Here is a 144,179-nt window from a genome sequence, read left to right as displayed (position 1 = left end):
CACTTGTGAATCAGTAATTGTTATATTTCATATACTGAATGCAATTGATCTTTCAGCTCGAAACTGGGCGTTGCTCAGGATGTTGCCATTTAACACGGTGATAGGTTTGCTCAGGGCTCCATACAAAATAGCTTCAAACACTTCCAAGGAGGGGCCATCCACAACTTCTTTGGACAGCCTGTGCTAGTGCCAGTGCCTCACCACCCCTCAAGTAAAGAATTTCTTCCTTATATCTAATTTAAATTTAACTTATTTCAGTTTAAAACCATTGCCTCTTGTCACTACTGAGCACAATAATTATTCTTTTTCAGTCATTAATATAAGCTGCTTTATAAATACTGTCTCATTGTAGTATTTTCTTTCCCAGGCTGAAAAAAACAAAATCTCCCAGCCTTTCTTCATAGACAGATGCTCTGATCACTTTTTATGTCCTTCCTCCAGATCCTCTCTAGCAGGACCATATCTTTCTTGTCCTGTCTAAAATTGAATTTAGGATGAATGTATGTATATGAGGCATGCTTGCAGATAATTTCTTACTGTTTAAAGGCTATTTAAGTAATTTTCTGAGCAGCTGCTGGAAGCTACATTTACTTCTTCTTCTTCTCTCTTTTTTTTTTTGTCTTTGCATCTGTAGTTTTCATATGTGAAGCTTGACAAACATTCTGTTCCCCAGATCTGTTCCATTTTCTTGGATATTAGGCATCACTTTGACTCTCCATTGACCACAAAGAAAATGGAGACATCTGGAAAGACCAAATATCTCATTTCAGATTACCAATGCTTAATATATCACCCAAAGTATTGCGTGAAATTAGCTACTTTTAAAGGAAAGGTATTGTCTTGTTTTTCTGGACACACACACAAAAAAAGTCTAGTGCAAAGATACCCCAGTCACTTAAAACTTACAAATGTTAGTCCAGTGTACTGTTCCTAATTGTGTAGAAAAAGAAATAGAGATGGTAGCTTTCATTATCCTTAGAAATGGATAATGATCGATTTCTAGTAATATATATTAGATTAAATATAAAGGATAGCAGATAGCAGGAAACTCAAGTAATGTAAAACTCTGGGGCAACTTAACAGATAACACTGCAGAAAGGAATACATTTAATTTGGCTTCTTTGACATAATCATCTTTAATACAAAAGCTATTCTATATCCATATTTTTTTTAATCACTTTAAATTTACATACTGTTACACTGCTTAAGAGATATTATTTAAATAATATTGTCTTGAAGCCTGGATAATTTAAATTTTTCCAGAATATTTTGAGTGTAAAGAGTATTCACTCTATTTTCTTATTAAATTTCAATAATATTCACTACCAGAAAATATGATCAACATTATATGTTGTCATCTTATTCTAAAATGTAGACCCAGAATGCATAGGTTAGAATAATGAAAAAGCAAAACTTTAATAAATAATCCATTTTGTCTGTGGCGTCATGCATAATGTAAATTATAACTGGGAATGGTTAGTAAAATTAATTAAGTAAATGACAACTTCTATATTTCTCACTAGTTTTTATTATAGTTGTAATTAAAAATATGTATACTAATTTTTAGATTCACAGTTAATTGCAGATATAGAATTAAACTCTGTTCCCTACATGTCAACCTTTACTCTAGTGAACCCTCACTCCAGATTTTTCTCCTAGGACCAAAACAAAGCATCATACCAGACTGTGAAGAAAAAAATTCCATCCCAGCTGAAACTGAAATAGTGAGTTATGTTAGTATCAAGAATAATTGGCATATACTCCCAGCTTCTCTCAGAGATGCATGGCCTTTTGAAAAAAATTGGAGCTTCTATTAAAAGTGAATCTGAAACCTTTCACCAAGCTGAAAGGAGGAATATAGCCATAATACAACATAGTTTGTAGCTGGTAAAACTTGTTTTGAAAATTATTTGCTAAAAAACTACAGTCAAGCTTGTGCCACTTTGCTTTTTCCTTGCAGTGTCATCTTTGTTCTGTGTTCAAGATCTCAGGGCATTATCACCCTTAGGGATTATCTGATTTCTGCCAGCCTCCAACATACAGCTGTTGGACAGGGAAATGACTCCATACCCCAGGGGTTGCTTTCTACAGGAAGGTGTGTGTCCTCAGTACTTATACTGATTGATTAAATCACTAATCACTGCAGGCATTTCTAAACATAGGAAGGTGTGGGAAGTTCTGGCTGTGCAGCCTGCTTGCCTCTCACCCACCTCAAAAATTATGAAAATTCTTTTGTTAGGTAGAAGAGCTGACACAGAGTTGGGGGCAGTACTACAGAACTCTGGAATACCCTTTTTCTGAATACAGCTATTGATGGCATTCTGAAGGAAGAGTTTCTTCACATCATTTGCCTTAAGCAGCTCCCTAACATTCAAACAAACCTAAAATAAACAAGGAACCTCACAAGATAAGAAATACATCAACAGAAAATAAAACACAGACTGTAAAAACATTATTCCTTTGAATCATAGCTCAGCAGTACTAACACTGTGCTTCAGAATATGACAGCATAGTGTATTAACATAGTAAGTAGCTGGGAGTATTTTTCCATGCTGGTTATTTCGACTACTTTAATTTTGCAACTTATCCTGATGTTTTATGAAAACACAGTATACATTTTCTTGGCAAACAGTGAAAAAGATAGGATTCATAGCCCAAAGATGGGAGATTTGCTTTAACTATGGTTAAAATGAATACAACCTAATGCTACTGCTGATGTTCTGAAAGAAGATTTACCATTCCTCTAAGTATAAAGACAGTCCTGATGAGACTGCAGGAATAGAGAATACACGTATCATCAAAGCACCAATTTTATTCACTAAGTAAGAAGAAATTATCTATGGGGAAGAGATAGAAAGATTAACTCAGCTGTAAAAAGAGAAACTTGAATTAAATTCAGTAAAGCCAGTAGAGTTGATTCTGCCATCTGAGAGATGCAAGATAATTTGCCACAAAATACATCTTGGAAAATCAGATTCTCAGCTTCCTATTAACAGAATAAAAAAAAAAAAAAAAAAAAAAAAAAGAATTTGTAGCCTCCCTTTTCTTATTCCACATACACACCTTCAGAAAAAGAAAAGAATAACAAGCCAAAATAACTCAGAGAAGTTTACTGAACAACCACTTAAGGGTAACACAGCAGCAAATTCCTCGGTGCTCCAGTAGTCTATATAATGCTCGCTACTTCTGATGCTGGATACCTATATAATAAACTTGCACAGCTAGGATCTTCAGAAATGAGATGAGGAACAGTTAGGTGGAGGACTGAATGAAAGAGAATTGGATTTATGCATCACTGCCTTGCTAGAGAGAGAAATGGGAAACAGAGACTTCTATCCGTGGCTCTGAGCCAGTGGTTTTCTACTAGCATTCAAGTATTCATTTGCATTGAAAAAACATGAGAGAATTCACCTCAATAAAGAACTCTGAGCATCTTAGCAGTACTGATATGTACTAGTAGGAAGTGATTCTCCTCCTTTTGATCTCAGAAACTAAATTCAGACTCCACTATGCACTTAAGAAGATGACACAGTCACTCAGGAAAGAGCTGATTCTGAGGCTCGGAGTAGCTTATGGTACATTGCGCATGACCGTGGACAGAAACTGAAGCGACTATAAAGTCCAACAGTCTCTGAGGTAGTGTCTGAGAGGAGACATTACCATTTATACCACGAGAGTTGAGCACAATGTTCAGGTGTTTTCTCCTATATTTAAAAATAAGTATCTGAAACTCCAGAAGCCAAGTGGACTGAAATAAAAGGGCAACAGTCCACTCTCTGATGAAAACTGCAAAATGGAACAGCTCCTTATAGACACAAGACAATATCCTTTTCCTCTGGAAGAGAACCCTGCTGCCCTGGAATCATCTCTGGCCAGTGATGTCCTTGAAATGGGTCCAAATGCACCTGTATTATGCAAGTTAGTAAGAACCAACATGTAGCTTGGGAGTCTGCTCACAATATAAACAGTATTAACAATCACGTAGTGGTTATTGTGAGAGGCAAAATACAGAGCGTTATAAACTCTCATACATCCCACGTGGCTAGATAGGGTGGGATGGGTTAAAGACACCTTAATTTCACATCATTATGTATTGGGCAGTTTCTTTCTTATATCTTGTTTGGTCTTAGTGGACTTCTACGTTGTAGGTGGATTTTATTTTAAATCCCTGCCAACATTCACACCATCAAAGATGAAAAATTCACACCACCATCAGATAGATGTGCCGGGAAATGCTGACAATCTTAACTCACCCGTCACAGCAGAAAGGTTTATAAAATGGCAAGCAAAAAAGTAATCATACAGGAGGCACTTCAGAGTCATAAGTGTATTAAAGTTTTCCTGAGAAAACTGAATAGTGGTGGGTATTCAAGTCCTACTGCATCTGATATGATACGAATGAGCCCTGAGAATAGGGTACTGCATGGAACTTCTAATTGAGGAAATGTGAAAAGAAACTATCATGCTACAGCCTTCCCCACATCCTGTAAGGGTAAGGTGCTTCTGTGTCTGGGCACTAAGGTGACATTATATCCACCTCTGTCCAATGGGACCAGAGATAGTGAAGGAGGTAAGCAATTGAAAGAACAGGGACCAAGCTGGATGGAGCTTAGAGCAAAGTGGTTTAGTGGAAGTTGTCTCTGCCCATAGCAAGAGAGTTAGAACTAAATAATCATCACATTCCTTGGCAATCTAAATACTCTTTCTGAAATCTTCATGCACTTTATCATCACTGATACCAGATAAAGATATTAATATTTAATGCTACATTAGTACTTACGAGTTGTTTGCTGCTGGTTATTTTTTATTATTATTATTTATTTTTCCTGAAGAAAATCTTCCTAGAAGAAATCTAAAGTAAATGTAGGTACCCTTTTATGACTCAATTGTTCCCATCAAAACTGATGTTTAAATTGTCAGTTGTGATAAATGAGGCTGAAGACTCCTCTGTCCTAGTCAGTTCCCTTTAAAATGGAAACCTGAGGAGAAAAGCACAAAGCAACTGTGAAATTAGCCTACACAGCTTTTTCAGAAGCACTGGTAAGGGCTAAAGACTATATATATACACACATAGTTACATATACATATCTAACATATATATATAGGCAAATGTGGAAATATACAGATCCAAAAGATGGCATTACTACAAAAGGCCAAAAAAAAAAAAAAAAAAAGGTTTTGCTTTGTTTCAAGTTATAGATGGAAGTTGCAGGGTTGTTTTTTTTTTGTATGTTTTTCTTTTTTTTTTCTTTTTTTTATTTTTTTTTTCTTTTTTCTTTTTTTAAATGATCTGATTCATCCTGATGGATATAACTGTGCTTTATCTCCCTTTCTCTGAATTCTAACTGCACAAAATGCCACATGCCTATTACTAAACATAATGTTGTGCTAGTCAGGGAGAACACACATTAGAGAGAAAGACAGAGAGATCACAGGGCTCAGTTTAGAAGTCTGGCTTCCTTTGCAATCCTCCTTTCATCTCCTCTTCTTATGTTGTTATGTTTCTGTTTTTCCTCCATCCTGTTTCTTCAATGAATGATGATAAAAGAACACTCTGTGGAACTCTTAGCAATCTTTTTTTTTTTTTTTTTTTTTAAAGATAATTTCCTCATGTACAAAACAAAAACCCCAACACTTAAAGTAGATGGTGGTTCAGAACTGCCAATTACCGATGAACTTTTTGGAATGTGCAAAATTACCCAAGAGAGACAGATATTTCACCACATATGCACTGGAAGTGTCTGACTCTCTTGAGTAATCATGCATGTAGGTGCTCTCAGAAGAAGGAGAAAAAAGATTTCACATTTTTTTCTTTTTTTTAATTAATTTGTGTTGTTAAAGTTGAAGGACCTAGTTGGTAGAATTTGTATCCAAGGAAAGTTCATAAGTTTGACTGACAACTGCATGGGGAACTGAAATCTACAGACATGACTGGTTGTCTTCAATTTCTTATTGTTTGTTTGGATTCGTTTTCTTTCAATAAATATGGTAATAATACGCTTTAAGTACTGGAGAGCACACATACGTTCAAAAAGGCAGTAAAAGTAGCCTTTTTAAAAAGAGATAAAGAATAAATGTCATCAAGCATTTACAGAGGAAATATATAATATCTTCACGAAGTACAAATTTTAACCAAAATGGAATACTCTTGTACTTTGAAATGCATGTTTTCTGGGGAATTACATGTGAATATTCACAAGCTATTATTGTACAGTTTTTTGTTATTTGACAGTAAGGTATGAGAGTCACTCTGAAAGTAATGGCTCCTATATTATTATACTGGCCTGTAACATCAGAGGTGGATTGTTGGTCATGTGGCAGTAGAAGTTAAAAACAAATATTCTGTAACTGTAACAAACAGTGAATGTGGGAGCAGTGATGTGATAGGTGGTGCATTTGAGTAGTGGTGACAGTGGCAGTGTGTCACTTCCTCTGGTGCAGATTTCTATGGGTATTGTAGAAGGGATCTTGTTCATTCTTGGTGAAAATGCATGGCTAATGGCGATGATTATGAGGAAGTAGTGTTTTGTAGCTGAGAATTTGCTTTATCAAATAGGTCTCTTGTTCTCTTTGCATCTGTTGTCATTTCTGTAAAAATCAATAGGAGGCATTATTTTCTGAGTAACCTGTGTATTATCAAATAGTACCAACTGAAGAGAAATATTCCTGCTACCAGTTGATTTTATAATCAGTATTCCTTATGATACAAGCCATAGCATCTGTTTGAGGAATTAGGAATTGCTACTCATCTTGGCTACAACAGCCTTTTCATTCAGTGTAGTGTATAGGCACTTTTCATACTACAGTAATTTTTTCATAACGTGAATATAAAATGGAATTACAGTAAAAGTGACATTTTCACTATGAGCCACGCTTATTTTAATTCCTCACAGTGATACCAAAGCAGCATGCTCTTCCTTTCAGTTTCAAGATTCCATTTTTTTTCTTAAATTGAGATTGGGATTTTCTTTATTTCTTAAAATAGTGAGGATTACAACTACAGTAACTCATACAGTTTTTAAATTCCAATTTTTGTGTATGTTTGACTGCTTCAGGAATCTGAAATACTTTACCCTACCAGAAAAGCAACAGTATGCATATTTGAAAACAGCATATTTAGTGAGATATATTTTACTGTTTCATGCATGATGGGGCCAGGTTCTTTTCAGTGATGCCCAGTAGCAGGACAAGGGGCAATGGGTGCAAACTGGTGCATTGGAAGTTTCATACAGACATCAGGAAAAACTTCTATAATTTGAGGTTGACAGAGCACTGGTGCAAGCTGCTCAGAGAGGTCATGGAGCCTTTTCCAAAGGCATTTAAGATCATGATCACTGGTGAAAATGGGAAATCGAGAGCATATAAATTAGCAAAGAAAGTTTTATTGTGAATAATATAAATATCTGTTGGTTGTTCACTTTTTCTACTTCGGTATAAAACCATGTTCCTGATCTCTGTAGTAGAATACATACATAGATTTTGCAGCTGGTAAAACAATGCATTTGTTATGTATCTGCTGTCAGTATTACTACTCAACAACTGACTCATGCTGGAAAAAAAAGGATCTATTCTGCAACAGAAGTCTCATAAAAAATAGAAATTACTAAATTCAAGGCATTGATCAGATGAGCATGATAGTCCCAGTTGTGGGACTTTATAATGGCTCACATGAATATTTCAATCATACAAAATATCAAACTGAAAACAGCATGTAAGATCATTGTCTTTTGGAAGGCTGTGTCAAACCCTTTGTGTAAAGTCATCATTTTGTACACATATTTTAAGATACTTGTGCCATAGAAACTTGTCATTTGAAATAATACTTACAAAGTTCCTATGGATATGGATTTATTTTATTTATTTATTTATTGTCAGTTAAAAGCAGAAACAATACTGCAGAAATTTAATAGAACAATATTCTGGTGAAGGAACATAGACAAAAGGACAAAGATAACTACTGTGCATGCTTAACTGTTATTTATATAAACATAATGTTAATTTTATCTCTACCTTGCATATCAGGTAGATAATAATATGGAACAAATGAGATACAGAAACAGTGTTTTCCTTGTTGCCAAGATTAAAAGAGGACATGAGATGCTTCAGGATGGCCTTGCATTTAAAAATAGGAGATTCACAATAAAAATGTATTTTGTTAAAGTGTTGACAACAAATACATTGAGAAAAGGAAAGATTTAAGTATTTAAGTGAAAAACATAATTGTAGTTTCCTGGTATGGAACATGAGCTATGATCCTTTCTTGCTGTATTTCTATATGAATTCTACAAATTTAGATAGTTCTACTACTACATTGAACAATTTTCAAGTAAAAGTGTGATGATGGATAATGGGAAAGATCTCACCAGCAGTTATGTAAGACAGCAAGAATAAAATGATAAGTATAGATGTGCAGTTGATGTAAAATGACAGTCTATATATTACTCCCCTAAATTTCAGAGCTGTATTTTCAGACAGAATTATAAGGCTAGAGAATTCTCAGAATTCTCTTGCTATCACTTCTTTAAGTGAGGCAGTTATAACACTATATTGCTTGAAGTTTTCTCTTCCCTTTTTATTTTTTTTATTTTTTTTTCTTCCCTAATCTAAATTAATCTACTGCTGTGTGCTTTACTTGATGGATGGAGGAACGAAACTATTTATTTCCCAAAATAAGATAATATAGATGTGAATTTCAGTTTTAAATTCCCAGAGCAAAAACATAATAAACAGAAGACATCAAAACAGTTCGACTTTCACTGGCAAGGGAGAACAGAACAGCTTTTTGTTTTGTTTTCTTTTCTTTTCTCATACAAAGAATATTTCTCCTGGAAAATCAGTGAATACTCTATTGTCTGATACCTGTTTGGAGGCCCCTTTTCCAAGTGAAAAGGAAGACTGACAGTGCTCTTTTGCTTTAAAAAGATAATAAATCTCAACTAATTCAGTTTCCCTAGAACAAGTAGGTGCAAATAGTATAAAATTATTTACAATATTCTTCTTCATTAACAGTCTCTTACTCAAGATATCTTGTGGGAAATCTTGATCTGTCAGCTAGATTTGGGTGTCAGTTCACACCTACTACGTTCTATAATGTACTAACATCACTGAGCTGGACTTCCTTTTCCAGTAACAGAGTCATAAAACTGAAGGCTACTGATAGTCTAAAATCTGTCTTTTAGTATGGTCTGGTAAATAATAGACTTGAGGTTCTTGTACTCAATAGAAGTTCAAGTTTACACTGCATATGCTTCTAACAGCTGGTTTGTAAGATTAGCTTTTAAAAATAGTCTTTAATTAAAGAAGCTTAATAAAGTTTATTTCTGAAATTCTAATTATTACATAAATCTTTAGCACATAATCTACATGTTAATATAATACACAGCCTCTCATCAGGCAAATCAATATTCTTGCTAAAATATGGCAACAATGCTATGCACACCATTCTAAATGATATTCAATTTATATATTGTATGTTATATATTATATGGATACTATATCAACTACTTTGATTTATACTGTATGCCCTTTAACAATACAAGCCAAAGTTCCCCTTGCTTTTTTTTATTGCAGTGAAAGTACTCAGTGCATTAACACTGCTTAGATTTTCCTATATTAATTATTTGAATCTTTTCAGCAAATTCAAAATGTAAAGATTTTCTGCGATGCCTACTCTGAACTCACCTAATTGTCATTATATTAATATTCCTCAAAAACATACATAGAAAAGTGATAATCTATTACTTGCTTTCTGTAAAGATAAATAGGATATTGTGAAGTAAGCCATGATATTTAATTCTTCAAAATAGAATATATGGCAAATCACTGTCTGAAAACCTTATAGATGTGATACCTGTAGGGGTCATTCAGAAAGTAATGCCCCCAGTGTCATAACAGATGTTGGTGGTATGGCAGTAGAGGTTGGACCTTCCCAGCAATATTCCATTACATTTTGCTGCAATGTGACAGAAGGCAGTCTGACAAGTCTGATGTGGAAGTGTGGATGAAGTAAAGGTGTGTCATTGAATTCCTCCATAAGGAAGAAATGTCACCTGTTGACATTTGCCTTTGCTTACTGGACATTACTGGAGACCAAATAGTGTATGTGGACTCAGTGAGGCTGTGGTCGATGTGTTTCAGGAGTGGCAACAGTGACATGATGTACAAGCCATACTCTGAATGCCATGCAGATTTTTACAAGTGTAGCATGCAGGATTTCACTCATCACTGCCAAAAGTGTAGAGCTAATGACAGTGATTAAGTTGAAAAGTAAGAGCAAAAAGATTGTATCCATGTATATTCATCAATGTTTTTGAATATTTCTGGCACCAGACTGAGGCTGTGAGCACGGTGAGGTGGTAGGTGGTGAGTTTCAGCAGTGGTGAAAGTGACAGTGGGTCACCTCCGTTGGTGCAGATTATTATTGTTTTGCACAAAATAGTTTCTTTAGGTCTAGCAAGAATACAGATAAAAAGCAGTGTGCTTCACTGTATTTGCTAACGTTTGCTAACTCTCTATCTAAGAGCTACCCATTATGGACCCCTTGAACAGAGGTCACTGGAGAAGATAAAAGATAAAATAAGTCTTGGGTATACAATCTATTCAATTATTTAAAATTTGATACTCAATAATACAATCCTTTTCTTCCAAAAAAAGAGTGGAAAGAAAATACCTTATTTAAAAGAAAAAAAAATAGAATATTAACCTTTGTTCATCCAAAAAATGTTACTATTGCTGTTCATTCAGTTTTTTATTTTAAGCTGACACATTTTCAAAAGAAAAGAAGCCCAAATTAATCTTCAGATTCACAACTGGTCTTTCTTCTGTCTTATAATACAAAATAATGTATTTCTTGTAGCTTGTGGTGAAGGAAGATTCTATACTTGTACCAAAATAAATACTTGCATCCAAGGAAAACATAGAATGGGGAAAAAAAAAAAAAAAAGATAATTTAAATCTTATTTCAACAGATATACAATGCATGCCAACATGGTTTAAACAAGCACAGCTGTATACACACAGCCATCAATTGCAGCCACAGGGACAGTTCCTTATTGACAGCTGAAAGCTGACCATAGAACGAACAGATGAAGTTTAGATAGATCAATAATGAAATAAATAGTAAAAGGTCATCGTTTTCCTTTATCACTGTTTAGAATCAGTGCAACAATATCTTGAAAGAGAACAGCCAAATATAATTTTTCACCTTTTTATTTTTGTAATATTGATTTCAGTGAAAAAGAAGGCGGGAGAAGAAGAATAATCTATTTTTCTACAAGACATCAAAAGCTGCCTATAAGTAAATATTGACACTTGGAAGATGTGTGAGTTTATTGTAAAACACTTTTCCATTTTAATCACTGTAATTCTATAAATCTTCACCAGACATACTGGTGTGAGCTTTTTAGACCTGGCATTCTGTGTTCTGGTGAAAGCAAACAAACAAAACAAATAGCAAAATAAAACAGAAGGAAGCCTAAATTTCAGAAAGATTACTGGAGGAACACTGTTGTTTTTGTGGTGGTTTTTTTTTGTTTGTTTGTTTCTTTCTGTGTTTTAAGAGAAATATCACCACATTATACTATGTGGCTTAATAGGCAACAATTATCATTACCCTTGAGCTATAATAATGCTTAGATTCTCCTTTCCACCTTGATCAATGCTGTCTTTTAATTGAATCTAAATATTTTATGAGCAAGAGGTAGATGGAGCATAGCTTTTTGGCCTTGCTAAGTCTTATTGCAGAAAACATAGTACGTGACATTAACAGATGCATAATTTAAAACTGAGGGCTAAGATTCATAGTGCTTACAAAAACAGAGGTTACTAAAATCCCGAAATACAACTCATAAAACTATCGAGCAAGATGTGTCCCAAATGAGATTCAAAATGCCACTCCACCAGCTACAGCATTTGTCAGTCCCAGAAGAGCTCATATGTAAGGAACTGCCTAACAATGTGAAAAACCATATACTAATAGGAAATCAATCACCTTTGAAAGAGGTCACATACTTTCTGTCCTGTACACTAGCTTCTTTCTCCTGTATTTTACTGCTCAGGGTGGATTAAAAGACATGGACACAAAAATAAGAAATCAATAGGAAATCATGTCACTCAGTGTCTGATTTGTTCTCTCTGATGCAATAGATCATTAGATACTGACACATTAGTGTCAGGAAAGCATTCCTAAGTTGTGTGTCATATTCTCTAATTATTTCAACAAGGGGTAACCATTTGTCTTATAGAGTATGATTTCCTAGAGATTAGTAACAACAAAAATCTACTAGAAATAAATTTTTGTATATTTAAAATGTGATATCAGAAATCCAGACATTCCTGAACAGCAGTGTAATATCTGTTTAAATGCAACTCTCTGGTCTATTTGACATTTCTGAGAAAGAAGTTATACACCAGGCTGTGGTCTGAGTAGAGCAAACATGGAGACAAATTAATAGCCTCTAGAAGAGATCTGAATTAGTGTTTACTGAGGCAATATATGTAATTCAGAACAAGATTAAAAGATAAAAGATGAAAAAGACCAAAGATAATCTTTTGACATTCAGCTGACAACCTGATTCTTAGTTTACAAGTGGAGGAAGGTAATTGCTAGATGATGAACAGGTCAGTATCTGTTCTCTAGGCTGTGTGAAGGGTATTATAATTAATGGTTGTAGAATATAACCTCTAAATTGCTTTCTAAACAGAGATGTCTGTCTCTTCAACTTCAGGGAAACAACTTCAGGATTTTGGAGAGCTCTTCTTTCTGCCAGCTCCTGCAGTTCTCCAGTGGCACAACAATCTGCAGGAGGTGACAGCTAGTTGAGACATTGTCATACTTCAGAACCACAAAGTCCTGTTTGTTTCCTTTAATCACTGTATATAAAAATCTTCTGGTTGTAAGGTACTAGTGATGGAACCAAAAACACATAAAAAGTCACAGATCTATCTCCATATTTGCAGTTACATTTTTTCCTATCTAAACTTCAAAATATAATTTTCTCTTAATCAAATATCACAAATCAGAATTTTCAATTAAGCATAACTTGTTAGCAATAAATCTTTGTTTCTAATGATATTTAAATGAAATGTGATTAAAACTTCTTATTTATTCTGGTTTTAGTTTTTTAAATGAAGTGTCATTAAAAAAAACCCTCAAATTCACATTTGAATCATGTTCAGATAGTCATAGATCTTGCCTTAAGTGTGTATCTAAGTAAAGTGGTATTAATCTATGACAAAGTGTATGTCCTGTCTTTTAGAAAAGCCATTAATACTACATTGCTGCCACACCTGGAAAATAAAGTTATATTTTTTCCCCTGTTCTTTTCTTTGGTTTCATTCAACTGGAATCTGAAACCCAATATCGGCTTAGGAATTGTTCTCAAAATTGAAAAATGCATTTGAAATCAAATACCTACGAGATTTCACTATGAATTCTCTACAAAAGTGCTAGATCATTGGCCATATACAAGGATTGCCCCAAAAGTAATGAATCCTAGCTTATTATATTGGTCCAGAGGGGGATGATGTTGGTATGGCAGTAGATGCTGAACCTTCCCACCGATACTGTGTTACATTTTGTTGCAGTCTGACAGAACAGCATCTGACATGGGAGTATGGATGAAGTAAAGATGTATCATTGAATTCCTGCACGAGGAAAAAATGTCACTTGTTAACATTCACTGATGCTTTCTTGGCATTTCTGGAGACCAAACAGCAGATTTGAGCTCAGTGATGCAGTGAATGTTGTTTCAGTGATGGTGACAGTGGCATGATAGACTAGCCATATTCCAAATAGCCATGCAAATTTTTACAAGTTTAGCATGAAAACTCTTTTTCTTCACTGGCAAAAGAGCATAGCTAATGGTTGCGATTAAGTTGAAAAACAGTGTTTTGTAGCTGACAATGTGCTTTTTGAAATAGTATTATTGTGCTCTTTGTAGCTGTTGAAGTATGGAAATAAACATGCAACATTACATTTGGAGCAACATACGTGTTTGCAGCTAGTTATATAAGAGGCAAAAATATTAAGCACAGTGCAAATATGAGAGGGCACAGATCTATTTACATCAGTGGAATTTTGTTCCTGTAACATTTAGTTGCTCATAAGTATCTTCTTCTACTCCTTCTGCAACCATTTAAAAAGTATTTGTTTAACTTATTTATAACTGGATTGTAGTTATGACCTCATTCTCTGCCAGAGATAAGTTTATTTGTCCTTGTTGTTGTCAGTGAAGTCAATAGAAGTGAATGTGTCTTTGTATCCTGTTAGCTGCCAAACTTTATCTGACCATTTAATATATACCTTCTTCACCATAGAGATGTCTTGCTACAGATAAAATTTTTCATCAGTTCTTTGCAACCCTGTAGCAACTTATCAAATTCAGTGTAAAAAATGCTGTGTATACTAATAAGTTTAACAGTAAGCCATATCTGTTGTCAGAGAAATCTATGTTTTTCTGTTGGAAATCAGACCTGAAGGCCAGAATCTTTTTAAAATTTGTTATTATTCTCATATAGTATACAGAATTAAGTTCATTTATGTGGTTGTCAAGGAAGGAACTTGAGCATTATCAAGAAAACAACAAACAACTACATACCTGGTTTTTCAAAGCTGGCATGGGATAGGAAGTACTGAGAGTTTCTCTAAAAGCTGAATTTAACAACATTTTAAGTAGATTGGTACATGGATTTCCACAGTCCCACAGTACATAATAATGCCATTTTCTGCAACAGGCGTTTTTTTTAACTCAATGTTTGAAGATTTGAATGAAGCTCAGGGGCAAAACATAACAAAAGGTACAGTTTTACAAACAAACCTTGCCTTTACAGACTGAAATTTCTTTGCCAGCATCTGATGCTGCAGGTGAACTACACTGACAGGCTACATGAGTGCTCCTCCTGATTATCCATGTTAGTTTCTCTCTTCTCAGTTCTTATAAACACTGTTTGCCATTTCTCTGAGGTTAATCAGGGTGGATTTAGTTGGTTTTGTGTATTTGTTGTCCTCTATCAGTACTCTTCAAAGCTTTTTCATTTTTACTGTTTCGTCATGACTTAACCCACCCTACATAATTTCTCATTTAATTTCTGCATTTCCTTACTTTGCTACATTTGTCCTTTTGACATAACAGTTTTACTCTCTAGAAGACATAAGCAAATAGGCTATCTCCCTCATCTTTTCAAACATTCATACAACTAAAGCACTTGACCAGCCAGCAAAGGGGCTGTGTAAGAAGAGGCTAAAAGGTGAGTCTTTCCCAGGTTTCTCCTTCTGTTTTATCAAACCAGTCATCTGGTCTTAAATTTCTATGTTAAGTGTATGACTCAGCCTAATCTGTGTTCTATGGTTTGTTTTGATTTGACCTTGCTGGTATAAGCAACAATAACTAACCAATACGACAACTGAACGTTAAACTCTTTAAATTGAAAGGATTCAAGTGCTTTAGAAGTTTAAGCCCTGAGATAGAACTTAAACAAAAAGCTGTCTATCTGAAGTTGGCACTTGGATGCTATCTCTTACTGTCTCTATATAGACAAATGCCTCCAAAACTCTGTTGCAAGTCTGTTGGATTGATTCCTGTAAAAGTAGAGACTGGCCTGATAGCACTAGGAAAGCACATAAGGCTGATCCTAGATAATAACAAATTACTCAAGGTAGTTTGTTCAAGTCTCCCTGCACCCTTCACTTCTTGTCTCTTCTTCATCTCAGCTTTTAAGAGACATATTTATCTGTGACCCTCAAAGTGAAAAGGGTCTATGGAGATACAAATTTTTTACTCTAGTAATATTTGACCATTCTTGAAATGCCTGCACTGACATATGCCATGTCCCCAACTTTTACCTTAGCTTCCAAAAACAGTCTATCAGGAAATTTGGACTTGAACAGAGCAGGGGGAAGACAGCTAATCTGGGTCTTACTACACTGGGTTAAGAAATAGAAGTAATATAGCTTCTTATAGCACTGCACTATGCTTCTGAGTCACTGCTGCTGTATGTCTGCTGGGACTGGAATTGTTGCTTCACAGTGCAAGCAAGTCACACAAGATTACCTATGTTTTCCACTAACTGTAAAATCAATTGTCAGTTTACAATTTCAGGATGAAAATCCAGCACTATCTTCTCTGAGCTTTTGATTTTTCATTTCACTTCTTATTTGTATAAGTTCCTATTCAGTGATGTGAGCAGACACATGGTCTCCAGTCAGATGTAGCCATCTTCATAACACTGATTTTGCCACTCTGCTTAGATGAGTTCACAACCATGAGTAAACTGTATTGTAAATAATTACAGTAAATCATTATATTGCTTCCATAAAATATTTACATAATAACTACTGAAGAATCTGGAGAGCATGGAATTCTGTTTCCTTGCTTTTTGTAAAGTAAAAATGTAGTTCTGAATTTTAGCAAGATGGCAACATAAACAGTCAAAATACTGAATCAAAAATTACAAGCAAAAAGATCGGTGAGTGATCGTAACCTTATTCATTCCACAAAACAATTTCAATGTAAGTGTCTAAAATAACAGTGTTTTCACTGTGGATAAGATAAAAGGTACACTCTGTAGTGGTACTTTGTGTGCAGGTGTGTCTCAAGTACGAGTGAATCATTTTTTTTCTGGGAGGTTACATGTAAGAAATTATTAAATGCTAGAACTGACAGGCATGATATTCAAAACAAATGATGTAAATATATTCCACCTAAAAGAAGCTTAGTTTTCTTTCTCTTCAAATTCTCAAAATCAATCTTGGCAAGTAAGGAGAAGAAAGAACAAAAGAAAACAAAACAAAAAACACAAAACAATATTGTGACTAGATCAATAGTTTTGGATAACAGAAACCTTAGCTTAGTTTCTTACTCCCCAGTTAGTGCAAGCATATCACTCAGTTGAATTCTCAGTGGAATATAAGCATTCTGACTGTTTTTTGTTTGTTTGTTGTTTTTGTTTTTGTTTTTGTTTTTGTTTTGTTTTGTTTTTCCAGAGACAATATTCAGTTTAAAGTTTGTGTCTCAGAGTGTAGAATGAGCATCCTCTACTCCATTGTTCTGCTATTGGCAAATTAACAAGTCCAAAATGAGTGTCCTGATTGCACAGGGACTGATTAAAGAGACAGGAAGAAAAAAATTGATTTCAAATCCCAAGAAAAAAGTGCTCAGTTTACCTGGAACATGGCTTTGATCTTTGCTTGGAATGCGTGTTCTCACATTTTCCTGGATCATTTCTATCAAAAGTTTCTTCTTTCTGTCAAAAGATTGCCCCCTCCATCCTTTCCCCTTTTACACAATATAGGCTTCTTAGTAGAGTCAAAAAGGGGAGATTCTGGTTATGTCATTATTTGCTTAAGGCATGCCTACCCAAATATCTCATTTATATGAAAAAGCATCTTTTTTTAGCAGAGTAGGAAAGTTGGCTTTTGTCTTTTCTAGATTCTTTTGTATCAACAAGAAGAAAAATGTTTCTTACCCTCTGCTAAATAAGAACATGGTCTACTGCTCCAAGACTTCACTGGGAACAAGGTGAGTTGTTTCTCTTCCCTGTCTTTCAAATGGGAGACCTAATCTCTTGGCTGAAAGTCAATATTTAATTTTCTGTGAAAATCAGTTGTTTGAACAGATGGAGATGGGAATATCCCTTTAAACTCCAGAATGACTTGATGAAGGCTGGCTTCTGGGAGGAAGAGCAGTGTGTTTGAAATATTGTAAAGGAGAGGAAGTTAGCCCTGGACTCTCTGATTTTGACTGAATAACAAAACCACAAGACTACTGCGCAGGAGGTGCTCTGCTCCATCCTTTTCTCTTCAACATCACCTTTCAGAACAGTATTTGTCACTCAGCAAGCAGCTGCTGGTATGAAACTGTGTGTTGTTCACAAGCTCAAAAATATTAGCTGATGGCACACTGAGGACAGAGCAGGGCATCTCTAGAGGGCAATCAGAATTTTCCTCTCTCTGTAGGGTGTTTGAGAAAACCAGGGATTTCATATGTAATCTTTCAATGTTGATTTTGAGTTTTTAGGTTTTACAATGCATAATTGATGTGAATAAATCCTAGGTCAGGATCTTCATTTCTCAGTGGTTTAATATCCTTGACAATGTGGAATGATATCACCTCTCTGTCCCATAAGTTCTTCTTTTAAAGATATGATGGTAGAAGAAGTTTTCATAAGTAAAGGTATCTTCCTTATTGCTCCTATAGTATCACTAAAGTTATTATTATTTTTTTCTATAAGCTTTGTTAAAGAAGAATAGCTGGGATAAAATCTCTATTTTTATTCTAATTCAAAATGAAGTACGGTAGGTTTTAATATATGGATATTTGAAAAGCATCTATAAACTAGATGCAAAATTTAAAAGGATATATGTATGAATCACACATTTGGTGCATAAAAGGATTTATATATTTTACACTCTGCCCTATAATTCCCATTAATGATAATGGAGGTTACAAACTACACATTATAAAGAGCACATAACACTGAAATCTGACTTTTTAAACGCGCGTGCTTTTACATTTTTAAATAAAATTCATAAATCATCAAACTACAAAAGAAATGAAGCAGTAGAAACTGAATAGAATAGAATAAGAGCGCAACAGAAATATTACTCTGTTTTCACTCTCATACTGTAAGTGTAATACACTGGAATTATGACTGTATGACTATCTTCTCTACTTGCCTTTCTCATTTTCTATGGTCAACATTATATTGAAATTATTGTAAGGGCAAACAACACTGTAGAGTTACAAGTACTTTCAATAGGTAAAGTATACAATATAAAGTCTCTACTGTTACTGAGTAAATGTCATCTTTCCACAAACTCACCAGCAAATATTGATAAAGAATCTCAAGCTTTTCAAAGAGTTACTAAGTCAGAATGAATTAGTTTGTGCAGTTTCAGTACATTTATAGCTCCAGTTAAAACATCACTATGTGTAGTTAACTAAGAATACTGTACAATTTTTATGATTTTCAGGAGTTGGGAAGAAGGCTACTTGGCAGGATCCACAAACTTTTATTTTGATGTGAGCTGAAAATCTATTTAGTGTTGTATACTAGATTAAGATATCTAAACATGTGAAATAACATTATGTTAGAGTGCGAGCCATTCCAGTGAAAGTGGAAGTAAGGTGGTTGTCATCTCCTTCATTGAAAAATACAATCAAAGGTAATATATAAGTGTTGAAGGAGGTGAGTGAGTTAATTTTGTGGCCGCTGTCAAAGATAACAAACAATGTCAATAATTATGACAACTGGGATAGTTGCCTATAGACTAGAGGAAAGCAAATGTCAACCCTACCTCCAAAAAGAGCAAGAAGGAAGACCCAGGAAATTACTGCCTGGTCAGCCTCACTTCAGTCCGTGGGAAAATGATTCAGCCCTAGAAACTGGGCTGAATGGCTGGGGTACTGGTGGTAGCATACCTTGTGATAAATTATTTTTAATACCTCTCCCTATTTGACCTTTTCTTTATAGTAGGAATAGAGTCAATAGATGTAAATGTACTAAGTCTTCTCTGTAACTATCTTGAGAACAAAATATTTATTATTATTATCATTATTATTATTTAATAAATATCTTATGTGAAATTTCCCATGTCAAACCTTCATGTCATCCTTCATGATTATTTCTCCAGGCTTTCATACTTGTTATCTTTAGTTTTTAGTCCCGTCTTTCAAGAAGTTGTTTTATTTGTAGTTCAATAGCTGATAGGCCTATATATCAGTAAGTCAAACTGATAGAGGTTCCTCCACTCATTTTCTAGGGAAAAAATTTTTTTCTAGGGTAAAATTTTTTTGCTCTGGGAAAAAAAAAAAAAAAAAAAAAAAAGGAGTAGGAGGAGGAAATCTCTTCTCTTTACTGATCTAGTCAACAATCCATAACAGAGGGCAATTATCAGGAGCACAACATAGGATTTGTAGAATGTACCAACAGTCCACTCCCAAGTTATTACCAGTTATTACCTCTCCAGCTGATCTGTTGCAAATTGTAATGTAATTTGCAGTAACAGCAAATAATGGAGTTCTTACTCTGCAGGTGGTGAGTGTCTGACGTTCATCTTTGTGAGATTCCTAAAAGCTACCACTCTCTACCTAAAAGCAGATATACTTCTATACATTAAATATCTATATAGTCAAGAATTGTGTCTCCAAGAGTGACCCAGAAAGAATTTTTTAGAAAAGTATGCCAACAGGGCAACCATGCTGACTCACCATGAGAGTCTCCCAGTCTGCACAAATTTGCTGGACCAGGATTGGTGTTTTTCTTGCTATTTTAAAATGAACCTTGGTAGATTTTTTCTACACTCATGTGGTTATTTTCTGAACACCCTTTGTTCACTTCAACATCCATACTGCACTTCAGCAAGAAACTTCAAAGCCTAATCACAAAGCTTACTGTTTATTGTTTTGAGTATGCTACCTGCCATTTTATGCTGTGTTGCTCTCTGTTGTTGAAATCTCTTATCCATTCAGTATATTAAGGAAGCTCAAAAATATAACTTTTGTCTTCTCCAAAGAATGTCAAGTACTGTGGTTGGACCTGAGTAGAAGTACGGGTCAAACTATTGAATAAAAACATCCATACCTATTTAACAAATAAGCAAGCAAACATACAAAAAAAACCCAAACCAAACCAAACAAACATACAAACAAACAAAAAAAAAAAAACCCAAAAAAACTAACCAACCAATCAAATACAAATAAAATAACAAATTCCAGAAAATTTTCCCTCCAAAAATAATATAGCAATCTGCTTACAGACATTTAATGATTACTGAAAGCATCTGATTTTGCCAAATTAAAGGGTTTGGAGGGTAAATATTGCAGAGCTGTAGGAAGAGTGGTGTTCTGAGTTTATTACAAGCAGCACCTGACAGGATGAAAAAGTCAATGCTTAAATTACTTGTTCTGTGTGATGTGATTCTTGGTGAATGAAAGCAAAATCACTGGTTTTGTACTTGTCTGGGAACTGATATTATTCTCAGACTCAAACTGAAGATTTGCACCTGGTACTTGAGACAAGATTGTTCCTGAGAAATTATTTCTGCATATGTCTGGGACACTTAGGTGGGAAACTTGGCACTAGGAATTATCAAAAGCAAGAGAGTGGGCTACCTGTTTGAATTCAGAGTGAAAAGAGTTAAAAAAAAAATTACTGCATCTATTACATGTGTGAAAGATCTCTTATTATGGGTCTTTGGCTCCTCAGATGCAGAAGCAAATAAAATAAAATCACGATTGTTATTGTAAGTATATCAGGATAGTTTAGGTCAATGAGGAATATCATCTTCTCACTAACATAGAGATTGCAAAATAAAATCCATATTCAGCTATTCCAGAACAGGTATGGGCATGCAGTATCTTTTCTATTAAATTAGACAGAATATATAGAACTGTATTTATGTAGTCTTTATATTTATGTTAAGACAATTATTATGTGTTTTGGTCTAAAACTGTGGTTACTATATCCAGTCTCATGCAAACTGAATGATGCAATGATGCAAACTATGACCTCCACACTTTTTAAATTTAATTTAATTTAATTTAATTTAATTTTATTTTATTTTATTTTATTTTATTTTATTTTATTTTATTTTATTTTATTTTATTTTTTATGTTTTTTTTTTTTTCTTGCCCCCAAATGATTATGAAAAGGCTGATAAGAACTCAGTTTTTGCTCTATGTCATATGGCTCACAGCATTTACGCACCCTGAATCCAGATTACCTATCTCACGGTATTAAATAAGTTGCCTAATGAAGTTGGTATCTACAGCCCTCTGAGATGCTCCAAGGTATCCAAAACAGCTGTATGTGTCTAGCAGATAGGTACAATCAGATTTGGCATGTGTCTGACCTGAATGGAATCTGAAAATCAAGAAATACGTCAGGGCATCTCAAACATCACCAAGCACCTGTATCTCAGCAGCTGTATTGAGCCCTTAGACTTGAAGGCAGCACGTATAATTCTGTGATAATCAGTGCAGACAGCCTTGGTGAGAGCATAGCAAAAATTGAACTGAGAGTCAACATAAATAAATTTCCTGTTCTGTACTGAACACTATTATATTTCAAAGCTTTCAGCAACAGTACTATGTTGATTGAAAGAACATTTTTAAGTTGTCCTAGTAAAAATGATAGTGATAATGAAAGCATATGAATGTATGGGGCCAAATATTACTCTGACTGTACACTACAGTAGCCAAATTATAGCAGCAAATCTGATGATTGCACAGATATTTCCTTCGTGTGCAGTTTCTGGGGAAAAAATTGAATTTGGACTAAAGTTTCATCTGATTTTCTGTATCTTCTGGTTTGGAGCTGTTCAGATAGCAAACCATTTTTACATATTTCCATTCCCTGTTGTTTGGGCAGTGTTTGGTGTGCATTTTGTAGAAATCTCCAATTAAATTTTCATTTAACAAATGTAACTTGTGCTCAACAAAAACACTCTTCAAACAAATCCCAAACAATAGACACATTTACGGGATTTGTTTCCAATGTACAACATGCCCTCCATAACATATTTATGTAATGTATCTGTCAGTAATTCAAAAGCTCAATATATAATTTTTCTAGAAAAAAAATATTGAAAAATATTGGGCTTTTTTCTTTTTTTCTTTCTTTCTTTTTTCTTTTCTTCAATTGATTTTCTTTTGTTGTGGCATATATAAAATAAAAATTATCAGAAGTTAAAAAAAAAAAAAAAAGTTCCCATAATTTAATTTATTTATTTATTTATTTATTTCTCTTAAGCACTTGGTATTGTTGTCAGCAGAGTGCAGAACTTTGCATTCTTTCTTTGGGTATTCCAGAGAGGTAAAAGAACTCTGGAGTTTTCTTCATATGAGCTGACCAGAGCAGATACTGTATCATAGGAAGACCCTACAGTGTCAATTGCTGCAACAACAGTTTTCCCTATATAAAGCAATTTTTTCATGACTGCCATTGTTTTCATGCAAAATCCATAGCAACGATTACTATTGTCATCATCATTCCATGCTGCAGAAAATAGAATACTGGAAGAATTGTACTGAAGGAGAAGAGTAGGAGATGATAGTGAGTTCAAAAAGCCAAACCAAACCTCCTATAATTATGCATTAGCCTTACCTGGGAAATTCCACCCTATAATATCTGTGATCAAGAATTCATTTGCTGCTTCCCATCAGCACTTTTTTTTTTATCCCACTCTCAGGATAGCAGGGTTCATCTTGTTTCATGCATCCTTGGGAAGACAAATGCCATAGTTCCATACATCCCTCCCTTCCTCCTTCTTTGCCCCAACTCTTACAATTCAGCATGAATCCATATGATATGGGACATCCCTTTGGTCAGTCTGGGTCAGTTGTCATAGTTATGTCCCCTTCTAGTCCTTGTGCATGCCCAAGGTCCTCACTGTCAGGGCAGCATGAGAAGCTAAAGCATCCTTGGCTCTGTGCTCAGCAACAACTAAAACACTGGTGTGTTATCATCACTATTTTCATCAAAAATCCAAAACACAACATCATATAAGCCTCTCCAAAGAGAATAATTCTATCTGAGTCCAAACCATGACACTTATTCAAGTTATCATATGCAGAGTTCTTAAAATGAATTGCCAACATAATTTTTTCCTATTAATATAAACCTCTGTGAACTTAGGCAGTTGAAACTTTCTTTGTTACGATCAGTAATGTCTTGACTACAAAGTGTACACAGTTTAACTTTTAGTTCATTTAATTTCCAAAGTGTCTCTAGGAAAGAGTTTCTTCCAATTATCTAAAAGACAAAAATGGCAAATAAAGCACTGAGGGAGATGTTTCACTGAGAAGGGTTTGGCTTTGAATCATCTCTGCACTTCATTACCCTCCAATCAAGCAATCAAATTTCTTCACCTCTGGAATTCACATTCTACTGATTATAATTTATGTACTTTAATTGGTTACACTGTAATTTCTGGATAGATCCTTATGAACAAAAGGACTGTTACTGATGGCTCATTCACAATTTTAGTCTCTTATTTGTAGTTGGCTAACAGATTCCCTCCAGATTTCTCTATCATCACCTACACAGCTCTCCCACTGGCTATAAAATACTGGAGCAGCTTGTAGGTAATTGATCAGACAAGTGAACTGTAAAATATTCATTTTCTACTTCAACAGCTAGATAAATCTCTTGGGAAGTGGATGAAAATATTGCTTATGCACATCAGGGTCGGTGTAGTAATAGCAAGGTTGCTGATAAGCAGGGGTCTGCTACAGAGTTAATGCTTAATTCTGTTCCACGCCAGAGATGGGAGAGCATGCAGTCTCCCTTTGCCTGAAGCTAAGAGTCTCATTATATACGGAACCCAAGGCATCAACACCAATGCACCACTCATTCTGCTTCAGGGATGGTGCTTCCTGTTTTAATTAATCAAGTTCATCTCAGTGTAAAATGCCAAAGAACAAATTAACACTTAGTTACTGTAACCACCGTGCTAAACACCAAAATATTACTAAACAGGAAAGCAGGAATGAAAAAGAAATGAGAGAAGAGGGAAAGTAGAGATGAATCCTGACTGGTTTTTTTTCATCATCAGTAATCTTTACAAAAATCTCACTTTGTAATTTTTGTTTTTTTTTCTTTGTTTTTTTTTTTTTTTGTTGTTGTTGTTGTTTGTTTTGTTTTTTGGGGTTTTTTTTTTTTAGCTCCAAGTTTTCAAACAGCTGTCAAGGAGCTTTAATTGAAAGCGTTTAAAAGAAGACTGCATAAAGATTTGTACAGCAACAGCAAAAGATAGTGAGTTCTTTTCATCTTTATCTTGCTGGGTTGCCATAGTAAGAGAATCTGCAGGGAATTAGCAATAGCTTTGTTTCTGACTAATTGTTAAATGTGTATTAGGTAACATCATAAAACACATGCAATCTCTTCACCTGATTCCTTGTCACAATAGAAATTAAAGCAAAGCTTTAATTATTGGATGATTACCATTTATTTTTCTCCCACCAGTTTGTTTTTGGAGCAGCAGTGAACACACTTTCTTTCTTTGTGTCTTTGGAGTGTGGTGTCAGTCAGCTTAAGACAAGAAATAAGATGTAGTTGGTACTGTGTATGCAAAAGTTATACTGTGTGTGAGTACCTGGAGAAGACAAATGGAATAGCACAATTTTTCTGTGGAAAAGCAAATGCATTATAGGTGCTGCAGGCCTCTGTTGTAGAGATGCTGGAAAGACTCATACCTTTCTTGGTTCAGGATGTTTATTTACTTTAAAGAGGGAAGAAAAGTCCGTGTATCTTTCCATAACAGCTAAGATTGTGTGATTTGAATTCCATACCAAACAAAGCAATGGCAGTAAATTGGTCATTCAGAAAATTTGGACACATTGCTAACACCAAATGACAAAAGCCAAAGATACTTTATTTATTTATATATTTATATTTTATTTTCTCATTGTGCTAATAAATAGACTTCTTCATGTATAATCATGTTTTTGAGGTGAAACTCCCAGATTAGTGCCACTGTAAAAGAATGTTATGGCATTCAAGGACTGTCTCAGATATTGTCTCATGACTTGAAAACATAAATTTTCCGAAATCTGGGAAATATATTCCATCATCACCACAGACAAAGCAGGCTGGGAATCTTCTGCAGGCACTGAATTTATTTATTTATTTTAATGTGTTTATACATTTTTGATGTATCTAAAGCAAAATACTTCATTAATAAACATTCTGGAAATAATATTCTGGGTTTCTAGTATATTATGTGCAGATTGTTGTGCTACATATTTTTCTGAAAAAGACTGATGTAGATGAAAACACATTTTTATAATGAGGAAAGTATTCAAAACAAAGAAGCAATAGGAAATGATATGAAGAAAAGAATCACTAGTGAATATAAATAGTGCAAATAGTACGCAGTTCTCCTTCATGTGCCTAAGCACCACAAATACTGATATTATTTTAGCTCTTCCAATAGATAATTAAAAGCAAAAAATAAAGTTCTTTTAGTAATAAGGTGATAATAAAGTGTACCATGAAAATCAAGTGCCTATTTAATACCTGTATGTAACCTTTGCTCTTTGAATGCCTGTTGTTGTGATGGCAGTGTGTTTAAGAGAAATAGATGGATCAGGAGCTGTCTTTTCTACCTAGGACTGAAATTAAATTATCTCCTTTACTGTATTTTTAAGTAAATAACACTAATGTTTTATTTGCCTTTTTCATTTTTCCTTTCCCCTTTCCTCTCTCCCTCTTCCTTTCCATTCACCCTCCAAATTTCAACGCATACCTGTAAAAAATTAGTTTGGGTAATTTCTTATGTAACCTTATGAGACATCCATTTCCGAAAAAAGTAATTTCTTTGTTTTCAGAGTTAATCTTTACATTTTTATCACACATATATATATATATATATTTTATATGTATTTAAATTCAGATAGCTACTGAAGTCAGTACATCCGTCTGAAATCAGATAAATCAAATAAATGCATAGTAAAGTATAAAACTAACATTGGAAAACCTCTTTGAATTACAATAATTATGGCTGCAATCTGAAATGTTCTTAGTTTAGTAACATCATAGAAATAAAAACATTTTTCATGTTCCTACTAGGTCTTTCAGTGGAAAACTACTATTAGCTGTTAATTTGCAATTAAGAGCTAATATTTATCAGTTTTCTTCCCTGACAACGTGTTGAGATTCTTTTATTTCTTTTATTATTATATATATATATATATATTTTATGTGTGTGTGTGTGTGTGTGTGTGTGTGTGTGTGTGTGTCTGTGTGAAATGCATACCCTTTGGGATTCAGACACTTTTCTGGTAATGAGCAGCTTTCTCCCTGCAACATTTCAACCTTCTCATTGTAAAATCTGACTCCTATTAGAACCAGATTTTTTAGCTCTGCAGATTCATATTCTCCAATTAAAGCTTCCTGTTGAGTAGGCCAGATTCCTTCAGGAGGGAAATGTTAAAAGTCAGTGGATTATGGAACATCACAAAGTACAGAAAAGACTAAAAATGGTTCCTAAAGGCTTATAAATTAAAACACTCTCTTTTATAATAATTGGTTGTGATTTTAGTTGAATACTCTGTAAAGCAATACAACAAAGAAATCATTGTGAAAGGTTGTGAGCAGCAGCAAAGAAATGAATGATTTTAAATAGGAAAAAAAAAAAAATAGAAAGGGAGGAAAATCTAGCTTCAACAAATTCAGTATAATACTTTTATGGGAAGATAATACAGATATATAGGTAGCCAATAGAAAGAAAGTTTCTAGTAGGAAGACAGGCTGGAAGAGATTTAGAGGCGATATGGACCACAAATTGGATATGAGATTGTAGTGTATGACACGCAAAAGGATGCAAAATTTATATTTGTCTGCAAAGGTGGTTTTGTTGAAATTTCACTACCTGTAAATACAGTGTTCAAAAGTTCCCTCTTCCTTGTATCCAGCAATGCTTTCTTGTGTTCCAGTGGCTAAGTAGGGATTCAGGTGTGGCTATCAAACAAAAATGTGTTCTTATGTGATTGTTATAAGTGTATATGTAAGAAATCTGCTGAGGTTGTAAATTGCAGTTTCTGGTGTGAATTTTACAATGGCTATGAGTGCAACCACAGAACAAAACTTTTGAGCTTTTGCTTCCAAACAAGAGTGAAAAATCTGAAGTTAGAAGTATCATATTGTTCACTTTTCCCCTTAAATGTGAATCGTGTGCTAGCTCGAGTTACCTACAGGACAACCTTTAGGTAAGAAGAGCCCTATATTAAATTGGAAATTAGAGAGTTAGAAAGTTTCACTAAAACAGTAATTTTTGTGAATTCTTGTGCCATCAAAACAGCTGTGAATGTTTTAGCTAATGTCTTAGACTCCAATAAAAATTACTAAGAAATAAACTGTGTGTATGTGCATATTTGTTTTTTTAAACCACCTGCAGAAATGAGCTCACTGTAGGGTATTCTACTTATGAAATAACAGTAAAAGTTTAGTAAGGTTATTTCAAGATTTGAAGAAAGCATAGGAATACCAGATCGTTTATATATAGTTTTACTGCTCTATTTTTTTTTCTACTTTTTTTTTTTTTTTTAATTTTGCATTCAAGATAATAAGTGTGTTAAGGATATCTCCTTTTATGCATAAAATTAAATACTTGATAAACTGAACATGTTTCAAATTAATTTCTCTAATTGCCACCTCCAATATATTTTTTTGTTAGCCTCTCTGTGGAGAAGACTACACAGCAGTTCTAAAATTGTGGTAAAATACTGGAAAATCTGCTTCTTTGTACTGTTTTTCATGGACTTACTAGTAATGACTTCTCATTTTTTTAGTGACTGTGAGATACAAATTACAGAAAAGGAGCGATAAAAATACAGAGCTTATTTGTCAGGTGCATGATCCCCAGAATTCTGGCACTCTTTGTATGGAGTTTAACATCATCATCATCAAGTACCTTTTGAATGGCAATTTTTCTTGAGTAAATCTCAAGAGCTCAGCAGAAGAAATCAATATCTTTGTCCTCATTTTGCAGCCAGGGAGAAGAGGACATAAATTAAGATCTTTCAGAAAGACAATATCAGAGGTAAGAATCATGGTCAAAGTGGTCAAAGTCATGGTTTATTTGAATCCTATTCATTAACAAGCACTCTTTTACAATCAGTGGAGTATGTTGGTGGTACATCAGCAGAGACTGAACCTTCCCACTGATATTCCATCGCATGTTGTTGCCATGTGGCAGATGGCAGCAGAGGGGCAGTCTGATACAGTGGCTTCTGACATGGAACAGCACACAAAGCAAAGGTGTGGAATTTAATTCCTCCACACATAAATAAATAAATACATCAATAAAATTAAAAAAAAAAAAAACAAAAAACTTTCATTTACCTTGGAAAATGATTATGGAGACTAAACAGTGGCTATGAGCGCAACGAATTAGTGAATGGTGTGTTCCAGCATTGATGACAGCAATAGTAGGTCTACTCTGCTGGTGTAGATTTTTACAAGAGTGGCATGCAGGCCACTCTTCATGGCTGGAGAAAATAGGTGGTGGTGACCATTTTGAAAAGGAGTGTTTTGTAGCTGGGAATTTGATCTATCAAATAGTGTTATTGTGCTCTTCGTATCTATTGTAGTTTCCACATAAATATATAAGAAACATTACTTTTGGAAAAATGTATATTGTTTTCATTCTGAAATTTCTCATTCCTTGGAGTACTTTGCCTGGAAAACAAGAATAAACAACAAATAAGCAATAAAAACATCTGAGAAACTGAGGGTTTCAATGTATAATACAATATTTGCAAAAATGTCATTATATTTATAGCTCAAAAAATAAGTGCTACACATGAGTCATATCTCACGGGACAAATGGAAAGATATTCCAAACTGTGTGCCTTATTTGAAGGACTTTAATACAAGTGAAGAAGTTAACCTGGGAAGAAGGTTCTTCAGAAAAATCAGGATTTTATAGCTTTTTGGAAGAATTTAGTGTAATCTCAAAAGAGATACAGCATGCTAAACAATCAGATTCAGGGAGAAAGTTAACTCTATTGCTATTGTGAGACAAAAAATAAAGAATAACTAAAGGTAGCAGAATTGGACTGTTTTCTAATGGTCACTTCAAGCATGCAATTTATAAAAGTCTCTCTAAGACATTTACAAATGTGAGAAAATATTTCTCTCAATGACTGACTGATCTACCCAGTAACAAGTATCTGATGACTCTTGGTTGCTTTGGTTCCAGTTATGGCAATAAAATGGATTAACCAAAGTCTAAAATAAGACAGTATTCTTTACATTTTAAATAAATAACACAATATAGATACAACAGAAATTCATTACTGGGAAATACTGAATGATGACTTCAAAATCTAGAATGTAAGGGAAAAATTCATGATACTAATTAAAGATCTCATTAGATCTCCATTATGAGAAATAAGAGAAAAAGCCTTTTTATTTCTCTAGAGACCGCTTTAGCAACATGAAATGAAGAAAAAAGGCTTAGAATCTAATCATTTGTATCTCTTTCCCTTATAAGCACATACACTGAATTACATTGCATCTTATGTAGTAAAAGACATTAGTTAAATCACAGCAAATACTTTATTCATAGTTCCATCTTAACAACGAAACATATGGCTGAATTAACTTGCATTTCTGCGTCAGTAGAGAACACCCTGTGATTCTCCATTCACTAAATGAATGTTTTTATTGAAAACGTAAAGGTAAGGATTAAAGATAAACCTCCAGATTATGCTTCTAATGACTTCTGATTCTCTTTCTTCAAGTTGGAGTCCATAGACCTGCTTAACGCCATCATGTGATCTACAGTCTTATAATAAACCTTCTTTTTTGCCCTCTGCATTTAAGGAACTGAGTAATTCCTTAAGTGATGAGAACAACAAAAATTGCTGCAATATTTAGAAAACTGCAGAACAGTGGTGCTTTTTGACTGCAAATAAAATGTCTGCAGTAAGTTCCTAACTAGATTTGCATTTCTTTTTTCATCACACCTATTTTTTTTCTATACCTACAGCACCTAGTAGCTGACTGATGCGAAGTATTGCTTAACTGTACACAGTTCTCTGACACTACCTATAACTTGTTAATTTGCACCCAGTGAAGGGCTGCCTATTTACAGGGACCTCAGCTGGTATGTCTTGGAAAGGGGAGAGAATTAAAGATAACTAGCTCTTTAAAACATGTGGTTGTGGACTACAACAATACTGGGCGAGCTATGGCTAATGAGCACTTTCCTTTTGTTATTGATTTTTTTTTTTTTATTATTATTTTTTTTTAAGTGTTAGCAATAATTACTGTAACAGTTTCTTTGTGTAACTGAAATCTCTAGAATTTCCTATACAACTATCAGCCTTATTTCTCCTTTCTGGTGTTAAGAGGGTCAGGAAGTGCAGAGGATTGTTTTTTGTCTTAGAATCCAAAGCCAGCAGAGGAAGGTATAAGATCTGGTCAAAATATATTTTAGAAAAAGTTAAGTAGTGATGACTGAAAAAACTGTTCCAGTTTAACCTTTACTACAGAGTTCTTTCTTTATCCAATTTATTTTCCTACGTATGCCAGTGTTCTAGATTTCCCTGAGCACTCTTGAAAGAGATTTATTAACATCAAGACAAAAAATAAAGGAACCTAACATTAACAGGTTACTCTGAAAGTTATGCTTCTAATTTATGGAAGCTAAGACAAAGAGCACAATAACACAGTTTCATAGAGCACATTCTCATCTACAAAACACTAAAATATTTTTCAGTGTAATTGCCATCATTAGCTATACATTTTCACCAGCCATGAACAAGAGTCTACATGCCATGCTTATAAAAATCTGCATGGCTGTCTGGAACATGGTTTGTTTTTCTTGTCACTGTCACCACTGCTGAAATGCACCATCCACTGTCTCACTGTGCTTACAGTTTTTGGTCTCCATAATAATTCTCCAATGCTATTGAAAGCCAATGTATGCAATTTTTTCCACATAAAGGAATTCAGTGATACATCTTTTACACACTCCCATGTCAGGTGCCATTTTGTCAGACTGCGTCTCTGCTGCCATCTGCCATATTGCAACAAAATGTAGTGGGATACTGGTGGGAAGAATCAACACCTACTGCCATAACACCAACATCTGCCTTTGATGTTGTGTGCCAGTATAATAAAATAGGAGGCACTGCTTTCAGACCAGCTCTTGTAAAAACAAATATTGACCCTTGTAATCTCATCCTGGGCAGAAGCAGTTTTATTTCCATTCAGCAACTGCCTTCTTTTTCTTTTTTACAACATCCTTGTCCTAAGCTCCCACACATTTTTTAATTTAATCATATCCAAAACTTTTATCACCTCAGAATACCCTTACTCTGAAGGAAATCTGCATTGTTATTATTTCTGTCACTTCACATGCCAGCTGTCCAGTGCATTCATTACAACTTGCATCTTCTTGTACAACTGTATGCATTATGAATCATTGCAGCTGACCTGTCAAATTATCAGAAGACTTTAATTATCAGAATAATCTTGCTTTTATAGTACAGTTAGAACACTATTATATGTCATTAATTGAGAGAATGTAAAATGGGATTGAATGTGACAGACACCGTTCACCATATGTAGGTGAACAGACTCTGAACGCATGCAAAAGCAATGACATTATCTATATACCAATATCTAGAGATATTAATATAAGTTATAAAGAAGTGGCCATTACATAGGAAAAAAAAATATACATATGACATTTTTACCTTGTATTCATAAATATTTCAACAAGACAGTTAAATTATTGAGCAGTGACACTCACTGATGCTGAAAATGTTGAGCAGCGACTTATGATGGTGTGCTTAGAGCACCTGAGGCAAACACCTGCTGCACTTTTGCAAGGGAAGGCTCTATACATCAGTTTTCAATCGTTTTGTTGTTTCTGCATAGGAATAACCATGATAACCAAAATGGAGGCCTTGTAATCTTCCAGAAGCCTCCAGTACAGTGCTTTCTAGCTGTGGGATCTTTTACTGCCCTAAGTTTGGGCTTGCAGGAAAGTGAAATCACTGGAAGGGGAAAATTCTTAGAGGTATTTGACAGAGGTAGTCACATGCTCATATGACAAAACTGTGTAGATCAACAGATCTGTGTGCTGACTTGCAAAACAGAACAAACATACAAAAGGCTAACTGAAAGTTAGTAACTTCACCGTCTTCCTTCCTTCCTCCCTTCCTCCCTCCCTTCTTCCCTTCCCTCCTTTCCTCCCTTCCTCTCTTCCTTCCCTTCATTCCCTTCCTTCCCTTTCTTTCCTTCTTTCTTTCCTTTCTTCCTTTTTTTCTTTTTCCTTGGTTTTTTTTTTTTTTTTGGTTTTTTTTTTGTTTGTTTTGGTTTTGGTTTTTTCCCCCCAAAGATAATAGGACAGTTTTCACAAATATATAAAATTGCAGACGGCTCCCTGAAGATCAGCTTCTCTACATTATACTTCCAATTAAACTGGTTATTCCTGTCTGAAAAGCAAATTGCAAGAAATGCAGTGTTTAATATAATGAGCATGCTAACTTTCTGTTAAATACTAAGGCAAGCAGCTAGCAACCAAAAGAATTATACTATACCTGCTGGGGAATTCAATTGTTTTAATCCATACTGACAAAATTATCCTCTGGGTTTCAGGCAGAAAAATACCAAATGAGCAGCCTGAAATTAAGAATGGCAGTGAACAGGCCTGCTCATTGACTTAGAGAAAAGGTTGCTGCACAGGAATTTTTAAAACATGAGATGGTGGTAGTAGGAGTGGAAAAGAGTATTNAATAAAGAAGGAGACTAGGAAGCATTTTTGTTAGTACATATTTGAACTGATTACTGAAATCTTTAAATGAAAGACTCAAACTAAGTGAAAATTGAGGGTTTTACTTTTAGAAATCCTAGATCCTGACTTAAAGAACGTCATGTATCTAGTGATAGATCTGCTGAAGTCAGAACTCAGAAGCAGAACTTCAGATGACAGAAGCAGATGCTTCTGTTTTAAGGTACTTATGTTTGGAAATTACAAGTATTTCCAGCTGGACTATCTTCTGTCAGTTTTCTCTTACTGTCTGACATGAAAAACAATAGAATCCCATATCGGTTGACTGAAAAAACTCTAGTTATTTTACATGAATACTCTCCAAAGTACAATACAAAATTAATGAAACTGCAAAATGAGAGCCCACCATATTAAAAAAGGATCTGGTTACTTTTCTTGCCTTGCATTGTGATTATGAGGGTATAACAGCCAATTTCAGTGCAATGTCTCCTGATTTATAAGTGTTTCAGTACTGTGCCCCAAATCTCCATGAATAATGAGAATAGCTATCAAGTCATTTTAAGTTTTCCTACATATTTGTAAAAATGAAAATAACCATAAGGATGCAGCAGATCATAACAACACCAAAGGTTATGTCATGATCTGTTGACTTACTTTCCATACACTTATAAAGTTATTAAGTATAACAGTGCACTGACTCACTACTATTTTTAAATTACATGAAAAGCATAGCACAAAAAATTATTTTCTTATATCCCATTTGCACTTTTTGTTAGATTATGAATTCTCTCTCGGTTTTGTTGTTGTTGTTGTTGGTTTTTCCAGTGGATAGTGAGCTCTTCTACACAAAATAAATATTTGATTCCTTGCAAGTACTGGAAAATTCCTTTCTAGAACACTGTTACTTAAAAATTAAGATATTTATTCTGGGAAATTAGCATTTCTAGTTCAAATTGCTGTACTGTAGAAGACAGCATATGAGTTGTGGTATTTCAAGTATTTCATGTAATGAGGAAATTAATGAATGAAAAGAGCATGGAATCAGTTACTCTTTTTCCACAGATTTGCATGGTTGGACATAGCTTTATACATGGGTTGCAGAGGATATAGGTATACAACAGCACACAAATCTAACTTCTTGCTGTCTGCTTTCTCCTGAATACAGGCACATGAGAGGATAAGATACAACTGTGTCACATCACAGGGAATTTTACTGAGGTACGACATCTGTGTATGACCACAGGATTAGGGCACATCTGGTTGCATGAGAAATTTTTAAAACTTACCAACCTGAGACCTGCACTTGCATACTCCTCCTTACCTTGCATTTAACCATACTGTGAACTGGAGAGCAGCTAAGAAACTGAGGTCCAATGTGAACTATTCTTAAACCATTTATTTTGCATCAGAAACAGTGTTGCCAGCAGGAGAAGAGAGATGATTGTTAGATGATTGTTGAAAGGAAACACAGATTTCTACTTTTTCAGACAAAAGCACTTTGGAAAACTTGATCCTACATAGCTGAAAAGTAGCTAAAAATTCAAAGGTTTTAAACCAATGAGAGGAGATATTTTGAAAGTTCATTAATAGAATCAATAGAGATAAGATTTCTCAAGACTTTTTCCATTACAAAGTTTCTGTAAAAAATTTAGTTGCTTTCACTGCCACGAATGCAAAAGAGCAGTTTTCTTTTAAAGTATTTAGCCAGCCTTTGTGTATTGAAATGAACTCTCAGGAAAAATGAAATAAACTCAATGTGATAAAGATATCAAAAAAACAAGTCAAAAAATCATCTGATATCACATCACAGCTGTGTACATATCTGGAACTAAAAAAAATCAGATCTATGAAAATTTTTATTAGGAATTTTATTTCATTGTTAAAATTATTGTGATCAACATGAATATTTTTTGTAAACAGGGCCAAATGTGAACTTTCTGTCCTTCATTGCTAGTAGGTTCTATGTCTTGTAAACTAAGGTGGTTGGCAGAACTGCAAAGCTCCTATAGACTTTAACCAAAACAATGGAGCAAAAAACCAAAACAATTACAAGAAGTAAATCAGTTCTCACAGATTTGAAGAGTACAATGCTGAGCTATTCACACTTTAACCTGGAAAAGCTTTGGGAATTTTGAATATATAGAATGCTTGGGAAAATGAGATCACCATTCTCACTTCCAAAAAATTGCTCAGAGATTCATCAAAGGCTAAAGTTTAGTTCACTTCTAAATATGGTGTGAATAATGTGTGAAGAGAGGCATCCTGAGGGGAAGAAATTTTCCTGTTTTTTTAGAAATTGGAACCCTAAATAATAAACAGAGGATATAGATAAAAGCAGAAATACAATTTAAATTATGACTTGATGAAAAACACCAGATACATTACAAGCTATTTTCTTCCCTTCAAAAATCCAAGTATTGAGAAAAAAAAAATAAAAATAAAAACAACAACAAAAAAACCCCACATTTTTGATCAAACATATTTTTTTTTTTTGGAAGCCAAATTCTTATATTTTTAAAAGAAAACTGTTTTCTTTATTGAATATGTTTTAATATTAAAATATTCAATTACAAACCAGAAGATATCCATAAAGATAAAACACTGGCATTCACTGAAGAATGTCTTGTCAAAAGACATATAGATCTGCCTCACAGAAAGTAAGACAGCACTTTGTTCCACTACCTTGTTCTTTTGTGAGGTAATCCTTAAATCTTTCCTAACCTTTAGAAGCTAACAACAGCTTTAAAGCATTAGTGTGCTTGTCAAATCAGAAAGATGTGGTGAAGCTGAAGACAGTTTCCTTCCAACACTACCTCCCCTGTTCTGTTCTGCTTTGGCTGACCATAGCACATCTAACTTCAGGACCAACAATGTGTCTCTTTGACATCTATACGTCCCCCAGTAGATTCTATCATTGATGGTTTAAATCGATAATAATATTGTAGCACACCTCCAATGGAGATTCACTTTTTTTTTTTTTTTTTTTTTTGCTAAGAACAGAACAGAGCAACTAGAGCAGGAATTTGTTCTCTGCATTTGCCAAAGAGAGGAGGATAACAGCATCTTGTACGTAACTGAATGAAGCATGGCTACAACAATTTTTCACTGTTTACACTGTTCAACTGTTCTCCCAATGTATTTTCCCATGATTATTTATATAAAGCAGATTAATTATTAGATATCAGTAATTATTCAAAGTAGCTATATTTTATTAAAAAAAAAAAAAGAGTAAATCTGAATTCAAAAAGCTTTATCTCAAGAAAGTAACATAATTCTACTGTGATTCTCTGAATAGTGATGCAAAAGCAAGTTCAAAAGGATGAAGGAAAAATGAGGAAATCTTTTCTACTTTTGACAATAGAAACAACTTTAGTTCCCTATTTTTTTTTCTATATTTCCACATTATTGTGAAAATTGTTTTCTGTGATACTTTATGAATAGACAAAATGATTAAGAACTCATATGCACATGTCTTAAATTTTGGATATTGGCCACTTCAAATTTAAAATTTTGAGTTAGGGATTCATCCTGGTAGCAACGTGTCTAATTCTCTTTGATTCTGGGGAGACTTGTGAAATCCCTTTATACATCAGTCTTCATCCTTAATCATTAAAATACTTTATAAGGCCTTAGGAATTCACTAGGGCTGCAGTATGAAGTGAAGCAATACATATTTACATTAAAACACAAGAACTTTTGGTTCTTAATTTCATGTTTCTAAAATGGAACATTTTCTTATTCAGTGAGGTGTTACAAACATAAGTTCATGTTTATGAGACACAAATACACATTATTATCATTATTTTTGCATAGGGAATTAAGCATGAAACAACAGATTGACCTCCTGAGAGAATAACCTGCTGAGAACTTTGAAGTTCACAGACTATTTGATTAAAATAGTATGTATGCAAAAACAACAACAACAAAAAAAACAAAATGACAAAAAAAAAAAAAACAAAAAAAAAAAACAAACCAGGGATTGCTACATAAACACAACAGTACTGGAAAATGACTGTAATATTTCTACTTAACATATTTGTTTAAATACTCATAAGAATGACTGTACTTTAATCGCATATGTATTAGAATACTTTTTTTTTTTTTTTTGTACATTTCGATCATTGAAATACCTATATCTACTAAGGTTTAGCTATTTTTCTTCTATGAATAAACTGCTTTTTTTTTTTCCTTCTGTTAAGAATCTTTTCAGATCACTCCAGTAGGGGACCCACCATAGTACTCCCAAGTAGGACAGGGCACATGAAAGGCAATGCTGAACCCTACTTAGATATTTGGCACTGAAGAAGAAGATATTTCACACAGAAAGTGAATTACAGATCTAGCTGTAGTGGAATCATGTTTCTTTCTCACTACTTAATTTGTAGGTGTTCTGTTTCTATGCAGTGTTAAGTGTCAACAGTTTATTACAAGTGAAGAACAAAATGAAATATCCTTAGCATGGCAATAATAGAAATCAAAATAATGTATTATCTGAAAGATTAGATTGATTGTGTACAATAAAAGTGCTCTTTGATAAGGTAAAATAAATATCTCTTTATTATTATTTATTATTATTATTATTATTATTATTATTATTATTATTATTATTATTATTATTATTATTATTATTATTATTGTTTTAATTAGTAGTACATAGAATACATCACTGGGTTAGCCACTCTTTTCCAAGAACACCCTTCCTATGCTCCAAAAGTAGTGCCTTCTACTAAATTATGCTGACCCACAACTTCAGAGATGGATGTTGGTGGCATGAGGTTAAACATTCCCACCAAAATTTTTGTTACATTTTTTTGCCATGTGACAGATGGCAGCAGAGAAGCAGTCTGACCACATGGATTCTGAAATGGAAGACGGTATGAAGAAACAGTATGTAACTGAATTCTTCCATACAGAAAAAATGGTGCCCACTGACATTCACTGACACTTGCTGAATGTTTATGGAGACAAAACAGTGAATGTGAGCACAGTGAGGCAGTGGGCGCTGTATTTCAGCAGTGGCAAAAGTAATGTGAAAGACCAGCCATATTCTAGACAGCCATGAGCAGCCATAACATCACAAAATATGGAGCATCTTGATTAGCTCATCCATACAAATCAGCTGATGATAGTGACTTTGTTGAAAAGAAAAAAAAAAAAAAAAAGAAAGAAAAGAAAGAAAAAAAAGAAAAAAAAAGTGTTTTGTATCTGAGAATATGCTCTATCAAACACTGTTATTGCCCTCTTTGTTATCTGTTTTAGTGGGAGGCATTACTTTCAGAGCAAAACACATATTTATTAAAGGTTCTCTGCAAAAGTATTCAAAAAGAATGAAGATTGGCTTGTAAGGTGTTTTTGTTTGTTTGTTTGCTTGATCTGTGGGGTACATGTATTTGCTAAAAAGTAATCTGAATTTAGAAACTGTGTTCCAATTTCTGTTTTCAGTCCACAGCAGGAAATAATACAGTGGAACAAATGAATGCTGGATCTTGTCCAGCAATGGAGGCTGACTACTATTCACATCTAAATTGCAAACAATTAAATTCTTCCCACAGGTCAGTCAGACACAGCCATAGGGACCAGTTCCTGTGGGTTATGTGCACTTTTGAATAGGCATTTATATACCATAAATTGTACAGACTGTTTGAAGAGCACTGCTTTGCAGCTTCCTCCCATGTAGGCTTAGCCTGTATTATTAACTACTTACACAAAAAGGATGCATCAGAAGTTAATGGGTTTACAGCTGACACAAGGCTTTCAATAAACTCTGCAAAACAGTAAGAATTACTAGCCACTCATACACATTCCTCAGCAAGAACTCAATATTCCAGGTTCTAATAAAGTACTTCTTATGGTTAATAGTTCGAACAGACTATTTTAGAACACGCTGTGCTCTGTAATATGTGAGGCAATTTTGGGCTGAAATCACTGCTGCTTGAATGTTTTGCCAACTTAACTGAATTCTGGTTCCACATACTTGTATACTGAACATTTCAGTCCAACCCTTTCCAGAATCAAAGCTATATGCCACACATTTTATCCTGTTCAGCCTTTCTTCCAGTGCACAGGCAACAAACTACCACAATATTTTATCTAGCCTATTCCTCTTGAGGACACTATAACAACCAAAAGTCATCCAATGTCAACGCATCTTCATTTCCAAGTTTTGAAGTTCCTGCAGCCCTCCACAATGAAATCTGTCATCAAATTCCCCTAGTCTTTTGTTATGGAAATAACAGGTCTCTTCCCCAGTGAAAAAAATTAAGTCTTCACAATTCTCTGCTTGTGGTTTCCCTTAGGAGTGTGAAATGAGGGAGGGATGGAGAAGATCCCAGAGGAAACTTCAAAGGGTGTTTTGCTATTTACTATAAGGGCAAATAACAATTCAGATTTTCTCTGCATTTCTTTATGGAAAAGCTTACACTAATTATTCTTATCCAAAATAGGAGACCAGTATCATCAGCTGGGAACTGTCATATTTTTTTAACAGTTCATATTTCTGCTAAGTATTATTTCTGCCACAGAGTAATAAATGAAATTAGATTATACTTCCAAAAGTTATAAACCAACAGACAAATAAACAAACAAAATAAACCAACAAGCTAAACACGCAAACAACAGAGAAGGAGAAATAAGTAAAGGAAGATAGGGGAAAATAAGGAAAAGGAAAAGAAAAGGAAAGGGGAAAAAGGAGAAAGAAGGAGAAGGAAATGGAAGAGAAAGAGGAAGAGGGAGAGGAAGAGGGAGAGGAAGAGGGAGAGAAAGAGAAAGAGAAAGAAGAAAAGGAAAAGGAAAAGGAAAAGGAAAAGGAAAANGAAAAGGAAAAGGAAAAGGAAAAGGAAAAGGAAAAGGAAAAGGAAAAGGAAAAGGAAAAGGAAAAGGAAAAGGAAAAGGAAAAGAAAAAATGGAGGAAAAAATAAAAGAATAAAAATTAAAAAAGAGAAAAAGGAAAAGAAAGAAAGAAGAAAAAGGAAAAGATAAAATGCATCCATGCTATTATTTCCCTGATCCAGTCTGGCTAAATGTCTTAATGAGGTGGTTCTCATATATATATATACATTTAATTCTGTATTCTCAGATCATATCTGATTTGAATTCCCCACACATAGTCTTGTAGTTAATTCAAAGACAGACATCTAAGGCACATTAAAAATATCTTTGATAAGAATCCCAATAAAGTGCATTTTAAATGCTAAAAATAGCATATTTAATATCTTTTTTTATATCCTAGAATATCATGCCACTGAGTATCTGTATATGCCAAATTGATACCCTGGTGGAATCAAAGAAAGTTATGTCAATTATTGTCATGTTGGGTAAGAACAACAACAGAATTTTAAGAAGAGTAGAACTGTGGGTTTTGTTACAGGAAGACAGGAAGATTAACAAAGAAAATGCAGGGATTTATTAAAAAAAAAAAAAAAAAAAAAGCAAATGAATTGTGAGATCAAGTTCATTTCCTTTGTCTCTGAATAAAATCACATCTAAGATAATGCAAAGTGTTTTTGTCCTCTCCTAGGAACACAGTGTAAACACAAACTTTTAATATTTGTGTTTTCATGTATAAAAATCCATGAACAAAGGGCTTCGCCACTCTAAAGGTTGCACAGCATTTCAACAATAGGTTTAGTTGATTTGAATAGCCTTTTGGCATGTTGATTTATGCTGTAAGAGCAGCCGAGGTTTTTAACAGTTTAAACAGGATAATGGGGTAGAGAGAGCATGCTGGGCAAAATGCATTCCAAGATTTAAGGTCTTGAAATGTTTGAGTTAAACTAAACTGACATGTATTCATTCTTAGCAAATTTGCTGTAATTATATCTTGAAATTCTGAAACAAGGCTGAGATCACCCGCCATCTGATCTGAGGGGATACTGGTTCCCATTATAGGAACTACATTTCAAGCTGTTAGCCACATACCTAGACATTAAGTAAATGGTGCAATATCTATGTTAATATAAAATTATTTCAGAACTAAGGCCATTTGGCATTTGACCAATCTTTGCTGAAGATACAGATGAAAATAAAAGAGAAACAAAAAAGGTAAAAATAAAGAGACATCAAAATGTATTACTGAATTATCGAAAATTAGTATAATAATACAGTGCAATTTAGCTGGGTGGATGCACCCTCCCTGACTCTATTTGCTAGAATAGAGACAGCCTGGTTGACAGATCACACATATTAAGCTAACCTGCTACATCAAAGAAGGCTTCACATATAAGATAGTTAAACCACTACTCAGGATCAGTCAGTAACCTACAGACATGGAGGACTTTTAATTTGTTTGTTTGTTTTAAAGATACAAGCTGATATTTTGGTTCAAAATGGGCATCAGATACACATTTCTGTAAGCTGCTGCTGAAGCATTAAACCTTTTCTTGCAGAGTTTCCTAGGCACCTGCTCTTGGCCAGTATCACAGACAAGATGGGCACATGAGAATACACAGGACTGCTGCTGCCCTTATGCTAGTGAAGTGACAGTGGAGGTGTGCTTGCACAAATCCATTAAGGCATGTCTGAACATCTGTGCAGGGAAGAGCAAACCTGATGAGACTTCCCTGCAATCTCTGTTACAAGCTCATTTACAGGATAAGAAGCTGAGCTTTGTATCACTGACTCTTTGTCAGACATTTAGGCACCTAACTTGAGCTGTTCAAGTTGGATTAGAACAGTTCCCCTTAGAGATTTCAGCTGCCTTTAGAGATTTCTGAGTACTGCAAGTACTGCACCAAAGACATCCAACAGAACTGAACTGCGATGGATTTGCCACTGGGAATGCAGCCTCAGACACGTGTTTCCTACTTGCAGTTCATTTGATATTAAACTTATCTTTTAACACCATTGTTAACCCATCTTCTAGCACATTTTAAATTGAAAAGTATATCTCTATGTGTCTGCGTACATAAACATGTTTGGGTCTTTTTTTATTTTCTCATGCTATAACTACCCGACTTATTTAGAAAAATATTTTTTTTCTTGTTTTGAGCTTTAGCAATTGCTATAAATACATACCATTTTTCTACTTTACGTTTCTGAATAGAAAGCAGAGCTGGAAAGGACTTCCCACTGTGATGTACTTTCAAAACAATTTAGCTACTTTGAATGTAGATTTGTAAGTGTAAGCAGCACTGACAGAACTGCTGTACAGCTTGTAAAGCTTTAAGTAGGTGCAAATGAATTCACTTTGTCCTGAGAACTTGCACCTGGTGGAGTGCTCTTCTTATAGACTGCCTGCATGAAGCGGAGCAACTTCTTTCCAAACTGAGACAAATGTTTGTGCTGAATTATTGAAACAAAGTTCTATTGCAGGACCACTTTATCTCTGATAAGCAAATATAGAAGTGTCACGTGGTGTTTGTTTGAGAGCAAAACTCTATTAAACGCAACCTTTGTTACCCTTGAAAAAGAGGTTTTTGTATTTTTTTTAATTATTATTTTTATTATTATTTTAAACTATAGAAGTTAAATGTAAGGATAGGTCATGGAAAAAAGAGGAATGTGAGAAAAACTTAAAACTGGAAGTCATTTAAAATTGTTATTAATTTGTTGTTATTATCATTATTAAAAAGTGCTGCGTGTCTCTGATATGTACGGGAAATAGATGTAATTTCATGCTGTTAATACATTTACTAATGCTGAGAAGTGTGATAAATAAATAAATAGATGCAATGAGTACCTCATTCCAAATGGAAAAAATAAAAAATCTGGATGTTAAAAGTCCACACTTTTCTATTTGATTCCAATACTTTTATTTAGTATTTTTTTTCTTTACCAGCAGTTTCCAGATTCCCTTCCTATTTTCCCTTCTGTTTACCTTTTTCTTCAGTCCTCTACTATTCACTACTCAACGCTTACTGTTTGTTTCCCTGCAATACCTCTTTCACTATTATTGTTGGTTGTTCTCTTTTATTATCCCTCTTCTCTAGATGTGAGTTTCTTTGAGCCTTCAAAGGAAAGCCAATGAATAGCCAACTTTCCCCTAATATACATGCTTTCAAATCCACTGGGTATTAAGTTTGCTGCAGCTCCTCCACTGTTGCTCTTCTTTGTCTAATAGAATATTGGCTTTTCTTTTTCCCTCTACTCAGCTCCCTGTACAGAAATCAATGTTCTGCTATGCTGAGTGGAATGACAGTGATGCAGAAGATGCAGAACAGCAACCTGATGAACAGAGAACTGTTCTCTAATAAAATCCTGCCTGCTGAAAAATGAGCTCCAATCCAGAAGTGAACAGTGAACAGCTCAAGCTTAAAGGATACTAGTTCAAAGAAAGGGCTTAAAATCTGTTCCTTATTTACCATATTGTAATCTTATGTAAGATCCCAAAATATAAATGCTGTTACTCTCTTAAAGGCAAAGAGAGGCTATTACAGGAGACAGTGAAACCTTTTGGGAGATTAGTGTGCTTTCCTTAGATTAGGGGAAAAAAAAAAGTCTGGAATCCTTGACAGTATTTCCCTGTCTTAATCTCCTTTGGTGGCTGCTGGATTTGCAATGTCTATCAGTGTCAGTCATTGCTAGTTTTGTCATGCAAAGGGATATGTTTTGAAAGAACACACAGCCTGATCATTCAGGAGCACATCATCATGCTCCAGTGCCAGAAGAGATGGGTCACAGTGAATTTCACATCCAGCTGATTAGAGCTAACACATAGAGCTTCAGTCTGCTTTCAGTGAATTCAACATGCTTTTCTTCAGCAGCTTTTTGTTTGTTTTGTCTTTATCTCTTTTACTTTTGTCCTCCTGTGAACTGTCTATATGAGCACTTAAGATTCTGAAAATCCAAGGTTGTTTTGATTCATTCTTCAGGCTGGAATACTATTAGTTTTGTTTCCTGGATGTCTGAATGTAACTGGTGGGTGCAGACTCACTGCTGAGGTGAGAGGAGGAAATTCCTCTGAGGACAGCAGTCAGGAGTCTGTTCAAACAATCACAGGATTTGACCTGCAGAATCAGGTTAATCAGTCTACTGGATTTCCAAATGGATTCTGTTAGGAAATTGGCTGCATATTATGCAGAGATGGGTAAAGAGAGATTTTGCTATGCTTACTGAAGTGTTTCAACTAATCTTATGCTAGACTAGTGCTTCACACTTGACTTTTCACTCTCAGCTTTTCCACAAGTATATTTGATTTGAGAAAGTGACTGACTCCTAGATAAAAAGTTGTTTGAGGCTTACTGGCAATTCATTTAAGGAACAGAGTGGTTAGATGGCTGCCTGTGCTGTATGTTTGCTGAGGTGAATCATTCAAATATTATAAAGTTATCTGCTCTATGTGACTTTGATCTGAAAATGTTCACCAGTGTTTTACTTTTTCCTTGGAATTATACTAGCTATAACAGTACTTCATCACAGTATAGAAGACAAGTACAGAACTACACCTGTACCAGCGTAAAGACAGAAATCAGTGATTTCAGTTACATTCACTACTGCTCCATGTTTCTTCTAAATGAACAAAATTGAAAACATTGGGGACATGTCTTATTTTCAGTCTATTTTTTCTTATATTTGTAAAATACCTAGTATTAACAATGCTGAGGTTTTTCATTTTGAAATCTTTAAGCAAGGAATGAGTTCAGCTGTTTGGCACAGGAATTATATGGCCTTGATCCCTCATACAGTCAGATCACGCTTTTAAGTTGGTGAGGCCAGATTACCTCCTATTTAGGTTCTGTAAGAAACTCTGTCTTCTACCTATATCATTATGATGCTGAAATTACACTGTAGGGGAACTGTAAGATCACAGATTGAACTGGTGATTGAGCAACTGGTGAAGCAGTGTGGCTGGCCCAGGGAACACAGGCACATTATTTGCACCTGTGCTCTCCAGATGACCAGAAGGGGTAGACCCAGGGTGGAGCTACCCTGGGCTCATACAAGGGCCAGCTCTGGGAGGGAGAGAATTTCTTGGGCTGAGGCTGCTCCTTGAGAAGGGGTGTTACATAGCTAGAGATTTCTTTCACCAGTTGGGTGAGTTCAACTCTTCTTTCTGTATGTAACTATTGGCTTACCTGCTAATACTTAGTGTGACTAAGAATCTGTCAGAAGCAATTTTGCTTTTTTTGTGAACAGGAAAAGTGCTAAGGTCAAATAAGGTGTGTGTTATTAGACCTGCTTAGTAGAAAGGGAAACCAAGTCATGAAGAAATGAAGCAACTTAGCAGAAAGCTGTGAAATGAGTCAGAAAAGTTTGAACTTGTATGTACTACTGTATTGGAGGAATGAAAAAAAGACAAAGTTCATCTCCCTTGTTCCCATAAGATACTCTCTTGCTTTGAGGGAGGGGTACTATGAATGGATGTACTCTGATTTAGAACAGGTGACATAAGCATGAGCACTGACATTTGTGTGGGAAACTTTTCTTATTCTCTGCCCACAGACAATGCACGTAGACAGGCAAATTTTCTGTATGTCTTAAAAAACTTCAGTGGAGATTATAAGGAACATGCTTGTATATCCATAAACCACTCCAGAAGGTAGAGTGGGGTGAAATATTTACAAGTGTGGGCAGATTCTATCAAGCAACAGGCTGTTCTGTGCTTGTGTGCTATAGGGTTATCATTCCATCGGTGGGGTCTTGGTTTTGTACTTGGAGTATATGTCTGCCTTTAATTTTTAAGGACCTATCTCAGCTGCGTGATCACTTCTTATAAACAGCGTGCAGAAGTCACTGTGGAACACAGGCAGGGGGCTTCCCCCCCAACCCCCCCCACCCCGGTCAACAGTGGCTGACTCCAACAGTGCTGGGTATGGAATGTATGCTGGTAACCACTCGCCCCTCGCTATGCCGCCCTTCTCCCGCGCGATGGCAGCAGTTTGGAGCAATCCGCCTCTGGGAGGGGGAGAGAGGGTGGGAGCTGCAGGCTGGGCCGGGGGCTGTGGAATGGAGTGGGTCGGGGGAGTGGGGTGGGCGCGCATCGCAGCACGCGGCCATTTGCAGAGCTGATGGTTTCAGGGCACCAAATGCGAGTTTGGCTGCGAGAGATGCATCGTTTTTCCAGGTGCTCAGCATCTCTCAGCTTGTTCTTTCCTGAACACACTTCCTGAGTTCCAGTTATCGACTATAGTATGTCTGTGAATGATCACTTCCCAATTAGCCGGTAACTTTTGAAATCAGAAAAGCACAGATTTTTCCTTTATTGGGCTATAATTTTCCAGCAGTTTTTCACCAGGTTTGCAAAAGCAAATATATTTTTACTATGTTGTTGTACAAAGCTTTCATGATAATGAAGATTGAGCTGGACTCAAACTTTAATACAAGTCTTGAAGTGTAATAACTCTTTTGTGCTGAAATACAATTTGAGGATGTACAACAAAATATATTAAAGACTTTGTTAGGAAGGAAAAATTAATTGCCTTTATATTGTCACGGTGTCCTTTTGCTGAATATTATCTGAATCGGTGAGAGACTACTGATTTTGCTTAGCCCTAGAGGACCTTCTTCAAGTTGCTCAGAGAAGCTGTGGATGTCCCATCTCTGTAGGCATTCAAGTCCAGGCTGGATGGGGCCCTGGACAGCCCTGCCCACAGCAGAGGAGTAGGAACTAGGTGATCTTTGAGGTCCTTTCCAACCCAAGCCATTCTGTGCTTCTATACAGAGACATCCAGATTTGTATTCCAAATTGCAGTAAAGTATTTTGTTGTTAAACTACTGTGGTTAATTATAAAAACTAAACTTAGAAATTACAGGAAGCTAGATTTTCAGTACAGAGACCACATGTTTATGTAAATGTGATCACCAGAAAGAAACTGGATGTCTGGAGACAGGATATCTTGGGGATGGGCAAATAAAACTTTGCTTGGAGTTGTGGTTTGAAATTTGATTCTCCAAAATAAAGTTTAAAGCAGTAGAAACAAACACTTGGCAATGGCTGCAGCTACAGTGGAGTCAGAAAGCTCAAGTACTGTTTTCCACTGAAGTCCAGGTATTCTACTTAATGTGTGTGTTAGGAGGAAGGAGTGAATTCTTTTATCTCAAACTCCCATCTGTTCATTAACACAAAGACTGGAACCAGGGTGTGAGTATTAGAATCAGCAATTTGTTTTATTTAAAGTCCAATGAAAAATGGATGTAAATGCATAGCTCCAGTAAATTAAGGAACTTTCTTTCCTCTTTATTTGTGTATTCCCTTAAGAAATAAGTCGTGAATTCAAGTCCTTTTGGAAGTAAATCTGGATTTAGTTTCTTGACTTCTCTAGAGTGTCTCTTAAATGTCAACCTAAGACTTCCTTGTTTAGAAGGAGGTCAAACTCTTCTCTCCCTTTGAAGTCCAGTTTTGTGTTTTCTGTTTTTCTTTTTTTTGCTAGTTCATAGACTCAAAACTCTTTTACAGGAGTTTGAGGCAATCATCAGGAAAACACAATCTTCAGTATTCTACAGAAAATCAATCACTGGCAGATTCAAGACTTCACAGAATCACAGAATCACAGAATGACCCGGGTTGGAAGGGACCTCAAGGATCATGTAGTTCCAACCCCCCTGCCTGGCAGGGCCACCAAACATACACCTTTACTAGATCAGGTTGCCCAGGGCCCTGTCCAACCTGGTCTTGAACACCTCCAAGGACGGGGCATCCACAGCCTCCCTGGGCAGCCTGTTCCAGGGACTTTGGCCTGCAATTCCCAGTCTTAGTAGATGAGCTACTAAGATAAAACCTACTACTAAGATAAAACCTACTACTACTCATGGCTACTAGATAAAACCTTGGAGCTTATGATTTTCTCCTAGAAGGGCTGCTGGGCAAAAATAGCAACTTTTATCTTCTGTGCCTTTTTTTTTTTTTTTTTTTTCCCTCACCTTAGGCATGTAATGATTCTGAATTGTCTTTATGTTTCTTTGTCTGCTTATAGGTTAAAAGTTTATTATAAATCTCTGATGATTTATTTTAGCATTTTCTGTAGTAGGATGAAGGCAAATTTTTACACTTTCCCTCAGTGAATAGAAATGTTCAATACATCTGTAGCAGGAGCAACAGAAATGAGACTTTTCTTTTCTTGCCCTGCTGTTATAAGTCTGAACACATTAATGACCTTGGACCTGTATGTCTTATTGAAAATTAGTGACTAGATGAAAAGAGTTTCCCAATAGAGACAGTGAGTGATTAATTCTCTAGAAAAATTCACTAGACATCAATCAATCTAGCAGAATTGCTCAATAGTGTTGTACTAGAATATGAAAAGATAGTACTTATGAATATTAAAAGATTTTTTTTTTTTTAAGTATAAGGCTTAGGAATATAGTCTGTTTAACAACATATGCTATTAAATTAGAAACTGTAAATATCTAAAAGTACGCTGTGATTGTCAGCTTTCCTATGTGTGATGAGAAAGTACGTTGGCATATTATTGCATCTTTGCTGTATGAAAATTAAAAATAAATGTTTACTCTGCAGTAAAATATGGAGGATAGCAGCATGCTTTATTGTATTACCTAGAGTACAATCATAGAAAGATAAAAACTATCCTTTCCCCTCTATGAAAGAAATAAAGACTTTTCTTTCTTAAGGAGGTCTCAGTTTCTGTTACAATAATATATTCTGTATATGTTGAATTTGGCCTTTTGCCTGAATGATAATGATATAATCTCTGTGTAGGAGATTCAGTGACTTTATATGACTAGAACTAACAAATATGTTAGTGATGTTTATGTTTGTGTTAATTACACCTCTATACATTCTAAATATTATATATAACATACACATGGCATGCACTGCACAGGGGTTGTTTAGTACTAATTTACTTTGCACCATGTATTTAGAGGCTAATCAATGTCCTTATTAAATGCTTAAGTAGTATTTTAAATGCTAATCAAAAACTCGTGAATAGTCAGTCATATTTCAGTTTCACAATAATACATTGCCATCTATTTAGTACTGGAGAATGTTTTTGTTGTTGTTGTCGACACTGAAACATTGAAAAATGAAAATTAGTAGGTTTATTAAAGGCCAGTTTTGTACTAGAATAATCTGGAACCATCTATTTAATTTCTGAGTGCTATCTGCATACACCTGTTAGTTGTCTGGCAGCTATTTCAGCTAGTGAAGTAGCATTGCATTTCAAATAAAATTAGCCTTGATTATACTGGAAGGATAACACTATGTTTCAGCTATTATACCCCCTAGAAGATTATTGCATTAAAATAGCAATGTGACAAACATGGGGCAGAAAGATCCCAGCAACAGGTAGATGTAGGCTGCTCCAGGAGTAATACCCCATATTTATTTCCATGGGAACTATGACAAATACAATGAACAAAATACACTATTTGATGGAGCACTTTGTCAGCTAAGAAACACTATCTGACAACGTAGTTGTCACCATTAGCTGTGCATCTTCGCCTCTGATGGAAAATTTGCATGAGCAGAGGTGACTCAGCATTTCACAATTGTGTTAGTGGCATTGTTTCTAACAAAGTGTTGCTCGTGCTGTCCAATGGGCTCTATGATCTAACTATTATGAGGCTTGGTGTCATCATGCGGTATGAGAAAGCAAAAACTGATTTGGCCTGTTTCTGAAAATTCAAGTCTCCAGCTTCGTTGGCATCATCATGTAGTGGTCAGCGTTAATGGCTTGTCCAAGTTACAGGAAATTCATCCCTTTCTTATCTGAAAAAGCCAGTGCATATCGCTTGACCTGCAAGGATTGTGTTTTGAACTTCAGGGAAGAATTCACATGTCACTGTTCCATCAACTGCTTTCTTGACTGCACCTTATAGTATTGATAATAATTCTCATCACTGATGATGATAGAATCCAGGAAACTGTCACTTCAACCTTGTATTAGTTCAGTACATCCTGACAAACTTGTGTTTAGTGTTCTTTTGCGAGAACTCGCAGAACTCCTGTGGCACAAACTTTTTGGCATTCTAACATTGACACTATAGTTTCCAAAGCACTGACGCCCAAATTCTTGTATACTCCATGTACACTTCCCTGGTTGCAATCTAATCATTTGCATGGAAGAGCTGATCAAGAAGCATGGCCATCTAGAACCTGGCCTGTCTTTCATATCACTGTCACCACTGCTGAAGCACATTATGTCCTGCCTCTCTGTAACCATATTCACTCTTTGGTTGCCATAAATGTTCAGCAAACATCAATGAATGTCAGTGGGTGCCACTTTTTTTTTTTTATTTTATTTATTTATTTTTTTTTATTGTGTGGAAGAATTAAGTTCCAGCCCTTTGCTTTACATGCACTTCCATGTTAGATGCTGTTTTGTCAGACTGCTCCTCTGCTGCCATCTGTCACACAACGAAATGTAATGGGTTACTGGTGGGGCGGTTGATCCTTTTTTGTCATACCACCAATATTCACCTCTGATATCATAGACCAACATAATAAAACAGGAGGCATTACTTTCGGAGCATCTCTAGTTTTCATTAATATTCAAGCTTAATAGCCTCAAAACATTTTGGATCATCTTAGAAAATAATGAATTTTTAAGTTCTTTATTTATGCTGAATAATTAGAAAGGAGAAGCATTTGAATTGTGTATGTGGAGTATTTGCTGCTCTGACAAACGAGACTGTGAAAACAATGTCCCTCTAATCCAAAAATTGATTTGTCTTAAAGTTGATCACACTCCCAGGCTTCATATATCAGCTGAAAAAGTCTCTTTTACAAATTAAAAACAAACAATAACAAGTGTCCATGTTCTTCAAGCAATCTATTAATATCCTTTTAGTCTTTCTAACCCTGAAAAGGAATACATGAGTTGTGCTTCACTTCAGAGGAGTGAGTTTTTAAAGGCATTAGAGTTTGACAAGCTACAAAGGTTGCCATAATAGTAACTGTACAAAGAACTACAGTGTGCTAGATTATTTGGAATTTTTCATTTAGGCCATGTCCCAGGTATACGTGTCCTGCTTCAGAGTAGAGCTACAAGCTGTGTCTGAGTTCAGTGACATTCGCTGTTGCTCATGTGCTAAGTGGTATTCTGAGTAAGGAAATGCCAGAGTTAAGATGCTGTGTGCCATCAAGGTCATCCTGAGTTTGAACTTGTTCAACGTCACTTTGTTGTGCTACAGAGCTGAAAGGCAGAACATCATCTTCTGTTACATGAAGGAGCTTTGGTTTGCTAGTAAATCTTAAACGAATACCAATTTTAGTCCTCTGAGCAGCAGATTCTTTAGAACTGTTGGATACAGGGATCACAGGGATCAATCAGACTACTGCAGGCAGGATGTGTTCATTCAGTAGCAGTGGCTTTGGCACCAGGAAATTATCGTTAAGAGCCTATTTTCCTTTTAGCAGCAGGAAAAAGTACTGTAAAAAATAAAAATAAAAATAAAATACAGGACTTGGTGAGATTGTGTGATGCATAACCAGTGTGTAACCCTCTGAATGTGCAGGGAATTATATGTGAATGAGGAATAAGAACAAAAAAATCCAGTTGTTACTGTTACAAATGCTTTGTGCTGAATTCCCAAGTTTGAATTGTTGGTCAGGGATGCATTTGTCTTCAGAAAGGATCTCTGAGAACAGATAGCGTTTGTTAGCTCCTTCCTTGGAATTTACTCAGAAAAGTCCAGACATAAATGGGTCTGTATTCAGTGGCTTTAGCTCAATAGGGTTCTATTTTGCAAATCACATGAAATATGTTCCTTTTTTTTAATGTTAACCAACCAATAAAACAAACAAAAAATAACAAGAAAAAAAAATGTTTACCACAGGAAACTGGTATAAAATAAGGTAAGCAGAGACTGTCTTATAACAACATTCAATGCTTGTGTATACTCAATCTGCAATTAAATACTCACTCATATGCTTTTGTTTTTTAATTGTTTGGTTTCTTTTTGTGAACACAGCTTTGGCAAGATTGTACATAGCTGTAATAAAGGGATTAAAAGATGTCTGTACGCAGGCATGCATGCATACATGTGCATGCACGCATTCAAGTTGTATCTTGAGTTGAAAATTTCTGTTAATTATTTTGAGACAATAAATTAAACTTCAAAACAGAAATTGAAAGATCAGTAGCAGAAGGGTTTTGACAAATATAATACCTGCAGCTGCATTTCTGTTTCTGTGTGAGATTTGATTTGACATCTGCTCATGTTAGCATTTGGAAAAGAATAAGGCTTGGCATATGCTACTATGTATTTTCCTCCTACAGAGGATAGAAGTGGCAGGCACCCTGCTATACCTTTTAAATTGTTCCCTTATTGCACAAATTGAAAGAGAAATATTTAAACATACTTCAGAGGTTAATTTATAACAATTACTTTCTCTCTTTAAAGGCACATTTGTTTCCTGTTGCTTGAAATCTATAAAAATACAAACCACAAGAGACCACTAAACCTTTTTAATTCCCTTTAAAAAAAAAAAAAAAAAAAGGCAAGCTTTCCTAAGGAACAGACTGACTGTATCCAGTGCCGAAAGAATTGCATAACATTTCTTTGCTATTCTCTTCTCTGGAAAATGGAGATGGAACCACCTCAAGTGTACATGTTATGAGGTGAACCCTCAGTATACAAGAATTGTTGAAAACAGAAATTTTATTCCAATTATTAGTCCCAGTTTTATGAGACACTGGTGATCAAGCCTGCAGAGGATGTTGAAGTTATGCAGATGTACTGTTTGTTAAAATGATGTCAGTGATGATGTCTAGCAGCAAAAAGCAGAGCAAGACTCAACAACTGAAGCCAAATAGCCTTGAAGGAGAAAGAAGATCTGCATGTTCAACAGCAAGGGGAAGTTCTTTGTCAGACTTGCAGGAGTGTATGCTGAATTCTGAAGTGAGCCTGGTTATCTCTTGATATAATGCTTTCTATCTGATGAAGAGGTTTTAGGGCTTAGAAAAGGCTTGATGTGGGGATTCCTGTGGTCTTTCTTACAGATCAGATGAGCTTATATAACTGTATTTTCTACTCTTTGGCCCTGTGAATCTTTCCTCCAGCTAAATGGAAGGAGAGCAGAGACATTCAGCCAAGATCTTCCCCATTCTTATTTCACTGCTAGCAGGCTCAGCCCCAAATGCAATACAAAGTTGTTGTCCCAAGGGTTGGGGTTCAAGAATGCAGAACAGGCATGTATGTCACTGAACTTTTAAGCACAATGAAAATGAGAAGGCAATTTTCAATTTTCTAACACCACTTTCCCGTGAAAGATTGTGTCAATCCTCCTCACCTGATATAATGTACAGCAAGATGCTGCAGCACAGCAGCTGATGAGCCTGCACACCTGTGCTGAAGCATCCAGAGTGTTAAAGTGTTCACCTGGACTCCAGATCTGCTGCAAAACTCTGTGTGCAGAATTCTGAGGCAAAAACTCCCACCCTAAGTGTGGGAGAAAGTTCACATGCTTCAGTTTTGGAAAAGAAAAACAAAAATCTTTGTAATGTAGTCTGAGTTGTTACCCAAATAAAGCATTATAGTGCTTTTAAATTATATATAATACTTTGTTTTTATTATTAAGTGCTAAACATTCTCCAATACAGTGATGACACCATGCAAAATAGTATGCTCAATCTGAATAAAAATCAGGACCCTAATATAAAGGTGTTTGATAATTCTTTGATGTCAACAAGTGTACATCATTTCATTTATTGATATTTAATGCCATTTGATTTCTGCATGGAACATGTAAGGAAGGAATGTAAGAAGTTTCAGAGAGCAAGCCAGTCTAATCTCATTTGACACTGATTAGGGGGATATAACATAGCATGGAAAAATAGGCAAATGCTCCTGGAGGACTATGTGCCTCTGTGGAGGAGGAGATGAATTGGACAACAGTGGCTGTGGAATTATGAATGGTAATTTCTTCTGTGATGATCTCAACAATCACTGCAGTGACTGAAAACTCTCTTTGCATAGGGAGAGAGAGAAAAAAAACCCACAAAAACAACTAAGAAGTGTTGATTCTTGTTGACAGACTAAGCAATCAAGTTTATTCACGTTCAGGCTAGAAGATTCAGTATTCAAAATCTTTTTCTGCACAGATTTATTGTTTTCACTGAGGCCGAGCATTTATTGCTGTCGTTATTTGACCTAGGAGATTATCTGCACTCAGGTTTCTCTCTCTAGCTGGACATTAGTTTTGCCATTTTTATTTCATTCAGAATCACCAGTGACTTGTGTTTTCCAGCTCTTAACGTGACAGATAACAAGGACAATAGAAAGAGTTCTGTGACAGATGCAACCTTGTTGGCATCTGCAGGTGCACACATATTTTCAGTTTAGCTTGCTAAAGGGCATCAGTTCAGAGCCTCAGGTGGTTTGGAACATATGCTGCCAATGAAAATAATAACAAATAAAAGTATTTTGAACATACTCATGTAGGTGAGTGTGTACAGAACGTTTAACTCTCTGAACACTGAGAAGAAATATTTGATGGTGTCAAATTAATGAAATACCTGTGATAAAAATAAGCCTGCTAGAACTCTTAGAAGCAAAAATGCATTAGTGCTCTTGTACACTGTTACAGCACTTAATGTTTTCTGTTGCAGCGTCTTTAGAAGACAATTGCCCTTGATATCACAGAGATATTTCAACACTTCTTTATGGTATCTACCCAAACCCTTATTATTAAGCATTTCTTTTTCATTAATAATTGATACCCATGTTTAAGGCTTCCAGCTGAAAATATCTCTCAAATCTACTTTATTAGATTTTGAGTAAATGTTCCCCAAATCTCCTTAGCATTTTGTTAAAAATGAATGTCATATATCTTTTGATAAAACCTACAGAGTTAAGTGCCTAATAAAATACTACATGACTAAAATGACTATTAATATTTTAGCATTATGCTGAAGTATGAGTGTTCTCCTGGCAAAGGCATAAATCACTGGTTTTTCATTTCTTTAATTTTTTATTAATTGGTACTTGAGGCAATAAACCATAACACATAACTTTGGCTTCAGATAAGGTTTAATGAGTGCCTGACCTCTGCTTGGATAATTCTCTGTCAGTGAACTGATTCAGAATAGCCCTTTGAAGCTTGAATTTCTGTATTGAATGCTGTTTGCTTTTCACTGTCCTTGACTAAAATATGCAGTGCTGAAAGTTGGTTTTTTATCTAAAATAAAAATGGGTTTCTATTAAAGAAAAACAACTGTATTTTAAGTGACTAATTTAGTGGAAACTTTTTTGTGGGTGTCTCTCTGCTTCATCAATTACTCTGCAGTAGAACAGAAGTCTGATTATAGCTTCAGCTGAAGACTACCTATATTAATAGAATTGAGTTATGTAGCCTACTAACTTGCCATAATCTGCATTATGGCCCTTCCACCTAAGCGTACGTCATTCATATGGATATACAGTAAAAAATCTAGCAGAATAACACCTGTTTATTTTAGAAACGCACGGAGTGTAGCTAGAGAAACCAGAAAAGTTATTACTGAAATTGAATTGTACTTTTTGCAGGGTACTTGAGTAGGTTTGATAGCTTTCAGGTAACTAAAAAAATGCAGATATTCAGCTGATACAAGCTTGACTCAAGTCTCCTGAGAATAGTCTTTGCCAAAGGGATCTCTAGTACTTTCTAGTTCTGGCTGTGATTTGAAATACTATGAGAGCAACCATTCATGCTTTAAATTGAGGTTTATTTTTTCTCTTCCTCTGTGAACCCCAATGTGCAGCTGGGCATGAGAAAACAGAAAAAATGACCCAACTTATTCTGGCTCTAAAAATTTGTTTCCAGGAAAAGATGTAGAATGTTTAAAAATAAGATAAAAAGCAAGCAAATGTTTTAGCACAAGTAGCCCAGTTCTGGGCTCTGAAATATATATGAGGGAGGCTAAATTAAATATGTTGTCTGACCTTTGGAAGGTGTATGAATTAAGGGCAAATACCTTTTATGAGCATCATGCACACTGATCAGTGTCCCAAGTGTGTACCTTTTATTCCTTATATTTCCTTATATGCAGGAAAAACCGTTTCTATGAATATCATATTTACTAGAGTAGAGGCTAGAACATGAGTTTCGGGCTTCTGAGCCATTTTAACCCTTAGGAACAAATATCCAATTAATGATTATAACATGCCATATACTAGCAGTATTTAGAGTTTGAAACTCAGCTTTCAAACAGAAAACTTGAAACTGGCAATCAAGAATATCCAGGCAAGGGAGAGCTTATCACTTCTTTTGTGAAAACAGATAGCTAGCATGTTAAAACAGGATGCTTATATATATGTGGTACCAGGTTAAATCAGCAGATTTAGCTTGAGCATTAAAATATTTATATTTGTTAGTATCAAAACAACTTTAAAAAATTAAAAAACAAACAAACAAACAAAACTTATACTTTTTTAATATGTTGGGGGGGGTTCATTTTTTGTTTTAAATCATTCACGTCTGTGCAGTCAAGAGTAATCTTAGCTGAATTCTTCAATAAATATTATGAAAGAAATTAAAAATAAGAAAATAATAATAGGCTTAATTATATGCTTAAATAAAAATGTGCTTTGGTGCTTTGCTAAAATTTGTGCCCCAGGTCCTGGTCTTGTCGTTTGCTCAGGTTGATTCAAAAAATTTTAGAATTTTTACCTGCAAAATCTGCTAGTTCCCTTGTGGAGTCACATTCTATTCTGTATGAAGATTGGGACTCAGTCTTCACATTGAACATGCCAATTGCAAAGGAAACATATCAGGGCTAACAGGAGCAACCTAGAAAGGAAAAATAGATCTGACTGCTTACAGTTAACAGCATAAACCTATGGAAACAAGCTGCCTCTCCATGGTTAAGATACTCCACTCCAGTGAACAGAATTAATTAAGTTCATTTCCATGCAGGACTGCCCTTGGTCCACAGAGAGTCAAAGGGCAGTTGAAGAGTATAATTACTTGTGTTAAAGAGAAAATGGCAATGGGAGTTAGCCCAGCCTCACAATGTGATTTAAAAGAACAGCATGCCTTTATTGTATTTTTAGTTTGATGTGGGTGAATTACAAAGCAGGAGAAAAAGGCTCTGTTTGAAGCAGTACTTACTAGATATAAATGGAAACGCTCATTCAAATTCTTCATTCAAACTAGTGAAGAAAAAAAAAAAATAAAGGAAAAAATCTCTATCCCTTCTGATAACATGTCCTGCAGTAAGAACAAATGTTTCTTGAGGCTGTTGTGAGAATAAAAAACAACTGACAAGTAATATTGCTACTAAAACTTTACTAGAAATTAGATATTAGATGTTATGTCTGGTCATTTCCTTAGATCTGGTAAATGCTAAGAACTTCTTCCATTTTCTCTTCTGTACTGTGCTGTAAACCAAATGTTAACAGCCCAGCTAACTTTGACTACAGTCTCCACATCACCCCAGACCTAACAGATTTCTCTGCTACTTTCACTTTTTTTTTTTTATTTTTTATTTTAATTGCTGTATCTGAGTATTTTTGGCATCTCATAATAAACAACCATCCTGCTGTTGTGCCCATGGTATAGCTGTCATGCATCAGGACTGTACTTATGCCCAGTTTATGTTGTCATTAAAGGACTGGAATTCACCTGTATGGTTAAAAGTCAGGCAGTTATAGGCTTAAGTAATACTCTCCATCTTATTGTGTTACCACAGTAATTCAGACGTCTAAGTTATAGCTGCATCTTAACTCAGAATTCAAATAGAGGAATTTTAACTTACGAGTAAGTTTTACCTAATAAAACTCCTTAATTAATTTTATAAAAGACCAAGTAATTATATCAGAAACTCTCTAAATTTCTCTAAACTCTCTTTCCATAGTCTTTCATGAGATATATTTCTGTTAGATGTTGCTTGTTGAAAGCACATCGGCAGAGCTGATAATATAAAATGAATAATGTGATAAAAGAGCAAGTCTGTACCAGGGCTTATAAACAATAAAACAGAATTCCAGTCTGTTGAGCTACAGATATTAAAAGGAAAAACATAACACATTTACCCACCAAATAAAAATAAATAAATAAATAAATTCAAACTCACGTGGGGAAAAAAAAAAAAAAGAAAGTTTTGGTTTTCATTGAAGTCACTGTGCTAAATGACTAGGATTGAACTTTGTGTAATTTCAGTTGAAAACTTGAACATGAAAGCTAAAGTAGGCAATATAGACTGGAAACTATGTTAATGACTGAATAAACAGTGTAGAAAAAATAAGAGAGTTCTGGGCACCCTTCAAAAGTTCACAATGATTTTAAAAATATTGGAAGGAAGGGATAGAAAAATAAATGAAACATGAGACTTCAAAATGCACAGATGTGTAAGAAAAAATGTTAGAAACAATGTAATAATATGTAGTTATGTGACATTATTCATAGAGTAGAGCAGTATAAAGCAAAACCGATGAGAAAATTCACAAATGCAACAAGCCTATTCTGTGTGTGTGGATCAAGTCCTTTGTAGATAGAGGAAGGGAAGGAAGGAAAATGTTTGAGAGTTTTCATGGCTGGAAAAATACATGGCTGTTTGTCCAATTGCTTGTATAGTGTTGTGTAAAGGCTGAAGTGTGTGTGAGATGTAGTGTAATTCAGTAGGAGATACTAAGAAACACAATTACAGGAGCACAGAGCTAACCATGTGCAGAAAAGTCTTATAGACTTCAGTGACAGTATTACAGTTTAATAGACCTGGGCATTTGATCTCATTTCATTTGGAGCAGCACTGGGCAGTTCAACAATATTGCAGATAAACAGAGGAAAACTTCCTCTACCTCAGCCCATCTTTTAGCTCTTTGCAGTGAATCTAGTTATGTTTAATCAGACAGAAGTGAAGGGGAAGCTGTTTTCTGATTTGTCATACCTACTACATTTGTCATTTAGCAATGTTAGTGTCTGATATCACCAGCAGAGAAAGCTCTGGAGGAATCTGTACCCAACCATGATATATTTTATGGGGCAGATAATATTCTGCAGGGATCTGTCTCTTTTATGGCTTACTGAGGAAAGACACCAACAGCTCGATTTGTGACTTCAGTGGCTGAAGACAGATGACATAAGTCTTCCTGATACTGGGTCAATGTATAACAAAGCTTTCTGCTGTGAAGAAAAGCTGAAAATTAATGCAAATTAAAATATAACAACAACAACATCAGCAAAGCAGGTATCAACTTAGAAGTATTGTCTTCCATAGCCTGTAATGAGTATTTTACGTGGGTGAAACTGTCCTCTGTTTAGGATATGTTCTGGCAGTATCAACCCATATGAAAAAGTCCTGTTGTCCAGCTTGAAGCTGGGAACATCCATTATCCAAGTAGGATAGGGGAAAGCTGGGCTAAGCCCCAGCTAGCTTCAGGATTTGATAATTCCCGTCTGTCAGCAGAATGCCTGAATTTCCTCACGGTTATGAAAAATCTGTTCTTCTGAAGTCTTGGCAGCCTTTTTGCTACCATTGAGAATGAGGAGTTCCCAACTTGAGGATGACTTCTCAGGGGGATTCAGATTGTCCACTTGATGTTATTTTCCCTGGGCTCTGCATGAACATAGTGATAAAAGCCTTCTGAAAGATATTCAGAGCAGAATGCATCTTAAAACCTCAGTTTTCCTCCTGCAGGCTATAAAGAAACCATGGAGAGACAAATTTACTAGTTCAGGCCCAAAAGGTTGCCTTACAGGGTCTGTAATCATAGTCTAACTCCTAACTAATGGATGTGAATACTCCCACTGGACCATCTTTATTTAATGTTTTGATATCTTATGTCAGCAGGTAATTTATGATTAAACATCAGAAAATATAAATAACTACAATTTGATAAACTACAAAGTTAAATGAAGAATTTAAATATTTTTTCAGTAGTTAACACTATCAGACACTTCAATTCACTAAGGCTTCTCTTAGTTCTCACTGTTCTCAACTCAGTACAACATAATACTGTGTAAGTAATGATAGTATACGGCTGTAGTGAGGAATGTCAATATACACAGATGAATATAAAACATGGCTGAAGCATATCTTGCATTTTAGAAGGAATTTAGTTCCCAAATAGCCACATGAGGTATCTGGAATCCTTTAAAGCCCATACAAGGTTCATGTACCAAAGATACAGGATATCTCTATGTTAAAGAGCATCTTCTGCCTTTCAGGCATCTAGTCAATCTGAATTAATTGTAGTTTTCTCCCTCATCAACTTCAAGTCCAGCATTACTGGACAATTTCTGAATGTTAAAAGATGATGGCTAGAGTGGAATTAGCCCTAGATTTGTGTGCCTAGCAAAGCAGTTTTGGTTTCCTGAAAACAATTTGAATTTATTTTCTGAACTTACTGTTTTTTCAAATTTTCACCATTTTCATAAAGAACAAAGATGTCTGAATAGTACACAAATATATTGAAATTTCAGTTTCTTTTTCTTAATGAAGATTAGGAAGAAAAAAGTATATATATGTTTGCTAATATAACAATACTTAACATCGGAAAAGAAATACTGATGAAATAATTCATATCTCTTATTTTTGAAGCTTCTGTTTAAGAGACTAATAGGTGCACTTACACATACACAGTGGGTTTTCAGGTTTTGCATTTATATATTTATTTATTTTTAAAAAGTAGCTATGTCTAGATGAGCTTTTGGATATAGATTTTCAGTTTCTCCTTTGACAGTAACAGTATCAACAATTTTCATCTGAGAGTTTCTTCTGGATTAAGTCTGTAACAGGAAATAACATAATATTTTTTGTATTATCACTATCCAAACAAGATGTCTTTTCAACTTATTTTCTAATCTTGAAGATACAAGGAACCTCAGATCCATTTTACATCTCCAAAGCCCTAAGCTCTTACATCAAGTATATAGAGTTCAGAACTGAAACTTAACAGTTGGTGATAACAGACATTTTACCTACCAGGTATGTCAACTTAGTACAGTTTTTCACATACCTGATTTGTCTTTGTCTCATGAAGTATTTCAGATCCAATCTCCTTGAGGCTGATGAGCTATTTGCTGCTACTTCCTTCAGGATTTCAGACTACATACTGAAATGTCTCAAAAAATTCCTTAGTGATTTCAACTCATTTTTGGAAATTGGGTCATTCTGTCTTCCCATGCCTTGAAATAACCAGTTAAAAAAATAAAAGCAAAAGAACAAGAGGAAGTATCCCAAACTCTGATGTCACACAGTCTTCAACAGCATCAGTTTAGTTTTTCATAGTGAAAACTTAGTATCATGGGATGGTTCATAACAGTCTTGATAACATTTTTAAAAACAAAACTTCAAGGTATTCACTACAAATTTAACAATTTGGTCACTATTACTATTACCAGAAGAACATATACCAAATTTAAAATTGTCATTCTAATGGGAAAAGATATATATTTTCATAAATATTGTCAACATGTAATGGAATATCAAAATTCAGTCCTAAGTATCTTAAAAAATCTCACTTATGATGGATTTTTTTTTTTATCTGACGAAATCTTTTTTAAAAAGGATAGTCTTCTGTTTATTTTTTTTAATTACAATTTTATTCATAAATTAATTAATTAAAAATCACTTTTCCAAACCTTAATTTTGTTTTAAAAAAAATTGCAAATATAACTTTACAGGCAATGTAACAAGGCTATTTAACAATTTCCACCCAAAATTATATTTTTATGTTTAAAAATCCCACCCAAATACCTTGGATTACAAAATACATTGTATTCACTCTCACAATAGGGCAGTGTAGAAGGGCAAATGTGGACTGAAATACAAAAAACTGTATCTGTGACAATATTCTTCCAGAAATGGAAAAGAATGAATTTGAGAGATAATATTATGTTAATTATTTTGAAAATCGTATACATTATTTTCCAGAAGGCTAAAATAAATGCGTGAATGTGGTAGGGTATCACAGAATGGTTAGTTTCACATCTGCTATTGGCAAAATAATAGAAAAAAGTGACATGGGATTCAGTTATTAGAAGACTAAGGGATAAATATATAATTAGTATCATTCAACATGATCTCCAGTGATCATATTTTGGAAGCTATAGTGGGGATGGTGTTACGAAGAAGCCTGAATGTTGGATGTGGTGTACGTGCAAATATTATGTATGCATGACTTGTAAACTAGCCTTTGCTGGACAAGCACAATTAAGTGTGGTTAACTTCAGGCTCAATTTAGCTAATTTAAACATCTAAGTAGGAGTCATGTATTTCTGTCAGATTCCTTGACATCTAAATGACTTAAACTGGGGTTCAAATCATTGTACAAGAAAATAAGTGTGTCCAGAATTTATAAGAGTTAAACATGTAAGAAGATTGGTATCCTCAAACAAGTTGTTTAAAGACAGTGTAGATTTTGTTAATTTTAGGTAATGACAGGAAAACTGTCCTCTCATAGTTTTGCTATATGCATTTACCTTTTCCTATTTCTCGCACTGTTGATTTGAGAATATTTCTCTGCACCCTCAGAAAAAGTGAGCTAGCTCACAGATAAGTACTATCAACAAAATAAAATAATCTTTATAACTTTCTCAAAATTTGAGACTGTTTCACTGGAATGCACATATGAATGTTTAGAAATGCATGTTAGCTACTATCAGTGACTACTATCAGTCCTTATTCTAAAAAAGATTATGACTAATTGAAAGATGAAAGTGAAAAAAAACAATTAAAAAAAAAATAAAAAAGAGAGAAGAAAGAAAAAAGGAAAAGATAAAAACCAACCCTCTCTTAGTTTTTGCCACTAGCCCATAATGTTGTGCTCTGCTTGTGTAAGGTTATTAGAATAAGGTTAGCTTGTTGTATGGCAGAATGTTCATATGTCAGAAGAAAAAATAGTTCCATCAGTTTTTTTGGTATTTAAAAATACTTATGGGCTTTCTTTGTCATTATGATCATTCTATTTTGTCCTTTTTTTCCTCTTTATCAACTTCTTGAGAATTTTCACGGCAAAAAAATATGACCTAAAAATACCTCAGTTAGCTGTGTAACTCACAGAAAATGAGAATGATGATTAATACAATCCTTGTCTAAGTTTCTTTACAGCAGCATGTAGTAAAGGTACAATTGCATTTATTACATTCGTATTTAGGCAGGTTGGAAATAACATTTCTATCAAGCTTTATGTGAGTGACCTTTCATGAATGTGAAATGTTTTCCCAACTCCTGCCCCACAAATTAATAGGAAATTATATGGCTGTTATAAGAATCTGTAAAATGGATTCAGAAATACCTAACAGAAGGAAACATTCATAGTGTTGCCTATATAAATCTTCTCCCACAAAATTCCTATGCTTTGTTCCTTTCATTAATGTATTTTCTGGCTTTTTTTTCCACTCCCTCTTACGCATTTCACAAACAACGGTTTGCGGGCTGATTTGGCCCCGTTCTGTGACTAGTGGGGGGAAGAGACACATGGATCCATTAATCTGGAAAGGGGAAAATAAAGAGACATAGGCTCCCAAAATAACTGTGGCAACGATCTGAGGAGAAACAAACTAATTTACTAAATATGATATTGAAATGCAATATAACACATTATATTACAATATACTACAATATAATTAGAATTGGAGCTAGTAAATCAAATATGAGAGAAAGTGTCCAAAAACTGAAGGCTTTACACGAATGCTGAATGCAAGACATGAGGTCAGCTTGAGCACCAAGGAGGAGAGTCTGGAATCATGACCTTGACAGGAGTTTTATCTCCTCTCTGTAAGTAAAGTCCTCTGGGGTGTGTAGTTCTTCTCTTCTGGGTCAGGTACCTGGAACTGGAGCATTAACTCCCAGTGCACTACTTGATATTATAATGTGAAGTGCTGAAAGCCCAAAATCATAAAACCATGACACTGTTCCAGAGCTCTATCACCCTTACTTCTCATGTTTGTATGGAACTTTCTTTGTTCAAGTTTTAGGTCATTACTGCTTGTCCTATTGAAATGCACCACCGAGAAGAGCCTGGCCTCGTTTCCCTCCCATCTTCCCTCAGATACTTATAAACTTTAATCAGATCCCTCCTCAGTCTTCTTTTTCTCAGGCTGAACTGATCATACAGGAGATGCTTCAGGCCCTCAAATATCTTTGTGGCTCTCCATTGTACTCCTTCTAGAACATCTCTGTATTTTTTTGAACTGGGGAGCCCACAGTATTCTAAATGTGGACTCAACAAGGCAGAATAGAATGAGAGGATCATCTCCCTTGATCTACTAGCCACACTCTTTGTAATGCACCTCAGGATACCATTGTCCTTCTTGGACATAAGAGCATGCTGCTGGCTCATGGTCAAATTATAGACAGCAGGAACATCCAGTCCCTTCTTCAAAGAGGTCCTCTCCAGCAGGTTGTCCCCTAACCTGTACTGGTGCATGCTGTTATTCCTCCCTGGATGTAAGATTCTATGTAAGATGTTGAACCTCATTGGATTCCTCCTTGCCCAATTCTCCAGTCTGTCCAGGTCATGGAATGGCAGCCATAGCCCTCAGAGGTCAGAGAATGTGTGTATAAACACACACACACAGACATGTATACATACACAGACAGATAGATATCCTCTCTCTAGTTCCAGTAACTTGTTTCAGTCCAGATAATTTTAAAAAGTGTTTATTTTGGAACATTTTTTGTGGGCTAAGTTGAGATGGTTTAAACCAACTCAGGATAAAAGTGATGTGTTTTATTAGCAACAGTAATTAACCAGCATTTAGTGATCCATGTCTTCAAGATCAATAAAAGCAATTCAACAGATAAATCACAGTACTAACCCCTTTCTGTTAGCACACACCTACACATTTCTAAACAGCTTTCTACTTCCAATTCTAGAAAATTCAAATTGCATCCATATTCCCATACCTCATACCCAGACTTATATGCACTCACTTATATGCAGAGAAGATGCTGCATAACTGCAGCATGTCCCAGTGTGTTACACCCCTTGCTGTCACCCAGCCCACAGCCTGCTCTCGGCATCCAGAAAGGAGTCTGCTCTGTCCAGTCTTGGCAGTGGTGGTGATACACTGGTTACAATTTCTGATGAGGAAAAGAATAATTTTGGTTGTTGATGCTATCTTGGATAGTTTGGGGTGCCGTGCTGAGATGAACAGTGTGCACTCACGTTCCCATCTCAGCAGCTGAGGTTCTTTAGACCCTTTTACCAAGCCTGGGCCACACTGATCCTAGAGGGACACTGTCAGAGCAGGAATATGCACAGAGACAGGACTCTGAAGGAAGAAAAAGGGGTTGACTGAAAAAGTATACAAGAAATGCTTCTGAGAAATGCTTCCAAGAAATGCTAATGTGCTATTGCAGGTCTTGTTGCATTATGTAGCATCTGACTACTTTTCATTGTCATTCCTCCAACACAGACCTTGAAATCTCATTGCCCATCCTTTTTTTGCACTGACAGTTCTATGGCTGACTTACTCTTATAAATACCCTTCATCAAAACCACTGTGACAAATCACTTTTAAAGACTCAATGACCTTGTTAATTTGTAATGTTTATTCCAGTCCTCTGTGTAAGAATCTCCCTCTCAGAAATCTTCATTTAAATTTGTTTAAGTTCTGTGTTCTTTATAAAAATAAACGTTAAAGTCTCCTAGAGGTGAATATGCATCCTTGAAAAAACACTTGAGGTTGTCCAGTGTCTTCAGCCAGAATTCACAAATGGTTTTTCAGTGTTTATAATTTTGTCTGTAGTAGATAAAACATTTCATGAAAAAAGTATGCACTATCATGAATTACAATGCATGTTGTGGGGCAGATAGTATTGTGCATGTTTCCAATGTATTAGAAAACATATCAGGAGGAAAGCTTCTTTCTATAAACTTTAACAACTTCAATATGAATTAATTTATTATTAGAATTATTATTAATCTTATTTTTTTCTTAATTAAGGAGATATTGCATTGTGTATTAACATTGAATTGCATCAACTGCTCCTTGTTAAACCACAAGGCATACAACAAAGCAATCTTATAGAAAAGCTTCTGGGTTTTCTTAATTAGAATAATGACAGCTTTGTGCACCATCAAAAAAGATGTTTTTAGAAACAGCAGAGAAGAAACTTTTGTAAAATATTAGCACTTAAGACAATCAAGGAAATGTTAAGTATCACAACACCTTTAAAATCTTACAAAATACTGACAATACACAGTGTATGTTCCATCAACAATCTTGTAGGCTATTAAAGCAGGAACACAAAGTTTTTAGATAAATACAAAGGTGGTACTTATTATATTGTTCTCACAAATGGAAAGAGCGTGAAGTTTTTACTTTAATAAAGCAGATGCTTTAAAAACTCACTCTACAGGAAACCAACCAAGGTTTCAGTTCTTTTCCTCTGCAGTTGGCCAAAAAGTGCTGTTTGTGAATAAACTGAACATATAATTGCAGTTTGTCAACAGGGATAGTTTATAGAAAAGGGATATAGAGCTGGCTAACAAGGATGAGACAGAAGGAAATTGCATTGAGATGTTGATTATTTATCTGATTGTCTAACTGATAAATTTAGCATATGGGTCATGTCCACATAGGACCTAGAAGGCTGAAAACCAGAAAGATTGTTGGTGTTTGTTCTAAATCACTGCTAAGAAGAGTGACAGAATTGATAAAAAAAAAAATGGACTTGATTTAGAACAGCTCAGAGTGTATAGTTCTCTTCTTCCATTCTCCAAGATATTTGATGAAAGAAAAGAAAACCCTTATTTTTCAAAATGTAAGATGACTTTAAATGAAAAAATTCCCTTTGAAATAGAAAAGTTGGCATTTCCAAATTGAACATGTCTTGTTCTGAACTGATATTTTTGAGGATTTTCAATGATAATCCTGTCCAGCCATTTCTTTTTACTTTTTTTCTTCCCCTTATTTACCAGCAATGCATGTGAAGTTTTGCCTATAGTTACTTCAGTAGTAAATGGATTGGACTCCCTGTAACCTTTCCTAGAGTAAGGTGATTGCAGAGACAAGAGGTGCTTATCTTAGAATACTAGATGTGTGCAAATGAGTGAGAATTGGGAATTTAGTTCTCGAAAACACAGAGGAATAGGCACGTCACATTTAAAGAAAGCATTCTGAGTAGGTGCAGCAAGAAGAGAAAATTAAAAAGATGAGATATTTAACAAAATATGAAATCTGTATTCATTGTTTGTTGATTGTAACCCCAGTAGCTACTTCTTGAGTGTACAGCCCCATTTCTTTTGCAGTAGCTGAAATTTGCATATGAAAATAAAGCTCATACTAAATTCTTTAATTATTTGTAAATTTAGGGTATGCTGTCTAAGATGTTCTCTGATTTTGTCTATTCTGACATTTACTAACTCATTATGCTTTGGGGAAAGCACTAAGACAAATGGACAAAGGACTTTCTTAAGGAGTAGGTGAAGTACTTCAGTTTTCAGGAAAGCTTTCACTTATTTTTATGAGAACAGCAAGTGGTTTGATGTAAAACAAGTGTTCAAAATAAGATTATCACCTGAATTTGTTTTCTCAATTTTTTTATTTTATTATTTTTTTTTTAATAAATACTCTTATCTCACACGTCTGAAATCTCTAAAAGATGTTGTAACACACAAAGAAATATAAAATATGAATTTAAAATTAATAGGTAAATAGTAATATCATAATTTATAAGAGAGAAGAAAAAGTGGTATTACAAGGGGTGACTGAGCTCTTGACCTAGAGGGGAACATGAAAGTTTAAATGTTTGGCAAAAGAAAAACTATTCCCATTGAACCAGAAAACTGTGAGGCAAACAGAATTCTGTATGGACACTGCACCCTTAAAATGTCTTTAGAAGAAAATTTTATTGATTTAAAATCTAATCTTTCATCCAAATTTTGAGTGGAAATGCTGTTCTGAGTTGAGTCACTGTGTAAAAAGCTATAAAAGTGATAAACATCCATCAGTGGAACATGAACAGCTGAACCGTGAGAAGCTGTATCCCTCTGTCTCACAGACTGTGTGACTGGACTTTGACTGTTGCGTATCATTCAACTGCTCAGTAGATTTTCTTTCATTATATTTCATCTAGTTTTGACCAATAACTCCTAAAAAGCAACTGAGATAGATAGGTGTGTGTTTTACAAGCTCTTAATTACAATCTGCAAATCTGAAAGTTACTAAAAGGGGATGGTCTCCTTTTGCCTATAGTGCACCTCAGTGCATCTCCCTGATTCCAGTTTCTTAAAACTAAATAAAAAGTCACTACTTTCTTTCTTCTTCTTCTTCTTTTTTTTTTCCTATTTATTTGTTTTTTAAAATTAATTGAAATAAATTCCATCCCAATACTATTTCTTTACTGCAATATGTATTACAAGGTTTGAGTACTTGCATGTATGAATCTCTTGAATTTATTTGCAAAAATTGCCACTGCAAGAGATTCTCAAGTATCTGAACCCAGCTGATGTCAGCCCTATCAAAAATAGCTTTGCTATCTAAAAGATTGCACATGCATACAGCTTTTAGGTTTTCAAACACTTCAGTGGTTCTATGTAACCCAGATACTGTTTTCCCCTGTTACAGTTTTTCAGTATTTCAGCAACAGTGGCAGCAGCTGAAAAAGCAGCAAAAAGAGAGTCTCTGCTTTATGTCTGTGTTTATTTGTTGAGCACTGGCAAAGATGCACACTTTTCTTTTAAAACAGCCTTGCTGGTACATAAGTTTCTCTCTAAGAACAGAAAAAATCTGGTATTGTGTTGTGACCTTCTTCTCTTCTGACTACCTCAGTACATAAAAATAGAGCTCTCTCTTAACCTCTGATGTACATATCATGGCAGTGCTTAAGGCTATCTATCTGAGAAAGCAAAGGAGCTGGAGTTTTCTCTTGAAATGATATCCAGACACTGTCTCCTTATCTCTCCTCTCCAACACAAACTGTTTCAGTGTCAGTGAAATCTGTAATGTTTAAAAATAAACAGAATTGCAGTGGTACAGAATATTGGAAGTTTTGTTTATGGTGCAGAATCATATTGTGGGAGGGTCCTAGAACAGATTTTCTTGTTAAGCTAGAAATGCTTTGGAAAATACTTTGTATTTTTTTGAAAAATGCCCCAGAGTGTAACACTGTATTATTTTCCTTCACCAGCAGCAATACACGTGGAGCAGGTAATACACTAATGATTTGTCATTTTGGTTTAAATCTCTGAAATATTCTCCAAATGATGAACAGGGGAATGAGTACAATTCAGACCCTGCTGTATGTTTATACTAGTTATCTGGGTGACTCACTGAATTAACTCCAGTGACCATGATGCTTTACAATCCATGGATATCAGATCTTTCCAAGCCATGTATGCTGCTGAAGGCATCAAGACTGAAAAACAATGTGTGTTCAACCTCACAGTCAGACTGGTTAACTGACTTCTAAACTCTTCCTACCATTCTTCTCTTGAAAGTAATTAAAATATCTCTTATGAAAAAAAAAAAATAATAATAAAAAAGAAGGAAAATGAAAATCTAATGATGTTTAACCAGAACAAGTCAAGACAATACCAGATATGGGTATAGACTAGGAGAATTCATTGAGAACAGCCCTGTGGAGAAGGACTGGGGGGTCCTGATGGATAAAAGGTTTGAGATGAGCAAGCAGTGGGCTCTTGCAGCCCAGAAGGCCAACAGTATCCTGGGTTGCATTAAAAAAGTGGTGGTGATTACCCTCCTCTACTCTGCCCTTGGAAAGCCCAATCTGGAGTACTGTGTTCAAGCCTGGGGCTTCCAATTTCAGGTACTTGGAGGGATGGGGAGTTATTGGAGTGGATCCAGAGGGCCAGAAAGGTGGGCAAAGTGCTGGAACACCTTTCCTATGAATAGGTTGACAGAGTTGGGCTTGTTCAGCTTGGAAAAGAGAAGGCTCTGGGGAGACTTGTCATGGTTTTATAATTTTGTAATTTTGCTATCAGTATTCCACATCATAACATCATATAAAGCATGAATAATTTTACTGAATGAGCAACTTACAGAAGACTACATATCCCAGAGAACATCACGGTCAGAGATAAGTCACAGCACTTGGACTCCGAGGCTGGACTGAGGTTTTTCAAGTTCTGGTGTCCAGGAGAGCCTGTGGGAGCCTTCAGCCATTTCGCCTAGAGTTACAATAGGCCTCTCAGTTTTGGAACTCATTCTCTCTCCTATTTTGCTTGATTCGTTAGCCTTAATTTCAATTATATTGTATTATACTGTGTTATCTTGTATTTTGATATAGTATTTAGTAAATAAGTGTGCCTCCTTAGATCATTGCTGCTGTTTTCTTTGCTAATTAACTTTTCCTTCCTTTCAGGCGCACGGCCCCATGGGGCCAGCAGTCCCCCCTGTCACGGATGCAGGTAGATTTTCGGTTAACCTGTGACAAGACCTCATTGTGGCCTTCCAGTACATGAAGTGAGCTTACAACCAGGAGAGGGCCTGCCTTTTTACACTGTCTGATTCTGACAGGGCAAGGAATGACTTTAAACTAAAAGAGGGGAGATTTTGGTTAGATGTTAGGAAAAAAAGTCTTTACGTAGAGTGTGGTAAAGCACTGGAATATATTACCCAAAGGGGGTCTTAATGTCCCATCTCTAGATGTTCAGAAGGCCAGGTTGGATGTACAGCATGATCAAGTGGGTGGCACCCCTGCCCATGACAAGTTGTTTGGAACTAGATGATCTTTAAGGTCTCCTCCAACCTAACACAATCTATGATAATGCATTTACACAGAGAGGTTTGTTGCTCTCCTTTCATTGAGAGTTATTTTAGTTAAATTCTGGTATGCTAAGAAATTACTAGAAAGACAAAAGAAAAAAAGAAAATAGAAAAAAAGAAAAGAAAAAAGAAAAGAAAACAGAAAGGTAAAGGAAAAAAAAAAAGAAAAGAGAAAGAAAAGTAAACAAGATCTAAGGAGAAAGAAAAGAAAAAAAGGATTAAATGAAAATGAAAGAGGAAAAATAAAATGAAAAAGAAAAGAAAGGAAAAAAAAAAATGATTCTCAACAGTTACAAAGCTATGTTTGCCTATTCTATGTATTAGTTTAGGACCTAATTTAAAAGGAGTTGAGTCTCAAAATGACAAAAGAGAAGACAGATGGAGAGAGGTGGATGAATGCAACACCATGAAGAGTTTTTTGTTGTTGTTGTCTTACTTTGTTATCTGTCTATATAATTTGATTGCTTCAAATATAATTATCTGCTTAATACATAAAGAAAATGCTTATAACAGTCCTCTATGGTTCTTCATAAATCATTAACTGTTACAAATATTCTCTAAGGAAAGTGAATATAAACTAAAATTTAAAAATTACATTTTATAAAAGAAAAAAAATAATAATAAACTGTTGTGATTTCATTTATCTCTTTCTGCGTCTAGCAATCTCTTCGTGTTTTCTTGAAAAAATATCACAGCTCCCTTTGCCAGCTTTGCCAAAGCAGAGATCTGATGATTTGAGAAGGTAGGGTAGTTCTCATCAGAAATCCATTGATAAAAATATTCTTTTTCCTCCTCTCCCTCTCTTTCTGCCTTTCCTTCTCTTTTGTTTTCATTATTATATCATTACAAAGATTTCATTTTACCAAGGCACTGCTGATCTTTTTAATTTTGGAAAAAACAAACAAACAAGAACAACAAAACAGATAAATACTGATGCAGTATGTAAAACACCATTGTTTTGATTTAGTCATAGTTCATGTGTATGATGCAATAGTATGATCAGACACAGTGCAGTGATACAGTGATGAATGATATGGAATTTAGTTTTATATTTTAAGAAATAGCAAAAGAAGCCTAAGGCATATGTGGCATAACACTTGTCTCTCAGAATGCAAGAACTTTAAATCCAAATATGGACACTTGATTCAGCAAAAATAAGATGCGAGTTCTAGGGAATGCAAAGCAGCTTGTAGCTTTGCCATAAGGGAGTAGGATGAATTTGAGATTCAAGATGGGAGAGCATATGGTTTGTACTTTAAAACCTACCACAGGTGACACAGTAATCTCATTTTACTATTTACACTCATGTTCAAGGTCTTGATTTCCTCTTCAGTGAAGAACAATTTTCCTTGAAATTTTGCAGGTAAACAGAACAGGATCTCAAAGGACAAATAACTAGAAGTTATTTATGACATGACACCTCAAACTTGCTTATACAGGCATATTTTGGGTGAATTCATGTCCAGAGTTTGCCAGCCTGAATGCCATGTGCATTTTATCTAGTTCCACTTTCTACTTACTTGCAACTTTTTTTACAGATATGGATTATAGGTCCGATTTGAGTTCACTCCTCCCCCCACTTAAATCAAAGACTATAGCAGGATGTTTAATATAAAAGATTTTACTATAAGCATATAAATAGCAACGGAAAAAAATGTATTACTGCTTTGTAATCCTAAGTTTCAATCAAAAATCATCCCTCATACAATATTGTTAAGGCTGGTATTAAAAAGGATTTGCTAAATACTGAATAGAGAATCAATCAAACATTTTCTTGAAAAATGACATTTTAAGTAAATCTTTCTTTGAAAACACTGCTTATTTCTTTTTATGCAATTTGTTTTCTGTTTTCTCTTGCATGCCACAGACAATTTAAATATCACTGTGCAAAACAGAGGAGAAATAACTTAAATATGAAGCTTCATCTCAAGTTAAATTGTATTTGTAAATGCCTCACTGAGCAAAAATTTTCAAATGCAATTCAGCTATAGTAATCATGTTTAAAATATAATTTTCCATAGTTACATCCCATCTGCTCAATACTGATAAGAAGTTAAAAAAAACAAACAAACAAACAAAAAACCAACAGCCAACAAGCTATAACAATCAGTGTCACAAAATGTTTATTAATTGTATAGATTATTGCTTAGCTTACTGAACATATTTAATATCATGAATGTACAGTACAAAGTATAGATGCAAATTTTGAAAGATGCATTTTAAGTGTAGCTAGACTATATAAGTTCATAAACACTTATTATTTTGTTTAATCTGATTCTACACTGAGGGGATTGTTTTACTGCAGGTAAAGTGCATAATTTATTCATGGGACATAAAAAAAGTCAGAGTATATTAAAAATCAGTGGTGCATAGTGGGTAAAGCAGCACACAACCCATTGGTTTCCAAAAAATATCAGTAAACTTAAGAGTTAGGCTTAATTTTATTAGGCATTACCTTTAACTACAGTAGGATCATTTAATCATCTGGTGGTACATGAGGCATTCAGGTCAGTTAAAATGGTACAGTAGGGTTTCATAGTATTTCTCAGATCTGGATCCACAAAGGACATTGGAGAGGAAGAAGCTGAATTACTGATAATTTTTTGTCATGGATACGCATGGCTACAGGAAGTCATCAACAAAAACAAAGCTTATGTTATTAAACAGCAATCATAGACTAGTGAAAGTGGCAGAATAGGAATGAGTTAATTAGAGTGTTTATGAGCACCTTACTGGTAGGTTTGTGTCTAGTTTTATTATTGTAAACTCTGTTCTGGAACCAGCAGGCATACTTGAGAATAATAGTAGTCAGTACTTCAGACTATTCAAAATGATAGACCAATGATAGTCAATTTCTCCATTCAGCAACACAGCCAGAACTTGATCCTGCCATTACAAACTCATCAGAAATTTTTGGATATGCCCGCATTGCAAAGGATTGCAGACTTCCAGAGCAGTTCTGCGAAAGGTATGATCTGTGTTTTGCTTCCTTTTTTGTTTTGCCATTTCCAGTAAGATCTGAACATGTTTATGTGGGAGATGCGTTTTTGTACATGGACACTGAAAGTGTGAAGATGCCTTAACCTTCAGTACAGGAATGTACTGCGTAGATGTAGATGCGTTCCTCAGGGCCATCTTTCAACATGGTGTACATAGGCCATTTATCCTACTTACCCTTACAGGTTGAGACCAAGTAGAATTTCATCAGGCTGACTACAAATAGAAATGTTTCATTTTGTTCAAAACAATTCAAGAAAGATTTGTTTCTGAACCTTTGAAAAATTGAAAAGTTCCTGCCCAGAGTAGCTAGATTTCTCCTTGCAGTGCCAATCATACTGACTGAAAGATGACCAGTTTATTTTCATTTATGTCAGTTTTAATTTAAAAAAAAAAAAAAAAAAAAAAAAGAGCTTTTTAATGGCAATTTTCACGTGAAATATTTTCTACTGTTTGTAGATGAATCTTCTGCCACCCAAATAGGAATGAAAACTGATAGCCTTGTTTCAGAGCAACACACTATAAACACTGTATTCCACACTGCACTGCAGACTAAAACTGTAAAGATACAAGATGCCAGCATAGTAGTTTGTGACCAGCTGAATATACTTCATTTTCATTTAAACATCTGTGGGAAGTACCCTAACATGGCCAAACTTTCAAATCAACAGTGTTTTGCTGCTCTATTTTCTTAACCCTAAAAGTCCATGATTTTAAAATGTCACTATAGCCTTTAATTTTTTATTTATTTATTTATTTATTTATTTATTTTTTCCTGTCTTAGTTAGGGTTACAGAATTTTCACCTAACCTAAATTTTAAGTTTCAAATTCCAATTTTCACATCTTAAGATTTTTTTTTTTATTTTTATTTTTTTTTAATAGGGTCGCCTATTCCTCAAATTCAATCATTCCATTTCTTTTATAAATGTTTATGAAAGTGTTCATGTGATTGTAGTAGGTGAGCAGTGACGCACAAAAGCTGAATGGGCAAATGGAGTGTTTGGTTCCATCATATAAGAGAAGAATGGAATAGCAGACTTCACATATCTTTTTTTTAATATATTATCATTATTTCTTAATGTAAGCTGCAGTGTTCTCATTAACATATCCTTACATGAAATTTCTGATTACTTTTGGTCTTAGAAAAAGTTCTGTGGTCTTAACTCCTAGACTTTAGGGATTAGATTCAGTAGTTCTGTCACCAGTGCAACAGTGCTGTTTACTCACAGTGAATGCAGATTTGGTAGTTTAAAATAACAAGACATACATGCATGCATACACATACGCACACTGTAAATTGTAGAATCATAGAATGGCTTACGTTGGAAGAGATATGTCCTGGTTTCAACTGCGACATGGTTGATTTTTCATCATAATGTCTGCTACAATGCTATATTTTGGCTTTAGGAGAAAAACGTTGTTGATAACATATTGATGTTGTTACAGTGCAGTGCTGCACAGAGCCAAGATTTCTTGGATTGAAATGGATTGAAAGTGTAAACTGTGTGGAAAAGATGTGCTGATGTTTCTTGAGACTGAGGAAATGACATATTTATTTAAGAACTGACAATATTATCTCATCTAATTTTTGAAGATATAACTGCATCCTAATAACTGGTTTGCTTTATAACATTTTCCTACAACTACATAAATTAATAAGAAATACATCACTATACCCCCCTACATGGATAGTAAGTGCCTGAGAATTAGAAATCATACCTGCATTATTTATCTTCATCAGTTCTTAAATACTTCTATGATAAAAAATACATGCTTCCCATAAACAACATACATAGTCTTTTGACATGATTTGATTAAAAGGAAAATCTAGGTATTTACACATATCTAGAGTTTAACAGGGGAAGCACAAAGATCTACTTTAAGCTTTTTAAAGGTCAGGGCAATGTATAAGCTCAGAAAACTTTTTGGGACTTGCTTTTTCCTTTTCCTTTAAAGAACAATTGCCTCATTTAGAAATAATTGGTATTCGCAAAGGAAATGCACATGTTCTGAAACCTAGTAATTTCCAATTGCCAAGATACCTAATGAGTTGTCTTAACAAGATTACCAAACATATAAAAGGAACTAATTGCATTGCATTTAATTCTGAAATCACAACTAGATGCAAAATAGGTTTTGCAGCTGGCATTTTGCTTGCAATGCAAGACGAAAATGAGGAGGTAGCTAGTGATCAAGGGACCATACTGCTCAGTTTTCAGGAAGAGTCACTCCTTCTTCCCCAAATAGACACTAAAATTATATACCATTATTGCTTGAATGGAGAAATATTTTAACAATCTGTGACATTACAAAGGACTAGCCAAACACATCCATTCTGCAGAAAGATCTTTGATTAACTGTATTTCATTTATTTATTTGCATTGTGATCTACTATTCAAAACAGAACCCATAGGTACTATTTCAAGACACAATTTGCTGCTTTTGTCTTCCATCTATCTTTTATCTATAACTTATTAGTCTGCAAATTCACAGGTATGAACTGTTGCCTATACTCCCCAGTATTCAATACTTCTTCCTTAATCATTAATTGAAAAAATAATTTCACTATTCCTTTTAAATATGAATATGCTATTATTCTGTTCCCTGTATAGGTATGCAAGCTTTTTTTATCTCCTTTTTCTTTCCCTATATCCTTACTGATATATTCACTGCACTCTCTAGCAGTAACCTCACATGATTTCTAGGATTAGATTCTTGCTATATTTCCTCCACACAGGACCACCCAAAAATCAGACTATATGATTAAGAGTGAAATACTTCTTAAACTCTGGCAGCTTGGGGCAGTGACCTGGGGAGCTTTTCCCAGTACCTGATCACCCTCTCAGTGAAGAACCTTTTCCTGACATCCAGCCTGACCATCCCCTGTTGCACCTTCTTAGTCCCTCAGGTCCCATGGCTGTCACAAGAGAGCAGAGATCAGCTTTTCTCTGCTCCCCTTGTGAAGAAGCTTTAGGCCATCATAAAAGTCTTCACAGACTCCTTTTTTCTGGTCTGGACAAACCAAGGGACTTCACAGCTACTTCTCATATGTCTTCCCCTCTACATCTTTGTAGCCCCCCTCTGAACACTTTCTAATAGTTTTGTGTTCTTTTTGTGCTCCCAAAACTGGATGCACCCTCAACAAGCTAGCAATGCTGTTTGTTGCACTCCAGGATACACATGGTCTTCCTGGCTGCCTGAATACAACTTGCTGTTGACCATGACTCAAGCTCCCTTTCAGCAAGGCTGATCTCCAGTGCCTCATGCTCAAGTCCATTCACATAGCAAGACTTGACCATTACCAGTTGCTAAATTCCAGCATCCAGATATTCAACATTTTTCTTGTTTATTTGATTGCTTGTTTTCCTATAAATTTGTAATAAAAACCTAGTAGTCCGAGGAATCTTTGGTTATCTAGTCTGGAGAAGAGAAAACTAAGAGGCAATTATATTGTTCTCTGCAACTTCCTTAGGATAAGAAGTGGAGAGGGAGGCAGCAGTCTCTTCTCAAAGACTGGGTGTGTGGGAATGGCACAAAACTTCTCCAGAGCCTTAGATTGGAAATAAAAAGTATTTATTTACCATGGGGGTGGTCTAACACTTAGCTAGGTGGCTGATGACTGTCACTGTTCAATAGATGTTTGGACAATACTTTCAATAACATGCATTATCTTTGATGTGGCCTTAGAGGTCACGCAGTTGGACCAGATGACCTTCGAAGGTTGTTCCAGTTATCCTATTTTCTATGATATCTTAGATGTTGTTCAAGACTACTTAAAAGGGGCCATGTTAATTTGTGGTGACACTATTATCTTTTTTTAGTACAACATTCCACTAGTAACAACTTATTAGCATTGCATGGTTATTTACCTGAATTGCAAACAATTATTTCTGTTTCTGATTGTGTGACAAATAACTTGCACATGTCAATTTGATAAAATAATCGCAATTGGTTTATAATGTCTTCTACTAAAAGACCTTACCAGGAGTAAGATTCCGAGAAATTCAGAGGAATTGAGTTATTTTACCCTCATTTGTTATGAAAGAAATTTTACACAGACTAGACAAAGACCTGGAAGAACTAGAAATGTGTTGAAGAAGGAAACAATTCACACAATATCTGACCTAAAAATAGTTGGAATTCAAAGAGTAACAGAGAAAAATATCTTAAACATTTAGTTCATTTTTATTTCTTAGATATCAGTTTATATTCATGGTTAAAAAAAAAGATAGAATAAATTGACATTGACCTTGCTCAACATGGACCTTTTGATTTTTTGTGGTGATGCAAGGGAAGTTTTTGAAGTCAATGAATATTACCATCAGTATGTTGCATATACATCTCCAATCTCACAAATATTTCAGGATATGACCATAGGAGTCACAGGAAATCTAACTCAACCCGTTTCTCACAAATGAGATTTCTTCTTTTCAGCTAGCTCTAAGTGCTTCTGTTGTTAAGAGCACATATTAATTTCACTTTCATTTTTTATTCTAAATAGGTACCAGGAGAAAACAATGTTGCAGAGAAATAACCAGCATCAGAATTTAACCAGTTATCTTTTTTCTTTTTCTTTTTTTCTTTTCTTTTTTTCTTTTTTTTTTTTCTTTTTTCTTGTTTTATGATCTCACGTTTTTGTGAGATATTCCATAAGAATGACCTTAGGTACTGTAGCTGTAAATTGAGATGGACAAATTGCATAGCACATGTGTAATTCTCAAGCAAAACAGAATGCATTTTTATACCACTTGACAAGATGTATGCCATATTTTCTGTAAGTACACAGACTTTTCTTCCACTAAAAACTGCAAAACTAAAATGAATCATGCTTGTAAAATTTTACTATCATATTATTGCTGTACACATCTGTTTGAGGCTCTGCTATGATTGACTGTAAAGCTTGAGTAAAAATAGAAGAATAGATGCAGCTGCAAGTAGAAAAAATAGAAAACAGTATAAGAGCAGTGCTCATTGCTGATTCCTCCTCTATCTCACCTATACTTGCTCTAACTCCTGCACTGGATTTTTCTATTTCAAAAATAGTTCTCTTAATCACAAGTCATTTTGATTCCTGCCTTCTAGGTTGGACTAGCTGATTTGTGCTGTAAGTCTTTGTAGTTAGCATGTGACAAAAGGGAAAAGTTATGGAGGTTCTGAACCAAAGAAAATTGCCTTTTTACTTGAAAGAGTATGTTTCCTCTTCCCTTTGAGGTAGTTAGCCTGCTACCTAATAGGGTTCAACAAGGCCGAGTGCAATGTGCTGCACTTGGGCTGGGGCAATCCCATGTATTTATACTAACTGGGGAAAGATCTCCTTGAGAACAGCCCTGTGGAGAAGGACTAGGGGGTCCTGGTAGATGAGAAGCTGGACATGAGCCAGTAGTGTGCACTTATAGCCTAGAAGGCCAGCTGTGTTCTGGGCTGCCATAAAAGAGGAGTGGCCAGCAGGGAGAGGGAGGTGATTTTCCCCCTCTACTCAGCTCTTTTGTGGTCCCATCTGGAGTACTGCTTCCAGGTATGGGAACCCAAGCACAAGAAAGATGTGGAACTCTTGGAACAAGTCCAGAGGAGAGCCACTAAGATGATCAGGGGGCTGGAGCACCTCTTCTATCAGGAAAGGTTGAGGGAACTTGGCTTATTTAGCTTGGAGAAGACTCCAGCAAGATCTTATTGTACCCTTCCAATATTTGAAGGGAGCACGCAAACAGGAGAGAGAAAGAAAAGGGTGGATAGTGTTAGGAAAAGGAAGAATGGTTTTATACTAAGTCAGGGGAGGTTTAGGTTACATATTAGGAGGAAGTTTTTCACCCAGAGGGTGGTGACACACTGGAACAGGTTGCCTAGAGAGGCTGTGGATGCCCCATCCCTGGAAGTAATCAAGACCAGGCTGAATGTGGCTCTGAGCCGTCTGGTCTAGTGGTTGGTTACCCTGCACATAGCAAAGGCGGTTGAAACTAGATGATCATTATGGCCCCTTTTCAACTGAGACCATTCTATAATTCTAAGATTCCATGATTCTACCATGTTCTTTTAATTGTTGTGCCATCTATATCATGTGTAACACTTCCATTTTAGACAGTTCTAGGGATTGTGCCTAGATATTGTCTTATCAATAAAATAATACATAAAGAAAGAGGGGCAACATAAGTAATCATTTTAAACATTACATTGAGGGGTCTTTCAGTGGAAGAGAAATATTGACAGAGGAAGATAAAAATATACCTCCAGTCACATTAATACCCAGGTGGCCTCTCAGGGATACTGTTCTGTAGAACTGAAATATATGAGAGAATCAAATTAAAAATAAACAGTAACAACAGAAAACAAAACAAAACAAAGAAACAACCCCCCCCCCCTACACACACACGAAAACAACTTTAAGCATATTTCAGAAAATTTTCTCTTTGTGAACATATCTTCAAACTTGTGTGCATGGATGCAAAGGAAGCATGACTTGAATCCTTATTCAGACTGGTGAAACATCTATGTTAACTTTATCTCTGAAGCTGAGTCTCTACATACTGTCATAAACAGACTATGCAGCTTACCTGTGGTGTAGCTAAAAGCGTCACAACTTTACTCTTATGAGCCAGTATCTATTTTTATGATTATGATGTATGAAGATGTGTAGTAATATACACTGGAATAATAATTCACAATTATCTCCAAGCATTTATATGAATGCATTTGTATGAATCTTCCAATCACTCCAAATCTATTCGGACATTATATAAATTTTTATTGAATGATGTTTTCAAAATAATTGTTCTTAGCCTTTGTGATAGACCAGATAAGAGAACAACTGTATTATAAAAGTGTAAAAATAAGATATTATAGAATTCCTGGAAGTGAGAAATCACCTGACCCGCCAATCAATCTCCAGCACCTAGAAATACCATCACCAAAAAGCTCTGTGCATAATAAGATGAAACCTACTCTTATGGTCCAAATGAAGGAGGAGGTGAGATTATATATACACCTACATCTGCATACTCAGGTGGTTTCTGGGAGAATAGTGAGATACCAAGGGAAGTAAAGTTTTACTTTTTTTTTTTTTTTTTTTTTTTTAATCTGTTCAGATGGAATAGAAAAAAACATTTTTTCTAAAGAAATGTCATTACCACAGAGGAGTATTAGTGAGAGCAAGTTTATAAAAAGATAAAAAGAAAAAAGAAAAAGAATAAAAAAGCATCCAAATAATTAAAACAGAATTAATTCTTAGCAAGTATATATTATAATAAGTCACTTAGATCTTCTGGGAAGACAAAACATAAGTATGAAAAATTGTACAGCTAAAACAGGTGGCTAAAGAAAAAATATTAATGTCTTGTCATTCATTTTTGTGTTTAAGTTGCAAACTGATGGCTTTCCTAGCTACCCTTTAAGTTAATTAGTATGAAGCTAATGAACTGGAGCTTTTTCCTGTAAATGCAGGTCCTTTTCTTTCTTTCTTCTTGCTTTCCTTATCTTTCTTTCTTTTCTTTCTCTTTCTTTCTTTCTTTTCTTTCTTTCTTCTTTTCTCTTTTTTATTCTTTCTTTCTTTCTTTCTTTCTTTTTTAAAGAAGTTTTTCTTGGTCTTAACATAAATTTTTACTTCTAGCAGCCTTTTCTAATAGCTGTGTCTGCTTTGAATAAAAATTCAGTTAATTTCATTATTATGACAGTCTGGAGAGTCAGGAAGTAATGTGACAAGAGGTGCAACAAAGTCTTTCTGAGCATATTTGAGTACAGTTGTATGTGTTATGATGCAACTAAAATAGTGCTCTGGTTTGTTGTTGTTGCTGTTTGTTTATTTCTGTTGTGACTTCTAAAGTTTCAGTGCAGTACATTGCGAATGTCTCTGTTTGGGTTTGCATTAGTGTACAGTGTTCATGTTTAGGTTTTAAAGTTACCATCGTTCTACTTATGGTTTGTTCACAGTAGCACTTCTAATGGAAGATGAGGAATCCCAGTCAGAGTACAAACAATTGTGGAAACTGATTTCTTTAAAAAGGGAAGTCTTTATTTGGAAAGATTGCACACAGAAATCTGCAAGACAAACCTAGCAAACCGTATTTCTCCTGAATATGTGAAGTGCACCCATAGTTTGCTTTATATGCAGGATGTGGGAAGAAACTATAGATCACAGTGTCATCCAGTAGAAAGATATAAAGAACTGACAGATGCTGGAGTGTATAATGCCATTAGAAATGGTAATTAGTAATACAAACTTTCTCTATTCTTTGTAACAACATCTGGCTGAGCCTCCAATAAAACTATACAATATAAATTATGCTTAAATGAATACGGTAGATGCAGTGCTTACGTGGAGACTGTGATTCTCTAAAGATATTCTGGCATGTTCATTTTAGTTCTCAAGTCTTTTGGAAAAGCTTTTACTTTCTTGTCCAATTATTTAAAATATTGGGTTGGAATCGCCCAACCTAATCTGATTAAAAATGTAGATTTTTTACAAGGTATTTTTATTCAGTCCAGTAGAACAAATTGAGATCAGAATTTTACCTTATGAATTGCTAAAATGTATATAAGATAAAATATATTTATTTAAGAATATTGTTTCAGACAAGTATTTAGAATGTATATTTTGCCTTTTGGTTTCAATGCAAATGATGCCAAGATTAAATCCCCTACTAAGTTTTTAAATGATACACCTCAGAATTTACTTTAGTTGTTCCAGCCTGCTTGAGGAACTTGTCTGATGTGATTATTTGTTGTCAACGTTTTTGTGGAAATTGTGGACTTATGCTATTATTCTACTAAAATTTGTACAGATTACTTTGCTGCTTTTTTGCTTATATCAATAATGCTTTCTTTAAAGTCTAAACTAGAATGACATTATTAGGTGTTGAGCAAAAGTACTAATAGAAATAAAAGCTGTTGAAAATAGGCATACATGCACCTCTTTGAAGATGGCAAAAGTAATATTATGGTTCTGAATTTTAATTTGCAAGCTGGTAACAACTGGAGTCTGAATTTTCATCAGAAAAGTACATCCAAATCTTTACACAAAAGTGTATTCTCTCATTTATATCAAACATAAGTTTGGTGTATCTTTGTTACGTTATTTATAGTTATTTGAAAGAGGTAGAAAGACTTGTTGGAGTTCAGAACGCATAGTATTGTGTGTGAGCAATGTTGTCTTATTATCTGAGAGCACTTTTTCCAATCCTGACAGATTCATATTATTATCTGGAATATTGTTTATAAAGTCATGATACCACAATTTATTTCATGAATTTGAAAAACCTGAATACCAAAGCTAAGATGAAAAGCTAAGCCTCCAAACAGTCTAGTTAACAAAAACAGTTATTTGGTCAAATTTAATATTAAAAAATACATACATAAGCAATTTTCTTTAATCGCTGAATGTATCATTTTTCTTGATTTAAAATTTCACTTTTAAATTTTCCTTTCCATTCAGTTGTAATAGACATTGAATGCTGTCCAATTGCTCTACTAATTTCTGTGCCACAGAAATTGGTCATTTCTGTTCATAGAAAATTTGGCCCTATTGAAAAATGATGAATTATACCGTTTGTGGAAAATAATAGTCTTAGAGAGCATGCATCATTAGTACATTCATTCAGTCTGTAATATTGCACCCTTAAAATGTATAATGTGTGAATACACTACATTTGTAACTTCCTTCAGATTATAATATTTTTGTTCAGTATTGAAATACTGGAAACTTTGGAGTTGATTCCTGCCTACAGAAATACTTAAGTCTTATTCACTTTCATACAGTATGCTTGAAAACACATGTTGTATTCAGGAACTGGAAAAAGCAAAACAGGACTAGAAGTCTGCAAATAAATGAAGACCAACAAGCTAATATATTTCAGAACACTGTTCTATTTATTATTATTATTATTATTATTATTATTATTATTATTATTATTATTATTTTCCTGCTGTGCTACTGAAATCAATAAAGTGCTATATATTGAAGTTATCCACAATTGGTACTTCATGAGGTCTTCAATATATGCTTTTAGGAAGAACCTAATTCCAGGTAATAACTGAGAGCACTTCCTTGAAGAAGTAGCAAAACAGAAATTGAGGTCTTTTTAATTATTTTCAAATTCCCATAACTTCTTCTCTAAGATCTGCTAAGTTCAATTGTTTGGAAAGATGTATTTATGTACATATACTTTTTAAGAAAGATACGTTTTGACCAGGTTCAAATAAAAAAATAATCCCAGAAACTGGATTGTTTGTGGTTTCACTATTTCCAAATTGAAGTTGGAGCAGAGAAAATATATGCTTTAGCATTTCTGTAAGCTTTTGCTAGAAATTTTACAACACACTAAAAATGCATACCGGTGTAATAAAACACTGGAATTGATGTTGATGCCCCAAAGACAGGGACCATGCTTTGGCTTCTTGAAGCTTGTCCATGTTACAATTTCAAGTGAATGGATTTAGCAGAATGCAGGACACAATAGTCCTCCTGTCTTTGACATCTCAATGATGGGCTGCACCAAGTAGTGGTAGATAGTGACTGATTTTCTCAGTCTTCTCAGGGAAAATGCCGCTGTTGTCCTGGATATCATATTTATCATCAAAATTATTCTGATGTAGAGTCACTGCAATTCCTGTTTGCTTCTCTGAAGAAGGGTGTAGGTATGCTTTCCTGTCAGTAACTTCTCAAAGATGCAAATTTGCAAATGGATCCATTATTATTATTTTTTTTTTTTAACTTCCTGCTGATTGAACTACCACAGTTATGAACAGTGTCAAACACAGAGTACTATGAATTGCTCAGTGCCCAGTGAGTCATGCAGACTAACTGTCATGGTTTGTAGACACCAACACTTATAAACCCATATACCTGTTTATTCACATAAAATACAGAATTTTAAAACAAATGAGTTGGCACAGAGAACTGCCAGTCTCATCCTACAAATGTACAATTAAAATAACTACAACAAAAATATGTGTCTGTAGCACAATATTTGCTTAGTTGAGGTCTTAATATGAAAAGGCTCCATACTGATGAAAATAGTATTAAAGTATTTAATACTCTGGCTTTATTAAGACAATCCTTCCCCTCTTCTTCCTTTTTTTTTTTTTTTTTTTTTTTTTCCCCTCATTGTTTCCAAATCCTTTCTTTGAAAAAGTGTTTCTACTAAATATAATAGCAGCTTGTTTTCAGACAGTACCATCTTCTGGGACAAGGCTGTTTCTTCGCTCTTCAGAAGATGCCACTCTGCTTTCAATTACTATAAAACTGTATAAACAGTTCAGATGTTTTTGGTGTTACTAGGAAGAAGTGCATGTGCATCTTCAGAGGCTTTCTTGCAAATGCATCTTGCCTTATAATATAGAAACTCAGAAAATAATTTGAGATCAGAAAATATAGAAAATTTTCTTTGAATTTTCAATGCTATTACTATTTAAAATTGCTATCAGGCCAATGGAATTTCTACAGTGTACATTCATTTTAAAATTAAAATATTTAGTTTTCTACTGTTTCTAGAATTTGAACTTTTTGTTCATTGAGAATAGACAAAGAATGCATAGGGAACAGCAGTACAAAATACTACTGCCTATTCTGGGTCTCTCATTATGCCTCTAAATATTACCTGTTTGATACAGTCTGAAGAGAGATCCAAGATCATATATTTTTTGCTACCTAGAAAATTGTCTCAATGTGATCAAGAATACAGTGAGATGCCACAAAAATTAAGCTAGTACAAAGAAGCAGGGGGATTAATATCTCTGAGGCCTCTGAAGCCAAGGGAGAATTAGAAGAGTAGACAGTGAAGAATCTTTTTATGTCTCACTACCTATCTCACTATTTATTTCTGTATGTTTTCTAAAAATCTATTATTTTTAATTCCCTAGAAATCTGAAGCAAAATAGTTTTTTGTCTGTTGTTGTTTTTTTTTTTTAATAATTAGAACAATGTAAATGTTTGATGTGAATGAATGTAAATGAACTTTGCATTTCATTTTCAAATATAGTGTTAGAAGAGAAAGCCATCATAGCTCCTATCATAAATTAATTTTGCCAGTAGAACAGAATAATCTCAGCTTCGGCTGAAAACTCAGATCCATTCCTTATTGAAACCTTCATTAGAACATTAGAGTGCACACAACAGGAGGTGTAATTATTCTGTTTTGATTCCCCCTTTATACTATACTATTGTGTGCAATACAGAATCTAACAAGATTGTCTTAATCAGTTACTCCATCATTTAGCATTGTGACCTTTATAATATTCCCTTGGCTTTTTGTGAGAGGCAGATGTTAGTATCATTTGTTAACTATGCTATATGACTGTTCCTTGCAAAAAAGCCAAACAGTATAAACTCTTCTTCAAAGAGAATATTTCTGTTAAGACTTCATCTTATTTTTGTCAAAGACAGCAGTATTTATCAATAAATGCCAGCTTTCCTTGGGTACTGAATACAATTCTATCTTTGGATCTATGAGAAGACAAAGAATAAAATATAATTGTTAAGATGTGCATTTATTTTTTTTAAGATAATTACATTGAATGTATTAAGAAAATAAAAGTATTATGGGATTCATAAGCATGCTTATTCCCATAAAACACTACTATATTGTTTCTGTAAGACGTTTAATTTTGCAAAGTATACTTAATGGTTAGTGCTAGGGTATATTTACCATGAATCGTACAACTAAATAAGAGCTTCATTAAATGTATTTACAATATAATTAAGGAGACAATAAAATGTCACTTTTTAACTGTTTTGCTACATTAATATAATATAGATCCTAGCACCTTCAGTAGCATAAAATGAATTATCAGTGACTTCATTACATTGGGAATGTGATTTTCCACTTTGTAACAATGACATGGTGGAAATTTGCCTTAAAATACTGTTTTGCTGCCATGTGAAAGGTATAGAATTACCAGTCAAAATACACTGAAATCTGATTCCCTGAGTTTTCAGGTATCACCTTCTTTTCTTCATGAGGAAAACAGCTTTTATAATTAAAACAGTTAAACCCAGTAGGTTTTAATGACTAGTTAATAAAGTGTGTAATAAAGTTGTTTCTTAAATGCATCTAAATAGGAAATCCTACATGTGGAACCACTCTCTTCCTGGTAAAGTTAAAAACCTTGAGTTTAATGGAGCATGTCAAAATAAAATTCAGCACTATGAGTCTTACTGAGTTTACAAATCACAGTTATATCAGTTGGCAGGGAGAGTGGCTTTCTGCACATTCAGTGTTAGAGCTACTGCTGTAGGGATCCTGCTTATTTGTAAAAAAAAAATTAAATTTTGTTTTTATTGTGCACAGTTCTACTCTGTCATGCTATCTAGTGGTTAAGTCAAATCATGACTTTCTCACTAATGTTTCATTCTGATCAGAGTACATAGGAACTTATATGTTCTCTGTTTTAAAAAGACAAAACACCAAGTAAGACTTCTCATTCTCTTTTTATCTTCTTGAGCATAGTTTGTTGTTCTTTTTTTTTTTTTTTAAGAGAATTTTTCTGAAAACTAATTTAAAATGAAATAATGATTAGTGTTCTTCGTATGGATGATTAAATAGAGTAAACTCACTGTTTTAACCAAGAATATCAGTGTATTATTTGTAGATAGCAATGATAATCAATCACCATAATGATTCAGAAGCCTTTGGTATTTTAAATTCAACTACTTTACCATTTATGAATAGCTGTTTTGCATAATGCTCTTTCACTTCTTTTAACTATTCTAAGTGACCATTTGTCTTCCGTGTGTACTGTCAAGTACACTGAAGACACTTCTTTTTATGTAGCATTATGGAAAAATCATTATATATAATTATAAATGGACCTTCAGTTAAAAAACCTTAATGTTCTGGCAGAAAGTGTCGGAAGATCTGAAATGGAATGCTGAAGCTTGGAGAAAATCATAGAGTGATGATGACAGGAAGGAAAAAAGAGCAGTGACTAAAGGAATCTCTGTCAGCCTACAGGTTGACTATATGTTTTTCACCATTTGGGCTACAACTCAAATGGTATTTTAAGTTTAGATATATTATAAGCTAGGAGAATTTTCTTTGTAGTATTAAAATGAGAGAGAGAAGGAGACAGATGGGGAGGGGCAGAAGAAAGGAATCTTTATCAGTCCTGTCAATATATACCAATCACATGAGAATTTTATATGAACATTTCTATTAATTTAGAGCATACTGGACTTGATTCTGTTTTAGAAATGGAATCCAAGTTTTTTTGGGCATTCTGTAGTAATAAAATTCCAATTCACCCATTTTTATGCTAAAATGTCATGAGGACACTAGTTTGAAGCGAAAAAAAATCAACTCAAAATGTAAAAATCATGTTTTACATTGTACTTCACTGGTTTCCAGTCCCAGTGAGCCACACAACCCAGCAAAATGCATCTCAAATGTTGTCTTAGAGAAGTAAGCCAAAACATTTCTGAAGACAGTCAACATTCTTAGTGACTTTGGATCCCTGGCAGTGAACTAAAATTTTGTGAAAGACCTTAAATAACTATCATGAAAATGCAATACTGTGAATCCCTGATGTAGACGTACCTGAACATAAAGGTACCACATTAGAAAGCAATATGAATGGTGGCAAGTGATAATGCTTATGATAATGCTTTAGTAGACAGAGTCTAGTTTCACTTCAGTTCATGGACAAATTATCTTATCTCATGCAGTTGAACAGAACTATGCCAATCAGAAATTGCATATACATTTGCTCCATTCATTGTTTAAGTTGCACCTGGTTGCATCTCATGGTATGGACCTCAACATAAAGAACCAGTGTAGGCAATACTGTTCCAGATCTATCAGAGTGCCATTTTCACCCCAAAATCATATAAGTATTAATGGAATTTGTATTTTACTCTATAAAACACTTCATATGGAAAAACATGCACACATGATAGCAGAGGTATTTGAATGTGAGGCAATTCTATCTCTAAAAGACTGAGTGAAGAAAACATATATCTGTAAACAAATCAAAATGATTGAAAGAATTTATGATCATGGAATTTGCCAAATATCATTCTACATCATACAGCTGCTTGATTTTAGAGATAAGGGGGGAATTCATTGGGGTTATATTGGAGAAAAAAATATCAGAATTGGCAAGATAAGTATTAATGAATAATTAATGAAGCTCTGCTATAAACACATGGCAGATCCTTTCAAATAGTTATGTGTATTTATGTGATTATGGTTATTTGTTTCTATTTGTGTCTGTGTTTATCATTTTTAGAATGTTTTGTAATGCTTCATGGGATACTGAAGAGAATGAAATAATTAAAGATCTTGTCTTTTCATGAGTAGATCTGTTCTTCAATGTTGTAAATATCATTAAAATTTCAAATATTACATTATTTTTGCCTGCAAATGTCTCCAGATGGTAAAAAGTAGTAAAATTAAAAAATAAGCAGAAAAACAAGTACTGAAATATTCAGTCCAGAAATACACTAGGTCATCTAGCAATGTGCTTTTTGTAGTGAAAGTCGCGGTAAATATTTATGGTGTAATATCTGGCTGTTATTGTATATGATCTTATCTCTTTTGATATTCTTGCATTTCAGCTATGCCAGTCAAGATTTTTTTCAGCTAAACAGCAACAAAATTACATTATTATCAAAGGCGTGGGAAGAAAAGTATTTTTCCCATGCAAGATTCTTTATCAACAGAATAAAACATCAGTAAAATAATAATTTTCCATTTCCCCTTGCCTCCAGTCTTCAGTAGACACTGAACTTAACCTATTAGAATCTAAGTGCAAACTACAAGTATGCACTTGAGAAAACTACACATCCAACTTGCAGCTGAGGGTGATTTTTTGTTGCTTAGTAATAAATGTTTAGAAATGATTAGGTTTATAATTAAAGTGCTGATGCAGCTATAATTGTAGAAGCATATGCAGTATTCCTATAAATATTGCAGCAACTGCTGTGGCAGACTTTGTCAAATATTTTGTATAGGGCAGCTAGGCTGTGGTAGCCGGTGTGATGGGACAAATTATGTCGAGGTCTGCTGATCAGCTGCCTTTTGAAGTTATTGTTAAACCTCTCTCTTCTTCAGCTAAAACTGACATTATCTTTATGCTCTATCATAGGGGTATTGCTTGAAATGAACAATCTCAATTTAAGTGAAACACACATCTAGCTTTTTGTAAAAGAACAAATGATACTTGACAGACCTTGCCCCTGACATTTAAAATCACACCGTAGCTGATGTTCTTGACATATACAGGACATCAGAAGAGGACTGAGCTCAAAATGGCTAATATTGCTTAAAGTTAGTGAGAATTAGTCTACTGTGTATGCTATAAATATTTACAATTCTTATGAAAAACCCAAAGGATACATATTAATAAATTAAAAGTTGTGTTTTCAAGCAGATAATTATCAGCATAAACTTGTTTGGTGCCCTTACAAACATGGACACTATGAATACTGGAATAAAGTCAAACCTGCCTCATACCCAAGAAAATTAGTGTTCTGTATTTTAGCCTAAAACTCATTTGTACTGAAGATATTATTTTGGCCTCTGATTGCATGAACATGATATGAATTACCTCAAGGCAGTGATAAATCTCTTACCACATACAGAAACTATTATTTAAATTTTAAGAAGGTGCAATGTTGAGGGAAGAACAGGATTTTTCAAGGCAATGAATGTGATTGTTGTTAGAAAAAATAAAAAAAATATAAAAAAAAAAATAAAATGTTAGGTAAATTACAGCATTTGGACTTTAACCCAAAAATATTTTAAATGCAGCATGGACTGTTCATGTCGTTCCAAGTAATGGTTGCTATAGGTGACCCAGAAATGAAACAAATCATGGCATTGTAATTTAAAACTAAAACAGCGGGCAAAATATTTCCTCTCAAGCCTGTTGTCTCAGAAGTAAATGAAAAGGTCGCGAGACTTTCCATTTACTTCTGAAACAACATGGACTGCTTGAACTTGGGAACATATTAATGTTTTTACCACAGATTTCTATTACATGTCAGGAACTCCATTCCAGGATATCACAGTGGAGGTGATGAAAAAAGACAGATGATAGAATGAAATGTCTAGACCTAACACGAAATAATCAACTATCTTTATATTTCCACTTTACATGCTATCAGGAGTCCTGATTGTGTTCTATAGGTGGTGGTATTTCACCTAAAAATAACAGCTGCTGCAAAGTACATGGTTGTCCACATAGTTACAGTTCAAAATGCTAAGAATTTGCATGTGATTGAATAAGCCCGTCAGAGCAAAGTGCTACATTTTTGTATTGAAATAAACAGTGGCAACCTAAGACAGACTCACACAGTTCATGACTAAGATTTACCAATAGCCACAGATTTAGAGAGCAGGAGATGAGGGGGCTGAGAAGTGTTGCCCATATCAGGACAAATTCCTGTAACAAGGAGTATGCTCACAGCAGTAGCGTTCTGAGTAAGAAAACATTCAACAGTTGTTCCCAGCATGGTCATCTGCAATACGGGTCACAGTCTGGGTGGATCTGATGCAAATGCATATTTGCGTTGTACATCTGAATTAAATGTACACCAATTTTGATGTTAGATTTGTCTGATAATTAAAATTACAAACATGCTTTGTAGACTATTCTTAATTAATACATCACTATTGTATCTTAGTAAATTCAATAATTTTGGTAAGCTTGCTACACTTTTTTCTGGTAGTTAGCCTGTAAGAACAAGTACAGAGAGTGTCAAAGTAGATCAACTTGAAAAGTCCTCCTGTTTTAAGATCAAGAATCCTATACAATTCGGAAAGAAAAATAAAAGCAAGTTGCAATGGAAAACATTATCACAAACAGAAATTGGTGAATAAATGCTTTTCTAAAAGCGTCTCCTAGTTGCCAGTCCTTGCTGAAGTTGCTCCCAGAGTGCTCTCAGTAATACAGATGATTGTAGTAAAACAGCATAGTGAATAAAGTCCACAGCCAGCACACAGAATTTCAATCAACGCCACCTAGCTTACTTTTTTTATTAAAAGAAAAGTCACTAGAATGCCTAGATTCCCTCACAATGTGTCTTCATTAAGCCTCTGATTTTGCCAGGTCCCTTACAAAGGGAGCTTGAGGTGTTAAGGGATTTTGAAAACATGCAAGAGACATATATAATAGGCTAAACTAAGCCAACTAAAGTTTTTACATAGAGAAAAACCTGAAGTCTTTGGTACTGTGGAACTTGGCAATCAAGCAGCAGGGAAATCCTTTACCAGTAATTATTTTAACATTAGCCACAATCAGCAAGAAAATAGCAGAAAGTGCTTTTCTTCACAGCTATGCCTTCCACGATGCACTGCTGTGTGCTCTTTCTTCCAAGCTTTAATAAGAAATATGATGATAAATGGCATCCATTGCTAATATTTTTAAGGCAGCCAAGATTAGAAGACAGATTTTGTTGCTAATAATTTTGTACCATGCCATATTAGACGTGAGAAATTAGAATGTGTGTAATGACAAAAAAAGACCAAAGGATAGGAACCACTGTCTTTGGGAGATGCTTTTTAAGTCATAAATACCAATTCTTCTTATTTTTGATTCTACATAGCACCACAGCTATAAACAAAGTTCCAGAGCTAATTCCCTGCCTCTCTTATTTTTTGTCTTCTTAAACACACTGCTATATATTTGTAGATTATTAGTGCCCAGTACAGTAAGTAGAAGATCTAGTGCTTCCTCTTCATTCATTTGTAGACACTGTATGTATTAGATGTATTCATAATTAAACCTTTGTGGAAACAGCTACATATGAAAGCAACATATGTAAATCGTTATGCTGTTAGATGACCACACAATGCATTTAACTTGCTTAATAACAGATTGTATTAGCCATAGGCAATTATTTTCAACAACAGCAGGGTCTCCTGGGAAGCTGTGCCTGATCTTCCAGGCAGGATAAGATTTAACTTACCACAGTTCAACTTGAGACTTTGTGTGTGTGTGTGATATTTTTCTGCTTTGAATATTTGCTGTAGAGAAAACTTAAGGAAGAAAACAGAAACAACTAGAAAATCACATGCCTACATCTACAGCTCATGTGCCTTCAGTTTAATTTTACATGGAATTCAATGCATTTCCAGAGTTAAGACTTGATTTCACAAGAGCTTACTTTGTCATGTTGCCTGTTTTCTGTTCAATACCATGGTTTTCTTTTTAAGGCTTCATAAAGTTTCATAAAAAAATAAATAATGTTCCAAGCAATATTGCTACCAGACTTTTTATTTCTGTATAAATGTTAACAGCAACAGTTGACAGCAAAATGAAAACAGAGTACAAAAAAATGAAGATTAAGAGTCCTTCTTCATAATTTTAGGGGTTGTCAACAATTTTTTAAGTGAAAACCAAAATGTATATGGGCATATTCCAAAATGCTGGGTGATTCTTTGATAATTTTGAAATTGTAGATGTGAAATGCACCATGCTGACTAGGGTATATTTTGTGAAAGGCTAGAACTGTGTCATAGAAACTTTTTCTGAGAGAATGGTGCCTGTTTTAATATTGTTATGAACCTACAGACATTTTAAAAAGTACGTATGCTACCACAAAGGAGCTGACATTTCACTAATACAGATTTTCACTGAGATGAATAATATGAGTCAAGCAACATAAAGCAGTTTGAAATAGCTAAGAAAGTGAATCAGAATTTTGAACCATGCTGAATAGCACCCTTCTGGGTTAGCTTCGTTTCTAAGCCAAAAGTTCATCTTTGCTTTAACAGACAGAATTGAGTGTAATGCTCTGAAAAAAAAAAAAAAAAAAAAAAAAAAGGCAATTTTAGTAGGCCCAATTGTTCTAACTACATTGCCAGATGGGATTAGAGGGGCTTTAAAGAACTGGAAAACTGTGACACCTCCTGTGGTTTGCAATAAATCAATCAATGAATGTGTAAATAAATAAATAAAATTATTCCAGTCCCTTTAACAATAGAATCAATTAAATCTAATGTGTCCCTGTTAGGAACCAACCTCTGCAACTAAAATAAAGTACTTAAAACATGAGAAGCTGTGACCTGTATTTTTCCTTGTACTTCAGAGTGGTGAGGTGCTGGAAGGGGCTTCCCAGGGATTTGGTTGAGTCACTGTCTCTGGAGGTATTCAAGAAATGTTTAGATGTTGTACAGAGAGATGTGGTTTAGTGGGAGAATATTGGTGGTAGGTGGCCAGTTGGACTGGATGATCTTGGGGGTCTTTTCCAGCCTTAATGATTCTGTGATTCTTTTATTTGTTCCTAAAATGAGGCAGGGATCCAGAATTCCATTTCAGTTTTTCCATAAACTCTTTCTTCATTACCATCATTGACCAAAGTATTAAATCCAGAGCATGCTGCCCAGATCCACATCATGTCATTTCTTTCAATGGGACCATGCTTCTGAATGAGGTTCCCATCTTTCTGAGGATCATTTTTAAAACTCACCCTAGTGTTAGCCTTGTTGCTTTAAAAATGCAGACAACTTCTTTGGAGACTCAGAAATCTTTATGTCATGTATGCTATTTGCTTTTGGAAGTCCTGTAAGTTAGAATCATAGAATCTTAGAATTGCTCAGGTTGGAAAAGACCTTAAAGATCATAAAATCTAACCATAACCTAACCATATTACCCTAACTCTAGCAGCCCTCCTCTAAATCATGTCCCTGCACATCACATCCAAATGGTTGTTAAACACACTCAGGGATGGTGACTCAACCACCTCCCTGGGGAGCCTATTCTAGTGCTTAAGTTCACAGTGTTTCCCATATAGTCTGTTCACAAAACACTTATTCAAGCAAGTTCCCTTGATATTTCTATTTATTTACTAGACTAAATCAATCAGAAAGAGTCCATTATTGTCCACAGTGACTATGAGAAACACCAAGCATTCTGTTACTTCAGTAAGATACATCCCTGTAATTTTCTTCACCAGATTGATGCAGCTCTTCTTCATCTGCCCATGATGTACTTCAATGACTTCATCTCACTTCAATTTCCACTTCAGGCCACTGCAAAATGGCAAGCACAGGTAGAGAGAAATATCTGAGTCTACTTTACAGGGAAAAAGCCTGTGTGCCGAAACTTGGTATTTCATCTTATGCTTTTTGATTTTCATTTTCTTAAAAGAAGAGATGCTGTATCAGTCTAAGTGTTCTATCTTTCCTACACAGTGCAACAATAGGCCTCAAGTATTAAAAAACAGATAGGGCCAAGTGCACAATTGGGCAATCGTATTATGATAATTACTAAAATATTGGAAAATAGGACTCAGATAAGGGAAGCTGAATGATTGAGTTTTCCTTCTAGTTTAGCTATCCTTAGGGGAGGTTGGAAAACCCTAGACATGAATATATTTTTATGTCCCCAAGGTTTACTAAGCTGAATTCACATGGGATTTTGTATTGCCTAAGGAGTGTGAGACAATGCATATCACACCAACACTTAAATGGAATTATTCTGCCTGAGATTTCTTGATGTCTTTAAAGAGAAAGAAATATGAGAACTAATATGAGGAAAGTGAAAGCAATTAGGATATATTATATTACTTACCGTTGTCTTGTCCAATGAGTTCAGTGATTACAACAAAGTAATGAAACATACAAAAAAAAACACAACAAAAAAAAAACCAAAACAAACCAAACAACAACAACAACAACAAAAAACTCCTTTAAAGCCCAGATGCGTTATGTTGTTCTGGTTTGCTTACCATACTTAACATGAACTGAGAACTGGTATGCCACCTCACTATTCTGCTCTGTTTTAATGGTGCACTTTATTTTTCATGTCACTTTTTGTTTCATCACTGTAAAGTTCTCTTTAGTTCATTAAAGATAGAGACAGGGCTGTTAATTTCCTTTGCTGTGCACTGAGGGAGAGGTGACTGCAGTACTGATAGTCTGCCCTGCTCTATAGGGAAACCCTACTGTTCATGAAATCATCCCCCTGAATGCAAGCTAGTGTCAAATATTAACAGTGAATTAAAACTGCAGGTAAAAATAGTGACAGTGGCATATTCCTGTCACTGGGTTTGACAGGAAATTTATTTTGCTATAGCTGAAAAGTAATTAACCTCCACTGTGAGAAATTCTATTACTAGTAGCTATTCTGCCATGCAAAGTACACTACATGGAAATGTTACAGGCCATCAAGCAGAAAAGGCAGATTTGTCTGCATTTTAAACTAAAGCTCCCACCCACCCCCATTTTCCATTCTCATTCTTCCTCTTCCCTCACTCTATCTGCACTGAAGCCAGAAATTGAGATGCACATGCTGTAAAAAGAAACTAGTCTAAAACATAAGGATTTTCACAAGGTATTTACAAGAGTTAATTTCTGTGTGTGTGTGTGTGTATGTGATAAAAGAAGAGTGTTATAAATAACAAATCCAAGCCTTTATGGAAGGAATTTAGCAATGATCTAGAATGTCTTTCCAATCACACCTTTGGTGTGGACACATACAGGAAAATGTCAACACATCAGCTGACAGGACTTCTGTCATCTGGTCCTCCATTACACTTCTTTGCTACTGGTAAAAGTACAATCATCCTCTTTTGATAAAGAAAAAAAACCAAAAACCTGACACTCAGAACTGAGACTGTATGCTGAGAGAAGTTAAGCTTTTTCAAGTACATTTGATGATTTTACTTAACAAAATGTGACTGCAAAGCAGAAGGAGCCTGACATCTTCTCTGTGAACTTTTGCCTGACTAATGAAAGCAGCATTTTTGGAAACAGGTAAATCAAACTCTTCCCTCTGGAATCAGTGTCTATTGAAAGTCAATATGCACGAGAGAATCCACCAGTCTCTCTGTGTGACAGGGGTAAAGCTGTGATGAAAACAAAAATTGCTTTTTTTGACTGATCTGGTTTCATCCTTGTACCATCTATGGCTATACTATGAATTGGTTGTGGTGAGTATTGCATTTTCGAATCAAAAAAAAAAAAAAAAAAGCAAATATACTGAAAATTACAGGGGAATACAATTTTTTCCTGCTACTACAGACTAATGATTTTGTCCAATTGCTTTGCAAGTCACCTTTGTGAGTGACAGGTGTGCATTAACAGCTTGCTGTCCTCCTCCTCAGGAAGAAGTGGTGGCTACCACACTGCAGCTGTAAAATGACTTCAGCTTAATAATGGTCTATGGGAAAAAAAGTACATCTTTAGATTTGCATTTTAAAATGGCAGTGCACTCTGGGATTCCAGATTACTGTTATTAATGAAGGAATGTTTAATGCCTTTTTAGTAGGGATTTCTGAACCATTCTCCATTTAAAAGAGATTTCACTTCTCTACTTAAAAAAAAAAAAAGAAAAGAAAAAGAAAAAAAGAAGAAAAGAAAAAATGTTTCTGGGAACAAATAATTGAAGTTTACAATGTACCACCAAGGAACCTATTCAAAAGTCTTTTATTCTCCTTTTACAAACCCTCTGTGATCAAAAATCAGAAAATGTGTGCACTAAAAATGAGTAATGGACCATAATTGGGCTTTCTAATGTTTTCCATATTAACAATGACTCCCAAACCACCTCCAATCAATGTCTGAAGTCAACAGTTTACCTTGGAGATTTATAAACAAAGCAAGAAAAAGTTGAAGGAATTGGCCTAAGACAACAAATTACAAAAACATGAACACTAGGAGTCTGGCATTTAGTATGATACAATTTTGAAACCTATAGAAATGAATGTAGCAAGGCTACTATCATAGGAAAATGCTTTCCACAGTGCACCCATGTATATACGTAAATATATGTAATATGTAAGTATATATATTCATGAATTATTTTTATGCAAGGAACATCACTGAAATCTTTAAACATAAATAGTGGAGCTTTTATCTAAATTGTTTTTACATTTAGTCTTTGTGCTTATTCAAATTTAAGTTTCAAAATTACACTTTAAGCAGGCTATTGATGATAAAATAAATCTATCCAGAATGGATTATTACTCAAAAAATATTCGTTATGTATTTTGAATAGAAGGGCTTCTTCATGCAGGTAAAACTAACACATATAATTTCCCATGGTTGTTTACATAGGAGTCAGAGTTTTACTGATGATTTGGAAAACCAGTGGGCTGCTTGAGCATTGTCAAAATGTGTATGCTGCAGTTTACCTCTTCTACTTTTGTCATAAACACAGTGAGCTGGGGTTTGGGGTAAGAGACATACAGAAAACAAATGTCTCAAGCACCTCTGCTGACACTGTGATCCCCTTTGTGCATCAGGATAGTTCTTAGATTTTTCTTGATCATCAGCAATAAAACAAGACAAATGCAACTCCCTCCCTACCATCTCATTTCCTTTTTGTCTTTTAAAATTCAGGCATAACACTTTGGGTCATGCCTTTGTTGTTTAAATTTTCTTGATGGACTCCCATTCAAATCCAATAAAAGGATTGGAAACAAGGCGTTTAAGATATTTTTTGTAAACTATGTTATTTCCTAACAATTCACTATCACATTGTGACCAAGAAGTGATCAGTTCTGTATCTGAGTCCTAATTATCAGCACCTTGAGCCCTGGAATGTCTCCCCTAATCTCCAAAATTTACTGCTCCCCAGTTTTGGCAAGACTTTCACAATTTTATGTATCATCATCTGAAAATTATTAGTGAAAATCTGGTACCTATTTTTATTTATCAACACTTTATTTTCACTTGCAAATATCCTTATTTGTGTGTAAATTTTTTATTCATTTAAAGGGAGCAGTAATATCCCTTCCCAGTTTTCATTATTTTTTGTTAGATAAAAGTGTAGCAGCATGTATATGTGTAGATATTGCAAACAGAACAGAATATCCCAAGTTGGGACTCACAAGTGTCACTAAATTCAGCTCCTAAGGTTAGCATGAATATGAACATTTGCATGCTGAAGACATGGAAAATAGTTTGGTGTCCTGAAAGAAAAAGTAAAACATGATTTATAGAAAGCTGAGAAGCACCAAAAAAAGTTTCACAAAAAATTCATTTTCTTGATATAAAGAAAAAATGAAGATGAAGTCCATTCAGTGACAATGCAGTCTTATAAAGGAAACATTATTATTAAGAAATTTGAAATCTAGTCACTTTGTATTAAATAGTACCATAAATGAAAATAAAAAGGGGAAAATACCTGTGTAAGACCACTAAGATGTTTCCAAGTAGATTTATTGTAATCAATTAAATAGCGAGAAAACATATATGAGATTTTATGCATACAGAATTAATTACCAGATACTCAAATGAGAATTGTTGAATCATAAAATGATTTGGATTGGAAGGGACCTTTAAGATCATCTAGTTTCAACCCTCCCCTCCACCCAGCTATAGGCAGGTACACTTCCCACAAGACCAGGTTGCCATTCATCCTGGACTCAGACGCATCCAGGGAAGGGGCATCCACAACATTGTTGGGCAACATGTTTCAGTGTCTCACCACCTACAAAGTAAAGAATTTCTTCATAATATCTAGTCAAAATTTACCTTCTTCCAGTTTAAACCATTTCCCCTTGTTCTGTTGCTAGATGACCTTCTGAAAAGCCTCTCCTCAGCATTCATATAGGCCCCCTTCAGGTACTGGAAGGCCTCTGTATGCTCTCCTCAGAACCTTCTCCAGGTTGAAAAACTGCACCTCTCTCAGCCTGTCCTCATAGGGAAGGTGGTCCAAACCTTTGATCATCTTTGTGGCCCTCTTCTAGATATGCTCCAACAGCTCAATGTCCTTGTGTTGGGGACCTTAAAACTGGACACAGTACTTCATATGGGGTCCCATAAGAGCAGAGTAGAGTGGCAGAATGACATCTTTTGACCAGCTGGGTCACACTTTTCTTGATGCAACCTAGGAGGGCTGGAGCACCTCTCCTGTGAAGAAAGGTTGAGGGAACTGGGCTTGTTTAGATTAGAGAAGAGAAGGCTCCAAGGAGACCACATTGTGGCCTTTCAATACTTGAAGGGAGTGTATAAACAGAAGGGGGAGCAGCTGTTTACAAGGGTGGATAGTGACAGGACAAGGGGTAATGGATTTAAGCTAAGGCAGGGGAGGTTTAGGTTGGATATTAGGAGAACATTTTTCACTCAGACTGCAGTGAAACACTGGAACAGGTTGCCCAGAGAGCTTGTGGATGCTCCATCCCTTGAGCTATTCAAGGCCAGGCTAGATGTGTCTCGCGGCAGTCTGGTCTAGTGGTTGGTGACCCTGAACACAGAAGATGGTTGAAAAAAGATTAGTATTATTATCCTTTTCAACCAAGACCATTCTATGATTCTATGATTACGGTTGGGCTTCTGCGCAAGCACACACTGCAGGCTCTTGTTGAGTCTTTCATCAAAGACATTCTCTACCTGATCTGTGTTTCTGCTTGAAATTGCCCCTACACAGGTGCAGAACCCTGCAATTGACTTTGTTGAACTTCATGAGACTGGCATGAGAACACCTCTCAAGTCTGTCCAGGTCACTCTGGATGGCATACCTTCCCTCTAGCATGTCACCTGAACCACTCAGCTTGGTGTCATCTCACACTTGCTGAGCGTCCCATGTCACCTGCAAAGATGTTAAATGACACCAGTCCCAGCACAAATCCTGGAGGAATGCCACTTTTCACTGGTCTTCACTTGGTTGACTGCAACTCCCTGAGTGCGACCATCCAGCCAACTCCTTATCCAGCAACTGGTCCATCCATCAAAATCATTTTTCTCCAGTTTGGTGACCAGGATGTCATGCAGGACATGACAAATGCTATGCAGAAATCCAGGTGATGACTTCAGTTGCTCTTCCTTTATCCACTGAGGCTGGAACTCTATCATGAAAGGCCACCCTAAATATATATTTTAAAAAAACCCATATAGGACAGCAACACAAACTCCTTTATATAACTAGCCACCGTACAACAAAATAAAGTAAATGATAAAAAGTCAATTTTTATGCTAATAAACATAATGTACCAGAGGATTATATCTAAAAACTCTGGGCTGGATGTCAACAAAGCTCAACATCTTCAATTCTTTTTACATTTTAGCTAAAGTGGATGTTGATTCAATATATTCTAATTAAGATATATTTATTTTGAAATGAAAGATTACTATCATAGATGTGAATATTTTAAGAAGTAAAAGACCAAAGTGTCTTTACATAAGCATAATTCTAACTTCATGAATTTTGAATCAAGTAAACCACCAAAGCTAAATATCTGGAATCAGAGATCACTTTTATTAATACAAACAAACTCCTTCTGTCTTAGAAAAACAATTCTGTAAGGACGAAACTGTGTAAACACACGCTTCTGCTTCTCCAGATTCTGGCTTAATTAACCTTTTTCCATGCTCTTCACTGATAATTAGCCTATGTTTCCATAATGGAAAAAGCAATCTCTGCAAATTGTGCTTCAGAATTGTAGGAACTATTATGACTGTGCTTGGGTTTTACAACCCTTTAGCTGAAAAATATATGTACATTTGCTTTCAGGAGGACACTTCAGATTTATTCATTTTCCAGCATGTTTGTTTTGTTACTTATATTCCTTACTGCAGTTTTCATCCCATTTCTACACCAGAGTGCTACAGATAGGCTTTCAGAAATTGTTTAGTGTTAACTGTAGATACATGACAATGTGGGGTCATCTAAGACTAGGACATGTTAAAGAGCATTTCTTCTTTCTGGTTCACCACATATCCCCATAAACAACTGTATACATTAAAAAGGAGACAATGTGATTCCGAAATAAGTAGTCTGAACTAGAAGAGACTGGTGCTGTCCATGAGAACGGACCAGAATCAAGAAGAATTACCTCATGACACGTGAAAGAATTGCTTGATAAAGAATCAGTAGAGTATCTTGCTGAAAACCTGACACAAGCCCTCAAAACATATCAAAAGTGAATCACAAATTTCTATGTACAGACATTGTTGGAATATTTACCCACACAGGTGAATGTGGGGTTTTAGAAGCATCTAAATTTTCAGAACAAAAATCATTTACTTTAATGGAAACAAATGTAAGTAATTTTTTTGGTCACTTTTCTTTTTTTTTTTTTTTTTTTTTTTTTTTTAGTTGCCAGCTAGGAATTCTAACACTGGAAATAGAAGGATTACTATAACACTACAGAGTAAAGGACAGAAATGAAAATTAATGATATGTGAGGGGTCCTTCCAAAGTTACACTTCCTATTTTATTATGCTGGTCCACAACTGAATTCCTTTATGTGAAAAAATTTGCAATGATTGACACTCATCAACACTTGCTGATTGCTTATGAAGACCAAACAGTTGATGTGAACACAGTGAAAGTTGGACTGAACAAACTAACACTTTCCTAACACCCAGATAGCTGTGAAACAGTGGGTCACCTCTACTGGTGCATATATTTACAAGCACAACATGCAGACTATTGTTCATCAGTGATGAAAATATGTGACTAATGCTGGTGACTATGTTGAGAAATAGTTTTTTGTATCTGAGAATTTGCACTATCAACTAGTGTTATTTTATACCTTGAATCTGTTGTAATCTCTATGGAAGTCACAGAATGTCAGGGATTGGAAGAGACCTCGAAAGATCACCTAGTCCACTCCCCCTGCCTCAATAGTCATTACTTTCACAGAAACCTATGTAAGTAGTCATAGAGGAAGATAAGTGGAATTAGAATACTCGCATCAAAGCCTATGTGCATTATATTTTACTTGTAAAATAATGAAAGAAGAGCTTTTATACAGCAGCCAAGTGTTATGAATATTATCTATGAGAATGCAGATAGAAAAAAATATCTCAGCATATAATTATACTGCCAGTCCTTACTATCCAGCAGTTCACAGTGTAGATGTAACACTGGGTCTCTTTATACTCTCAGACTATATAGAGTATTTGTCATTTCTAGTATTCTGCTTTGTATTCCATTTTCCTTTCCAGGGCAATGTCCATTTTCTGAAATATCTGTGTTTTTTAGTATCAAACACATTAACCTAGTATTACAAATAAACTCCCTACTCAAGTCGTTGATTAAAAATATTGTTAAATATTTCATTAATAATCAGGTTATGCTCTGTACATCAGTTGTCTGACTGTTTCAGGGTGATCCTTTTATCAAGAAGCTACATCCTGCCTCCTATTACCAAGGTTATTCCCTTCTGCTCCCTCCATATTTCTTGCCTCCTTATAGTGGTTACATTCTCTTCCAATTACCTCAGTACTAGTTTAAAAAAAACAACACTATTTTATCTACACTGGAATGAACTACACTGCAAAGCACACAAAAGAAACCTACACAGACAAAAAGACCAGGTATTCCTGCCATCTTTTTCAGTTTCAGCAGAGCCAAAGCTTGGCCTACATATTTCTTCTCTATTTATTACTAGAACAAGAGTAGATAAAGAATTTGTTTCCAATCCAAGTCTTACAGTATAAAACTCAGGCTTTTTTAGAAAAAAACACACTTAAAGGAGAAAGAAATGATACTGCAAACAGAAAATATGGGAGGATTAAAAAAATGCATGCATTTTGAGCAACTTCTCTATCTGAGAGATTTTTACTAACTCTAGTGTGAACACAAACACACAAAAAATGTTTAAGCTGGCACTCCATTAGAAATTAGCAAAGGAGAGTGGGGAATGAGGATCAGTTACAGAATTTCATACAGCATCATGCTCACCACTCTTTTTTTTAGAATAATTTCTTCTCTTTAACAATTATATATACAATGCTCTGAGTTCACCTGATAATTGTCTTCATCATGCTGGAACTGAGTTACTTTTCTCCAGGACATTCAGTTTTTCTGCAATTCTTTTTCCTCTCCCCTCCTCTCCTCTCCTCTCCTCTCCTCTCCTCTCCTCTCCTCTCCTCTCCTCTCCTTCCTCTCCTTCTCCTCTCCTCTCCTCTCCTCTCCTCTCCTCTCCTCTCCTCTCCTCTCCTCTCCTCTTCCTCTCCTCGCCCTCTCCTCTCCGGGAAAAGTTTTGCATTCTGCTCCTCTCCTCTCCTCTCCTCTCCTCTCCTCTTCTCTCCTCCCCTCTCCTCAGGTAAGGACGGAGTGTGGGGGAACATTAGCATAATGTTAGCTTTCCTAGAAGTGTCTAAACATCCACTTGCTGTTGGGAAGTAGCAAATTAACTCATTGTTTTATATTGCTCGCATACATACATAGTTTTTGCTTTACCTAATAAGCAGGATTTATCTCAACACACAAGTTCTCACACTTTTACCTTTCCATTTCTCCCTCATCTCCACCTGGTGTGTGAGTGGCTGCATAGTACTAAGCTGCTGCTGGGGTTAAACTACTGCCTTAAACATTCTCTGAGATAACTTCTCTGTTCCCATACTTAAACCAGGCAGGCATAAGTCACTCATGCTGAAGCTTCTTCAACAGATAAATTCTGAGTGTATGAATGTGTGTGTTTGTGTGTGTATGCATTCTGACACAATTTATAAATTATAAAAAAAGATTAAGCATAAATCAAGCATAAGTTAATGTGTACATGACTGTGATTTTTTCAGAATAGAAAAATACAATTTAAACCTGTCAGAGAGAAAAGAATGAAATTTTGTTATAGTGATATACATATGTGCAACAAAATAACTGAGATAAACCATATACCACCACCCTCTCTGACCTTTTTAAAAATATGTTTTGTTCCTCTTTCCCCATGTGCTAGAACTGGAGGACTACAAATTCTCATGGCAATGTGAGCAGTAGACCATACACATAATACCGTACTTAAGACTTCCTGCTTATCTTTCCTAAGCCTAGTTGGCAGAATGCTTTCAAATTCTTGTTTGATCACTGTAACTTAAATCAGAGACTTTCAATATGATCTACAAGTTATCCTTCTTGCTAATGCATTTTGAAATGGGTTATACTTAGGATATAATGCAGGCTATGACTTTAAATGGATGTTTTAGATAACTACTTTACAATTGCATGAGCAGATGGTCAACAGAGGGAAAAATTGGTTATTTCATTCCCAAGAAATGAATGCATATCTTGCCAGTCTCTCAGGATGCTGGAAGCTCCTAGCATTTTCATCATAAGCTGGGATGTGCTTACATCAGTTTTTAAACTTCTTTGAAGTGCTGTCCACAGCAACTGCCTTTGAGCCTCACACAGAGCAGCATCTCAGTGCCTGCTGGAGGCTTCACTGTTTACTTGCAGTTTCTAGGACACTACACAATCTTCTGCTAGATGACTTGCACTTCTAGTAGAAAACCCCTGTCATATATATTTATTTTACACTTTCTATTGCTTAAGATCTTCCCCACATTAGGTAATCGTGCAGTGGTCAGCAAAAAGCCCACAGATTCTTTCATACTGATTTCACTGACAGTTAGAAAAGGGCTTGCAGAGGAGAGGGAGAAAATAAAACCAACAATGCAGAAAAATCAGGCAACAAAGTGATGGAGACATGTTAGGAATTGATAAACTTAATGGTCTTTTGCTAGCTACATGATTTTTAATCTATGAAAAATTAAATACATTATTATCAATATTAAAGAATTTGTAATTGTCTAAAATATCTAAAACTTGCAGTTTTTGCATTGAAAATGAAGGTAGGCATAAGAGGGAATATTATTATGATTCAAAATGGAATCATATCAGAAATGCAATCAATTGTACAAATACATATAAATAATTTAGGTTATTTTACATTCTGGTAGAACGCTGCCTGAGTAATTATTTTCCTTTTGGAGGCACAGGTGTTTCACTTAAGCCTATATTTAAATTATTTTCACTATAGCTATTATTTTAGGATGTAAATATGGTATTTATTAAGTACTTTTTTCTATACCATTTTTTCATTACATACACAACACTTCTATTTTATTTATTTATTTATTCATTTATTATTGAAGCTCTTTATACATTTTCTGTTATGTCCAAAACATGCAATTTCTACATTTTATATAAAATTATAGAAAATATCACTACTGACTTTCTTGGTACACAAGACCATGGAACCTGATAAGATTCATTCAAAAGTTCAGAGGGAACTGGCAGATTAAGTTGACAGGCCCTTACCCATCATATTTGACAGGTGGTAGAAGTCTGGTGAAGTTTCCCCTGATTGAAAAAGGGGAAACATAACACCCAGTTTCAGAAAGAGAGAGAAAAAAGATCCAGGGAACAACAGTCCAGTCAATCTCACTTCTGGCGAGATCATGGAACAGATCCTCTGAAGGATCTTCTAAGGTACATGAAAAATAAAGATGAGATAATTGGTGGTAACCAACGTGACTTCATCAAGGGCAAGTCACACCAGACTTTGGTAACCCTTTATGATGGAGTTACAGCCTTAATGAAAAAGGGAAAAAAAGCCTAGCATCATCTACCTGGATCTGTGCAAGGTATATGATACCATCTTATGACATCCTGGTCATTATGACAGTTAGTCACCAAACTGGAGAAAAATGATTTTGATGGACAGACTGCTTGCTGAAGGAGTTGGGTGGATGATCACACTCAAGGAGTTGCAGCCAGCGTCTCAGCACCTAAGTGAAGACTGGTGACAAGTGGCATTCCTCCAGGATTGGCGCTGGGACTGGTGTCATTTAACATCTTTGCTGGTGATGTGGGACCCTCAGCAAGTGTGCAGATGACACCAAGCTGAGTGGTACAGATGATATGCTAGAGGGAAGGTATGCCATCCAGAGTGACCTGGACAGACTTGAGAGGTGTTCTCATGCCAGTCTCATGAAGTTCAGCAAGGTCAATTGCAGGGTGTGTAGGGGCAATCTCAAGCACAGATTTAATGTCTGTAAAAAATAAAGGAATATAAATGCAAATTTAATATATATTTCTCCTGTTTTCAGTGTGTGAAAACATAGGTAGAACAACAGGCTTTTCTTTTTTGTAGTTTTTACTTTAGTGATTAAATTATTGTACTTCAATCTGACTCATAAATTTAACAAAATTAGCAAGCAAGATCCGTAACTAGAAAACTAATGCGCATTAGCATATGTGATGATGGTGGCTATGAATAAAGAACTTACTAAGGTCTTTAGCTTTTCCTGAACTAGAGAAAATGGAGGACTAACAAAAAATAATCCACTTAGCTAAAGTCACTCAAGGACATGTAAGCCATTCAAATAACACAATTGCTTGGTGATCATATGACTATAATTGTCAAGATCTTACATATGCAGTGTTAAACAAACCTCTGCCTAAACAGATGGACTCTGTCTAATCTCTCTTGAAAAGCATCAAAGCTTCTAATTAAGGGCAGTGGTATTAACAGAAGGAAAGTATTCTCTTTTAATTGGCAGGGTGCACATATCCAAACAGAAAAGGAATATTACCTAGGATAACAGGATAGAGACCACTGTGCATGTGGAAACTTCACCTGACTGAAGAACCAGTGGAAGGTTTTGTTTTGAACTGTTTGACTATTTAGTGTGATTACTTGTGATTTTGCTTTAAAAATAACACAGTAAAAGTACATAGGAAATAAAGATTGCATCTCTTCTGTATCTCACTGATTGAAGGGTTTCTGATTGAAAGATAAGTATAAAAGACTGCGGTCATGTTCTTTAGCACTGTTCTTCAAATTTCTTCAGTTTTGGGAGAAGTTGACAGTTTTCCAAATTGCTGCCTTTGGGCGATTCCTCATATTTATTGACTGAAACTGCAAAATTGATTCAATAATAGAATGTTTTTTGTTGGGGGGACTCTCCCTCCCTGCTGATTGCCCCTCTTTTGACGCAGCCCATGATACAGTCAGTTGCAAGCACATCCTACTGGTTCATGTCCAGCTTTTTATTCACCAGAACCACCAAATCCTTCTTGGCAGGGCTGCTCTCCAGGAGTTCTACTATTCGGTGCACATATCTAGGATTGCCCCAACCCACTGGATGATAAACCTCATTGGGTATACATGAATAAACTTCTCAAGGTTGTCCAGATCACTCTGGATGGCATTTCAGACTAGCATCATCTACAGACTTGCTGAAGACCAATTTATCCTGCTGTCTATGTCATTGATATAGCTGTAGATTGTAGAGATTAAGATCTTTCACATGAGTTTTTAAAATGTCCTTGGATTTGTTAATATATATTTTATTACCAGTTGAACTAAGCAGAACCATTGATTCAGCTAAAACGTTCTTCCAAAATGAGGTTCTATTGTATGTAGTATCATCAAAGAGTAAATAAGAGAGCACCATAGCCTTTTTTTTCATGTGACTCCTTTTGGACTAAGATTCTTTTCTTTTTGTTAAATTTCACATTTAATTTGAAAAATAAGAAAAAACAAACAAACAAAAACAAACAAACAAACAAAACAAAAAAACAACTTCCCAGACAGTCACATATGCTGATGTAAACCTACTTTGAACTTCACAGAACAGGAGGAAAAAGTAAGAAAAAAAGACAGTTTTTGTCACAAAATCTTGCAATAAAATGAAATGAAATTCACATTTAGAATTGATGATGGCCATATATTCTGATACAGTTAAGAGCCATATTGAATAGACAGCTTTGTTAAGCCTTCCAGATGTCTTAACTAAAAGGCCTGTAAATGTGTTTGTATGCTGTGGATATTCAGAGACCTATTTCCTTTCTTAGGATTTTGGATTATATCTGATACCAGATTTTTAAGTTTACCATATCTGCTGTTGGTTGTACAAGCATTCTTTCATTTTGAAAATTAACAAAACTGAAATTTTGTTTGTCTACCCTATTGAACAGTTTGTGATCACTGTTTCTACCTTTAAAAAAATAAAAAATAAAAAATGTCAAGCATTATTTCTACTTTCTGCTATAGTGTTTGCTGCACATATTGAAAAATCTAACTGGTACATAGGTGTTCAGCTGAAATAAAAAGAGAGAACCTAATGCTTATAATGGCATCTCTAATGGAAGTCGTGGATCTATGTAGTTTGACTAGAGTAACTGACCTATACCATCCCTTTAAAATAAGGTGGAAAATAAAATATGTTTTAGATTATGCTTACTGTTCTACCACACTACACTAAACTTCAAGATGAATTATTATAAAATATTACCAGTTTTCCTGTGTGTTCCATTTAGTTTGTAGCCCACATAAAAATCTGAGCAATGATTTTTTTTTCATTTGTTTCCCTATGTAATTAAAATTTTCAGGATCCCGTAGATCCTCAGCTAGAAACTGTTAAAATGCAGTCACAGAGCTTAATTATTTTAGAACTTAATTGGGAAAGAAACTGAATGTGAAATGTATATACATAGTATGTCTATTGTTATCAACATAAGAGAATGCCTTTGGCCTTGAGGCCAAGATTAATTAGAAAAAGCAGAGAAATGGTAAAAACGCAAGAAATGTAGCTAGTAAAGGGAAGTTTATCTTCTTGTGAAATACTTTTATGATAATGAAAATGCTCTCTTTCACTGAGACTGTGCTTCAGATGTTTTCCACATTTTCTGGCTGAAAACCAGATGCTTTTAAAAAGTGCTTTTCATTTTTCTTTTTCCATTTCTCCCCCTCCTTCCTTCCTTCCTTCCTTCCTTCCTTCCTTCCTTCCTTCCTTCCTTCCTTCGCTTCCTTCTTCCTTCCTTCCTTGCTTCCTCCCTTCCTTCCTTCCTTCCTTCCTTCCTTCCTTCCTTCCTTCCTTCCATTTTTCTTTTTTTAATAAGAACTTGAAAATTGTATTTCATAGAATCACAGATGTCATAGATTCGTGTTTTTCTATCACTATTCCACATCATAACATTATGTAGTGTACCAGCAGTTAAAGTGTTAATGTTGCAGTTCCGTGCTGAGCAGGTGATATAGAAGATCCAAGAATATCCATATCTGAAATTTGTTGTCCTTGTCATGTATTATATAAAGAGTGAAAATTCTAAAATGTATTCATAATAATTAAATTAAAATATAGGATTGAATTCAATGTAAAAATGTCATCTGAATGTGATCATATTTTAACCAATCCATCACAGATCACGATAAAGAACCATTGGCAGTTATAAAATCAGTGAATTCTGAATTTAATGTGTTACCATGAAATATATGAGATTTAGTCTTCGTACATTGAAAAAGAAATTCTCTGGTACTCTTCCAAACTTTTTTGTCCAGAGTCTCGATGTAGTTATATGTAATCACTATTTTATCACGTCACCTAACACAGAAGCTCATGTATGTGGATATTTCAACAAACAACTGTAAACTGAATGTTTTCTATCCTAGTGTGCTCAGGTATTTTTTCATATGCATACTTCTTGTTTTGTGCTAAGATTTTGAAAACTTGTCAAATGATGTCCTGTTCTCTACCAAGTAGTCCATGTTAAGTTTCAAGTTCGAGAATACAGGCTACCCCTCTTGGAAACACAAATTTTAAACACTGAAAATGTTGATTTTGTTTATTCATTTATTTCTTTTTTTAATAATTCAGCAAAAGTGTTAAGGCATCTCTCCATCTCTCCACCATGATTCAAAACATATCTGCTTTGAAATGTAAGCCAAGCATAAAACACTTGTCAAAAAGACACAACTTTTAGAAAGGAATAAATAAGTAAAATATTCTTTTATTGGCTGCTTGCTTCATTAGCTATGATAAATCTTGACATTTTTATACTTCTTCAATTATATCTTGAAGGACATTTTCAATAAAATTATTGACGTTTTTTAGCTCTTGTTAATTATGTTTCTATATTGATATATTTCAAATGTTTTCTTTTTGTGCTGAAACATCTTGATACTGAGAACATCTGAAAAGTGCTCTGATTTCTAGGAAAGTAAGAACTGAACTTTTTGAGTTGAAAATCCTAGTGCTATTGTGTCCAGTAAACCTGCTAGGAAAAGAATAAATAAATAGCTTTCAAATAAGTACAATTATGCTACACTAACATGACATTTATCTTCAGCATGCAGAATAAAATTTAAAATTTTACCTGTGAATTTACAAAATATATGCACCTACAACAGCATTTAATATTTAAAGGAACTAAGTAACCATTTCTTTCATAAAGAGTGTGAGTGAAGATATGTGATTCAGAACCAAAGAATATTATACCAAAAAACAAATTATTAAATAATAGCTTTTTTCTCTGCTCTGATTTGTTTTCAGAATGCATGTGGTAATTCCTTTCCCAGTTCTTGCAATGATAGGAAGAATGGATTCTATGTGACAGAGTGAAGCACCTTGAATTTTATTGTTTTGACAGATTTTGAGAGATATTTGGAAATTCTAGGCCTTTTCGTGCTTCTAACTCTGGTTAGTTTGTATATTAAATATTCAGTGAGATAGAAAGGAGCTCAGGCCTCAGGATAGTGCAGGTAACTGAAGGCAGCAGTTTAAACTTCCAGCTGTCTGTTCCTGACATTTTCAGGTGTAGATCTATTGAGATTAACACCTCATTTCCAGGGGAAACTATTAATTCTCTTACTTACCAAGCACACTATGTTGTGAATATGTTACAGCCTATATCACATATGGGTGCCTAATACTAAAGGCATATTTTTTGTCAAAAATTCCAATTGGTATTCTGTAACAACAGAAATAGTAACTTCAGCTACTAGAGAATTAAACAACAAAGGCTACAAAAAGTTAATTATGGACTTTCATCCATTTTTTTTCCCCCTCACTTAAGACAAAAGGGAAAAAACTGATTAAGAAAACCAAATATTAGATTAACAAGAGTGATAAAATTATGGTTCTTTCTTGGATGTAACTGAGTGGAAAGATCTCAGGAAACCTTCATTTTCATAACCTGAGATTGTACAAAAGCAAGGCATTATCTGGCTGTAAAAATTAGAGAATATAAATTGTTGGTGCAAATAAACAATAAAGTAGACATATTTTTTTCCTTGTAACAAATGTACACACACAGCACATCAATCTACTTGGAGCTTCTGACTCCTTTTTTCTTCCAACATTTCTAATCTCAGGTAAATGACTTTTTTATCTTTCTGGAGAAATAATCAAAGATACCACTTAATTATCCTGTCATGAATTTTTTAGTGATAGATAAACTGGCTGATATCCAGTGCAGAAGTGAACCATTCATATAAAACAGTGCAGTCCTAATTTTTCTGGGTTACTTTGACGTGAGTGGTTTCCAAGTGCTGCCAATGAATTAGTTTACTCTTTACTCTTACTTTGAAGAAGCATTATGAAGGAGGAAAAAAATGGTAAATAAGTTTACTAACTGCAATGTGTGGCAAACAGCTCATAGCAAACATCCTTCTGAACCCAACGATAAATCAGTAGGGAAAAGCAATGGAAACTCTTTAATACCCAGTCTTGTACCAATGGCATAAGATAATCTTTTTCTACTCTAATTAGTATTAATACAATTAATTTTATAGTTTGATGATTATAGCACCAGTCAATTAGTCTTGAGTTGCTACAATGTCAACCTCTTCTTCAGAGAAATAGGGCCATAATTCCCTTAGAGAATCTGTGTGCCAATGTGGTGAAGTAAGGTAGTGAGAAACAAGTCACTAAAGTGGTTGACCTTCTCACACAGATTCTTTTATCTTGTTTTTATATTGGCTATACAAAAACCGAGGTTAACGGGTGGTAAGTCAGTGTAGCAACAAAGGATTTGGTAAAGCTTTGTCTACTTACCTCTACTGGAGATTTATTTTTCTGTGTTGTGTGGTTTAAAATACTGTATTTCAGGCAAAATAACAAAAGCTACCTCAAATATCAGAATTTTTGAAAATAAATAATTGTGATGCTATTCAAGTTTGTCTACTAATTTAGTCATAAATGCTTTGATTGACAGGCTGAACAAAATTGTTTTCACTGATAAGGCATATAGAGAGTTTTTAGCAATGAAAAAATCTTCATTTGCTGACAGCTGAGAATGCTTTCATTATTAGTTAATAGAAATTTGATTTACTGAACAATGGAAAATGAAGCATCCTTATTCTATTGCTTAGCAGAAGCCACAATATCCAAATTAGGGCTCCTCAAAGATGAGAACTGTACATGATTTTTCTACATATAAGTTCTCATTTTCCCACTGTTTTGTTTTTTTTCTACACCTGAAAACACAGTAGTGTACCTGTCTCTCATGCATATTGGAATCATTACAGCTTATCTCAAAGTCAAAACAAATCCTGTGCATCTAACTATAATAAGAGTGCATTGTTTTCTTTACCTGTGCAAATGAAATGAATGCACTATTCTGAAATCAAATTACTTAAATTCAAATCATCAGCATGATGTTCTGCTCAAGTTGAAAGAGTAAGTATTCTGTTATTTTAGAGGGAAAGACATGTTATATGGCTGCACTCTTAGGTGAATCCAAATTACTTTATAGCTCTCATATAATGGCCTGAACTGTATGCTACTGGGAATCTTTCAAACTGTTGGAACTGGAAGAGAAAGGGATAATCAAGAATCTCTCTTAAGGAAGAAGACAAATGTGATATGTTTATCCAGACTTGGTCCATATCTGCCATATACAGTAAGTTTCTCTTGAATTCATTAATGCCTGATAAGCATTTGGAAACTTTGATAACAGGATAATACATAAGTTAACACAAGATCATGAAAAGTCCAATGACTTCCAACACTCATACATAACTCTGTCTACTGGTCTACTGGCCAAAACAAAACACAGAGAAGAAATCTCAGTGCACGTAAATCTTAAGGCACAACTGATTTATATCTACTTCCTTTTGATACCTGCATATTTGAAATGGTGAAAAACAGAATTACAAAGCAGAGTAAATGAAGCATGAAGCTTTGATGTTTCAAAGCAAGACAACACAAAACAAAACAAAACAAAACAATAACAACAGCAACAACAACAAAATAAAAACAAAACAACAACAGCAACAACAACAAAAATCAAAATACAAAAGGAGCCAAGGGCAGCTTTAACTATTACTTCTGCTTATTCTTGGAGGGAAGCAAAGACCTGAGACACTATAATGTTATAAAATTCAAAACTGCATGTTCAAAACTTTACAGGAAGGCTGCAATTAATTTTAAAAATGTACATTCAAGTGGATAATGGGAGGTAGCAGCATTGTGTTCATTGTGTTCATTTTTGTCGGAAAAGTAGTGGAGTGCAAGTTTTAAGACTTTTATGTTAATGTTAGCTAAATAAAAGCAAAATCATAAATAAATACTCACTTATCCCTCACTTCTGCACTTGCTGTTTAAGTGTTAGGTCCCAAGTAGAAATGGTATTTGCAGAGGGAAATCACTTTACAAAGAAATAAGATTTTTGTTTACCTTTGAGAACTTCTGATTTCATCAGCAGACTTGAACTCAGGGAACATACACCTAATAAAATAACTTTAGCTCTTTATCTAGGGAGTTGGTCACCATAGTCATTTACTAAAGAATTAATAGAGAGAACAATCCCTCTATCCACAGTAAGCCAAGTAGTTGTAGTCCTATTTTCTACTCATGTAACCTTCCCCTGGCTTTAACATTTGGATTTTTGGAAGCTATTAGACATTTTTGCAGGTGGGCCTGGAAGAGCACTAATTGGAGTCCAGTATTAGCTGGAAGTGATAGAAGGAACAATTCTCTAGATTGCCAGTTCTGATATGAATGGCCCAGATGTTAGTGGTAGCTGCCAGCTGGGAACACAATGGCCAAAAGCTTTGCATATGTAGCCTAATGATGATGAGTAAATCATTTGACCATAGCTAGTGCTCTTGGCCTGTGTGATTTTTATGTCTTTTAAACCCTTTGCTTCAGTCTTTATCCTGATGAAGAAATTATGTGCACTGTTAGGAAAAGGTGGATTAATTTCAGCTCTCCTGGTATTCAAAGGACATTTTTTTCCCCCACGAATCTCCAGTGTACACTATATCACTGATTATTTTAGATAAAGAGGTTCACTATAGGTAGAAACTTGCTCTCTAAAGAAGAAAGATTTCCAAAGTGGGTGCTTTTCTTATTTTCAGTTCTTCTATATTAATTGACTAGAAATCACAGGAAAATTACTGGTTTTGCTTTTCAGATCTTATTCTGTGAGCTTACTTCTATGTTACATAGGAATTTATAAGTTCTGTCATTGCCTTGTATTTATATATACCAAGACAATCCACCTCCTGCAATGTTTTTTGATACTGCAAGTAAAGTTAATGGAGGACAAGAGTGTCTGGCATTCAGTGGCTTAGAATGACAGAATCACAGAATCGTAGGGATTGGAAGGGACCTCCAGAGATCACTGAGTCCAGCCCCCCTGCCAAAGCAGCTTCCCTACACCAAGTCACACAGGTAGGTGTCTAGGTGGGTTTTGAATATCTCCAGAGGAGGAGACTCTACAACCCCCTTGGGCAGCCTGTTCCAGTGCTCCATCACCCCATCACCCTCACCAAACATAACATAACCATATACCTATGTACCATGGATTGTGGCTGCAAAAAGAAAGAAAAAAAAAAAGCTCTCATGACTGCTTTTCAACTTGATCCTACTCATAAGAGCTTACCTTTAAAACATTTTTTTAAAAATATCAGATAAAATCTGACCAATAGCTTAGTTAAGACAGAAAAGAGATACAAGAAATGTCTAGATAAAGCTTAACTTTTAATGAAACCAAACTGAAAATATGTCAAAATTGTTTTCATATAGCTCAAAAAAAAAAAAAAAAAATTAAAATCATTGTCCTGTCAGCTTGAATACTGCGTGCATGTTACTCTGAAAATAATGCCTGTTATGTATTTCCATAGAAACTACAACAGATACAAAGAATACAATGACTGTTTGAAAGAGCAAATTGTCAGTAGCAAAACATTATTTTTCAACACAGTCACCACTGGCAGCTATACATTTCTGTCAGCGATGAACAAGAGTCTGCATGCCATGCTTGTAAAAATTTGCACCAGTGGAGGAGATCCACTGTCACTGTTGCCTCTGCTGAAATGCATCACCCACGACCTCATTATACTCACATGCACTCTTTGGTCTCCATAAACATTCAACAAGTGTAATTGAATATCAGTGAGTATAATTTTTTCCTTGTAGAGGAACTCAGTTTCACACCTTTGCCTTATATACACTTCCATGTCAGATATGAATTTGTCAGACTACCCCTCTGATACCATCTGTCACACTGCAAGAAAATGTAATAGAATACTAGTGGGAAGCTTCAGCCTCTACTGTCATATCCCCAACATCTGCTTCTGATGTTGTGGGTCAACATAAAAAAATAGGAGGCATTACTTTCAGAACTGGTCTCCTATATCTTATCAGAATTATGAGATCATTTGAGGTTTATCACATTCAATAGAAATTGAGTTACTTGTATAACAGAATTATGTAATGGGCCTTTCTATTTGCTGCTTTACCTTGGTACTAAGACTGAAGCGCATATTTTTCAGATTTAAGTACATCCATAGCTGAACCCAGTGTAGATGAAGCCTGTGAAATCCCTCCACTTTCTCCAGAAGAATATTTAATTTACTGTAATGTTCTATAACATGCTGAATGAGCAGGAATAACTGAGTATGTGAGCAATAGGCTGGGGAAAAAGAAAAAAAAAAAAAAAAAAAAAAAGATTTTGGTGCCTTTCTGTGTTTAGAATGTTTAGAATGCACTGTAGTAGGAGAGCCGAAGGAAATCATGTGCTATCTCACTGAAAATGGTGATGAAAGTTAAGCATAACTGCACTGTCTTATGCAAACCTATGTACAAAACTGACCTACCAGACAACACAGGCCGTGCGATAAAATGGCCAGGAGAATGAGCATTCACATTCCTCTAAGAAACATAACAGTGATTGAACTCTCCGTTTATGGTCAAACCCTCTTATTTTACCGACTATATTGTAAATTGTGCTTGAAGGTCAGAGGGCTGCACTAATCTCTGAGAACAAAAGGACAAGGGACAGATTCTTACTGTAACTTTTAAAGTTCAGTCAGTTTGTGTCACAGCCTTAACTTTACATCAGCTTCATTTAAAAATAAGTAAGAGTTGTCTGGAGTGAGGAGTGACTGCCTAGACCATTACAGTTTGGCTGAGTCACACTCTTGTCAATTCCTTTCAGCACTAGTCTCCATGAAGAAGAAGCATGTATGGCAAACAGAACACTTCCAAATTCTTACTTTTTCACACACCTCTGATTTCCCATCAAATATTCTTTGCATCTCCACAATCTGGATGCACATTTCATTGAAAAATTAAAGCTTCAATGCAGAATATTTTCAGATATAAAGTAAAAGTAAAGAGTTCTTTCAAATTCAAATTAACTTATATTTATGCAGTAATTCTCTTTGTCATTAGTTTCTTTTATGACAATTCTTCATGTCTCTATTGCTACGTAGCATTTCTGAATTTAAGAGTATTAAATAAAAAGATATCTTAAGAAAATACTTGATGTTTTCCCCTGCTTGGGGGTGACATCTAACAAACATAATTTTGGTAGTGATATTAAAGCAGAAGTAGACAAGGATACCTTCCTTAATCAATTTTAAGACAAAAATTCAAAACCAGAAAGTGCCAATATTTCTGAATCACTTTCAACCAAGTCACTGTTACAAGTTCTGCAAATGTCTTGGGAATTCAGTTTTTCTTTCATATCCGGTGTGTGTCTTAACTGGAACTATTAAACAACTATTTCAGTCTGTAAGTTTTAGCTGTTGGCTTAACTTCAGCTTTCTTACTCATGCAGAAAACTTGTTACCCTAGAATTGAAACCTTACCCAGAAGATGCATGTTTGCATGTCTGATAGCTATTCGGGTGAAACTTGATAAACCTGTAAAAATATAAGAAGAAACTAACTTGAGTAGGAAAGTTCACAAACAAACGTGAAACATTACAGATATTGAAGTAGCCTAGCTTTCTGTGACTACATGCATACATACATACACATACATATACATATATATATAAAGGATATAATATATCCTTTAATTTTAAGGATAGCATAGAAGCCACTTATTCTGAGAATAATTGGTAGATACTGATCAGTGCCAATGGCTGCCAATGTAAATGAGGATTTACTGTCTACCTCTATTTCAGCATGAAGTTTTCATTCTTACATCAGCTCAACTGACAGAACTTTTAAGAGAAGTTAATTAGCTCTGTCATGTCTTTCCCATTTTCAATTTGATTGAAATTGGTTATTATTCTGAGAAGTTGATAGAAAGGGCTTAGAGAGGGATAATAAATAACAGACAGTTTCCTTAAGAAATTGGACTTCTTATTTTTTATATCTGTTGCTGAGCCCTATAAGTTCAGCTCTGCTTGCAGCAGATATTATCATTATGTTAAGTAAATACCAAATTAACACATTTCAAAGCAATGTATTTTAAAACCTGGAGACAAAAATTTTGACTTGAAAACAAACCCCTTGTTCTTGCATGAGATTTAGCAAAATACCTACCCAAAATAAAGTTTGTACTATAAGCTCTATGATGCAGTACAAGCTTACAAGATAATTGCAGAAGTGCAGAAGAGGGGTCAGCCATCAATCTACCGTTGCATATTTGTTGTTTCTGGAGTATGAGAAATAAATGCAGTGATGAAGACCAAGGCTGGACTAACAACCTAATTTCTTAATTTTTTGTCAGCAGAGCCCCAGGCAAGATCTGAAAACTCTGTTAAGAGATCACTTTGCATGTTGAAAGATTACTTCGTGTTCCACTTCTCAAAGACAAATGAAATAACACTTAAGTAATACCTAATGTTTTAATGCTGAGATTTACAATTTCTTTTTAATGATCATATCATGACTTCACAACTTTTTTGTATATCTGGAATAAAGTAGAACTATGAAAACAAAAAGTTATTTTTCTCTGAAACATTTCATAATACTTCATTATGCTCAGATCTGACCAGAAACATGAAAGGATGACAGAGGTGACGTTCCCATAGGATAAGACTCATAACCAATATTTCTTCTCAGACCATCTATACTGGTACTAATGAGGCAAAAACCCCATTTGCAATCAGATAATAAAATCAACAGCTTCCATAATTCAGAATGAAAGTGCACAGCAGAAACTCTCCAGATGCATATATATGAGTATGAAATATACATGTAAAGAAATCCACATGTATAGATGCATACATGTATACTTAGATATATATGTAATGCATTCAAAGATCCACACACATAGAGATGTTATATGCTAGTTTATTTTATTGTGGCAGGAAATTATCAATGAGTACATTAAATATGCACTTTATTCATAGTTGTGAAACACAGAACAATTTGCCCATGTGTGAATTATTCTATTTATAGACTGTAATGTTCAGAATTCCTTTGCTTTCTTAATAAGCTTTTGGTTTAAACTGTGAATACACAATGAAAACTATGCTAAAAAAATATAAGATTTTTTAAAATATGAATCCAATGATGAAAGTTTTACAGGCTTTGCTAATGATTATAAAATACTACATGATTATGTCATTCTGTACAAAGATTTTCTCCAAACATAAGTAGATTTGGCTAATGGTAAACGAGGATAGAAAGATGTAAGGCAGGGGTGTAAGAACAAAAATGTGTAGAAATTTTCTGTACATTTTCTGTGTAGAAAGCAAATACTGACAAAGAAAGTAAGTTAGAAAGTTAGAGGTACCTGCGTAAAACAACTAGTTATTTTGAGGAAAATATGAAGAACACAAGATTCATTTATTTTTCACTATGTTATAATTAACCACAGATTATTCTTCTGGAGAGTGCTCTTAAGAGATTCCTTCTCCATCGAGCTAAACAGTTCCAAAAAAACCTCTTACGTTACTTAGAGGCCAGAGAATAGCAGCAGTTAGCAGCAGCTCTGGGAGGAAAAATGACCTTGGGACATTTCCTTGCATTATGTTTCTAATACATAATTAAGATTTAACATTTAACAAAGAGAAGTTTGCTTTTTCTTTTCTTTTCTTTTTTTTTTTTTTTTTTCCAGCAATCAAATGTGTTTTATTTGTATACATCTCCCTAGTTCCTTTTCAAATCAATTTCAGTTAATTCTTGCACATTTACATCATTAGTATAATTACACATAATTGCCTGTTTTAGTATAAATAATTCTTGTTGCATAATTAGAATGCAATTATGATTCTGGTATATGATGTATAATCACATCATTACAATTAGTGATGATGTCACAAAAAATTCTAGAAACTCAAGATTTATTACACTTATGTGTTTGAAGTAGTAAGCACTGAATAACCAACATAGTTGCATAACTATTTATGCAGGATATTATCCAGATGATTTATATTCTCCTCGAAGGTAAGATGGTAAAGCATAATTAAAGTTTCCCAATAAATTTATAGAGAGAAAATCAACATGATTTTAACTACAAGCAGTGAGAGAAAAATGAATGATATATATACAAAGGAGGCTAATTGCAAGTAAGTTTAGGTAACTCCTGGATACTTAAAATTTTCAATCATCATATCCAAATAGATACCTATTTTAGTCCATGAGATCTCTTTCCAGTCCCAGCATTCAACTGCAGCATTCAATTCTCATAAACCCAATACCCTGAGAACTGCCTGTATTTCACATGTTCCAATCCATGCCATGCTGATGCAATTTTCTGGTACTGACAACTGTTATTACATAACTTGGAGTTTTCTGTTAAAATCAGATGTATTGTTTCAGCTCTTGAAATTATCAAAATAATCAAAATAAGTGAGGTACTACAAGCTTTATTCAGCTATTACAGAATCACAGAATCACAGAATTACCTGGGTTGGAAGGGACCTCAAGGATCATGTAGTTCCAACCCCCCTGCGCTTAATTTTGCCCACAAGTATACTTATATTTGCTACTATTTTAATTGTATTTTGAAATCTGTTATTTCTAGAGATTTGAAGAGAAGAGAGGAAGCTGTATTTTCACTGTAAGAATGCCCTAGTCATTAAAGACCTAACAGCGGGTATTTTGAACATCTTAACATATCTTAGTTTCTTTGTATGTGAAGAATGACATGACACTAAAGTTGAAAAATGACATCCAGGGAATGTTTTCTGCAGACTTATGAACAACTGGATTGACTGTAATGTCCAGGATCTCTGGTAGGTTTGCTACATAGAGAACCACATAATTGCCTCTCATTTCAGCTGGGGCGTTTCTGGAGCTAAAGTATCTGCAGTAGTTTTCCCTGTGTTCTTAAAGTCTATATGTATGGTGTCTTGTTGCATCCTCACAGTTTCTAGCTTTTCATTGCACATTTCAAATGAAGCCTCAAGAAATTTTACCATTTGGGCAAAGGGTGGTAAGGTTGGAGAATATTGACCTTTGACGCTATTGCATGGAGTGCAGCTCTACCTTTTGGGGTCTGCACATTTCTTTGTTGTGACAAGGTAATGAATCTCAGTCTAAGAAATGTCACAAACATCAGCAGGTTTATCTGAGAGTCCTGAAAATGATAAACATTACTGTTATGCTGACCATAATTGTTTGAGTTTCTTAGGCAGAATACACTGAAAATTATGGGACTGCTGTTATCAGAGACACTGCAAGTTAGAGTAGAACTACTGTTTGTTTTAATAGAAGAAAAAGAAATTGAAACCTACTACTTACCCTGTTTTAAAAGGCATGTGATGTAGGTTAAATTTTACTATTTGATGCCATCTAGCTCATTATTAGAGGTATCTTAACATTAAATATTTTGAAATATTTGTATAGACTATGTATCATTCCAAAGTGATCTGCTTCTATGGAATACTACTTCTTAATTTTAATTATTGTTGAAACAATGATTTTAAGTCTTCTGAAAGGCATGTTTTTGTTTGTTTTTTGTTTGATTAAAAAGCATAATCTAAAGGATTTTTTGAGGTATGATAGTAAATGAATGCAAAGTAATCTCAAATAATCTGCAGCTGAAAGGATAAGGTTAATACAAAGAGCAATGGTCTGAACCTTCTCAGATGTGGAGGCTGACCAAAACATTTTATGTTTACTGGAAAATTATTTTCTGATTTTGAGAGACATTCATGTGCTTTAAGAATCTTTAATGTTTACATTTTCATTAAAGAAAATGTATTGATCCCTCTCTCTCTCCCTCCAAAAAATATGAAAATACCAAATTTATCACGTTGTATTTGCATTCTGAATAATCAGTATTTTTAGAGTGTAGATGTACTAAGTGTGTTTCCTCTCAGTCATTAATTTGATGGGTCAATATTGAGACACTAACATTTTTCACTGAAGGGTCATATAGTTGAGATCATGTAAAGATGATAAGGTGAAAGGAATGAAGGGGATAATGTCTTACTTTCTGACTTTTCTGTAGTTTACAGGTGTGCAAATTCATCTCAAAATTAATTTTTGTTGGTTTTTGTTTTGTTTTATTTTAGTAAGGTGGTCTATCATGAATATTTTTCCTGCCTTAATTATTTAGATTGAGCATAATCTTTTCTGTCTTTTCATAAGTATTCACATCTGCTTGTTATTTTGCTTACTGAATAAATCCAGTATCACAAACTGACACATATAATGTTCTGCCTCAACAGCAGTTGAATTTACAGTTTCACATAAAACACAAATCCTCCTTTTAGATCCTGTCTGTACTACTTTGGGAAGAAAAGGAACTTTTCATCTCTATATCTATCTGCTAGTCTGAACTGACATATCTATAAAGATCCTTAGCAAACAATCATGCTGAATTCCCAAAGTTAAACTCCTACCCTTGAGACCCTGGTCACAGATCTTTTACTTCCATTTGATCTTCTTTAAGACCAAGAATCACATGTGGTTTTGTATCTTACAATCAAAAGACATCAGCCGCTCCCTTTCTTCCTCTTCACACTTCCTGTAAATTTATTCTGTTTTGTGTGTATCAAGTAATTCCAAAGGACCCTTGTTTCCCTTCTGTATATTGCCTCTCAAGGAATTAGCAGTGTATTTTGTCTTGCTTAGACTGCTTGTCTTTTTTTTTTTTTTTTTTTTTCCCATTTGATTTGCATTTAAAGTATAATCTCTACATTACTTTACTTAGATATTTCCCTGTGGATTACTTTTAACATAAGACATCCTCAATTCCATATTCATAAAATATTCGTTCAGTGACCATAATGAATTTATTTGTTATAAACCTGATGGTCATGTTGACTTACATAGGAAAGCCACTGTAATTCACCTTGGTTAAACATTCATTAATTATCACTGTATATTGCAAGACCTTACACAAAGTGAACGTGTAATGACCTGGTCTTCAGTTCATTGAGTAAGTACTTTGTGCTTCAGACAAATTTTGAAGAGACTATTTACTAACTTTTAATCTGATATTTTAGAACTTAATAGGATATCTATATGTTTTTATTCTTTCTAATTAGAATAATAAGGGGTTAACTACATATCTCAGTCAAAAGCCTGAGTTCTCAGCTCTGAGACTCACATTTCCTTTAGTAATTCTGTTAAGCTTCTGCAATAGTACTATTATTAGTAATAAGTACTAGTATTAAATTAGCTTTATGAAAGAAGTAATTACTGTAAGATGTGGAAGATATATAAATGATTTCACTACATAAATAAACCAAACAGAAAAGTCAAAATCCAGGATTGTAACCATTTCTTTCTGAAATGGGTGTAAAACCTAGAACTTGTTAGGATTCTAAGTGCTTTCACTAGAATAAATGAATAAATAAATAAAATAGTTTCTGTTAATATCATTACTTGTGAATTTTACAAGTTCTCTATGATTTTATTAAGGGCTGACATGGTAATAGTCATGAATGATACACAATTACAGTGTTCTTCTATGAAAAGTGTTACATTTTTTTTTCACATGACTTCCCCAGAGAGCTCATGGTTTATTTTGCAATACTCAGTGCTCTTTAGTACCTTATATGAATTACTGGCTGTCTTTGCAATCAAATTCCTCCATACCAGTCATACTTCATTCTCACAGAATAAATACTACAAGTTGATTACATGCTTTTACATGCCTGTTTCTGTGTATTATTGAGATTGTGTACAGAAGTTGCATTCTAACTCCACAGACTTCTCTCTCTCATAGGCTTAGAAGCAACCTTTTTATTATTATTATTATTTTAATAGCATCACTTCAATTGCCATAGACACCTGGAAGCAATTCTGCGATTAACAATTCAAGCTACAAGAGAAATACCATTTGTGACAGAAAACAATGGAAATGATACAATAAGGCTATAATTATTTAACCAAAAAGAACCAAAGTTCTTAACCAAAGATCATGTAAATAACTTTTCTCTGGCAGAGATATTAATTTATCAGGAGATTTACATGAGCAGATGGGAGTGGGAAAAGTACTGTAATATGAGAGTGTAAAATGAAAACCTCTCACTCTTCAGTGGTAATGAGCCTTTTGTGGCACATTACTAGACAGCAATCTATCCTTGAATGAAAGAAGCGTGTCAGAGAGAAAGAAGCAGTATTCAGTGAGGTATGAGAAACAATGCATTTTCAGAAACAAAGATAGCCTGTGAGAGAAACCTTTCTGCTAAAGAAAGTGAATTCATCTGCTGAGTAAAGTTTATTTCAAATAAAAAACATAATAGTGGATTTTTAAACTAAGATATGACTGCATATCCTAAGACATACACATAAGCCCCGAATGTGCTCAGAAACATACACAAGAAATTACTGCTTCCCTCTCTTAAGACTTCAAAGCAGAAGATAATGATGATGATACATTATCTTCCCTGATACTCATATTAGGAAAATTATTATGACATCTATAATCAAAAGTGATTTTTTTTTGTTTTGTTTTAGTTTTTGTTTTTTGTTTTACTTCAAATGCCAAAATTACAGCATTGGAAGCTAGAAATTCCATGGGAAGAAGTTTATTTTTATCTCTTGACCACAGCATCATCCTTATTTATTAAGACCATGGAACTTATATGGTTGAACTGCTGAAATAGGCCAGAGAGAATAATTTTCTGCTGCAAAGATCTTCCATGCTCCCCACCGTGGTCATTACATTTCAAAGTGGAATGGGTCATTGGAGCATAATATATTTCATGAAGGTGTGCAGTGGATATGATTCAGTGAGTCATATCTAAAGAACAAAGGTGGGATTGAAGGAAGATAAGATTTAAAACTGTCTTATCTGTAGAAAAACTTTCTGTGTTCAGTGTAAAAGAATAGGAACCCATCCTGTTATACGTATAACAGAGTTGCTTATAACTAAACATAATAAAAACAAAAGACAACTGATGAGTACAGGTCTGGAAGTATTTCCTGTCTTCATCAAGACTATATCTAGCAAGCTCTTCTAGAGCATTTATCTTTACAAGGCTAGTATTTTATATTAGCTTCAGTTTCATTACTTTGTTCCATTTTTTTTCTCCTCATAAGTGTGAGCCTTTTACCCATCTAATAATTTCACTAAGTGTACTTATTCATGGACTTTACTAATAGATTAGATAAATCTTCCCTAAAAACTTTATTAATGATCAGATCTTTCAGTTTATCATAACATAAGGAGAATAATAGTGAGTTCATGAACCAAAAAAAAATCAAAAGTTGAATAATAATCTAATGCTAAATGTGTTGAAGCAAAGTACTTTAAGATATTTATTTTGAAGCGCTATTTTTATTCAAGAATAATATATTAATACTCGCATAGAATCATAGAACAGATTAGGTACCTTAAAGATCTTGTTTCAACCCCCTCACCGTGGGCAGGATTGCCACCCACTAGATTAGGCACTAGATCAGGCTGTTCAGGGCTCCATCCTACCTGGCTTTGAACATGTCCAGAGATCCACAGCTTCTATGGGCAGCCTGTGCTAGTGCCCCACAACACACTCAGTAAAAAAATTCCCTTTGTCCTTGCATTATTATATTGTGAAAAAAAGTTGGTTTTTCTCCTGTTAAGGTTTCCTTGATGTACTGGAAGACCATAATGAGGTCTCCACTGAGCCTTCTCTTCCCGAGCCTGAACAAGCCCATATTCCTTAGCTTTCCTTCACAGAAGAAGTGTTCCGTCTCTCTGATGATCTTTGTGGCCCTCATCTGGATCGGCTCCAAAACCTCTATGCCTTTTTTTGTGTGCTGAGGGCTTCAGATCTGAACACAGTACTCCTGGCATGGACTCAGAGTAGCAGAACAGAAAGGGTCAGTCACCTCCCTCTCACAGCTTTTGATGGAGCTCAGGATGCCAATGGCCTTCCAGGTCGTGTGTACACACTTTTAGCTTACACCAACCAGAACATCCTCAGCAGGGCTGCTCTCAAGGAGTTCTTCTCCCAATATGTACACATTTCTGGGACATACTGAAGCATTTGAAAGGATTTAATTGCTACATTATAGTTCATATTGGAAATCTAAATCCCTTCCACTTATGTCACCTTAATTTTGATACTAAATAAATAATCTCAATTTATGATAACTTTCATTTCTCTGCCAGCACTCCTGAAAGCAACCTTCTCTTTTTACATCTGTACATTTTCTTATGTTTTAACTAAACACAACATCTCGTCTTAATACTTGCATCCAAGTCTGGTGTTCGGTAATGCAACTTCAACATATATTTTTTTTAAGATAATGTTTCATCTAACAGGTCTTTTGCCTTTTCCTTCTTAAAAAAAAAAAAAAAAAAAAAAAGGATAAAGCTTGAAGCAGGATGAGAAATGTGGCAGACATAAACTGTATAAACATACATACTGAGTGGTACAGAGGGACACACAATCACAAAAAAAATACAATATGGAACCTGAAGTAAGCATTTCATCTGTTAACTTGCTGCAGAGAGTATCACCTGTATCTAAATTATTCCCAATAATTATGTGGCTAATGACAGAGATTCTAGAATCTCCCTAGGCAACCTTATCTGACCTCATTAGAACGTTCTTTAATGTAGAACTTAAATCTCCCTTGATAACTTTTAAAACCATTAAGTTTTGTTTTATGTGTAGTAGACAGTTTTTCATAAGCCTTTCACTTTATTTGAATACTGCAGTTCCCTCTCAGTATTGTACTCTTTAGACAAAACTCTAAGACCCTGTTGTCTCCTTTATAAGTGATGCTTTCTGAGATTCTAAGTACTGCTGTTCTTCTACTAATTATTTTGCTTCTCTTCATTTAATTATGAGATATACTGCCAATCTATTCTACTTTATTATCTTCACTTGACAAAAGTCTCCATGGCCTTCTCTGCATTCTGTTCTTGAGCTTACATATACATCCTTCAGCTTATATCTGCTCAAGTTATGCAAAAGTCTGTTCTCACAATATAGAAAAGCTGTTCTCATGATTCACTACACAAGCCATTCACCTGAGAGATATCTCCAAATGCTTCTTGAAGTCTGCAGACTTTGTGCAGTGACCACTTACTTGCTGTGGAAAGCCTATCCCTCTGGTGCAGAACCTTTCCCTAACCCAAACCTGACCCTCCCCTGGGCCATGCTGTTTTCTTAGGCCCTGTCACTGTCACCAGAGGGCAGTGCTTCCCTTTGGGGCTGCAGCCATCAGGAGGCCTCCCTTCAGCCTCCTCTGCTCTGGGCTGAGTAAACACAGGGCCCTCAGCTGTTCCTCATACATCTTGTCCACTAGGCACTTAACTATTTTCATTATCAACCTGCTTTGAAGATGCTATAATAGCTTTCATTTCCTTTTATATGTCACATTTCAGTTTTCTTTTCTTCTTCCCATTTTAGAATGAACCTGTTCCACAACATAATCAGGACTTTGCCCTAGAAAATGCATCTTTCAAAGATTTTGTAGATGGAAATATATATATAAGTGTTATGCAGCAGATGCTCAAATATTCTGGTTCTTTGAGTAAGTTTTTCACCTAATTTACATAAACTGCACATAGTTGGGCAAGGAGCTTTACTTACACTGTGCCATTAATTAATGAATTCCAAAAGGAAACACCGGAGGGGGAAAAAGGAAAACATGCACACATACAAAACCTGATATCCCACTGAGGATTGATTTGTTTTATTTCTTAATGCTTACAGATATTCCTCTGCTCCTCTGGAAAAAGATTTTCTAGCATGAGCTATGTAAACACTGATACTGCTTGTACACCTGCCTCTAAAATTCTTTTTCAGGGCTCTTTGCCCAGGTGCATATGATTATATTCAAAATTTGTGGGCAGAAGGAAATATACTTTATACATGTTGATCCAGTATATTACTTTAAGCTAAACTGTAGTTTAATATTCTAAAAAAATTCCCCCCCCCCTCCCCTCCCCCCCCCAGTTATTGTTTGACTAGTCATGATGATGCTAACATTTATACTTCATGTTTTTTAATTATTACAGAAAAGTCCTGTTAATTATTGTATATAAATTTCATTGGACCGGTCCCTTCTGTGTTTTTATTCCCTACTTGCTAATATATTCTTGGGGTCTAAAAGTCAGCAAAAAGAAAGGATATTGTGTGCCCCTGTGGCGCAGTGGTAGGAATGCCACGTTGCAACACCGGAGGCCCTGGGTTTGAATCCCCCCTGTGGCGCAAGTGGTAGAAGTGCCGCTCTGCTACACAGGGACTCGAATCCCGGGGGTTGGACTCAATGATCTCTAAGGTCCTTTCCAACCCGCACGAGACTGTGATACTGTGATAGTGTGATATTCAAGAATAAAAGTTCTGGACTCAGATAAAATCCTGAAAAGTAAAAATACTGGAAAATTAAACAGTACCCCAGATATAAGCAAGACCATAAAAGCAGCTTCTCTGGCTAAAACATCAAGAGGTATTTATAGTATATTAAGATCTAGCTAGGTATATATATATATATTTTGCATATTTTATTTTGGTTTATTTTTGTGTTATAAACTTAGAGCCCTTAAACTGGTTATTTCTGAGACATTTAGATTTGTGGTTATCTTCTGATGAGTTGGAATTATCCTTTCCCTAATATTTTGGATGTTCATTTGTGGTTTGTTTGACACTGCAGACATTTGAACTTAATAATTTTTTTTGCTTTTAGTTATTGTATCTTCAGCAGAAATATTGCCTGAAGTGACACCGGAAAGTTTAAGATATGTGTGCATGAACAAACCTCTTGTTATTATCCAGTATCCTTATACAATACAGGACCATGGTTAGAGCTGTGACAAGCCACTTGAAAGCAAACTTTCAAGCCCTTCAGTGATCTGAAATAAAAGCTGTAGGATAAGGAAGAAATAGGCTCTCTCACTCCAGAAATATACATTTCAGCTGAATGAATCTCGTTATACAGTGTATTTCATTGAGACAAGTTATGAAATACCTAATAGTGCATTGCTGTATATACATAAATTGCTACCTCTCAAATGTAACTACATTTCAGTGTTAGTCATACCAGACTTCTTCACTGTTCTTTCCTTTACAGCATTTTTTATAAGAGGTCTAGGTCTGTATCATCTGTGTCTTGTAGTCTAAGAAGTAATTTAAAATAGCAAGAAATAAAAGGCTACAGAATGCGTTATTACACTTACTTCTGGATTTCCTAGCTACTGTCAAGTTCTTAGGGGCAAATTCTTTAACCACAAACTCCTATATTGTGCTATGTATTGAAAGGCTTTGTCCTATTTGTGTAACCATAAGCAGAGTTGAGATATTTTCTTTCTCTGCTAACTTTGCTGCAGTTTAAAAGTCATCCAGAACTACATTCTAAATTGACAAAAACCAGCTAATCATTGCTCTCTTCACACACTCCCATCCTCATGAGTTTATATACACATAGATACATTCCCACTTTCCTCTGTTCCAGATAGGATGCAAAAATCTAAACAAATTTTAGGAAAGGTAAGTGCAAGGGTCCTACTGCCCGTAACTCTACTCAGGAGTCTTCTCATGTATGTATCTTATTAACTTTTTTATACATATTTTTATACAAGTTCCTTATGACCCAGTAGCACCCAGAGTCATGAAAGAGGAGGAGCAGTAGTCTTTATCCTCATTTTAAATAAACACTCATGTACAATCTCAGGGCAGCCATATTATGCATGGTGTGAATTTGTGCTTTCTGCTTTTTGTTCTTACCTTCTTACCCATGGCACCCATGGTCTTTGAATAATACATCATCTGTATTCCTTACTCTAATGATTTACTAAGCCTATAAATCATTTGAAACACTGTTCAGGCTGATGATGTGTTTGAGTAATACTTCATCACAAGAAGAAACAGATGATATATAACTCTCAAGATGGCGCTGTATAGAAAGGAAGCCTGGAGCATATTATGTTGTGTGCAATACACATTTTCAAAAGGGCATGCCACTAATGGAGCTACTCTCACTTTTAGGCTGCATGTCACAGCCTTTATCAGAGGAGTTTAATAAACTTTATTGTTTCAGGAAAGAGATATCACAAGATGAACAGATTCTGCTGCAATCTGGTTTGTTTTTCAAAGATCCAGTTTGGATATTTGTTCTTCAAATGTATAAAGCAATTGTAATTTCCATTATAGAAAAAATAATATAAAATATATACCAAAAGCAAAGCCATGAGAATAAAGAAAGAAAGCTAGAGAGTATTTAGTGACTATACAGATACAAAATTTAACCAAAACTCAAAATTTCACCTGTGATGAAATCTTATATTCAACAAATAAAGGTTCATCATCTAAGCTACAAGGTGTTGAAAGCTCAATAAGTCAAAAAATTTAGGCGTCATTTCAGATAGTTACCACCTGAATTTAGGTAAAAGGGATTCAGGAAGTAGGAAAGAAGATTCAAAAAGAAGATTCAAAAAGATTCAAAGGTAGAGCTGTTCAAATCATTAGACTTTTAGTTCCATAACAGTGTTGAAATTGTAAAACAGATAATAATGTTTTATCTGGGAAATGAACAAATAGAAAAATCAAAACACTTTAAATAATTAAAAGAACAAAAACTTTGAAAAACTTTTAATCCAAGCTAAGTTTATTTTGTTTTGTAGAATTTTTTCATTTTTAAACTTTGAATTAGATAAATTTTGGATCCAAATTAAAACTAAGAACAAAATATTATAACATAAATGACATAAAAATAACATCTTCAGTTGGAAACCATTCCATGAGTTCAAAATAAATTTATTATTTTCTCTCTCTCTCTCTCTCATTTTTTTTTTATTTTTTTATTTTTTTTCCAAATGAGATTACTTTTTAGAGAAATAAAAAATTAAGAAATGCAACCAGGCTTATCCATGTTATGCTGGACTGTTCTTTGCAAACTTGGTGAGATAGTACTATGTAGAAAAGTGCTTCTTCCTGTAGTTTTACAGGGCAGGCTATTCTGAGCGTGTCACAGAGTAATGAAGAGAGAATAGAAGAAAAATCTCAAGTACCTACACTTATGATTTGTTGGACTTGATATTTGACTTTGATGAAATCTTTCTGAAAGGCCATGCCTTTGAATGATGAACTCTGCAGTTTTGCTGAATATCATCATTTATCAAAAATAAACAAAAGTAAAACCAACAATATTAAATTAGTAAATGAAATTATAGAAAGTGATAAGGGGATGGTAACATCCAAGGCATTCCAAGGACTACAAATACGAGCCTGTATATAAGTTGTGGTGAAATAAACGGAGTACACTTTGGGACAAAAGCAAGTTAGAAGATGTGATGATGTAAAGAAACTTCTAAATCACTGTAAATTACCATAGTAATACTTTTCCTGTTTATTGGGGTGAGGTGGGGGGATGCAGAGTGTTTGGGGGGGGGATGGGGGGGGCAGTGAAATACTTTTCACTGAACTGCAAAACTTGATTCACTGCATTTCTGTTGACTGATTCTGATTTACTATCGAGGAAAGCTCCAGAATGTATGTAAAAGAGAAATATGAAAATTAGTTATCTGTAACATTGTTTCCTGATTTTATTTTATGTTATTTTTGTCCATAAAAGGAAGAAGACAAAAGAAGGGAATGTTGCAACCATTTTTTTCCTTAAGAGCCAAATGCACTGTACAATTCTTCATGACACAAAGATGATTAATTTTTTTTTCTTTCTTTTTATTTATTTATTTTATTTTTTTACTTAGAATGATCTTAAAGATCATAATCTTGATATATGGATGCTTTAACATTGTAAAAAGGTCAACCTTATAGAAACTGATGCAATCCCCAAAATAACGGGAGATTGCTGAAGAATTTCTTTGTTGTAGAATGAAGAGAGGTTCTGATGTATGGAATTTTAACGTCAGCTATAAACAGTTTGATTCAAAAATGTCAAAATAAAAAGAGTAACATTTACTTTAATGAAATTTGATAGTGAAGAAGTGAATTAGGTTATTTTCAAAATTATTAAAAGTTCCAAAAAGTTGGCAAAAATAAGGATTAGTGAATGGAAATAAGTCTTTTTTCCAGTATGGAAATTCTTGTATGTGTATAAAAACACAGCAGCAAGGAATTGCAGCAGGAAATAACAGAGGTTTTGGATGGCCTTCAAAATTCTGGATATTTGGTATGTATACTTTTGTTAGTAGGAAGTGAAAGAGTAGTAAGTTCAAAGTATTCATTAATGTTAACATCTCTTGTGTTCAAAATAATTAAATGCAAATAGTTGATGGAATAAAGGGGTTGAGTTAGTCCTTCCTCTAGAATATCTGATAATTAATTACTTCTTAGGTGAATAACTGGAAATCAAAATTATACGAGCATCATCTTCCAGGTTTGTTATTTTCATGATGCAGTTGTTCTTTTGTCTTTCTCTTCTGTATGAGACCATGATATCATTTGGGTTTCCTATAGAACCATAATATAAATATGTTGTAAATAACAGCAAATGACTAGCTCTTCCAGTGTTTACCCATTGCTTCCTTCATAATTAAGAGGTGTCTCTGTCTTCTGAGAAGAAGTACATAAAGATAGAAATCTCTTCTCCAGATAAGAAATCAGACAAGACCTATTGAATACAAAATATATATTGAGATATTATCAAGAAACAAATAAATTACTGAAACTCTGTTAGATCTTACTTTATCTCTGCGCAGAAGCCAGTAGTAAAGGTATTGGAACCTTCTTTATCTGCTGCCAGCTTACTACATTTCAAACAGAAATAAAAGAGCTAAACCGGTCGGTATATAACATTAGATCAGTGGAGTGAATTTCTGTGGGAGAGCTACAAATGCAAACAAGCAAGAGAATTTATGAACTGAATAAAGGAACTCTCTACTGAGAAGAGTGGCATTAGGGAAACGATTTCTCATACTTGATTTTATGTACCTTCTACTGCACTGCTTAGGGAAAAGTAACCTTGTTTCATGTTGAAGACAATGAGGCTTTTTTTTTTTTTTTTTTTTTTTTTTTGCTGATCATCTAGATGACTAATAAGTAGAACTTCTGGCTTAAGTGCTAATTACTCAATTAACTGTTGTACAGGTTTGATTTTATTGGGAGCATTAGATGTACTTTGCTGGACTTTACAAGTACTGTTTTTTCAAGTTCCTTTAAAGAAACAGTGTACTGGTTTTTAAATTCACCTAATTTTACTGCTTGTGCAATGTTTTTGTATAGCAAAGAGTTACTTGGAAAGGAAAAAATCTGTTTTAGAAAAATAGGGAAAAACTTCCTAATAGAGAAAAATAGATAGAACTGTTTTATATAAATATTTAATGAAGAGAAAGTATATATGCATAGAATCTGTCTGCTCAAAAAGTTTGTCTCCCTTCTGCTTTTAAGCTTCCTTCAAGTACTGGAAGATAACAATATCTTCCCAGATCTTCCTCTTCCTCAGGCTGAATAAGCACAACTCCCTCAATCTTTCTTTATAAGTGTTCTCCATCCCTCTGACCTTCTTTGTGGCCTTCCTCTGGATTCACTCCAAAAGCTCTACATCGTTCCTATGCTGGGCCCCCAAGACTGGGTGCAATACTCCAGATGGGGGCATAATGAAGACACTTCCAGGCCTCACCATTGGCTTGTGTCAATCTTTTGATCCACCACAATCTCCACGTCCTTCTAAACAGGGATGTTTGCAAGGAGTTCTTCTCCCAGTTCTTCTCCCACATATCTTGCATTTGGACTTGTTGAATCTCAATGGATTCATATGGGTCCATTGTCCAACTCCCTTTGCATGGCATCTGTTCCTTCTGTTTGTTCAACTGCACTGCTCAGATTAGTGTCATCTTCAAACTTTGCTGAGCTGCAATTGAACTCACTGTCTGTGTCATTTATAAAGATGTTCAAGAGCAGCAGTCCCAAGACAGCTCCCTAGTGGATATTACTTGTCACTGGCCTCCCCCTAGACACAAATTAATTGGCCAAAACCCTCTGTAACCATTAAATCAGTTCCTCATCTATTGAACAGTTCACCCTTCAAATCTATTACTTTCCAACTTAAGGATAAGGATATGATGAGGGGCCGTATCAAAGGTCTTTCACATGTCCAGATAGATGGCATCTGTTACTCTTCCTTTGTTCACTGAAGCTGTGTCTCTCTCATAGATGGTCTAAAGTTGGCCAAGCACAGTCTGCACTTGGTGAAGCCATGATGGCTGTCTTGGATCATCTCCTTATTTTGCATGTGCCTTAACATACAAGCTTGTAAGTGGACCTATTCCATGATTTCTGTGAATGGTAGATCCTGTTTGATAAACCCAATTCCACTCTATGATAAGGTGAACTGCCTAGTGGGTGAAGGTAAGGCTGTTGATGTGATCTGCCTGGACTTCAGTAAAGTCTTTGTCATTGTCCCCAACAACATTCTTGTGGAGAAGCTGGCTGCCCACAGTTTGGATGCGCGTACTGAGGGATTTTGCTCCCCCCATGAGAGACATAGGAAGCCTGACAGTGAGGACTGAGGCTAAGTCCTGTTCTTTATTTCTGCAGTGAAGCCTGCATCCTGAGAAGTGTCCATGTACACTGAACAATGTAATCATTATAAATATAAAAAATCATGCTATTACACCTGGACTGGGAAAGTAAAAGGGAAAATGCTTTGTAGAGGAGTGGATATTGTTCTTTAGACCATTTAACACTGTTTGGAAAACCAAATAAGATTTCAGGTGAAGAATGAGTACCTATGTAGCTGATAGCTAACCCATACACAACAAACTTTGGTGTCTGTTTACAGGCCTAGTTATATTCACAGGAATCCAGTAACTGTATTTAGTCTGGTTCTCCCATCTAATAAAGGAACTGATGGGTACTACTGACAATGGCCAGGAGGTCTACTGATATCCTTTGCAATAACATACTTCCTTATCTGTTTTCAGTTTTTTGTACTGTACAACATTTGCCTGGTTTTTAGCTAGTAATAATGAATGTTGCGAACATTTGATTTAATATTAAATTATCTGAAGAATATATGGGCTAATCAATGTGACATATAAATTACCAAAGTGGCTTTGATTGAGTGTGGAATCTACAAAGGTTGTCAGAGACCAGATGATTTTTCCTGACACTTGACCTTGGCCTTAGAACACATATATCTAAATTATATATTGGTAATATGATTGTTCTGTTAAACATTTGACATTTATATTTTGTGCAAAGAGAAAATATCAAAACTAAAACTTTAAAGTAGCCCTCTGCATTACTCTGAATTTAAACAAGTTAATAAAAAAGAAGAGCCTACAAGTCACATGCTTTTAGGGAGTTTTTTTTTTTTTGTAGTAATCAAGAAATTAAAGTGTTTAGTATTAGAACATGTGCACATATGCAAATATGCACATTTTGAAAATACGTGTTTTCCATGGAAATTCATTGTTCTTATTTTGGTTTGTCATTGAATTTTTGTGCAGAGTGCGCTGGTTTTGCCATTTCCCAGAGGGGCATTTCACTTAATTTCTTTTTGGGTAATCTGGTGCTCTAAGTTTAAATTTAAAGTTTAGAAGAACCATTTGATTTTAATAACTTTTATGTGCAGTGCTCCATTGAGTTTGGATTTTAGTACCTAGAACTACTTTTCCATAAGGTGATTTTTAGTAAATCCCTGTGTGTAAAAGAAAGATAAACACACATCAGTGACTTTGTTATTGCAATTAAATTGTTGGATTTTTACATTTGAATATGTTTTGAGCATTGAAAAGCATGAAGAGACTGTTTTCTCATGTTGGTCATAGACACTTTTCTAACAACTTTAAACTGCCAGTTTTCTGAGATCTCAGAGAATATTAAAATGCCATGGATTTCTAAATATATACAGTCAGGTCAGGAAAGCAATATTTCTTCAAAGACACCATTAAGTCAAACTCTTGAACAACATCCATCTTTTTAGATTCTGCACTCTTAGGCAAATGCTTATTTATTTACTTCTTAAATAAAATTCCACAGCTTCCTCCATTTTTCTATGCTTACCGACTTTGCCTTAATTGCATTCATTTCAATTAATTGCAAGACTGTGTCTATAAACTTGAATCTATGCAATGTGAAGCACTAATCTCATGCCCCTTCCAGGATTTGCAGATTCTTTCTTTACTTGTACTTTTTTTTTCATTTTTCTTTTTTTCTCTTTTCAGTCCAAATGGCATATAAATATACATAAATCTCTATAAATCAGGAGATATGTGCACACTGTTTAAACTTTCATCCCACAAGAAATGTTTCAGTCCTTATCAAAACTGAGAAAACCTTCTCTTCCCATCTATTAGATAAGCACAAGAAACTAGATGAAACAGTGATAAAACTGTTGTTTCCCAACCAGAATGAAGGCTGGAAAAAAAAACAAAAACAAAAAAACCCAAAAACATTAAATCTTCCACCTTTGTTATCTATTTTTTAATTAACAGTTGAAATTAATGTGTTAAGAACATTATAGCACTGAAAAGAGCAGAACACTACGTGTAAAATTTGGGAAGGTCATAATAAAATTGCCTTGGCATTTGAAACAGTTGTGCAGTCAACACTGTTACTCCCAGTTTTGTAAAGGTTCCATAATACAGTTCATATTACATTCATTTTCAAGCCTGTAAAGTGAATTATAAGAGTGTTTTCTTCAGCTTACCTCTTCCTTCCTTGCAGCTTGTCAGCAGAAGCATTATGGACAGAGAAAATGCTCTTCTGAGCTATGGTTTTCATGGGAAAACCAGGCTATTTGCTATACCTATGACATCAACATTTCCTTCTGGACTGGGAACCTGGACTGTTTCCCTTTTCTTCCAAAGAAACATATTTAGCAAGCCATTTCTCTTTCTGTGTTCTCTGCTATATCGGTAGCTTCTTTTGATGAAATGAGGTGCTACCTACCTATCTGTTCTTGGTAATTTCCCCTTCCTATTCAGAGAAGTTGCAACCTGTGACAAGGGCAAACTGTATCATAATATCAGTTGAGCCTTCATGAATTCTGACTTGGCAACTTAAACGAGCTTTTGACTGAACTCTGATTTAAATTTTTTTGGATGAAATATGGTGTTATCCTTTTGCAATTACGTCACTCTATTGGAAAGCAAACTCTCAGAGTAAATTCCCTTTTTAATGTACATAAAGAGGCACATGCAGCCTAGAGGTATGAAATCCAGTAATTCAACAGTGTACAAACTTCTGTTTTTTCTTGGTGAAATTAGAATGGAACTGATCTCTGTTATTCACAAACGTCTGTTATTTTGAGACACCATCATACATAGAGCATGACTCATTGGCACCATATGACAGACTTACTATTTTATTTACCTACAAACTTGCAGTATGGATTTGTAGTCTCACACTGCTTAGATTGGTGATCTAAAGCAGAGATTTCACCTCTGCTAGTGCTGGTTTAACAGTACTGCTCAAACTAAATTTACACTAGGTTTTCTGCCATTACAAGACAGTGCCGTTCAGGAAAATAATATTAAATCATACAGCTTTATTCAATGTAAAGAAGAAAAGAGTGCAATGAGAAAGAGAAAGCTGCCAATATATGAAGATAGGTTGTGACTAGCTGATGTTCAGCTTTAACTGAACATTTTTCTTCAATTCATTACAAACCATGGGATTTGCCACACTTTTCTGTAGTAATTTTTTCTTGATACCTACAAATTTAGTTTCAGAATTCATGCCTCCTTACCAAATGGATGTTGGCATGATTTAATTTCAGTCAGTTTAGATTACGGAGAAGGAAAAACTGAAAAATTACTGAAACATTAGGATTCTTATTTTACGAGGGATGAGAATTTTGTATCCTTCTTTGAACTTTCTTGTCTCTGAAGCTAACACTTCATAATCTTCAAGTACTCAAAAAAGTCTTGTTGACACTCACACTAACATAATAACCATTTTAGTCACTAAGATGTTTAATGCATAGTTCCTGTTTAAAATGCAGCATGTTTGTTTGTTTGTTTTGTTGTTTTTTTTCCCTATAACTTTTCAGAAGGAAGTTGTTCTCAACAGTAGTAGAGGCATTTGAGGCTTAGCAGATTGTTCTATGAAGTACACTAGATCCTTTTGTCTTTCATTGGCACCCACAGGAGTCCATAACACCAAACAGTAGAGGATACGGGTTTTGGTAGCATCTGGCTTCTTGGCTGACTCCCCAGATACTATTGGCAGCTTTGCATTTGCTTTCAGAGCTGTCATGTTGTTAAGTTCCTGATAGGCTGTTAGCGTTATTGTGCACTTTCAGACATGAGTTTTTGACTCACCTTTGTTTTGAACACATTTTATTTGGAGTTGCAATTTTTTCAAAACTAAAACATTCAAGAACACATGAAGGAAGAGTCCAAGTTGCAATTCATATAAATAAATAAATAAATCAGTTTGATAAAACAAAAATGTGTACGCAATATTAACCTATCCTTTCACGCAGTGTGGCTTCATCTTGACATTAGAAATCAAGTTTCAAAATATAACAGCAGAATCACAGACTGAATGTCTGTAGGTACAAAGGTAGCTCTGTGCTCAGTTACATCAAAGATTTAGGAAATGACATGAAGAATCCCATGATAGACCATAGGAGCCCACTAAGTCAATCACACATCCAATTTATTTCAGTTCATGCAGAATCTGGAACAAAATCACAATTCAAAATCCTTTGGGCTAGGTTTGGCACTTCACTGCAGCCTCATACAGAGCCCCAGTATGGCCTGCCTCTCTTCTGAAACCACTGAATCTGGAATGAATCCAGCCACCGACACTTTAGAGGAAGCATATTCACTGTGAGTCTGTGATCATAGCATAAACAAAATAGTCTGTGACTGCCAGCATACCAGAATGTTGTTGGAAAGAAACATATGGGTAGAAATATTAATTCAGTAATGTGAACATTTACTGCTATGACATTTTCAGAATAAACAAATTCTCTTTTTAATGATTGTCCATTCCATTTTTTATGTGATTTATAGCATAGATATATTTATATGGAGCTGGAACTATTTATTCTCACACACTGCAACAGCCAACCTAAACCTAAATGCATAATCAGCAATAAGAAGAAGATAGAGTATGTGTTTTACACATTCCTTACATTCCTCAGTAAAAAAAAAAAAAAAAAAAAAAAAAAAAAAAAAGTTGATATCCTTTTATTTCCATATTTTTTAAATTTTGTTTTAAATTAACAGATTGAATAAAATGAAACCAATGAAAATCCAGTGCTTACAAAATGTTACCCCAGAACTTCTAAGATACCTCTGTATTTCCTTTTATTTAAACAACTTATGTTATTATGTTATTGTGCTGCAACTACATTTTACAACTTCTAACTTTTTAATAAAGACCACCATCTTGTATTTATACGTGTGCTGTATGAAAGAAGAAAACTTAGTTATAAGATATAATTGATATACAAAACTGTCAAAGCTTAATATTCTGAATTATATATTTATAATTAGCATGACTGATCATATTTCATCCTATTTAGGGAACAAATATGAATAATCTCTTCTAGCAATTTTAAATCTAATTCAGGAGTTCTACATAATGGGGGGGGGGGAGGGAAGAAAATAAAAAAAGAAAAGAAAAAAGCCTGCTGTACTCATAAAGCTCAAGGAATTTGATTGTAAACTTTCCCAGATACACTGAAGCAAAAAGAACATTTAAAAAACCAAAATGTATCAACCTGTAGAGTGGCATTGCATATCATGAATTTTCAGATAAATTATTAGCCTTTTCTTGCATATTCACTCATCTTCAATGCCAGCTTTCAACTGTGAGATTTTTGTAGTTGTGTTATTGTTCATAAAGCTGTGTATAGGAATTTAATATGGAAAAAATAGCAGGTATTAGTTGCTGTGGTGCTGGTGGGCGATGTTCTATTCCGCATGAAAAATGAAAAGATATGAAACAAGGAAAGTGGTGGTAACAACATAGCCTAACTACATAAAATGAGTGAAAAACCTTTTGAAGGTAGAATAAAAAGGGAGAATATTGAATACTAAAAATTTCTTCTTACAGGCTGCAGAAGTAAAGCAGGTTGAACACTGATAGCAAACAGCAGGAGGCTGCAAAGACTGAAGTGCCTAAGGGTAAGAAAAGCTTAGCTATAATTCTGTCTAGATTAGCTCCATAAGATTTTGTAAGTGACATCCATAAAATAAATTGCAAAAATTACTGGAAAACAATGGAGAACATCAGTTTAAGTTGTGAGGAAATGCTGCACATTATTTCTTCTGTGTCATATTTATTTAATTCTGGGTTATGTATTCAGCACCTTGGTTACCTTTGTTTTGCTCTTTATTCCATTGAAATACATGAACATACATCTACAGGAGGGTTTGTACTGCCTAAAGATTGCACTGGAATCAAATCTGCCCTGCCTGAAAATTTTCCTGGTGGGATGGAAAATTCTGAGAGACAGGTAGATGCAAAGTTCTCTGTTTCTCTGAAATGTGTTCTTCAAAGGCAATCAAGGCTTGAACCAAAATTCAATTTAATCATTCTATTGAAATTCCAGATAAAAGTCTCGCCAAAATCACATATAGTAACACTTCATACTACTCAGTTAAGTAAAGATATGTTTTCTGGTATTTCTTTGTTGTAGTCCCAGTGCAACTCCTGAGAGACATTAGAACTCTAACTAGATATTGCTCCAGTTGAAATAATTTGATTGTTTCAAACAATGAATTTAAATGCATTAGCAAAAATGCAGCTGCTTCACTGAAGGTCTGTAATGTAATAAAGAAAGCTACTGGTTAAGCTATTGGTTTGATTACTTATTCATTTACTTATTTCAACACTATTATGAAAGTCAGGTACAACTAGTAACATGTAAAGCTTCCATAGGAAAAGAATAAGAGTATTATATGTTCCTAATTATTAGACTGTCTTCCAGTTTTTTGTGTTTGTATTAATAGTGTTGGTTAAAAAGTCTATGCAGCCAGTTTTACACACTAACTGTGTATTCTTCTAGTAACTAAAGTTTTGCATACAAAAATGTTTAAATATAGTCTGGAATAGGTACATGGTGATATTATTGGCCTTCAAACCCAGGCAAAATATTCATAACCAAACAAAACATTCTGCACGATGGGGGAACTGAATGGTCCCTGTAGAAAGGCACACAAAGTCTTCTGTGAATTGTATCTCTACAACTATAAGTCTTAGAGATATATTTTTTTCATAATAGATAAACAGATATGAGGGGAAAAAGAAAAAAAAAAAAAAAAAAAAAGAGCCTGGAATTTGCCACATAAAAGCTTGTTCTCTTATTCATAAATGTTTAATACTAATTTCAGACTAAAAGAGAGGTAATATTCTTTGAGATATATTTTAGCTTAATGATTGCTGAAAGTTTCATTTTAAAATGAAGCAAGATTTGTGGCAGAGATAAAATTTTATAGGCTAACTAACAAGCAAACAAGCCATGCTCAAGTCTTTAAGCTAAGTATATGTGGGAGACGATTACTTAAAATTTAATTTCATTATGTTATACTAATAAATGAAGGAAATTTTGATATATTCTTTTAACGATGACTCTGCTGTTATTACTTTTTTATTATTCAAATACTTACTGAGGGTTTTCAAGGCTTGTTGACAGGAGAAACATCAATTATGTTCTTCCACTATACATAACGAACCATGAACCATGTACATTACTAATGTGTAAGAAGGAGCTAATGAACCTTTCAGTTGCCTCCCTGTTATTCCCAGGAATTTTTTCATGGACAGTTTTAATTTATATAATTGAACTGAACAACAACTAAAATAAACAAAACTTCAGGAAATTATTGTATTTTTCCCATCAATTTATCAAAACAGCATATTCACTCTTTTTTTTTTCATGTGTCCCTCCCTCTTTATTTAAAATGATCATTAGTTATTTTGTCTTCAAATTCTTCTCTAACAATTTATTTATACTATTAACTAAAAAGTCTTAATAGTAGCTAAACATTAAGGATTTTATGGTTTAGTATCTATTCAGTATTCCTTTTGGCATGTGTCCCTTGTCACATAGGGGGCTCTTTCTGGTGCACACTATTGCGCCATTTCAACTCCTCAGGACTGAGGTCCTACATAATAACCTCTTGTTTTCATTTTACACTTCCAGAGTCAATTTCTATCAATTTTCACATGGCCTTTTTTTTCTTTTTTACTTTCTGCAAATAAGCCCATAATGCACAATCTCTTTTTTCTTTTATAGATGGCAAACCTGCCTCCAACACAGATACCTTTGTAATCAAGACACTGTTAAATTTGGACTCTTCTAATTTGAGTTTCGTGCAGCACATTTATTTAAAATGTTTAGTAACTTTTGCACTAATTACTTGTTTAAACTCATTCTAGCTGCCAAGCATTCTTTTATAACTGGTAAAATATAGATCATTCTGAATATTTATGTGTGATTTGTGCGCAAGTGACATTTATGATCAACACAAACTTAATTTGGTAGTGGAATCAAATAAGAAGTGTCTCTGTGTATTCTACTGGAATGATTAGTAAAGGTCATTAATCAAGAAGTCTCTTTTGTTCTCAGTTTTATGCCACATGAATGAGTAAAGATGCAAAAGAACTGAGTATATCATCAAGCATTGGCTTTCTTTATGTGAAGTATTCTATTTTCTCATTATGAACCTCCACATCCTTTATGTTTTTAATCACTTGTCTTTTATGTGTGGTCCTATTTGTGATTTATGCCTGCATAGCACTCAGGGGAAAAAATTAAAATAAAAAGAAAGAAAAGAAAAAGAAAATAAAATGGTCCACCAAACCAACCAACCAAACCAAACCAAACAAACGAAAAGAAAACACAACAACTAACATTTCTGGAATACAAAGTCAAGAATTTGACTCTACATCTGAATACTGGTAACTGTCCAAGTCACTGGCCTAGATCAGAGATTTTGGTGTACTCAGACTCAAATATTTGTAGGATTTTTTTGTTCAGCAAAGGTTACAACTGAACTGAAAAAGAAAAAAACAAGAAAAAAAAAGATTTTATTATTTCCTTCTTTTTTTTTTTTTTAGTAACTTAGTCCACAATTATTGTCAAAACTTTCACATTCAGCAGCTAAGGATAGTCCAACAACACACAGTATGAGGAGTAAGGCCTAGTCTTTTAAATTAATGTTTATTTGAATTAAAAGAGCATATGGTAATGCTGTAAAATTACGTAATGAAAATAACAAACAAAACTCTCAGAAAAAGGAGAAATAAATCTAACTTCTCAAAATGTATTAGAAATGTTTAATAACTGAGATGAAAAGATGAGATTTAAAAAGGCTTATAGTTGATGTCACTGTTGCTAACAAGACAAAGACATGTAATGAATGAAATTTGCTATGACTTTGCTGCTGGTTTCTGTTTGCTGTGAGATTAGCATACGCTGGTAATAAAAACTATGCTTCAGTGAGTGTATATCAGTGCAGCGAATGCACCGCCATGATGGAAGGGTATACACCAGGTTTAAATATTCCCAACAGAGGAATATAGAAAAGAGCTGCTCCAGAAGCACAAATTTTTGTTTTGACTTTAAAAAGTCTCATAATGGCACATCAAACTAACAGCATTATTGTTCTAGCCTTCACATTGTTCTGGGTCAGTAACTCAAATTCTTCACCAGATACATCATTCTAGACATTTATAGACAATAATAAAATAACTAAAAACTGAGCATTACTACTGATGAGGAAGTACCTACAAGCCTCGTCCCCAGCTTCTACCCTCCTAGGCAATTTTGTTTGTTAGCAACTGATTTAATGCAAGTTTCACTCAGAGCAGAAATCTCAAAAGAAAATGGTTTAGAATTATTTAAGCTGTTACAATCTGAACTGTAGAGCTAGAAATCAATGTATTTTCTAACATAAAAATAATCAGTTGTCTAAAACTGAGTGATTTTTATGTTTGCAAATTTATACAGTCACAAGAACAAAATAACAAAGTATATGCAATTGTCAGAAGGAGCAAACATAAGGCAAACAAATTAATGAGCCACACCATTCACATTTCAGGAGTGCATCACAAGTTTTTATAGATAAATAAATATACAGCTACATCTAATTGTTATTGCTAAAATGTTAAAAGAGTACCTATTAGTTAAGCCTGCATTTATTTTTTTAAATATTTCCCTCAGAGTGAGATGCCTCTTCCTCTACAAATTGCAAAGCAACCTGCGGAACCTGCGAAACCTTACACATAAATCAGTTATAAATTTTCATCTACTACATGTATTGTTTGAGTCAAGACACACAGTGTAATCAAGTGCAGTAAACAAAGGACTATAAAGCTCCCTGTAGACTATTTTACACAACCAGGAGCTTAACTGAGGCATAGATAAAACAGATGGCTTGAGTAACTCACTCTTATACTGCAGTGCTCAGTATGGACACAGCAGAGGTGCTCTTTACTAGACATTGTTTCTCTTTTGCTGTATGCAGGCTACACCTATCAGTCTAAAACTGTAACCCTTATTGCACTCCCTGCTAAATACTCCCTCCACATCTTTCCTTTAGGCT

Source organism: Coturnix japonica, chromosome 2 (genome assembly GCF_001577835.2).
Source record: "Coturnix japonica isolate 7356 chromosome 2, Coturnix japonica 2.1, whole genome shotgun sequence".
Classification (NCBI taxonomy): Eukaryota; Metazoa; Chordata; class Aves; order Galliformes; family Phasianidae; genus Coturnix; species Coturnix japonica.
The sequence above is the reverse complement of the archived record's forward strand: the minus strand, read 5'-3'. Positions refer to the sequence as shown.